This window comes from Polypterus senegalus, chromosome 1 (genome assembly GCF_016835505.1).
Source record: "Polypterus senegalus isolate Bchr_013 chromosome 1, ASM1683550v1, whole genome shotgun sequence".
In the NCBI taxonomy this organism is placed as follows: Eukaryota; Metazoa; Chordata; class Cladistia; order Polypteriformes; family Polypteridae; genus Polypterus; species Polypterus senegalus.
In genome coordinates, this window is record NC_053154.1 from 86,886,476 (window position 1) to 87,030,654 (window position 144,179).

The 144,179-nt window shown below is 38.0% G+C and overlaps 4 protein-coding genes across 5 annotated transcripts in view; 1 reads left to right on the forward strand and 3 right to left on the reverse strand.

Annotated features, from left to right (window-relative positions):
- Positions 1-2,224: 2,224 nt before the first annotated feature.
- Positions 2,225-28,495, reverse strand: gpatch4 (G patch domain containing 4). The gene is made up of 8 exons (XM_039752853.1): positions 28,388-28,495; positions 23,164-23,254; positions 20,148-20,221; positions 18,401-18,493; positions 9,318-9,425; positions 7,854-7,966; positions 7,098-7,148; positions 2,225-3,664 (listed from the first exon to the last, which is right to left on the reverse strand). Exons 2-8 carry the CDS (start codon positions 23,240-23,242, stop codon positions 2,875-2,877), a joined length of 1,308 nt encoding a protein of 435 aa, XP_039608787.1. The 5' UTR covers positions 23,243-23,254; positions 28,388-28,495; the 3' UTR covers positions 2,225-2,874.
- A 9,034-nt stretch (positions 28,496-37,529) lies between these two features.
- LOC120528705 (procathepsin L-like) lies at positions 37,530-63,977 on the reverse strand. Of its 2 annotated transcripts, XM_039752864.1 has the most exons (9): positions 63,897-63,977; positions 63,712-63,798; positions 60,825-60,948; positions 58,159-58,281; positions 50,907-51,053; positions 47,770-47,985; positions 40,745-40,913; positions 39,995-40,097; positions 37,530-37,672 (listed from the first exon to the last, which is right to left on the reverse strand). In XM_039752864.1, the coding sequence occupies exons 1-9, from the start codon at positions 63,911-63,913 to the stop codon at positions 37,576-37,578; spliced, it is 1,083 nt and encodes a 360-aa protein (XP_039608798.1). In that variant the 5' UTR covers positions 63,914-63,977; the 3' UTR covers positions 37,530-37,575. The 2 variants fall into 2 exon arrangements, with proteins under 2 accessions (XP_039608798.1, XP_039608805.1); XM_039752871.1 differs by lacking the exon at positions 39,995-40,097 and having other exon boundaries at positions 37,544-37,672.
- A 14,817-nt stretch (positions 63,978-78,794) lies between these two features.
- LOC120528720 (cathepsin S-like) lies at positions 78,795-103,868 on the reverse strand. The gene is made up of 8 exons (XM_039752878.1): positions 103,824-103,868; positions 100,486-100,609; positions 96,505-96,627; positions 91,476-91,622; positions 84,330-84,545; positions 82,725-82,890; positions 80,082-80,184; positions 78,795-79,023 (listed from the first exon to the last, which is right to left on the reverse strand). The coding sequence occupies exons 2-8, from the start codon at positions 100,606-100,608 to the stop codon at positions 78,927-78,929; spliced, it is 975 nt and encodes a 324-aa protein (XP_039608812.1). The 5' UTR covers position 100,609; positions 103,824-103,868; the 3' UTR covers positions 78,795-78,926.
- A 25,314-nt stretch (positions 103,869-129,182) lies between these two features.
- The window catches only part of hjv (hemojuvelin BMP co-receptor), a 41,638-nt gene continuing 26,641 nt past the window's right edge, over positions 129,183-144,179 (forward strand). Inside the window, exon 1 of the mRNA XM_039752889.1 lies at positions 129,183-129,367. The gene's annotated coding sequence lies outside the window, so the exon portion shown is untranslated. The remainder of the gene's footprint in view (positions 129,368-144,179) is intronic.

Here is a 144,179-nt window from a genome sequence, read left to right on the forward strand (position 1 = left end):
GCAGCAAAGGCCATTGGTATAGTCAGCAGTAAAATGTAAGCCATGCAAACGTCACTGAAAGAAGATGATAATGCACAGTGACCTATCAGCAGCAGTTCAGCTACTTCGAAAACAATCAAATTTGTTGTCATTTCATGTATGTTTTCAGTCCATCCTGTCAACCAATTGAGCGGAAAACGTCGGTGAAATGTCGGTGCTATAGCGTTCAATGAGAAGATCAGCAGCAGCATACAATTTGTCATCAGCCATCAAGGTCAGAGTTGATGGTAACAAGACATTGAACGTTGAAGCCACTGCATTAAGACTGAAATCGCCGTTTTAGTTAAGTTATTAAAAATTAAAATAAAAATCTATACGGCCCAGTGCGGAACCCCCCTCCCCAAGCCTGTAGGCCCTTGTGCTTTGCATAATCCATGGCTATGCCACCAAGGCTCTGCAATTCAGTCCTGGAGGGCCGCAATTGCTGCAGGTTTTTGTTCCAACCCGATTAATTAAAAATTGACCCTTGCCAATGACAGATCTGATACAGTGGTAATTTAATTCTGCCATATTCTTATATTATTTATCCTTCCAAGGATATTACCCTCCTGGTTTGTAGCCTGAAGATTTATAAACCTGGGGCCTTCACTTATTCTATTCAGTTTCCTTCCATTTACTTTACTAAACCAGACAGACAGTTTACACTGAATACCCACAGATATAAATGGAGACAAGTTCAATGAAAAACCTTTTGTCATTTGCCATTTAAAATAGTGCAGTTGTTAAATGTTGTTTTAAGGATTGATCTTTAAACATGAAATCATGAGAGTGCTGTACCATTTCAAGTTTATGGACTAATCTTGAATTTTAAAATTTGCTGACCAAGAAATATAAGAGGAAAACAAAGGGTGTAGAATCTTAGCATGTGATGACAAAGAGCCCAGATGACAAATCATTACAGCATCAATATTGGCCACAAAAGGAGATTATGAAACTCATTTTCTTAACGTAAAACCTGAACATTTCAAAATGCAGAACTTCAAAGCAGGCGCTTAGTCATAAAAGCAGACTGCTTACAAATAATTTGAAATGCACATACTGTGATGGGGTAATGAATAATTGCATTGAGAAATGCAATGGTTATCTTTCGAAGAGTGCCTTGACTGTTTTAGATATGTAAATCATTTCTAAAAACAAAGCTGCCAGGTCCAAGTGCTTAAGCTTAGTCTTTGAGGGATGCTTTAAATACACTTGAATAATCGCTAGATTTGTAGGCATTCTACAAAAGTTGTATTTTCTCATATACAGAACCGTCAGAAACCTAGCTATCAATTTACTAGTCCTGTGAAGGAATTAAAGGGAACACAAGTGAAACCTTGCCATCTGTCCACTCTTCAGAGCGGCGAGTTAAAAACGGCCCTGGACAAATGATACCCGAGTGTAGCTATAAAAGGGGAAACTTGGGAGGCCTGTAAGTGAGGCTTGGCAACCCAGGCAGCAGATGGGGCAGACTCTAAGTTATAAAGAGTGAAAGAAAACCTCACCTCAGGAGTAGGTGATGGTTAAAAGTGGCCTTCCTCTCAGCATTTCTATTTGGGCGTTTTATCAGATAATCCAACAAAACACAACAGGTGGTGGGATTCCACAAGTTTTTGGTTTGCTGGTTTGGCCTATTCACACAAAACATATTACAAAGGTGATCTAATCCCTGCAGAAGAAAGTAAATTTTATTGCCCTGCTTTGACATATTTTTCAACAGATATTATTAAAAAAAAAACAAACACACCACACTGGGCCAAAAATCCAATGATCAAAAGAAAAGGTAATGTATACAGTAATTAATGTGGGAACTTACCTAAACCAAAAAAATATCCCAGTATAGTTATGTTATTCAGTTCTTAATGCTATAACCGTGTCCTGGAATTCAGAATTTAGTAGAAGCCATGATGTGGTAAAGTCAAGCAGTTCAAACCTGTACTTGCAGGACGTCAAGGCCTGCAAAATTAACTTACAATCAAAATTAATACACAAGTATATTATAAAAATGGCTCAACTCTGACTTTGTGTGCTTTGCTTTTATAGGCAGCTTAATATCACGAATGTTGGCACATAGTATTCCAAAACTTCCTGCATAAAGAGCTCTATGAAAGCAAGCAAGACGATGACAGGATAGCATTAGCCAACAGAGTGTAAACTGTTAATACTCCAAAAAAGAGAGAAAACAAATCAGCATAGAAATACAAGCGACGTTCAATGAGAACTGTATTATCATTTTGTCATAGCAAGGTTGATTTTTTTTTGTAGGTCTAAACTCAAATATACAGTACAGGGTTTTAAAATATGCCATTTAATATGGTGTACTCCTAACATGTGCAATTCATAGTTGCCTTTTTTATGGACATCATAAAAGTAGTGCTTGTCCAGAGCAAACAGCTTCACAGGGTCTTTTATGCAAGTCATACTTTCTATGTAACACTTAAAAACATCAACCCTCTTTTCCCTACTGATTAAGAGCTCTGCAGAGTAATTTAGGAGAGATTTCCTCTCAAACTCATTTCTCATGCATTGGGCTTTTAACTGTGATTTTCATCTGTTAAAAATGACAAGAGCAACAATAAATAAGTGACTTCTCATCATATAGAACTCGGGGTGCAGGCCAAGCAGTCTTTCTAGTAATCCCTGGCTTTTTCAACCAATAAAGAGATAAGAAAAGGCAGCTTGTTTACAAAAGACCAACCAATGGCCACTTCTCCGTGTTACGAGTGCTCACTGGGCAGGCACTTTGGAGTTTTGTGTGGCAGAGGAACACCTTTTCAAAATCAGTCCTTGGGTCTATAAAACACTTTATGCCATAACATCATTATTCTTCATGTTCAAAAAATAAACTTTTCCTTTTTAAACAGCCTTTTCTTTCAACTTGTATTTCTTATTTTTCTTTTTTTTTGCTTTTACTGTTTCACTGGCAGTATCAGGAATGTCTTCTGCTAGAAGAACATCACCTAGTTGCTGCTTCTTCTTTTTGGATTTTTTAGAAGCCCAACATTCTCGATTTTCCTGGGCCTCCATTTCAGGGTGGGGAGCACTTTCTGGTTCTTCAAGTGTTAAAATGTCATTTGCATTATGGTGCTGCTTCTTCCTTCGCTTTTTTCTGTCTGGGTCCTTGGTGGTCAATAGCACAGCTCCTTCAATGTCCTCTTCACTGCCTTCAATGACTCCATTTACTGCTGTTTCCACAACTTCTCCAACTTCAAAATTTTTGATGTTCTTGGCTTCCTCAAGGTAGTCGGCACTTTCAGACTCTTCCAAAGTTAATATTTCTGTGTCATTTTTCCTTTTCTTATTTCGCTTTCTTTTCTTTTCAAAAAGCGTATCCTGTAGCACCATGTCAGACTGCACAGCTTCCAATTCATGATCTTTGTCTGCACGAGTCTTTACTGGATTAATTTCTTCAAGAGGGCAGGCATTTTTGTGCGACTCCTCAAAACTTTCCATATCCTTGTTGCGATTTCTCTTTTTCTTACTCTTCTTTTTTGTTTTCAGTTCGGTTTCTTCTGGAGTACTTTCTCCATTAGTTGCTGATGCAACAAAACTGGCGTTGTTCTTTCCATACTTTGCCAAAAACACTTTCTCTTGTTCATCTAATCTTGCCAGCTTTGCACCCATATTTAGGCCATGACGTGCTCCCCTTAAAAAAATAAATAAAATAAATTAGAAAACATGCATCATAAAAAATAGGAAATATTTATGCAGCTTAGCTCATTGAAGACGAAAAAAAATATCCCCTCCATACAAAAATGTCCATGTGTTATAAGGAACAGTATAACCTACAATCAGGTCATCAAATATTTTTGACTCAAGGCCAGATTCTCACGCAGGAACAGCTCTTTGGGCACTCAAACATACTTGACAGACGCACTTCAGTCATTCACTCCTGGACACTCGTACCCAATCTCGGACAGCGATATCTTCTTGAAGATGAAAGAAAAAAATCACTTTGCTGTCCCAATATAAGCGAGAGTATTGTTCAGTTTGTTTGTTACACCTTGCCTGATGAAGGGGTCTTAGCTGCCTCGAAAGCCTGCATTTGTAATCCATTTAGTTAGCCAATAAAAAGGTGTCATCTCACCCTACTTTCTCCTGTACCAATCTCCCTGTCACACTCGAGTCAATTTAAAAACTTTTCAAATTTAGATCTACAACATAAAGAATCCTCACAAACATGTTGCACTGAATTTATTCTAATGTTGGAGTCATTCCAAATGACTAAGCTCAATCTTTTGAATTCTTATTTTAAATCATGAAAAAAAAAGTTTTTCCTCAAATCATATAACTTTGTACGGTTTAACATGAAAGGAACATTCAGAGATTTGGTTGCAGGTTAAGGGACTTAGCAGAAGTGTCTGTGAAAATGTGTTGGGATGAAAACGGATACCAAGAGCCATCATTATGACGAATACTGAACCAAAAAGAATGGCTTTATAATTCTACCATTCTTATTTGATCAGTAAAACAGCGCCTGACTTAAAAGAAAATTTTTAAGTGCCAGGGACCTTCAAAGGCAAGACAACCTTAATGAATGTTATTCCCCACACTGATGCCAGGTACTGGAAAAATTGAGGTCTTGAAAATAAGCAAAGACTGCAGTAGGTTTAAAAAAAAAACCCACCACACACAACAAAAACAACTCACCAGCTCATAACTCGACAACAATGAGGAACAAATGCATCCCTCCAAGCTACACACATAGTGGCTAAGCAAAATCAAACCTTCACAGGTACAAAGGTATTAAAAGAGTACATTAAAGAATGTTTTATAATGATAATGTCACTAGGTATCGGTCAGCTTCAAATACTGAATGCTGCATTCATGTCTTTACAGCGACTGTCCAAAGCCTGGTGAACAGATGGGATCTGCCGGGGCGATCCTATATCCTTAGCCATTTAAGAATTGAGAGACAACGCAGAAGTTTTTCTGTCAGCTATTCAGGTGGAGCCAAGTGCAGAGGAATGGTAGGCATGCGTGTATGGGTGGCAGGCTGAGGCAGCTGAGCACCTGTCCCTTTTTTCTCCAATTGTCACTGTCAGACGGTTTATATCTCTTCTGAAATGAAGCCCACGTGCTTACTTATCACATTGTGAGCTAAATGAAGTTAATTCTGAAATTAAAGCAGCATATGTGAATCATTCCATCTTGTTATGACTTTTCTCTTGTGTCCTGCATAACTGGTTAACATGAATTCAGCATGTGGCCCTTTCAAAACCTCTGCAACTAGATATTGGAGGCTTATACATCCTATAAATATATATTTTTCCCTCTTTTTGTTATATCAAAAAGGATGGAGGATGGTGGGGGGGCATAGTACACTTGCATGCAGGTTAGGTCCGGCCTTCTGTCCTGTGGGTAGCTAATTGAGAATTCCAGGATGTTTTTCTATATGACATCTCAGTGAGCTCAAGTGTTTGGTATTATTGAAACAAACAAATAAAACAAACAGACTGAATTAATGGTAAAATGAATAAATGCAGGCAACTAAAAGAATAAGACTAACATGGCAAAGAATGTATTACTGCAAAGAGCTGCAACACATGTGTAAATTGCTGTATCATATACAGATTTATACGGATTATTTGTACTTAGTGTTCTGTTATTGCTTCCAGCATCAGTACAACAGTCAGGTGTACAGTGTAGTGAAGGGCAGCTGCAGGACGGGTGTGGGAGACAGAGGCACACACCCGCTGAAAAAAATCTAAACCATAAGTGCCGAGGACAGGTGTATTCTTTCCATTTCCATGCTGTAAAACAAGATGTCTAAAATTATCATTATATTTGCCTTTCAAGTAAGCACATGTTTCAGAGAAGACCAGTATGAGTGGTATGGGTATGAGTGTATTTTTTCTGGGCCAAAACAAAGCCCAATACATATTCCATACATTTGACTTTTTATGTGAAGGTTTCAAGTATTAGCAGGGCTATTCAGGAAAAGTAGAAAACAACATGTGTTTCAAGAGATCAAATGTAAAGCTTTTGCACATACATCATTCATTTTTAGGCATTCTAGAGAAAAGCAGCACCGGGTCAGATAGATGGGATTTAAGGAAGGAACTGTAAAAGCGCTCTATCCAAGTATCTGATCTTTAACATTTTTTAAAAGCACTTTTCACTTTGTCCAGGACAAGTGGGCTGCACATATTGAGTGCAATACATCCATCCATTATCCAACCCACTATATCCTAACTACAGGGTCACGGAGATCTCCTGGAGCCAATCCCAGCCAACACAGGGCACAAGGCAGGAAACAAACCCCAGGCAGAGCACCAGCCCACCACAGGAGTGCAAATACATTCATGGTAAATTACTGTTTATGATATACAGTTTTATACACATGGTGTTCGGTTATTGCTTCCATTTTAATTATACTTTGCTCAGATTTGAATTGTTCCAACTATTTTAAATTTTATCTGGCCACTTTTAATGTTTACTACTTTATCTGAAGCATTTTTGGTACTGGCATGAAAGTTAAGGAGATGTGGCGACACTTTGTTTAATCTTGTTGCCTCAAAACTCTAGGAATTCTGATTCAATTACAAGGTCAGGCATCGTCCATGTAAATCATCCACATTGTCCCCATGTCTTTGCAGGTTTTCATCCGACTGCACCGCATTCCTCCAACATTCCAAAGAATGCATGTTATTTTAAATGAGAATTAAAGTTTGGACTTTTCGGAGTCTGATGATCAGAGTGAGAAAGCCCACAGATGGATCTAACATTGATTCTTATGCTGCTCGGACAGGATCAGGCCTCCATAGTCATTTAACAGAATGTATATTCAGAAAACAAATTAATAACTATATTGTATCACTAAGAAAATAAAATGCATGACAGGCTTTTTTTATATTAAAATATTTATATTTACTATTTAAATTCATTGTGCCCGTTTACCAAGCCTGCAGATTTTACTCATTCTTCACAACAGGAATTTGTACCATGTTTAAAGAAGGAAACTGAATATCTACACTAACAATACAAGAAGAAAACTTAAAACGACAACATTAATAATTACACAGTACGACTTGCATTATTCTAAAAATAGGAAAATCAATGGGAGGTTACAATCTTACTTGTGTGCTGTTCGACCACCACACGCCTTCATGAGCTCGTTGTCGGTTAATCTGGAAAAATTCAAAACAGAAAAATTAAATGTTACATCCTGAAGAGGAATCAGGGTAAAATAGCAGGAGTTCTGATAACACCAATAACATTCTTGAGCAAACAGGAAACCATCAATAAACTACGGTATGCCACCAAACCTATCAAAATACTAGCAAGATTACATAGGAGTAGACTTCAAGACACTTACACAAAAAAAAAAAAAAAAAAAAACACACACACACACACACACACTTTCACATAGTCGGCATGTTAGAGCACATTGTAAGGAGTTTTCCAAATTCACTTCATATACTGTAAGCACAGTGATCCTCTTCATCCCATTTGCAAGTTCATCCAGAAGCAAGCAGGACAAACTACTGTCCAGTATCTCACTCATTACACCACAGATTCAAGTGTTACAAATTTCTCTAATGGTAGGTTTTGAGGCTCGAAAGTAAAACAATTGAACTTAAACTACATTCATTTTTGGAAACTCATTTTCACATGATGAATGTTCACTGCTTGACTTCTAACTCCTTACAAAGTCTATACTTCTCCATGTAGTTTGTGGTGAAATGGGCTCAAAACCAAAATGGACATAGAAGATGGCAACGGTAGAAGCAAGGAAATCAAATTATGTCGTTATGCTTACAGACAAAGTATAAAATAAATGCACATTTTATACATAGGAAACCGACAGAAATAAAGACTAAAAATTGACTGACTTTGTGGTGGAGGACAGGATTAAGTTGTTGTCATCATCGTCATCGCTGCTGCTATCAGATTCGGATCCTTTCTTCTCTTCTGGCTGTTCTGCACCTGACAAGAGTGTTGCTGACTTAAAAAAAATAAAAATAAATGAATAATTGTGTTATTAAAAAGTCTGAAGTCGTATTGGCAAAGTAATTAAAAAGTTGGACAAAGAGGTAGTTATCAATTTTTATCACGTAAATGTGGTAGAATTTTTATAATGTAATGGTTTTTTGTGAATATTTAAAGTAACATTTTTACATAACATTTATTGCACATTATCATATACTCATCATCCTACATTTCAGTGCTGACCGTCAATTCCTTGCTTCATGCCACACAACTTATATTAAGTCACATGGCATTCCAGTACCAATGCACACATTAAATGCACATTTGTATTCACCGGGGCACCTTTATGAACTGTACAGTGAATATAAAAAGTCTACACACCCCTGCCAAAAATCAGATTTTGTGTAATAAAAAAATTAGACCAAGATGAATCCTGTCAGGACTCATTCCACTTTTACTGTAAAATTGCCATATATACAAAGAAGGTGAAAGAAAAAACAAAAACATAAAAACCTGGATGAAGTAGTAAAGACCATTTAATATTCAAGGATGTGGCTGCATTCAGAATGAACCAATCACAGCAAGTCTCATCTCAAACAGGAGTTAGTATCCATCTGATATCAATTAAAGTTCCTCTGATTGAGCTCAGGTAAAAGTTTGGCTGTTCCTGTAGGATCATTCCGTTATCCCCTAGGTTGGAACATACTGTACTCCAAAAGCCATGGTCAACAAAAAACTTTTAAAGCATGAATGGGATTTTTTTTTTTTTTAATTGTTTTGTCAAACAAAACCCTGCCATTTTGGCAGGGGTGTATAGACTTTATATCCACTATATATACTATGACAGGAAGGTGAATGTTTCATAGAATAGTTTTACATTATTAACCACCACCCAATATTGCCTACTATAAAAGCTATAAAATCTTGGCATATACTCCAGTTTGATTAGGAAGGCAGACTGGAGTTGGAGTCCGACTTTAAGCTTTCTGGAGTCAAAGGGTTTTTTTCAATGTCTCCACAACCATACTCACAAAGAGGACCTTTGACTCAAAAGTCTCACTTTCTACATTCTAAAAGGGTGGTCCAGATCTAATTATGCAATTATGAAAAGGCAAACACATTGCACCCGCTGTTCGACTGACAACCGTCTCCCCATCATTTTGGAATGCAGGGCAGGTGCTGCCATCTATCGGCAACAAAAGTAATTCTTTGTGAATTCTCTATGCAATAAACTTAAATTATAGCGTAATGAAAACTGCATAATTAGATCTGGACCACCCTATACATAATCTGTGAAATGCTTGGGGGAAAAAAAAAAAAAAATATATCAGGAAAATACAAGTTCAAAACTATGTACAGACATGTACCTTGAGGAACCTTCCATATAGCTTAGTTCTGCTTTGCTCCGACTTTTGTGGTTTCTTGTTAGAGATCAGTTGTTCTTCTTCTCCTACCTTTTTCAGTGCCACTCCATCCTGTTACAGATTACAAATCCATTATATATTAGTGAAATCATAATTTTATATTTCACAATTAAGAGGAATTACACACACAGAACATTCTCAGAAGATGAATACATGGCTTTTAGTAAACTGGTGAGCTTTGCTGGGCTTAATGGTTTGTTCTAATAATTCAAGGTAGGCTGCTACAGGATTATTTAAAAACTAGCCAACCCGCGGCGTACCATACGCCGCATAATCAGGCCGGTTTTTTAATAATTTTTAAGCACAGGGAGAAAATTTAACATTTGCAAAATCAGTAATGTAATAAATCAGCAAGAAAAGCAACATTGTAACAATGCACGGAACAAACCAACACACAATCGTCCGTGCGGCGTAGCGAGGTGGGTGTGTACAAAATGCAGGAGTATCTAAGAAGACGCATGGTTGTCGCGGATGTGAATTGCTGCATGTAGCGTGTACAACACTTTGCTATGCTGCACGCGGTCGTGCGTTGTAACTGAAAACTCGTTTTTTAAAGACTGCTCACTTCATTGTGTTTTAATCTCGGTTGTAAAGGAATGTTTTAATGATCCCATGGGATACCCCTCGCAAACAGTTTTACACGCTGCATATGGCGATTCACCTCCGCGAGAAACATGCCTCTAACAGTCAACGTGTGTGGGGGGGTGTGTACAAAGGGTAGGGACGAAAACAGTGGGAGCGTATGAGTCGCACTTAGTGGGAATTCCACGGTTTGCAGCCCGAATGGGGTTCAACGGCTTACCCACGCCTAGACACACGCTCAATCTCAAGCATAATTATTTATTGAATGGTAAACACTTCTGGAAAGACGTGGTTGTCTAAAACGGGTTAGTGTGAGAATACAACAGTAAGTGAATGAAAAGATGGAACTCTGGAGAGAGCAAAATACAACACAATAGTGAACCCGCGGCATAACAAACGCCGCATAATTATTTTTTGATGGTTGAACACTTCTGGAAAGACACAGGGACACCCCTCGCAAACTGTTCTACACGTAGCATACAACGATTCACAACTGCGACATGATTTTTCCTAGATGGTCCTGTCGCGTCCACCCTCGCACTCGAAGCATACACACTGCCTGCTCATGTGCCCGGTCACAAGCCGCGTCCAGCCTCGTTCTCGAAGCATACACACCGCCTGCTCATGTGTCCGCTCGCAAGAGAAACTCACGGAGAGCCGCCCACCAGCTGCCTGTGTGTGTGCCTCTGTCCGTCTCTGGCGCGGCTTTCTCTTGCGCTGCCTCTGTGTGAACCGGTCAGGCACAGAGAAGGTCAGCTGCTGACAGAGCGTCTGGACTGTTGCAGGGCCTGCACTGGTGAAGCAGGTGAGACGGTAATGAAACAGAGGCACAGGGCTTATTGGTTTTTAAAGACTGATTCCTTCATTGTGCTTTAACCTCAGTTTTAAAGGATTGTTTTAAAGATCCCATGGGATACCTCTCGCAAACCGTTTCACATGCTGCATATGGCGATTCACCTCCGCGAGAAACATGCCTCTATGAACAGTCAACGTAGCTCGGAGGTACATGACATTAACCTGACCTGCACTGCATGTGGCCTCTACAACAGACGAACATAAATGATGCCATTTTTTCTGTGTCGTTGTGTCCGAGTTGGTGGGCGTGGCCCTGTGAGTTGTCGTCGAATCCAATGGTCTTGGAGTTGGTGGGCGTGGCTCCTTCCTTTGTGCGCCATGTGTCTCACTTGGCGGCTTAGTGAATCCACGCCCCTTCCGGCGTGCTTTTCATGGTTGCATACATGCATACATAATGTGCAGCACTCTGAAGAAAGTCATTTAGTATTTTAAACAGATTATTAACTATACTAACAATCCGCATTAAAAAAAATGTTTAATATATATGCGCTTTTCAAATTGTGAATATTTTAGTGAACTATAAGCTTACCAAGACTTTATACGAGTAACTTCTGGATTCAAATAAACTTATTTATTTTTACCCCTCAGAAAAAATTGTAAAGTAAATAAATAAAAGTCTTTCATACTTCTATCCATAGCTCCCTCTTTATTACAATAAACCCTACATTTACATGACAATTTTCATTTAGAATGATATTGTCCATACTTTTGAAAAACCTCAAAGAAAGTCTTTCCAAGTCTTAAAATGTTGTCCAAGCTGGACTTCATTCAGCAGCTGTACTTTTATGGATAGTCACTTTATTCAGTTCTCATTTGAAAGATTACCTCAAATTTCTGGCATTAGTTCTACTCTCTCTATTGTATCTGTAGATTAATTTCAAGTCAAAAACACTTCCCCTTTTGGATATTTTTTTGTGCATTCCCTACCTATTAAAGACAGACATTCAGTTACATTAAGAAACTACATGCAGTATCCCATAATTCTTTTCTTAACCATCTTAGTTTGGAAAATTCTAAATTTATCTATATTAAAATTTAATAACACCACAATTACAATTAAGATGTTTAATATGACAAATTTTATCAATCTAGTTTTAGCTTAACACTTGGCATTGGGACTGGAACTACACTTTTATCAAAGGTTATTTTTCTTCTTTGGAATTTTAGCAGTCCCCAGGGAAGTGTGTGAATTGACGAATTCCAGGCCAGGTGTCATGCAGCTGGATTTGTACTAGTGAATGATATGGTGCCTCCCACTCGCTCTATGGTTCTCACATGTGGAACAATGGAGATGCCAGCAGTAAAGTGATTGGCATGGTCCATTTTAAATCTCTTGAAATATTATTGGATTTCTAACATTGCTACTGACTATGTTCAAAAACAAATCTGTTTACAGGAATATCAATAATAATAATAAATAATAAATGAACCATGTGTTAAAGGTCACTGATCATCTTTACTGTAGTAGTTAACACTTTGTGCTCTGGACACTTTGGTAAAAAGACTGGCGAAGATGTTTCTGTTTAGACAGTGGCAAGCTGCCAGAACTTCATTTGAACAAACCCTTTAGAACAACCCCGGCAGAGATCCCCCCCCCGGATCTTGGGGATACCCTATGGAGAAACACAACCTAATAAGGCCCGGTTTAAAGACTCAGCAGCAGAAAGAAGCATTAGATAGTCACAGTCTAGAATGATAAAAATCATGGGAGCTGCTGGTAAATGCCGGTGGTCAGGAAAGCCACTGGAATAAAGCAGGATGTGTCACAGCAAGGTCTCTGGATTTGACTGTAAGTGAATGCAGCGGTACGGAGAGAGTTCGTCAAGGTGAAAAATTACTTCTGACATTCTTACAAACAATCTAACAATTTTGAAAAATGCAGAACATAATATCTCTCAATCTGCAGTAGGTCCTAGTTTTGGGTCTACATAGATATTTACAGGGCTAGAAGAGTTTCCCCAATACTTGTTATGCATGTTTTGTTGTACTCTTGGTACCTTGTAGAAAGTGATTTACAAGTACAAGATTTTGTATTCTCTGCAGGGTTCCATACAAGCCTTGTTTTTGCAGGGTGAAAATCATGTCCTACTACTCCCAAAAATTAAACTGCAAGAATATAAACATCTTGCCTTCCCTCCTTTTGGGAATTTCATTTTTTAATTTTTACAGTCAGGTTATTACTCGGGCGGCACGGTGGTGCAGTGGTAGCGCTGCTGCCTCGCAGTTAGGAGACCCGGGTCCGCTTCCCCGGTCCTCCCTGCGTGGAGTTTGCATGTTCTCCCCGTGTCTGCGTGGGTTTCGTCCGAGGCTCGGTTTCCTCCCACAATCCAAAGACATGCAGGTTAGGTGGATTGGTGATTCTAAATTGGCCCTAGTGTGTGCTTGGTGTGTGGGTGTGTTTGTGTGTGTCCTGCGGTGGGTTGGCACCCTGCCCAGGATTGGTTCACTTGTGCCCTGTGTTGGCTGGGATTGGCTCCAGCAGACCCCCGTGACCCTGTTCGGATTCAACGGGTTAGACAATGGATGGATGGAGGTTATTACTCAAGATGCAGCCGTGATGAAGACAGTCCAATTTGAGAACCAGAGGACTAAATAAACTTGTTCATGAGGAAAAAGAATGACTTGATATCTGGAGGAGATGGGGAAAACAGTATCTTGGCGTCTCCTTCCCAGGTAAGGCTAGAGGGCTGCAAGACCAACAGATTAATGCAGTGGTGGTAGTACTGCAAGTTTACCAAGCCTGGGTAAAAACTATTGATTTCCTGAATGTTATTTTTCATTTAAAATGATTCAATATTGATTCTTCAAAATCTCAAGATCAATCTTGTGAATCTCTATCCTGCTAAGTTACTACATGTAGATTTTTTCTAGTCTTCTTTTCTGACATCCAATCCAGTAGATGTCACTAATGCACCGGTTAAGACTTTCTACTGAAAATATACTTTACTATCTATATGTCTATATCTATATATAAAAAAAAAAATTTTCGCGTTTGAAACGGAAATTATGTAGGACCACAGAACACATTATAATATAGGAACTAATCACTTCGTTTTTGGACACCATTTTATATCGTCTTTACGAATTATTTATTTGTGTGAGAGTTATTTTACTAATATTGAAAAGAAGTAAACACAAACATGTCGATCTATCCCATAGAAGTGCGCCCTGCGTTGCCCTCTCCCAGCCCTCCTCTCTAGACTCCAGTGCTGAGCCGTCTGCCACCAGGCGCGTTCTGACAGAGAAGTTCTATTTATTCCTCCAAGTGACTATCGCAAAAACTGCCACATTCTAACTTTTTTTTTTTTTTTTTTTAAATTGGTAGTACTTGATAGTAGAAGAGATGAGAAAAACAGCTTTGCATCTTTCTACTTTTTAACTGTGCCGAGCTGTAAACAATGTGAAGACGACACTGCCTTCCGCGACGAGGGGTCATGAGAACAAAGTGGACGCTGGGAGGCGCGGAATGTCGGGTTGCTCCATTGGGTCGAGAGCTTCGCAGTTTCGGGTGCCGTCCTCTCTTCTTGCACGGTTTGTGACACTGAGTCCCCCTCGGCTCCTGGGAGAGTGGAGATCTTTCTGAATGAGTGTGATAGGTGCCATTGAAGCAAAACTCTCTTTGTAAATTGCACTGCACGACTACTTACTGTCCCTTAAGGAGAGTTCAGGTCACTAAAACCCAGCAACATTCAAGGTTGCTTTTGTGATGAATTCTTTTAAGACGATGGAGGGTTTACATCTAAGAAGATGTACTGACCTCTTCATGTTAAGTTTTGGACTTGGGAATTGTTTGGACCCTCTGCCCGTTAAGCACGGAAGGGCAGCATCCACATTTCTCAGAATAATTTTTCTCTTAAATCACAGGCATGTAGTGCAAGGTTGTTAGGCAGAAATTTGCAGGATTGCATAGAAAATGTAATTTCTATACCACAGCGGTCGTGTAGTGCCTTTCACAAGGGATCTGCTACCGAGAGATGATCCAAATACATTTAAGCTTTTGTTAGTTATACTTACCTGTTGTGTTATACCGCCTTTAAAATGTACTTTACCCAAAAGCACTCCAGTACTGCTCAAAGTATCTTTACTTCCTACATGTTAACGTTTTACGGTTTAATAATTTATATACTGCATTTTATTTTTTTTTCTCTTGCACTCAGTGAAAGATGCCACTGGGTAATCAGCAAGTTTCATATAACATGATTTGTCCTCCTCAACTCTAATCAGATGTGTGGACTTACTACAGATTCAAACAGTGTGTCTGTAAAGAACAACTGGATAAAAGAAAAGCAACTTGTAAGCTGTATAACCCAGAAGTATTGTGGTAACATAACGAATTTGAGAAATCATTTATCCCAACGTCATCCAAAGGAGTAGAGCTTAAATCTACACTGGAGATGGTGTTTAGCTCCAAACATCCATTTAATTTTCCTTGCGCCCCAAAAAGACAAAAAAAAAAAAAAAAAAAACACAACACACACCACACAGATTGCCGTTTCTATCTGTAAAGATAAGAACCTACACAGTTGTTGAAAATGATTTCAACAAATGATATGGGTCTTGGAACTGTGGTATGCAATACCAACTAGAAAGCAATTGAGCAAAGTTATTGCACCTAGGCTTTATAAAGTTATTAAGCAAAGCATCACTTTGGACATCCAGGGCAGTAGATTTTTACATGTCAATCACTTATCACCACATTAAAAATGACTGGGAACCTATGGCAGATGTGATGTTGATAAGAGTGCTGCATGCCAGTCATACTGGGAGTAACCTCACTGCCTATATGCAGAGCCACTGACATGGCTGGCTGTTGTTCTAAAAACCTTTCTAGCATCTTCAATATACTGTTCCATAACATGACAGCATCAATTACAGGTTTGTGTGTTAGCAAGTCCAATAAATTTTGCTTCCTATTTAAGCCTGTGGCTAGCTGTACTGCTACAGTGGAAAAAATTTTCAACATGCCTCACTCGGCTGAGCAAGTGGGCAGTTGTTGGAATTTTCAGAGCAGTCTGCAATACCAAAGTGAGTGTGCATACAAAGCAGCCAATGCTAAGTAGTTCCATAAGCTGTACTGCATCGTTACCAGTCACAATGGCTGGTTCTTTGTCTTATGTTCCATTCATCCAACAACACTGTCAACAAGCATCAGCTCTAGATTCTTATTTTAAAATGCTTCCTTGTTTGTGTCTTCCCACTATATCTTTAATTTTAACTAATTCATGATTATTTTAAAATGTCCAAACGGGGGAATACATTTGACAAAGGGTATAGTAACAGTTTAGGTGAAGGGTGTCTACATGGTGATTCAAAACAAACAGGTTACTGAATAACATGCTTATTTAAGAAGCAATATTTGATTATTTAAATATTATTAGCAAGATGATATAGATGCTTTATAAAGTAAATGCCATTGCATTTTATTAAAACAAGGAGCCCAGGGAATATCTGTGGAACCTGATGTAGCAATACATTTGTTAGTAAAATTATAGTGAATTCTGAATGAGTGCAGTGGTGGGTAGCAACGACTCCGTTACATTTACTTAAGTAACTTTTTTTAAAAGAAATGTACTTCTAAGAGTAGTTTTACTGCACCATACTTTTTACTTGAGTACATTTGTGAAGAAACGACGTTACTCTTACTCCGCTACATTGGGCAACACTCGAATCGTGAGACTTCTTGTACGTGCACAAGCTACCTTGCTCTAATGTTATTTTCTATTAGCTGTGCTATTTGGAGGGCAAGTGAATATGCAGTATTATACTGTCAGTGTATAGTATATCTTGTCACTGTAAGTAGTTTGCACTGTTCAAACATACATATTACCTACTGTTGGTATTGGCTTCAAAAGCTGTTGTGAAAAATAGATTTGAAACTTTGTGTTATTTGTGCATCTTATTTTGTAAAGATGTTATTTATTTTTACTCATTTATTTTATTATTTGGAAATAGCAGAATTTGCACATTGTTATATTTTTGTCTGTCTTATTACGATATTTCTAAAAAATAAATCATTTATGTTCAAACAGTTACTCAGTACTCGAGTAGTCTTTTCACCAAATACTTTTTTACTCTTAAATAATTTTTTGGATGACTACTTTTTACTTCTAGTTGAGTAATATTATTTTGAAGTAACGCTACTCTAACGCAAGTACAATTTTTGGCTACTCTACCCACCTCTGGTGCAGGGTTGTGAAAATTTTTATTTTTTTTTTTTTAAAAAAACTAAGTGATATTTTATCATCTTGCAAATACTGATGTTAACTGTTCATTATTAAACAAGTATTTCTTCTTAAATGTCATTCCATGCTTATACATGTTACGAAGTCATTATATAGACACCCATAAAACAAAGTGTTACTGAAATTTGTCACATTACATTAATGTTCTCTATACATAGTTAAGTAATCCCTAAAAAAAGCCAGCACTTCAAATATCAGTGCACACTAATTCAATCAAGATAAAATCAATATAAAATCAGGACATTGTGAATCATAATTAAATCAAATCAGGACATCAGTGCTAATATCCAGCCCTAGAATTTAGCATTTCATTAAGGTAGGAAAATGTGATTCAAAACCTTGGACAAACCTCTTGATCAAAAGGATAAACTATTTTTCCATCTTCATCTGTTTTTACAAGCTTTGGTTAGTGAATGAAACAAAAAGGTCATGAGAATAAAATATGTTTTTTTCCCCAGTGTTGCTGAAATCAGCATGGTAAAGAGCATTACGGTCTTGATGGAAATGAAAGATTAACTCCTGGAGTTAGAGAAAACAATGTTAAAAACACAACCCACTGAGAGATAAGTGGGCAGGAAAAAAATAAAATATGATACATGTCAGGATTTGTTACTTTAACTTTTTAATTCACTGATAAAGATTGATTAAGTGGGCACTACAACAAAAGTTAGAAAACAAATCTATTTCTTAAACTGATGTGAATGTGGCCCCATAAGCAATGAAGGCAGAGATTTTCACTATTGCTTGTCCGTGGCCCCTAAAATTTCCACAAATTAACTTAATTGAGGTCTTCCAGGGAGAGGTGGGACAGTAAGCATACTCTGCAATGGTTGTCTTTTTTTTTTTTTTAACATAGGCATATCCGAAAAATCTGGTACAACAAAGACTGATGATGCTTTTTGGGGTATATCAGAGCTGTGTAGGGCCAAGAAGCCTAAATTCACTAGAAGGTCAACTTATACAAGTTATATGAAGCACAGCTCATGTTTTAAATATTTCATACATGTCTTTTGCTTTCAATACGTCAGTGTTATACATTTTTTTTTAAAAGAAGTTCTTTTATTTCATTCAACACTGCATTCCAATTACATTATAGAACCTTTGACATATATAACACCACCCACCGTATGTTATGTTTTGCACACACAAAGTATTACAAAATGCTTATTTTAAAACTGTCAGAGAAAACCATCAAAACCAGTCTAGTGCAGTGGCAAAAGAACCTGGTTGTGAATTTAAAAAGGATACAAGAACCTCCATTTTTATATCACAGTTCCTAATATGCTCATAACAACTTAAAACTGTGGTATACAATAAAATAAAAACTTAAAAGAAATACTATCTCACCTTGCTGGATTCAACAGAGAGATTGGAGGAAGCCTTATTGAAAACATGATCCCACCAGTGGAAAGTAAACTGCTCTTCTTGTCGATGTCCAACCTATAACAAAAAACCCAAAATAAACAGGCAATACCAAATCAATTTTAAGCTGCAGTACTGGTAGCTTGTGCTGTAAATTTCAATTTGATTTTTTAAAAAGGATTTATCATTTACACTTTCTCCCTCTATCCTGACAAATTAATATCTAATAACATAAAAAAATGATTGTTAACCATTAAAATTTTGGTAGGTCTAAATAATACTCAAGGCCATTTGTTGTTCAAAGATTTTGCTAAATAACATCTTTAACTAAATTTGTGGTTTCTGTGGTATTTTCTCTTTTGTAAAATTCAATTTACTCTTATTCAGCCCATTTTCACTTAATTAGAATTTTGTACAAAATTCATCTTCTTCTACAATTTGCCTGAAGGGGCCCGAGCTACCTCGAAAGCTTGTACATTGTAATTTGTTCAGTTAGCCAATAAAAGGTTCATTTTGCTTGACTCCTACCACTCCTTAAATATTTTAAGTTTTATTAAGGACAAACGCCACCCACAAACTTTGCTACTTATAAACTGTATTGTTCTTCAGTCCTTATTGTGTTTGTATGGAATCAACAGACATTCCTTTATAGTTTGGGTACGACTTACCAACACTGTATTAGAATAGGAGTAGCACTTCTGTTAGCCAATATTGCTGTAGTAAAATGGAATAAAATTCTATTTCACCAATGAAAAAATAGTGGAAAGATGGTAACATAAAACATTTGATATACAAATATTAAAAATTGACAGCAATGGGTAAAACGGTTTCTCTTGTAGTCAAATTCTTTACCAAAGTGAAGTTATTCAAGGATAGGGACCATTTGACCACAGCTCATCAAAACAGAAGAAGTTGGAAAACATGTTCTCATTCTTATCAAATAATATGGAGTGCAGTTCAACAAGGACTACAGACTCCTAGAGAAGACTTCTTGATGGGGCAATTATGTAGTGTATAACCAAAGATTTTTTTTTTTTTCTGAAGAAATGGAGATAGAAAAAAAAAATCATTTCATACAGGGCAACATGGCCATGCTTATGGATTAACCAGGGAATCTGACCGACTAACTTGATAGTTCACTGATAAACAAGAACCAATGAAGAAGAAAGAGAAACAGCAGCATTGATGTGAGCTACAACAACTGTAAGACTAGACTTCCTGACCACCACATCCCTGAGACAACACATTTAATTTTTTTTTTTTCTGGCTCAACATGGTAATGGGCAACCAAATTTTATTTTACGTTTTATTATTTACTAGATTCAGCCAAGTAAAACATTTGGTGATAAAAATATTGTATACAGTATATTTTTGACAGAAATTCTTATTTTCTGATCATTTGAGCCTTGTTGGTTATGGATATTTTTAAATTATGTACAGTGCTGCACAAATGAGTTGTAAAAAAATGGAACAGGGCACCTCTGGACTCCAAATAAAATATATTGTCCATGGTGAAATTAGTCTGTTACTCCGGTCTCATTTTAACATAAGAAAAATAAGAGTTAAGTCAGTCATTTACAGCACAGTTTAGATTTAATGAGCACAGTTCTTTAAAGAATGAAGCACTATACTATAGCTTATATAGATGGATTGGCTGAATTGAAATGCATTTAAAAAAATATGTACAATACTAAGTCATAAAAAAAAAACACTTTAGTGTTGAAAACCATACCCCAAATTTGTCACATTTTACTTTCACTTTAATTGCTTCTGACATTCCATCTTCCTTTTTGCCCAGGCCTTTACCTGAAACGCAAACAAAAATAATCATAACATTACAGAAGGTAAATGGCAGAAAATGCATTCATTTATTAAAAAGTATACAATATTAGGCTTTTGCAATAGCAAACACAACAAATGTTTCAGTAAAAACAAAAAGTTGATGAGAAATGTACTGAAATTACCTTTTAGAAGGCAACATGGTATTTACATCTAAACAGTTGAAGATTCATTTTACTGGAGCATTACCTCTAAAAAGATGTTTAAAACATTCCATCAAATCTTCACATTTACATTTTTAATGTCAACAAGAAATATTTGAAGTCTCTCAAACGGTTGTTTAGTACTTCAACTCAGTAAGATCTGTGGCGTTTCAATCCTGAACTGGTTATTTCTGATGTTCTCACATTTACTAAAATCCTTCATTGTTGACTGAAAAATGCTATCCCACAATTCTATATTTGCTCTTCTTCAACCATTCTAATGTAGACTTTTCTTGTACATTTTAGATTATTTTTGGTTCTGCTGCATAAGTCAGCTGTCATTCCTCTTCAGCTCACAAATGGTCAGTCTGAGATTCAGTCAACGTGTTTATGGTTTCCCTCAAAAATGCCAAGTCATCCTGTTATTCCTGCTGCAAAGTATTTCCAAACAATTATTAGGCACCATGCTTTACTGTTGGTATTAGGTTTTTTATTGTGGAATGCAGTTACCTATTCCCCTAGATATAATGGCAATAACCCTGGTGAAAAAGTTACATTTTTGACTCATCTATCCAGCATTCCTGAAGTTCATACATATGCACTTCAGTGAACCTGAAACAAGCACTCAAGTACAAGAGATTTTTGCCTTAGACTTCATGCAAGAGTACATCTTTCTTCTATATCTTTTTGATGATGTAGTCAAGAACATGGATTTTACTCAAAGCAAGATCTCTAGATGCTTGACTGTGGTTTGGTGAAGATCACACATTAGGGATTTATAAGAAATTGTCGGTCTGAAAGGGTTATGTTCCCACACATCGTACACACTGAATAGCAATGTGTTCTGTAAAGGTGTCTTAATTTACACACATATTAGAGGCATTACTGAAAAGAAAATTTGGCCATATGCAGCAAGATGCGCATCTGAACGTGTGAAAGATGCATGACGTCAACATATACAACTTAGGAGGGGATCAACAGACTGAGAATTTGTCACTTCTTGAAAGCCCCGATATGACACAACCTTAAAGGGTTTGTTTAGATCAGTTAAAAGGAGCTTGTGTTACTAAAGATTAGTTGTTTTTTTAAAAAAAAAACAAAACACAAGTAATAGAAGGGTTAAATGGTTTACACCATTCATCTTCACTCTCAGTATTTAGTACACTTTTCTACCAGGTTTACATCTGTCTAATGAGAATCCATATTGGTTTGGCTATGTGCGACTCTCTACTTGCTGTATACACAACACACCTCCTACTGCACATATATACCAAGTCAAGAAGTAACAATTGCATACACAGCTTTCATGAATTTAATCCTATAATACATTGGTATGCTTCTAGAGCCATATATTGGGTGGGGCTGTCCAAAGCATTACTGATCGTTATCTAAACCATTCTAATAAATCCTGAAGTCGGTCTTCTTAGTGCAAATTTACAGTAGCAATAGTAGTGCTGATCTGATTAAATCGATGCAATCAACAGAAAATTTTAGTCAAAATGCATTTTCTTGATTGACTAGTTGTTGCCTGATCCTCCCCCACATTGCACAACCCATTGTTCAGTTCTCTGCAGTTTTTGAATAGGCTAATCACAGTGGCATCTAGTACACCACATTCAGCAGAAGATGATTCCACCAAATCTGACAAAGTTCCCCTCCATGTCGGAGCATTTCTCAAAAATCGGAGAAAGTTGATGTTTGTTCATTGGATGGAGTTCCATAAAGACACAGCACACTGGATGGAAAAACAGCACCAGACAAGAGTAGCCTACTTACTCTTATTTAGCCATTCAATAATAATTCTTTCTGCATTATTAAACTAGTTAGCTTGAGAAAATGATGCTAGTGACTAGCACTGGCATGAAAATTACAGCCACTGTATTTCATTGGACAGAACAGATAAATAGACTGCTAAGTGCACATGTTAGTTGTCACTATTACTCACAAATGTACTTCTGTAAAGCAAAGTTTCAGTGCACAGGCTAACTAAATACGATAGACAAGTCTGTTAAATGCACTTGGCTAGATTTTGGGCAGACAGGGCATAAAGATCTGGCAAAAAGTGAAAATGCCTTTGTTAGTTAATGATTAAGTGTCATCTCGTAGATCCAAAAGAAAATAAAACTACTTATCTACAACAACATTTATTTATATAGCACATTTTCATACCAAAAAAAAAATGTAGCTCAAAGTGCTTTTACAGACTTACCATTGCAGTGTGCATCAATGAGCTGGCACAGGCAAACAAAGCTGCATACTAACTTAAACTGCCTTTTAAGCAGGTCTAAACGACTTAGAGTGGTAAATGTTAAACAAAATTAATACTCACATGTATCATACAGGCAACTATGGACACAAAAAGCACAAATATGCAAATTCACAAGTGGGGACCATTAGAAATCATAAAACACATACATACTTGTATACACACATTATATAATGAAGAATGGTGCTAGTAGAGTACTCTCAGGTACAATGCAGCTAACCCCATATGTCCTCTCAGGCACACTTCTATTTATTATAAAATCCCCTGGTAAGATATGAACAATTTAAACAGTAATGCAACAGGTGAAAATACTTTATGGCAATCCATAAGCACTGAGCAGCATGAAGTACCCATTGTATTTATCCATGCATTTAAACATCTGCCGTTGTAGTATCAACATTGTTTGTACAGTAGATATGTAACACACACACACAGAGGATATTATACAAACAAATACAATAAGTAAAGCCAACAGATAACACAACAAAAAGACCACTTACCCTGTACCCAGCCATGTTTTAGTAATTGCTCCTCAGCAAACTTTAGTCCTTTGCTTTTGACATGTTCTGGGCCAGCCATGCTTGGTTGTCACTAGACAAAATGCACATAAAAAGGTGAGTCAGTGTAAATGTTTCAATAACCAAAACAAAAATATAACATAATGCACTATAAAGATCTAGTAAAATACATATCAAACAACAAAACTGCAAGATGCACAGTGTTAAAGAAAACAATGGTAGCATTTTCAGCCTTGTACCTCCATCAATTACAAAAAAATATGTTTTGAGGCATGATCTTCTGTTCTATTATGGATGATCTCCATACAAAATTGAAGAAATGCTTATTCTCAAGGTGGAATTTGTGAAACTGGATTTCAAGCTGGTTAATAGTGCAGAAGATCTAAGGGTTATTTGTGCTTATGTTTCTAACTCCATTATTAACAACATGAAAATCACCAAAATCCCAGGGATAGAAGCAACTGGATATTCTTCAAAAGTGAACAAAAATGGACACCAAAAAGAGTTAAATGAGCATTAATCATTAACATAAGAAGAGTTAAACTGACCATGACAAGTGGCCTCTAAAAAGCATTTATTTTGATTCAACCCTCTCCTTCCGATTTAAATACTGAATCGGATACTCAAGAACACCAGTAGAAATTAAGGTAAAGTGCATTCAAGATGGAAACCAGAGAGCACTTCTTCACACAAATAGTAGAACCCAGAAAAAGCCAACAATTAGCAGAAACAAAAAATCCTGATAGTATTTAAAAAATAAAAATCTGGATGAGAGACAAGGACATGACTAAACACATATACATAACAGAATTAACATTTTCCCCTCATTCGTCAAACCTCTTAAGGCCTTATATTCCATCAATTAGTGCTATGATGCTAACCCATATTAATTATGCAATAAATACAGGTATCAATTCTAACTGTAATAATAATTGATTAAAATATGTCTCACATGGCAGTGCTTATGGTCAGCCGAATTATAGCTTAAGATGTCCTACAACTTCTCAGATCTTATATACAGTATATTTATTTAATGAGGAAGAATAGTTAATTTTATATGGATACAATGTCTGACAAAAACTTGCAAATTCATCATCCGGTGTTCATATCGCTGCAAGGAGAATACATTTTTCTAAAATGAATGGATGATATTGTATTTTCAATGGATATTTTTATATGAATAATGTACTTGTATCCATGCCTATCGCCATTGACTATTCTTATTTCATACATGTTTTCTTTTTAGGTTGTTTTTACTTTGAACCTGAAACAATTAAGTGGACACTGAAATCATAACCCTAAAAAAGATGCCATGTGGGATGCAAGATGTGTACTCTTTGAGACAAACTCTGTATAGAAATATAAAAAACGCACACAAGTGTGTGTGTGTGTATTAAGAGTAAGCCAAAAATTCCTGAATTTTTCCATTTCCTTTTTTTTTTTTTAAAAAGTAATTCTTAAACTGAAGCAAAATCCCATCCAATCAATATTCTGCATTCTTTTTTAATCCAATAATATTTTATACATTTAATTTTCTGTGACTCCACTGTCTGATTCTATAGAAACAAGGTACAGAATTACATTAAACAGTTCCATCATGCATAAGCCAAAAACATCAGGCTTACACAGGGAAGCTGAAGATCAGAAAATAGCACATACAGTACATGTTTAACGTTGTTGCACTGGACCTGGGGCCTCATGTATAACGCTGCGCGTAAAATTTGCACTATAACATGGCGTAAGCACAAAAGCCAAAATGTGCTTACGCACAGAAAAATCCAGATGCAGGAATCTGTGCATACTCCAACTTCCACGTTCTTCCGCTACATAAATCCCGATCAGCGTGAAAACTAACGCTCGTGCACGCGCTTTATGTAACGCCCCAACTCCTCCCAGAATTACACCTCTTTGAATATGCAAAATAATAATTCGCCCTTAAGCTCAGCCTTCTGTGAAAAGACAATGGGAAAAGCACGGGGGAAAATATAAGAATTTCAGCGAATACCAAGTGGAGGCAAAGGAAAAACATACTATTTGTTCAAATAAACCGTGGTATAATCAACAAAAGAAAGTTGATCAAGTGACATAGCGTGTCAGAGAAACTCAAAAGCTCAAGTACACAGTGCCAAAATAAAAAAAGAAGTCACATAAAGTCACCGTGAAAAGGCAAGTTGTAGCCCACCATCTGAGCTTATTAAGGTACAGACAAAAAAAAAATTGGCACACAGTAGGGAAAAGCACGAAATGTTAACTTTAATCTCAAAATTTCCACTTTAATCACTTAGTTTATTTTGTCATTAAAGTAGAACATCATAAACTTCATCTTAAAATCGTTTAATTTACTAGTTTCTCAAATCCCATCGTAACTAAAGTAGCTTGTTAAATGCTTTGTTTTGTATTTGATCTTCTATGTGCTCTGTGTGTGTGAATCACTACGTGCTTCCATTCTCTCTCTTTCTCCGAAAGGACACAGAATCCATTACATTTGTGATATTAAAGCTCTCTGAATAATTAAAATACTGAGATGTATACGTGATATTTTCATGATTGGAATGAAAGCAGGTTATTAAACACGAGAACACGGTGGCGCAGTGATTGTTCATGTCTCACACAAGATGCTGCTGCGCCATGCGCGACCTTCGATGAAATAATTTATTGTAGCAGTACTGTCTCTTTCAAACATACTAACCTCCAATTCCTGTCCTTACTTTTCTTTCTCCAAATACCCAATCGCCACACAATCAGCTATGTAATAGACGTTAAGCCATCTGTAAGCTTATTACGACGATTTTTCAAAACTTTTAAGGAACATTGAAATATCTTCATAGTACGTGTTTAATTATTCTATCCTTCCAGTGTCTCGCCAGCCTCAGCAAATTTACAGCGCGATGCAGGAACAATCTGTGAACTTCCTAGTGCTGCGGCACCGTGTCCTCACATGTTTAATTATTAACAATACAGATTATTTAAATTAAGTTTTATCTGTATAATATAATCAACATTTTGCTGTATTTCATCTTACAAATGATACCATCATCATATGTAAATATGCACTTTATAAAGTGGCGCAGATTGTGTAATATTATAACTGCAGTGCAAGTTTACAGTGGGGTAATTGTACTTATAAGTACAAACAGTTCTACAAGTAGCAATTGATTGAGTGCGTTTATAGTTCTTGGGATGAAACTGTTTCTGAACCGCAAGGATCGTACAGGAAAGGCTTTGCCGTGGCTGAGGCAGTGTGTGCTTGATGCTGTATGCCGACAATTCTCTTTCCGATCAGCTGCTGCTGTGATTCCCCACTCAGATACAGTGACATAAATACTCCGAGTGGTGCAGTGAGAGTAATATGGAAAAAGATGATCCGCTATGGCAACCCTTAAAGGGAGCAGCTGAAAGAAGAAAAAGAAGATGCAGTGAGGGTAACAACGCTAAAGCAGTTATGGTATTTGGAATACTATGGCTATTCCTTGGATCATTATATTGTTACAGGTAATCTACAATCAGATGCATTACACTAATAAACAATATGCAGTTAGTTTCAGTGTATTTATAAAGCCGCGTCAGGAATGTGGATCTAAAGAAAGGGTAACCACACAGGAATAGTAGCACTGCTTTGACGCTGGGTGCCACCAGTCTGTAAAACCAAGCGGAGAACTTGCGTACGATAGGGTATGAGGTACCATGGAAAAGTGCGTGGCTTTACGCCAAGTTTAGGTTTTATACATCGCGATTTGAACGTGGAAACGTTCTTACGCAACATTTCTGTGCGCACGCACCGTTTATACAGGAGGCCCCTGGACACAACGTGGTCTGAACATTCTACATGTCAAGAATAAATTTTAAAAGAACTAAACATACAAAGAGAGAGAGAGGTAGAAATGCATTTTAACAAGACACAGAAATAGTCACCACGTTTGAGGGGAGGGGACTAGACTTTAAACGACATAAGCTGATTCACTCTCCACTTCCACCTCTACAAATGAACGTGAGCAAGTGTGAACAATGCATGTAAACAACTGCAATTAATCCTTAAGTTTACAGATACCATACCATTCTCTAGGTCTGCTAAATCCCGAGTAGGGTCGCAGAGATATGGAGCAAGCATAGGACACAAGGTAGGCACAATCCCCTGGACAGGGTGCCAAGTGATATGGTTAAAGCTATCATATAAACGACAATACAGGTAATATGAAACTCCGATATTTTGTAACCATACTATCCACAAAACAGGAGATCGTTTAAAAATAAAAAAGGCACACGGATTATGAAATTGGTAGTGATAAAAACCGACGGCCATGGCAGTCCCCCCCAAGACTAAACTTGAAAACCAACATAACGGATTGCAAATAGTGATGAAAGGTGGAGGAAAGCAGACAAAAACAAACTTTGACAAAGATAAAATGTTTTTATTTGGTGACGTGGTTGGTGAAATGACGACACAAATTTACTAGGAGGTTTGTGGGTTAAATTAATTCGGTACTTTCAAAAACACCGCTCTTAGTCCAGAAATGAATCTTCAGGGTTAAACGGGGAGTCAGTTGTGCACATAAATCATACTTGTAGACTGAAGGCATCAGTCAGCAGTACTTGAAGTTTTCTTTCACTCTCCTATACACTTGACCTTTACTAACAGTAAGGAAAAGCACCTCGACAAAGTACGTCCTTTTTTAAATTATTAAAAAAAAAAAAACCACCACAACACACCTAGAATTTGACATTTAGATAATGTTAACATAATACAATTTCACTTATATAAGTAACTATACCTTTAAAGCAATATTGGATGATATTAACACTATAGAACGCAAACCGGTTATTGTGTGTGTGTTGCTTTTAAAGGACGGAAGGAGAAGGACACGGTCGAATGGCAAGTTTTTGCCCTACTAATCAGACAGGCAAGACTGAACATAATTCATGAAACAAATAAGTAGAATCTCTCCACTAAAAGCGCACTATCCAAATTCACTCACCACAAAAACGCCTAAAAGCGAATCCCCTCAGCAGCAAACCGTGTAAAATGCAGTCAAGTGTCAACATTAAAGCAGAGGACAAAATACCATGACATGAAAACATTATACTCCATACTATATTTGGAAAATGTTTACAGACGTTACCCGTGCCCTCACACTTCAAGGCAAAATAAGAAAAAAATTCAGTATTTACATCAATATTCCCAATGGATAGGTAACGGAGAAAGTGATACCTGTCAAAGTCGCCGCTCCCAAAACAAAATTTAATCATCCGCCATGTCTTGCCAGCCAGCAATGAAGCACGTGTTCACGAGCCGGCTCTCCGTCGCCTAATTATGACGTTCTAGAGCGCGCGTATTTATCTATAACAACCTTGGCACAACGCCGGCCACAGCAACCAATCCGCATTTGATTCGCTTACAGAGGGACACTGCTTATGCAGTTCAACAACCCGACCACGTTCAAAAAGGGAGAGTTTTTTGCCTTTGCCATCAGAACGTGTGACTACCTGACAGAAAATGACAATGAATCCACATCTTTGTACAGATTTGGCCTTTTCAAAGCATGTGGTCCTAAAATCTTGATCAGCTGTAAAACAGCCTGTTTCAATTTAATCGTTATTTTCAATTAATTGAATGCTCAAAAAATGTTTTGTCTTACTCCCATTTCTTGTTGCATGTTGAAGCTCTACTTGGAACCTTGTTAAGATCCAACCATGCAAAATATGATTTTTTGCCATTTTTCAAGTGGTCTTAAACTTTTGATCGGGACTGTATATATATATATATATATATATATATATATATATATATATATATATATATATATATATATATATACAGGTGCTGGTCATAAAATTAGAATATCATGACAAAGTTGATTTATTTCAGTAATTCCATTGAAAAAGTGAAACTTGTATATTAGATTCATTCATTACACACAGACTGATGTATTTCAAATGTTTATTTCTTTTAATTTTGATGATTATAACTGACAACTAATGAAAGTTCCAAATTCAGTATCTCGGAAAATTAGAATATTGTGAAAAGGTTCAATATTGAAGACATCTGGACCACACTGTAATCAGCTAATTAACTCAAAACACCTGCAAAAGCCTTTAAATGGTCTCTCAGTTGAGTTCTGTAGGCTACACAATCATGGGGAAGACTGCTGACTTGACAGTTGTCCAAAAGATGACCATTGACACCTTGCACAAGGAGGGCAAGACACAAAAGGTCATTGCTAAAGAGGCTGGCTGTGTCCAAGCACATTAATAGAGAGGCGAAGGGAAGGACAAGATGTGGTAGAAAAAAGTGTACAAGCAATAGGGATAACCGCACCCTGGAGAGGATTGTGAAACAAAACCCATTGAAAACTGTGGGGGAGATTCACAAAGAGTGGACTGCAGCTGCAGTCAGTACTTCAAGAACCACCACGCACAGTCGTATGCAAGACATGGGCTTCAGCTGTCGCATTCCTTGTGTCAAGCCACTCTTGAACAAGAGACAGCATCAGAAGCATCTCGCCTGGGCTAAAGACAAAACTGCTGCTGAGTGGCCCAAAGTTATATTCTCTGATGAAAGTAAATTTTGCATTTCCTTTGGAAATCAAGGTCCCAGAGTGGAGGAAGAGAGGAGAGGGACAGAATCCACATTGCTTGAGGTCCAGTGTAAAGTTTCCACAGTCAGTGATGGTTTGGGGTGCCATGTCATCTGCTGGTGTTGGTCCATTGTGTTTTCTGAGGTCCAAGGTCAACGCAGCCATCTACCAGGAAGTTTTAGAGCACTTCATGCTTCCTGCTGCTGACGAACTTTATGGAGATGCAGATTTCATTTTCCAACAGGACCTGGCACCTGCACAAAGTGCCAAAACTACCAATACCTGGGTTTAAGGACCATGGTATCCCTGTTCCTGATTGGCCAGCAAACTTGCCTGACCTTAACCCCATAGAAAATCTTTGGGGTATTATGAAGAGGAAGATGCAATACGCCAGACTCAACAATTCAGAAGAGCTGATGGCCACTATCAGAGCAACATGGGCTCTCATAACATCTGAACAGTGCCACAGACTGATCGACTCCATGCCACGCCGCGTTGCTGCAGTAATCCAGGCCAAAGGAGCCCCAACTAAATATTGAGTGCTGTACATGCTCATACTTTTCATGTTCATACCTTTCAGTTGGCCAACATTTCTAAAAATCCTTTTTTTGCATTGGTCTTAATTGATATTCTAATTTTCCGAGATACTGATTTTGGGTCTTTAATTAGCTGTCAGTTCTAATCGTCAAAATTAAAAGAAATAAACATTTGAAATACATCAGACTGTGTGTAATGAATGAATCTAATATACAAGTTTCACTTTTTGAATGGAATTACTGAAATAAATCAACTTTGTCATGATATTCTAATTTTATTACAGGCACCTGTATATATATATATATCATTCGAAGTTTGAATCACAATCTGATTGTATGGTTGGTTGGTTACCTACCAGGTAACGCGTGTGGTTGGTCTGCAAGTCGGAAGACATGCGCCACGGGTGCCCTCTCAGTTGCGAGAAACGGTAAAAAAATACACACCCTTCCTTTGCTGAGAAAAAAAGGAATGTGCCACAGTTTTCCTGGGAATACAAAGGCAGAAAACTATGAGGACCTAGTTGAGGAGCTTCTCACTTCCCTTGTACCACTTGGGTGCAACAAGTCTTTAATAAGTCATTTCCTTTACACTCTTAATAGGATATGTTTTTCCCTGAGAACACAGAGTGGTCTTTGATGAATCTGGTGAAAGGCTCCATCAGGGCATCGCTGAAATGGAAAGATGTTACAATGGAAAGTGGAGTGAGTCTGTATTAGCAGACATTTAATGATCACTCCACCATGAAACACCTTTAGAGGAGTATAATAGAAAAAAAGGTATACCAAGTGACTAACTTTTGTAAGTAATATATTTAAAATAATTATATGTGTAATTTATAACTCTTTTCAAGTAGAAATAATTTTGATGTTTTCTTTAACCTTCATCTTCCAAAAACTGGATGTGATAGAGCCAGATGCCAGATTTGATTTGAATTCAGCATGGGAGCATTTTTTTTTGTAGACTATTGTAGTGCTATCAAATAAACTAACCCTAACCCTAATCCTAATTTCAACTTTAGTTTTTTTTTTGTTTTTGTCCAATAACTTTGATGACAACTGCTCTTTGGTTTTGTCCTTTGCCTCTTTGATCTCTTCCACTTGCTGTTCAATCAGTCCATTTGTACTCTCCAACATATCCAACACGAATGTGATACCGGCATAGAGATGTTTGATGATCAGCTGGAAGTAGTTCTTGTATCAAAACATAGAAAAATCACTATGTACTTGAAAGTACTGAGCACCTTTCGAGTGCATGTCTTTGTAATGAACGCAGTTAATTAGGTCTTGAACAAATGGTGACCAGTTGATAGTTCTGCACCTCTCTTTATCTGTTTATCAAGAACATGTGGTCCCAGATCAGATGGCACAACTACAGACCGTTTCCCTAAGGTCTTCTGATCCTTAGCCTGAAGAGCAGCCTTGTGTTTGAACATGATGTTTGACAAGAACAATTCATGATCTGATAATCAGAGTTCTAATAACAATTTGCTATTTTCTCAATTTATCTCCCCTAGTAATCCCCTTCATTCCCCACATGAGCACTGAAGTCCTATTATCCTATTGAGCATTTTTCTTAGTAGGGGAGAATATTCTGTATGGCTGATAGGCGCTTTTGAAAAAGATAAAGCTACATTGAGGTGACCTTATCATCCTTCACAAACTCACTGAGATGGTGTCATATAAGTGGGTTTGGCATTCCTCGAATAATTACTTGAAGCTGCTAAACAAGCAGCATTTTATCATGTTGGCAGTCAGTGTGGTAATGCACATGGCTCGATGATGATAATATCATTCATCTGTACAGGTTACCAGCTTTGGGCCTGTGAACTTCACACACCAGCATGGAGCCTCCATGTGAATATTGTTTAGTAATTTTTGGTTCCAGAACTAATATATAGGTAAATCCAATTATATTCATATTATACTTCTCAACCTCTTGCTCAAATTTCAGTTCTTTCCCTCTCAGTAAAGCAATAGTCTTCAATTCAAGAGCCATTTTCCATTTTCAAGGTCTAGCATGCTCAGATCTTTCTTGTACGTAACTCTTCTGGCCTCCACTCTTTGTTTTATGGTTAGTAAGCCCACATGGTAGCGGAATGCTGCTTCAGCAGGACAAGACTATCCACATTACAATATGGGCTATTTGCTCTGGTTGTCAAGTATTACCCACTGGCTTGGTTTCATTTCTGAGTCTCTTTTCCTACAGGTTAGCTTTAGTTAGAATCCTCATAGTGTCAAATTTGAATTCTTCTTTGTCTAGTCCCATAATGGAAAATTACTAATTTTAGAAGCCACAATCCTGGTTAAAATGTAGCAGCTCTCTCTTGCATATTGCTATTCCTAAACTGATGCGATGGACATTTTGACTGATCTTATGTCATGTTATAAAATGCTTTGTAATGATGAATGCTGTAACAATAATTATGACAATAATTTATTTATTTGTATTGAAAGTCTCTGATGTACAGAGTGGCTTTGACTTCTATCTATCTATCTATCTATCTATCTATCTATCTATCTATCTATCTATCTATCTATCTATCTATCTATCTATCTATCTATCTATCTATCTATCTATCTATCACTTTTCTCAATTTTAATTCTGGGCTATGGAGGCAGTAGTTTTATCCTACTATTCAGTTAACCCTTCACAGGATGCCACCACTTAACAACTTTTCACAAACTTTCACTCATGTTGGATTACTTAGCCTAAGTTGCATATATTTGTCATGCATTAATTCCTGGTGAGAGAGATCAAGGTCTCAACCCCCTCTGTAATTTTTGCAAGTTGTATTACTTGGATTACTTACATATAAAATCAAACAATGAAGGGGGCATCCCACTTGAAATTTTGTGATAATTTAACGCTAGGAGTTAGGGCTCTTGAAGTATCACAATCGTTTGTTAACTGTATAAAATCAAAGACCCGCTGTGCCTTTCTGCAATGCTGAATCAAATAGGATAGACAAAAGGATCTGGGGATTATTGATATTATTATTATTGTACATTCCTGAAGAAAAGATCAGGGGCTAAATCCTGTAGTGGAATAAAACCAATACCACTGGTGAAAAGCAATACCAATCTATGCCACCATTTCTAAGATGCCATTAAAGCCCATTCAGATTTGTTTAAACACACAGTAAAACAAAGTAATTTCAAACTGATTGCATTAAACAGATGCTAAGAATATATGTCCAGTACTATTATCATTGAGATGAGCCCAGTTGATAACAGGAGAGTAAAACATCTCCTTGGAAAAACAGCTGTCTGGGTTGGGGACAGGATGTATCATGAAATATACAAAATGCTGCACTTGAAAACCTGGGGTTTAAGATTCAATCTAGATCATGCGCAAGTCACTTCTCCTCTTCAAATTGTATTTGGGTTACCACTGTTTTTGAAAACATGTGCTCAACTGACTTCTTGTTTAAGTTTACATTTATTTTGATCTTATGACCTGTGAGCACAAACTGCTTTTCAATCTAATGATCCCAGTGATTAATTTGTAAGGATGAAAATGAGAGGAAAAGTGACTGTCAAGGATGACTGTAATAAAACTGTTAGTCTTTTGAAGGCTGCATGTGTTGTATTCTATGAAATGCTTCATAATCCTGAGATGAATTGGTGTTGTCTAATGAAGTCATTGATTACTGACCTCCAAAGTACTCCTGCAGAGGCACTGAGCGTAGATGAGGAAGTAAAGGTGTTGATGAGCCTTCTTAAAAGTAGCTGAAATGTGGTGTTCCCACTTCATGTCATCAGTGATTGTGATTAAAAAAATTAAGCGTCTCCACTAACAATGGGAATGTAGTCTGCCTATTACTTCTTGAAGTCTAGGATCACCGCGTTGACTTTGCTAACATTAAAGGAAATATTGTTGGCCACATTAATATAGGTGAACGAGGAGAACAGAAGGGGGCTCAGCAAACTAAACTGTGCACTGTGTTTAGGGCCAGCATGGAGAATGTCATGCTGCCAGTCCATACATGCTGGGGTCTGTGAGTTAAGCCATTCAAAACCCAGTTGCACAGGGTGGCACTAAATCAAGTCAAGTCTCTTTATTGTTACCTCAATGTACAGGTGAGTGAACAACTTATGTGCAAGGTTCCCAGCAGTGACAGACCACACACATGATAAATACATTTAAATATAAATTTACCAATGACACACTGTGCCAAAATGAACACATAAGTAGACACTTAAACATACTGACATTTTGTACACTGTACAATGCAAACTAATAATACAAAATAGTTGTGGTGTAATTGAATGTGCAAAGGAATGGTACTGGTCATTATGCAGAATTTAGCATCTTAACAGTTTGATGGCAGAAGTTGTTTCAGAGCCTTTTGGTCTAGGACTCGGTGCTATTGTACCCTCTGCCTGAAGGTAATAATGTGATCTGGATGATGACTTTCCCAGGTTTCTCTAAACACTGTCTAATATATGTGTCTTGTAGGTTAGGAACTTCACCTCCAATGATTTGTTGGGGATATCGCACTACGCTCTGCAAGCCTTTGTGATTGAGGGGAGTGCAATTCTCATGGCAGACAGTGATGTGGATCAGGTGTGTGGGCTCATGCCAAACCTGTTCAGCCGCATTAGCTTAAAAAGAACCCTCTTTAACACTGTTCAGGTGTGAACAGTATATGTGAGGTCTTCGAGAATTTAAAGCTGCACACCTTCTCCCACTGATTGTGATAGAGGAGTGTACGCTTTGTTGCTTTTAATACTGTATTATCTCTTTAGTCTTGGCCACACTGAGGAAGAAGCAGTTTTGATGTTGCTACACTGGTTACCTGTGTCATTCAGGACTGACTTTAAAATTCTGCTTATGGTTTATAAAGCCTTAAATAATCTCGCCCCATCTTATATATTGGAATGTCTGACATCTTATATTCCAAATCGTAACCTCAGATCCTCAAATGAGTATCTCCTTAGAATTCCAAGAACAAAACTTCACCAGGATGATACAGTGGAGCACTTTAAAAAAACTGCTGAAAACATTATTTTAACATGACTTTCTCATAATTTAACTGTAATCAAAATCCTGATACTCTATATCTCCAACTCATTAGAATAACTATTCATGGTGGCTCTAAAATCTGTACTAACCCCTACTCTCTCTTCTGTTTCCTTTACTGGTATCCTTTTGGTGGTGGCTTGCGCCTACTCAAAGCACCGTGATGTTCCAACAATGATGGATGGATTAAAAGCCAGAAGTCTGTTTGACCATCAACATCAAGCTGATTCAGTGAGAACCCTAAATACACAGAGAACTATTTCATTTATGTTAGGTAGAATGCCCAGAGGGGACTGGGCGGTCCCATGGCCTGGAACCCCTGCAGATTTTATTTTTTTCTCCAGCCGTCTGGAGTTTTTTTTTTCTGTTTTTTCTGACCTTACTCCTTTTTTATGTTAACTAATGTTGTCTTATTTTAATTTCTTATTTTGTCTTTTATTTTTCTTTTCTTCAGTATGTAAAGCTCTACTTAGAGCTACTTTTTGTATGAAAATGTGCTATATAAATAAATGTTGTTGTTGTTTTGCTGGCACTACTGTGTCAGGGCTCTGACTTCCTGACTGTATTTAGTCTCATCACATTTTGGAAATGAGATTCATCATCTTTATATCATCTGCAAATTTCACAATGATGTGTAACCTGTTCCTAGTCGTGCAGTCATAGATGTAAAGGGACTATAGTAGTGGACTTAGTACACATCTATGGGGGGCTCCGTGTAGAGAATAGTTATAGAGGAAGTGACCCAGTCTAAAAAGCTAGCACTGGTCTGATAAGAAGATCAGGATCCAGCTGCACACAGTCGTTCAGGCCCATAGCTTTGATCTTATTGTCAATCTTAGGTGGAATTATGGTGTTAAATGCTGAGCTGTAATCTGCAAACATCATTCTTACTAATGTGTCTCTTTAATCCAAGTGGTAGAGGACGGTGCATAATGTCAGAGCTATTACATCTGCAGTGGAAATGTTCTGATGATAAAGGAAACTGCAGTGGGCTAATGTGGCAGGCAGCATGAAATAGGCAAAGTCTTTGAGTTTGATAATTAGCTTTGATGATACATAAAACAACATTAAAGTCTGAATTTTAATTTATAAACTGGACTCTTGCAAACCACTGGATGTGAAGGGAAGGTCTGAAGTGCAAAGAATATGACATCCTCTGTGGACTAGTTATGAAGATATGTAAAGTGAAGATAAAATAATAGTAAAAAAAATGCACATGGTTTTGCTGATGTTACAATTATATAAATAACAAAATAAAAATAACTACAGTAGTTATTTTGCATCAATTTCCAAGAATTAAGACTCATATTAAAAGATTAACCTGACTTCCTTCTCAGAAATGCAAAAATCTCAGACCTACATAAAGTGTAGTGAAAGGGTGATCAGTGTTGGTCCTGAAGGGCCGCAGTGGCTGCAGGTTTTGTTCCAACCCAGTCGCTTAATTAGAAAACAATCCTTGTCAATAACTGGTCGTATGTAATATCATGACTTGTTAGTGTTTTCACTCTGTGATGTCAGGTCATTTTTAAACTGTAGATTTTTTTTTCCCTTTCTATTGATATCACACAGTTACACACAGATGTAGTTGGAGAACTGCTGGTCCCTTTGTCATTTGCATCTTCTTGCTAATAAGGAGCAGTCAAAACAGTGAATGTAACGGTTTTAGACCAAAATAAGCAGTTAAGACTTTAAAATCTTAACAAGTGAGACAAATAAAATGAGTGCTTCATCAGTAATAAATGACGTCTTGTAAAGCATTTGAGTTGGGAAAAAAAACCTGCAGCCACTGTGGTCCTCCAGGACTGATGTTGGTCATCAGAGTCAGAGTCTTAAATAGCAAACTAAATAAATGAAGTTAATTAGCATTAAAAACTGGTCACTAAGAAAGAAAATGGGTAGAATGAAAATCTGTAGCCACTGTGAACCTGCAGGTTTAGAGTTGGGCCCCCAGGTGTGATGTCTTATTCACTGCTTTACAATATTTGTCTTATTGTGCACAGTGCTTCAACTATTAATTTAGATATTATAATGATGATGATTGATGAATATTTTATGAGTATGTAGAATAATTTAACTGAAAATGTGTTTTTGCATTGGATTGGTGACAATGCTATGTTAGTTACATAAACTGTATTGTGCCTGTGGAAAACACTTCCAAGGAAATCCAGTAATGTTTCAATAGTTGACATGTGTATCTATAAAACATAACACTGTATTGGAAGAATAAAATGACTACATTTTCCATTTAAACAGTTGTCCATCTTCAGACTGGGTAGAGGGCACGTGAAGCAATTCCACAGTGGTTGTTTCTGTTTCTTGCTATTCGAATATAGCCATTTTCTCCAAATTCAGTGCCCCAGCTGAAAGTAAAAAAAGAGTTCCAAATTTGGGATTAGGTATAATCTGTTTTAAGACTGGTATTAAGAATCTAATAAATCTTTCTTTGCCCACATAACCAATGACATTATTTGGTCATTTTCACTGTCTTACTGTCTTTCAGTTCATTCCTTTTTAACCCCTGAAAAGACTGTTAAGAAATCCTCCAGCACTATTACACCATGGAAGACCCAAAGAGAGTCCAATTTAAAGAGAACATGCTGGAGAGCTGAGCATAAATGGAAAAAAACTAAACTGATAGTCCACTATGAAATATTGTAGGCAAAAATAACCGAATATAACAATGGAGTCTGATTTGAGAGGCAGTCGTATGTCTCTAATAATCCAAGAGTTTTATTTTCAACATTTTTATCGTCTTTTAAAGCCAGCACACTCAATGGAATGCCTCCTAAAAACTACTAGTGAAACTTGTGAGGACTTTTGCCATATTTTTTAAACACAAAATACATTATTTTAGAAATACTATGGTATATCCCCCAAAAGTTATTCCTGTTGAACCCCAGCATGTCCTTTTACGCAAGTTAAATTTTTTCATCGATCTATCCGAACTACACAGGATAATTTCTGAATTTCTGAAACATACATGTGTCCTTGACCATATACCATCAGTCTTTTTAAAAGAAGTCTCTGTTGTGCTAATTGATAGTATACTTGACATAGTGATCTCTTCATTAGATACGGGGGTCTTCACTGACTGTCTTATAAATGCAGTTCTTAAACCCCTGTTCAAGAAAAATAATCTCAATTCCTCTATTTTTGACAACTTTAGACCAATTCTAACCTGACATCCTAATCACGCCTAAATGGACTTCCCTACTGTTAGGTCCATGGTGGAACTCAGAAATAAACCACACTGAGCCCTCACTCCATCTTTCATGCAGATGGTAACAACTGCCATTACTTCTGGCTCTGGCACTGAACTGCCTTAAAACCCAGCCAAATTCTCTCTGTCAATCACCTTTGTTTTGGATTCAATCTGTACACTACTATGTCTTCAATTTTCACTTTTGCAGCATTTATTCAAGTATACTGGTGGCAACCCTTAACCTTTTTGATGTGTCAAGGTGTATTCTTTCACTATATATTGTGGTGAGTAGCTGGGGGTGGCAACCAGCCGGGATGCCCAGGAGGACCGGAGGAGGGCTTACACCTCCTCCAGACCACGAGGGGGCGATCATCCAGGTGGCTTTGGGGACCACGGGAGCAGAGCTTGGAAGCTCAACCCTATAAGGTCACCGCCGGGGGCACCCCAATGCCTGAGGAGCCTTGGCCCTCAGCCCTTCCGCCACATCCGGAAGTGCTGTGGGGAAGAAGACCAGGGCCACCCGTAGTGCTTCCGGATGCGCAGCCAGTACTTCTGCCACACTTGGGAGTGCCAGCGGAAGCTAATCAGAAGGCACCCGGAGCACGTCCGGGTGTGTATAAAAGGGGCCGCCTCCCTCCATTCGATGGCTGTAGTCGGGTGGAAGTGGACGGAGCTTGGAGGAGAGGAGAGGAGTGGACGAGGTCAGAAGACAGAGAGAGGCATTCTGAAGAGGCCTGGACTTTGGGGGTGATTGGTGTTGCGGCACTGGGTTTGTGTGTGTGTCACCTTTGTAAATATTGTAAAAAAATGTGTGTGGTGCTTCACGAACCATGTTTACTTGTCTGTGTCCACACTGTTCCTCACTATATATATATATATATATATATATATATATATATATATATATATATATATATATATATATATATATATATATATATATATATAGTGAAGTTTCTGAACTTGTTTCCCAATGGGACGACATGCTGAAGTGTGTCCTGAAGTACGATTGCTGTGTCTGAGGCAGATTTCTTGTCCATTTACGGGGCAACCACAGGCTTACATTGCTGCAGCAGAGTGCCGAAGAAGGAAATCCGAGCCGATGGTGGTCGCATTATAAGCACCTGTCATCGATGGGTGATGCAAGGAACATTATAAATACAGGGAACAGTATTAGTTAGCCACTAACCTGGCCACAACTCTACCTCATTTCTGTGTCTGTGTATAGGAGAGTGGTAGATCCTGGTAAAATACGTAACCGTGCGGTTCCTGTTTCAAACTAGAGGATGTAATTTTTAATCAATGAAATTTTTAAATTGAATTAATCTAGTAAATCAGTTATTTGCGATATCCCTAGCAGGCTTTATATGTTTTTACCAGAATCGTAATTGTTGTGATTTCATTTATATTCAGCATAGTCAAGTCACCTGCTGCTTGTTTGTTATTTGATTTTACAACTAAATTGTTAGTAATATGTAACCTGTTCTTTACAATCCAGTAGTCTTCTCCATTATCTGTACCATAACCCACCAACAGAGCACCATGATTTGGAGAAATGCTGCAGTCCTTACTGTAGTATACTCCTGAAAGACAGCAGATATGAAATTATTATTATTATATGAAATTATGCTGTTATGCACCTAAAATCTGGAATAGCCTGCCAACAGCACTTTAAAAAACTGCTGAAAACACATTATTTTAACATGGCTTTCTCCTAACTTCACTTTAACTTAAACCTGATACTCTGTATGTTCAATTCATTTTTCCGGTTTCTTTGTGGTGGCGGCGACCTACTCAAAGCATCATGATGCTCCAACTTTGATGGACTGAAAGCCAGAAGTCTACGTGACCATCATCATCAAGTACTTCCATGAGAACCCTAAATACAAAGAGGGCTGTTTCACTTATGTTAGGTAGATTGCCCAGAGGGGACTGGGCGGTCTCATGGTCTGGAATCCCTACAGATTTTATTTTTTTTTCTCCAGCCGTCTGGAGTTTTTTTTTTTTTTTTCTGTCCACCCTGGCCACCGGACCTTACTTATTCTATATTAATTAATGTTAACTTATTTTTATTTTTTATTGTGTCTTCTATTTTTCTATTCTCCATTTTGTAAAGTACTTTGAGTTACATTTTTTTTGTATAAAAATGTGCTATATAAATAAATGTCGTTGTTGTTGTTGGAAAAATTCAACCTTTTTTGTCAATATCAATAATAATTATTAAACATACCAGTATGATAGAACCTGAATCTCTTGGGTGAAATGTCAATTGCAACAGATATAGGTCCAATTCTGGCAACTGCTTCCTTAAGGGCGAGTTCATCATTAAATGGAATCTCGACAAAATCTGAGCATGGGAACAATGTGCTCTCAGCATCATTCTGGTAACAGTAACCTTCCTAAAAAACAATTCAAGGGTATATATTGAATGTGGAAAAGCAGCAAATGAAGAGAATAATGAAGTTTATAAATTAAGAGGTATGTTCTGTGCATCTGTCCTGTTTGCATGCGTAGCTTATTTTATTAGCTTATTTAGTGACTATGAAAAGACTTGTGTTGTCCGCACTCATTGACTAGTGCATAAGTCTTGGGTAATTTGATATGAAAGGCATAACACAATATCTAGAATTTTTATTAGTACGGAAGAGCACTAGATATTATGTAAGAAAATAAAAACTTTCTGTGGTTTTGAGTTATGGATAATGTATTTTTATCTGCTAAATGGTTTTCATGGTTTTTGTTAATCTATACTAATAAAAGGCAAAGCCCTCATTCACTGACTGACTGACTGACTGACTGACTGACTGACTGACTGACTGACTCACTCACTCACTCACTCACTCATCACTAATTCTCCAACTTCCCATGTAGGTAGAAGGCTGAAATTTGGCAGGCTTATTCCTTACAGCTTACTTACAAAAGTTAAGCAGGTTTCATTTGGAATTCTACACGTAACGGTCATAACGGTCATAACGGTCAATAACGGTCGACAACATCCGCCATGTTAAACTTTCTTATTTATGGCCCCATCGTCATGAAATTTGGTAGGCGACTTCCCTGTGCTAACCAAAACCAATGTACGTACTTATTTCGGTGGTATGACGCCACTGTCAGCCGCCATACTGAACTTTCCAACGTCACTAATTCTCCAACTTCCCGTGTATGTAGAAGGCTGAAATTTGGCAGGTTTATTCCTTACAGCTTACTTACAAAAGTTAAGCAGGTTTCATTTCGAAATTCTATGCGTAACGGTCATAACGGTTGACAACATCCGCCATGTTGAACTTTCTTATTTATGGTCCCATCATCACAGAATATGGTAGGCGGCTTCCTTGCGCTAACCGAAACCGATGTACGTACTTATTTCGGTGGTATGACGCCACTGTCGGCCGCCATATTGAACTTTCCAACATCACTAATTTTCCAACTTCCCATGTAGGTAGAACGCTGACCCCATCTTCACGAAATTTGGTAGGTGGCTTCCCTGCACTAACCAAAACCGATGTACGTACTTATTTCGGTGGTATGACGCCACTGTCAGCCGCCATATTGAACTTTCCAATGTCACTAATTCTCCAACTTCCCGTGTAGGTAGAAGGCTTAAATTTGGCAGGCTCATTCCTTACAGCTTACTTACAAAAGTTAAGCAGGTTTCATTTCGAAATTCTATGTGTAACGGTCATAACGGTCAACAACTTCTGACATTTTGAACTTTCTTATTTATGGCCCCATCTTCACAAAATTTGGTAGGCAGCTTCCCTGCACTAACCAAAACCAATTTACGTACTTATTTTGGTGGTATGATGCCACTGTCGGCCGCCATATTGAACCTTTCAACGGTCTTTGTTACTTATGGGCCCATCTTCAAGAAATTTGGGTTGGATCCCAATGCTAACTGAATCCTACTTACGTACATATATACATCCATAGCCTGCAGCTCGGTCACCATGTGAGGCGGCATTGGGTCCCCCATCCCAACGCCTCCCACATTGTTGGCTGCCTGCCTATATAAGGCCGTCCGTCGCTCCAGCCTCTACATTCCCTTCCTTGCTTCACCACGGGATTCACGTCTCCCTGCTGATAACTACAGCCTTTTTATTTTATCCACTGTTTTATTGTTAATTTATTATGATTATAGTTATTGTGTAGGTGTTTTAGACTTAGTTTACATTATACAGGTACCCATTTCCTTTATCATTCTAACCGTACCCCCATTAACATGTCTATCAAGATGATCACCATTGATCAAAGAACTGTCACTTACCGAGTAGTTTCAATGCCCGGAGATGGCACCTGCCTTTTCCATTCTCTTTGTTACATATTGCACGGCCATATCAGGCTCACTCTTGATATCCGGAGAAACATTGTGTCTTATGTATTGAATGACTGGGACAGGTTCAAGGTGTGGACTGATGACGGTACAGGAGATAATTATACTACACAGGAGCACTAGAAGAGTGTCGCTTTCTACAACCGTCTATGCCTCTTAAACATCTTAGATTCACAGGTGACGATTTCAGTAGTGGACACTTTGATGTTTATGAATGTTTAAACTCTCAAAAGCTGGATGTGAAGTTATCGATGAAACTGGTTGTATACTTACAACGCTTGACAGATGCCGAATGTCTCTTCAACTGTCGTAATTGAAACAAACCATGAAACTCAAACCGATTATGACAGCAGCAATCCAAGCTGTGAGACTTGAAGCAAGATTACTGTTCACATGGCCAACTGTATGTTGCATGCTCAAGAGTAAGCTCAGTGCACAGCTTGGTCATATTACAACCGGAGGGCCAAACTCACAATGTGGTATACAAAGAGATCCTTAACAAATAATTATTGGTATATTTTCCCTCAGTTTAAAAAGGTTTAATTTTCTTCTTAATAAAAATTTTAAGGCAGTACCTCGCCGATGCGAAGCGCGGGTATTTTGCTAGTATTTTATATATTATGCTTTTGTTGATTGGTATTGAAAAATATGTCTTACAAGAGAGAGAAAAGCCATAAAACTGGTTTGTGAAAATAATCAAAGCAAAAAAATCTTTATAAATGAATAAATATATTACAGAAATGAAAAAAAAATAACAAAAGTGCTCAAAACAGCACAGAATGATTTTTCTTTAAAGGCAGTGTTAATATACACTCTTGAGTTTAATTGAGGAAACAAATAAAAAAAAACAAAAAAATAAATAAAAAACATCAAGAAAAGTGGTATTCACAAAATGACATTCAATGATCTACTTTTGAGATTTTCTTTCCTGACTCAATAAATAGCCAGAGGCAGGTCCTAGCAGCAGTGACATCAGGGTGGCCCTGCCTCCTGGGGCACCACTCTCACAGTGCATGGAATGTTAGTACATTTAAAATAACAGTACATAATTAACAAATATAAAAATTGTAATGCAGAAGTAACAAAGACAACAATAGGACAGAAAATAAATACAAGACTGGGAAAAGTCCCTTGCTATAACACAGTAATTACAAACTTAAGAAGTACATGCAGGTGACCAGTTTCATTGGCTCTTTCAAAATGTAAGGATTTGATCTGACAAAAAAATTCATATACTGTAGTGTTCTCAGTTGAGTTCAGATTTAATGTCATGTGTATAGGGTGCAAATTCATTCTTACTTGCATGCTTGACCAACACACAATTCACCACCAATGACTAGTACCATAAATCTCACTCCATAGGTTATATAGAAATACAATACACCAGACATAGCATGGGACTGGGTGGGGTGGCTTGGTTATTACATGTCTAGGTAACCTGATTTGTATCTATGATAACAACCCACATTGAATACTGTCCTCATGCTGATGTGCACTTGTCCCCCATAGCTGCAGGAATGAATTGTTGTTGAAATAGGCAACTGCCTTCAATGTCCCTATATTGTATTAAATGGATTATAAAATGAAAAGATAAATGAATGTATAAGTCTTGGTTGAATACATTATACTTCTGCTATATTGTCTATGCATTGTTAACAGATAGCATTTTAATGCAGCAATTGTGCCACATTTTCTAGCATTTGGCTTTTATTCTGCCAGTGACTGCCTAACAGACATGCATGATATAACCTTTGGTGTGCCTCAGAGATCAATTCTGGGCTCTATTATTCTCACTTCACATGCTCCCTTTAGGTCAGCTCACTACTAAACATAAGGTAAATTACCACAGCAGTACATATGAATGAGCCAGATGGCACAGAGGCTCTCAAGCCCCTGATTCAGTGTCCAACTAGTGATTCTCGATTTTTAAATTATTATTTCTTGGTTTTCTTTATTTTTTAATATTTTGTTTTTATTAGGTATTGTTTTGCTTTTTAAATGTTTATTTAATTTTATCATTATTCTAGTGACATCATTTTGCATTTTATTAATTGTGTGGTCACCTCCACTTTGTAGCTGTCTTCACAAAGTTGTGACCATATTGTTTACAGGTTGTTTACCTGTTGCCAGTCACGTGACTTCCATGTCGTCAGCCCCAGCTATGAAAGATGGTGGTATAGAAGGATCAGTATCCTACTGTAGATTCAGCATAACTAAAACAATCTTCTTTGCATGCCTCCCTTTTTCTTTTTTGGGTTAACAATGTCTGTTTTTTTTATTTTTGCACTTAGACCTCAGCTCTCTTCTTTTAATGTTTTGCCTTTGATTAAACTATTTTTGCTATTTACACTTACTGAATGCCTACCTGGCCATTGACTATGAGTTTTGTCAGCTTCCTTGTACCTTCCACCTTCTGCTCTTATTTTCTCTCTTTCTTTTTTCCTGTGGTGCATTCAAAGTGTTCATAGCAGGAAGAATTACAGGCTCAGTGAGCAGTAATGTCTCGTAATGTCTGTGTTAGGGTCAGCTTTGGGTTCCTCTACTGGTTCATGTTTAAAATGCTTATTTTTGTCTTCTTCTTCATTATTGTTCATTATTTTCTATTTGTTATAATATTGTTTTGTTCATTTATTATTTGTTTAATTATGTTTTGTCTCTTATTTTTACTCTACTAGGGGGCTCTGCCCCCTGCTTGCTTCACTTGCCAACCCATGGGCAGGCGTTGCACACTATTGGGAAGTGAATGTACAATTTAAACAGATTGTTATATTCATGGGAATTGAAATTCGATTGTGTAAATGTATGCTACCTGATCAAGTTGTGGTTTCTTGGAAATTAAACTTGCAGTAGCTTTAATTTTTGCAGGACCACAGATTCTCATAGCGTATGGTCCAGAATCATGTAAATCTACCTTTTGAGCATTGAATGATGCGAACGCGAACAGATTATTATAGATTTGGATATTTTGCCTGTAATGTTTGTGGATTTCACTTTCACCAAACAACAAATCTTTTAATTCTCATGGATAAGCCTCTTCATTGGGAAGAAACACTACTTTTCCCTGATGACAACATGAATTATTCGATCTACAAGTCTCCGACTTTAAAGCCACACAATATCTACATACTACTGCCATATCACCTATGTCCCTATATTCGATCTCTTTTCGCTGTTCCGTTATTTCACCAATAATAATTTCCATTTGTTAGTGCTAATGCGATCTTTACTATCAGTTTTTTGAGACATTCGATTTTATTTGGACATAATAAGTATTCTTTTATTTGGAACTTAAAGCGAGGAAAACATAAAAATTTATAAGAGCTGAGAGTGCAGGAACTGTTTCCAACAAAAGGATTCACACGAATGAGAGGTGAGAGGACAGTAGGCATGTGCCATTAATCGGAAATAGTTGAGAGGAGGGCGGGACTTGAAAAAATCTCTTGGCAATAGTCTTGTCTCATCCCAAGGTTTTCTTTTATAATAGAGAGATTTAGTTATTATTTGATATCTATGTATGTCATGCAATTCTTTAATTTTCTTGTTTTTTTGTTGGTGGATCCTCAAGAGGTGGGACCATCCATCCATCCATCATAGTTAAGGGACTGCCCCCAGCACTGTAAAGGCTGATGGGAACTGAGGTCCAAGGGGGGTTTGTTTAGAATATAGTCTGTGCTTAGGTGGTGTTGTAAGTATTGTGCTCTTCTTTTTGAATTCTGATTATTGACTTTTGACCATTTGCTATGGATATTGAACTATGTTATTGATTGTACTATTTTTTTTAATATTGTTTGAGTTGCCCTTAGCAAGCTTTTTTGCTCTTTTAAATCTTGTTTACATTGTGCTCTTTTTTATTTGAAAGTAAACATCCTCTTTTATAAAGATTATTTGTGAACTTATCTTTTCTCCAGAGATTTTGAGCTCTAGTCAGTGTTGGTGCCTCTTATTTTTCTGGGATCAGGCTTGCCTTGGGGGGAGATTTGTTTTGTGGGCTATTTTGGAAGTCTTATCCCTCTGTTATTTTGTGCTACCAGAGCAATCACAGCAGACTCTTCCAGTACATCATTAATCATAATCTCAGATCTTCAAAAAGTGGCTTATTCAATGTTCCTATAATGTGAAGCATAGCAGAACTGGTGAGACAGCCTTTTTGCCTCAGACATGTGAAATGTGTTACTGGTAGAGATACATTAGGATAGTATGGCTGAACACTTCAAAAAACTGTTAATCTTTTATCACAGGTTAAAATGAATGTTGCATGATCACATATTTTAAGTTTTACACTAGGTCTAAAAGGTGTTTATGACTGTCTCTACATTATATTGTCAACAGACTATTAATCAATTTTTTTTCTGGTACTAATCATTTTTTTTATCTTTGTTTTCTCTTTCCATTGTCCTTTGGTAACACTCTGTACCACCTCCTCCTCCCTAAGTACTATGTAGCTTTCTTTGATGCTAGAAAGTATAAAGGAGATCCTGCTATGATGACACCAGCAGAAGTAAATCTTTTAGATGATTTCATCATATGTAGACAACAATAAGAGTTTGTCTTTTGTCCTTGGGCCCTCAAGAGGTTTACTTTTCTCAGCATTCATGTTGACATTAGTTTTTCTTTCTCCTCCTTGGCCATCAGACTACAGCATGTATTTGTTAATGCAGAAACAGATTTGTTTCCCATTAGAGATTTAAAACAGCAAAAATTAAGTTAAAATTTAATTTATACTCAGTTCTGTTTGGGATTTTTCTATTTTTAGTTTTTATTTACAGTTGTAGTTTTCATTTCTTTTGTTATTTGTAAATCAACTAAAATCTTTTTCTGAAAATGTGCAACCTGTTTCAATATCGTTGTTAGACATTTTAGTTTTACAAAGAAGTAAACGGCTGGACAGATAATACAACTCAAGTAAATGAAAATGTTTACCTCACCTTCCCTGTGTAACCGTAACTGGAGTCTAGTGTGATGCCATGCTTAATAACATATTTGAATGCTTCCTCTGCTGATCCTCCATCACAGCCCTCACCTTCTAGAGAGCAGTCCACTAGCTGCTGAATGCTGAGCGGCACAAGTATTTTGGTCTGCTTTTTAATCAGGGCTTCCAATGCACCAACCGCATTAAATGCCCAACAAGAACCACAGTTTCCCTGCAAAATAAATTAATTGACATGCATTATGGAAACTCAATGTAAGAGTATAGTTCTGTAACACACAACATGTAAATTTCTTCTTTTGGTGAATTTTATTTAAATGGCAAGCATAGTACAGCACTGCATCATGGCAGTATTTCACTGAAGTTATAGACTATGCTCAATTCAGATGAGAAATCTTCAGCACATAGGGTGGATTAAACCTTCCTCAGTATGAAATTGCCAAAACACTGTGGTTAGTGCTGACAGATCTGTAATTTTGCCATAAGTAGGGTGGAATCTTCCATATTGTTATATCCAAGAAAGAAGAGTGCCAACTATCTGTTGGGCAGACCGCAGGAGGACTGTGTTTCTGATACAGATGTGAACAACACTGGAGCTCCACAATGCCTGTCTCCTTCTCACAGTCTATAAATATAACACCAGGACATGCAGAAATTCTCAGATGATTCTGTACTTATGGGGTGTATTGATAAGGAGTTGAAACAGAGTATAGGAGTCAGGTGGAGAACTTTGTTTCTTTCGGTAGAGTATACACTGATGCAGCATGTTGCCACACAACAAACCACCTCAGGATCCCAAATTACAACCAGAGTGCAGCCGTGGAACACCTCAGCACCAAACTATTGTAGTTTGAATGGAATGTAAGAGTATGAGGTTTTTTTTACAGTGGCTGGAGTGCCAATCCTGCCATCAACCCCCAAGTTTTCCCTTGCAAGTTGGAGAACCTGCTTACAGGGCTGGATGCAGATTAACATCATACCAGAATGGAGGAGTTGCAGTTTAAGGGCCCAACAAAGTGGACTCACTTCTAGCATTCACAAGATTTGAACTGGCAACCTTCCAATTGCTGGCACAGATCTTTAACCTCAGAGCCACCAATCCACCTTTGTTCCTTGATTCGAACAGAATTATCTGTAATTGCAAAACCAAGGAACTGTTTATTCACACTCACTGCACCAGACAGACTCTATGTCCGGTTGTTTTTCAAGGAGTGGATGTATGAGGTGGTCCCCCACTCCTACAAGTACTTGGACTTCAGTGGGGCTGATATTGAACAGCAGCAGACAGCATTAAAACATCCATGAAAAAATCTTTTGTGACATCATTGTTAAATAGATACCTCTGGTGAATCAAAGTAGTGCATAAAAAAGAAGTAAACTCAAATGAGATGGAATATGTGACTTGAAGACAGGACTCTTATTCAATGAATGAGGGAGGCAGGCAGGTCTTCAATTCAAAAACTCTAATTTTCCAGAGGTATTTACTATTATGTTATTTAATAATATAATAGTAAAATGCAACAGACCTGCTTGAAGATTTTGTAAGAGTTAAAAATAAAGCACACAGGAACAGCAAAATGTACGTAAAGTATATGAAGTTAAACCCTGTCTATCAGGTGGAGTGGTCCATCTACTTGTTCCCCTCCACATTAATACCAAACCCCCATCTCTCCCCAGCGTTCTGTCTCTCCCTCTCCACTCTGGCCTTTCCAAAATGACATTCCACCATTTTAGCCTCCATACCAACTCCGCTCTAATTCTAGACTCAAAGGTACCTCTGGAGAGATGTGACTATAAACTCTCTACTAGACTAATCTCCTGCCTGGTCCAGGAGTCACTTCCATGTCAGTGACAGAACTGATTTTGCTACTAGAACACCAGGCTGAAACTCTATCTAGTAATCTCTTTAGCTTTCAGTTGCACCTCTGGGTCCCTCACATAACCTCCATGCTGCTTACCTTAAAAAAGACATCACAGTCTGAAATCCTTAAATTTGTCACTATGTTCTGTCTCCTAACATTTAGAAGTTTATACCTGAATTTCTGCCAATTGCCACCTTTAAAAAGACACCATGGACTCCTTACTGGTGACCATGTACTTTGCTGTTTTGGCTAGGAGGATTACCAACCTCCTGCCTTGAATTTTTTTTTTCTTTAAGAAAGCATCACGTATTCTTGTCATCTGCAGGATCCCCTAACCTTGACTGTCTTACTGAACTTTGCATATTCCAACCAAGGCTGGGTCTTTTTCTTGTTTCTAACTAATGCACTTCTGAACTTACTGCCCTCTAGTGGTTCTTGTGCTCTCATACTGACACACACACACTGTACCTCTCCTGTTCTCTCTGACTCTCTCTGATGCAGGATTTTTTTTCCTTGTCTTGTGCCAGCCTGCTGATGCTCTTGCCAGTGGCAGCCTATAGCCAGGTGTTCTGTTCTGTGTATTGTATTGTATTGTATTGACCCCCTTCTTTTTGACATCCACTGCACGCCCAACCTACCTGGAAAGAGGCCTGTCTTTGAACTGCCTTTCCCATGGTTTCTTCCATTTTTTCCCTACAGGGGTTTTTTTGGGAGTTTTTTCTTGTCTTCTTAGAGAGTCAAGCCTGGGGGGCTGTCAAGAGGCAGGGCCTGTTAAAGCCCATTGTGACACTCCTTGTGTGATTTTGGGCTATGCAAAAAATAAATTGTAGTGTGTATTGTATTGAGCAGCTACTTAGACCTGTGCTCTTTCCAGAGCTTTCCAACTTTGAGTCCGGAGCTTCCAGCATTGGCTGTTTCTAGGAAATAGTGGGGGTACTGTCAGAAGTTATGAGTAAGTGATGAATTTCTGTTATTGGCAGAAGAATTCAAGGTTTGACTTAATTTAAATAAATCACACTTATTGTGTTGAAGAGTCTGCCCTCTATAGAAAGGCTGGAACATAGCAATTCATTTTTTGCCTTTAAACAGCAAATGCTATCTTCATGGAGTCATTTGGTCATTACTTTCTATTACATAACACAGATTTACACATGAAAACAGACTTTGGAGCCACTGTTATTTGAAGGCTGGAAACTGCAACAAATGCCACAGAGCTTGCAAAAATGAAAGGAGCTCACAGCAGTTGTTTTATAACCTTCTTCACATCATTTACCTGATCTCTGACTTCAGTAACGTATCCCTTTATTCTCCAGTCAACTGCTTTTGGAAGTTCAGTTTCATTCTTTTTAGGGATTTTTTTCTTTTTCTTGGAAAACGCTGAAGACAAATCTAAATCCATATCTGATTCTTGGTGTTTTTCCTGAAAAAATTAGACCAAACAAATGTAATGTTAGATGTAAGACAATTGTAATTCATTTAGTAACCTGGATATATACAGTATATTCACTAAAGAATTAAAAGGACAACATGCTAGACATTGTTAATTTAGGCTGATTATAATTGTGCTCTCTCACCTTCCAAAATATTGTGTAACACATCAACAGTGCAACTCATATATAAAATGTCCCAGCCAGACTCTCTAGGCTGACATGATCAGTATTTCTGAAGTTTAAGTTATTTTTCACGTATAAAATAATTGTATATGCAATTTCAAAAAATAATTTTGACTTGAGAAATGCTGAACTTATCCTTGAAATTCAATATCTTCGTATCCTTTCCTGAAACATTCAAAACTCAATGAAGTAGCAACATTTAAAACTTTGTCTGAGTTCATGTCACAGTTGAAGAGTACAGTAGTGAGCAGGAAAATAACTTGACTACTAAAATTGACAGACGTCACATGGTGCTAAAGCAGCTGTAATTAGTTACTTCACTATGCTTTGGTACAGGATCAGAACATATTTAGCGATGTGTGGCTACAAAACAAGTTAAGCCCACAATGTTTTCCATTTTTAACAATATTCTTGAGAGTGCATGTACAAGATCAAACAAAACCTCATCCTACACAAAGCAACAGTTGGTTTAGAATGCGGCTCAACAAGCCCACAGTCAAGCAGAAGTTGTATCAGTTAAACACATGTAAGATTGCTCCCGTTAGCTGACGGGCCCACATGCACTGAAAATCCAACATACGGTAATGAATATACTGTTCAGCGCATTAGAAGATAATAAAATAAAGGAACATTTTTAAGTGAAAATAAATACTGGCATAAAAACTAAAGAATGACTCTCAGTAACTTACGCGTACAAGCAGCTGAAAGGTTTACTATGCCATTAAAGCACTGTTGGCTTCATATTTAGCTATCAAAACATTTCACTGTAGAAAAAGCAAAAAAGCTACCATGTGATATGACACACATGCAGAATACAAGGACAGATGTTAAACCACTGAGCTCACCATTAGAAGAGCAGAATTTGAAGAGTCTGAAAACTGCAACAGCCATGTGATCAAAACTGCAGTGAATTGCTGCACATTTTATGACAAATAGTACATTTTATTATGATTTTTTTATTGCTATATAACAGATGCATTAAAATGTATATATGCATACAGTATATATGTATAAACATACAGCACATATATATACACATCCATGTAAAAACGTTTTTTTAAGAATTCATTTTGGGGAGGCAGACATGTCTTGATTTGTGGGACTGACCATCACAGTCAACCCTGCATAAATACCAGGTTTTATAAGACAACAGATATTACCAGTGAGAGAAGACCTTTCAATTCATCAAGCTAGTTTGCTAATAATTTAATTGTCCAAATATTTCATTCAGACCCTTTTGAATGTTGTCAAGGTTTCTGCTTCAATTACATGACTCCGCTGATTTCCATAACTCTCAATGTATAAAAGTGCTTCCTGGCTTCAGTCTTAAACTTTCTTCTCCTTAATCTCTATTGGTTTCCTTCAATATGCAATTTTTAATTTACTTTACATGTAAATAATTCTGCTAGATCAAAGTAATTGATGGCTTTGACATTTTGGACCCCACCAGGTTCCATGATGGTTACAATTGCTCACTTACTGTTCTAATGTCCTGGGTTTGTATCCCAGTCACTGTATTTGTGGAATTTGCATAGTTTCACTGTGTTTGTGTGGATTTTCCTCCGGGAACTTTAGTCTTGCTACCAAATTCCAAAAAACTGCAAGTTAGGTTAACTAAAATCTCTGCATTGGACTGGTGTGGGAGAATGTGGGTGTCTGAGGGAGCATGGGAGTCATGTGCTACATACAAGATTGATTTCTGGATGGTTTCCAATGCTGTGGAGTAGACTCTGAATACTGTGATCCATACATTACATTAATTGTGCTTAATTATGGATGGATGGATGGATGGAGTTGATGTAGACTTTTCTGTTCAGACTAGAGAGATTTGATCGTATCCAAGTAGATCATGCCTTTTAGTCCTGAGATACACTTTGCTGCTGTCCTCTGTACAGCTTCAGGTGCTGCTGTGTAGCAAGGTGACCAAAACTGCACACTGTTCTCCAGATATGGTCTGACTAGTGCAGGGATCTCCAATTCTAGTCATTGACGATGCTGTGGCTGCAGATTTTCATTTGAACCCCTTTCTTAATTCATGACCAGTTTTTGCTGCTAATTAACTCTTTGGTTTAATTTTAATCGACTTACTTTTTAATACTTAGACCCCTTAATCATTTATTTTTGACTTAATTAGCAGCCAAACAATAAGGAGATACTAAAGAACCCAACACATGACCAGCAACCTGTGTCCATCACCCAATGTCTTGAAATAAAGAAAGCTGAAGGTCTCAGTAATGATCTGCACAGATCATCAAAACATTGCGATGGTGGTCTTCGAAACAGCTTTGGAAATGTCTGCTGTGGCATAACAACAGCCTCAACAAGCCACGGAATTAAATAATGGGTTTAATTAGCAGCAAGAATTGATGACTAATTAAGAGTCTGGTTGGAGTGAAATTAATTAGGGTTTGAGGCCCTGATTTTGCCGGTCATCTGTTGATCTACCCTCAATCTCATTTCTCTTTGGGTGCCATTTAAAGAAAAAATTGACCAATTCAGAGGACTAAATCTTAAAAAAAAGTCAATTAAAATGAATAAGCAGCACAGTCTGGTCAAAAATGATTGCAAGAAAGAGGTTAGAATCAAAACTTGCAGCCACTGTAGAATTCTAGGGACCTCATGCATAACGCCGTGCGTAGAACTCACACTATAACATGACGTAAGCACAAAAGCCGAAATGTGCTTACACACAGAAAAATCCAGATGCAGGAATCAGTGCGTTCGGCAACTTCCACGTTCTTCCACTACATAAATCCTGGTCAGCGTGAAAAGTAACGCTCATGCACATGCCTACTATCCCGCCCCAACTCCTCCCAGAATTACGCCTCTTTGAATATCCAAATCAATATAAATAGCCCTTAAGCTCAGCATTCTGTGAAAAGACAATGGGAAAAGCAAGAGGGAAAATGGAAGAATTTCAGCGAATACCAACTGGAGCCAAAGAAAAACGTACTATTTGTTGGTTTAAACAGGGGTATAAACAACAAAAGGAAGCTGATCGAGTGACATAGCGTGTCTCAGAAACTTGAAAGCTCAAGTTCACAAAGTCGCACAGTGCCCGAAATAATAAAGAAGTTGTCACATATCAAATTCGCCATGAAAGGGTGAGGTGTAGCCCACTGTCTGAGTGTCATATGAAAGCTTATTAGGGTACAGAGAAAAAAAGGCACACAGTGGGGAAAAAGCACGAAATGTCAACTTCAATCTTGAAATTTCCACTTTAATCACGTAGTTTATTTTGTCATTAAAGTAGAACATCATAAACTTAATCTTAAAATCGTTTAATTAACTAGTTTCTCAAATCACATAACTTTCTTTACGTAAGTAAAGTAGCACGTTAAATGCTTTGTTTTGTATGTGTTCTTCTATGTGCTCTATGTGTGTGAATCACTACGTGCTTCTTAAACCGGCTTTCTCTACCTCCGACAGGACACAGAATCCATTACATTTGTGATATTACAGCTCTCTGAATAACTAAAATACTGAGATGTATACGTGATATCATTTTCATGATGACAGGAGTTAAAGCACGTTATCAAACATGGGAACACAGTGGCACAGTGATTGTGCGTGACCTTCGATGAAATAATTTATTGCAGCAGTACTCTGGGGCAGCTCTAGGCTTGTGGCGGCCCTGGGCAGAGAAATATGGTATCTTATGCATGGTCGATGGCCATGTCTGTTGCGGACACTGCATAACCGCCTCATGCTCATGACACAAGCGTTTAACTTTTGTCGAAATTTGCCGCTGCGTTTTTAGCTGTGTCGTTATTTTCTCCTTCTGTTATTATATTTAATATATATTGGTGTGGCGGCCCCTAGGATATGGTGGCCCTGTGCAGGTGCACAGTTTGCACATGCCTATGGCCACCCCTGCAATACTGTCTCTTTCAAATGTACTAACCTCCAATTCCTGTCCTTCCTTTTCTTTCTCCAAGTAACTGATTGCCACACAATCAGCTCTGTAATGGACGTTAAGCCATCTGTAAGGGTATAACGCTGATTCTTCAAACCTTTTAAGGAACATTGAAATATCTTCCTAGTACATGTTTAATTATTCTATCCTTCATGCCAGTCCCAGTGAAGCATACAGTGCACAGCAGGAACAATCGTGAGTGGAGTGCCAGATCCTTGCTAGCGTAGCAAAACCGTGTCCTTTAATTATTAACAATATAGATTATTTAAATGAAGCTATGGTATTTAGAATAGTTTGACCATTCCGTGGACCATTATATTGTTACTGGTTAATTACAATCAGATGCATTAAACTAATAAACAATATGCGGTTAATTTTAGTGTATTTATAAAGCCACGTCAGGAAAAGAAAGGATAACCACACAGGAACAGTAGCACTGCTTTGACGCTGGGTGCCGCCAGTCTGCAAAACCGAGCACAGAACTTGCAAACGACAGGGTATGAGGTACTGTGGAAATGTGCGTGGCTTTACACCAAGTTTAGGTTTTATACATCGCGATTTGAATGTGGAAACATTCTTACGCAACATTCCTGTGCGTACGTACCATTTATACATGAGGCTCCAGGACTGAAGTCGGAAACCCCTGCACTAGTGTAAAATCCAGCTTTAACATAACGCCCCCTGATTCATATTCAACAGTTTTTACAATACTATATAACCAAACATTTGATTTGCTTTTGAAATGACTCCTAAGCATTACCTAAACAGTGAGGATGTTGTGTCAACCCAAACCAGTCAAACCTTTTTAGAAGTTGAATCCTGTAGCCATTTTTATATATAACTAGCAAAATACCCATGCTTCGCAGTGGTGAAGTACGGCCTTAAAATTTTTATTAAGAAGAAAATTTAACCTTTTTAAACTGAGGGAAAATATACCAATAATTATTTGTTAAAGATCTCTTTGTATACCACGTTGTCAGTTTGGCCCTCCGGTTGTAATATGACCAAGCTGTGCGCTGAGCTTACTCTTGAGCATGCAACGTACAGTTAGCCATGTGAACAGTAATCTTGTTTCAAATCTCACAGCTTGGATTGCTGCTGTCATAATCGGTTTGAGTTTCATGGTTTGTTTCAATTATGACAGTATTTGCAGGGTTTGTGTTGAAGTGACATTCGGCATCTGTCAAGCGTTGTAAGCATACAACCGGTTTCATCGATAACTTCACATCCAGCTTTTGAGAGTTTAAACATTCATAAACATCAAAGTGTCCACTACTGAAATCGTCACCTGTGAATCTAAGATGTTTAAGAGGCATTAGCGGTTGTCGAAAGGTGTAAAATATTTGGCCATTTAGGTACACTTGAAAGCGACAACCGAACAATTCAGCGGCAGCCATCAACTCACATGCAGAACCATAGGAGAAGGGCTTAAGCATTTCACTCTTCTAGTGCTCCTGTGTAGTATAATTATCTCCTGTACCGTCATCACTCCACACCTTGAACCTGTCCCAGTCATTCAATACATAAGACACAATGTTCCTCCAGATATCAAGAGTGAGCCTGATATGGCCGTGCAATATGTAACAAAGAGAATGGAAAAGGCAGGTGCCATCTCCGGGCATGGAAACCACTTGGTAAGTGACAGTTCTTTGATCAATGGTGATCACCTCGATAGACATGTTAATGGGGGTACGATTGGAATGATAAAGGAAATGGGTACCTGAACAATGTAAAGCAAGTCTAAAATACCTACACAATAACTATAATCGTAATAAACGAACAATAAAACAGCGGAGAAGCCGTGGATTAAATAAAAAGGCTGTAGTTATCAGCAGGGAGACGTGAATCCCGTGGCGAAGCAAGGAAGGGAATGTAGAGACCTGAGCGACGGACGGCTTTATATAGGCAGACAGCCAACAACTTGGGAGACGTTGAGATGGGGGACCCAACGCTGCCTGACATGGTGACCGAGCTGTAGGCTGTGGACGTATATATGTATGTAAGTAGGATTCAGTTAGCGTTGGGAACTCACGTACCAAATCTCTTGAAGATGGGCCCATAAGTAACAAAGACGGTTGGAAAGTTCAATATGGCGACCAACAGTGGCGTCATACCACTGAAATAAGTACGTACATCGGTTTCGGTTAGTGCAGGGAAGCCACCTACCAAATTGCGTGAAGATGGGACCATAAATAAGAAAGTTCAACATGGCGAACGTTGTCGACTGTTATGACCGCGTAGAATTTCGAAATGAAACCTGCTTAACTTTTGTAAGTAAGCTGTAAGAAATGAGCCTGACAAATTTCAGCCTTCTACCTACACGGGAAGTTGGAGAATTAGTGATGAGTCAGTGAGTCAGTCAGTGAGGGCTTTGCCTTTAATTAGTATAGATGAATAGTTCTTTTGTCCACTACTTTTTTCTTTTCACTATATTTAATTGCATTTTTAGGTGTTTTTTCGAATTTCAAGATAGTCCAGCTCTTCCTGAATTGTGAAAATTGGATGTTAAGCTGACAATTTCTCCTTTGAAATGCTCACACTGTATTTGTGCTTTTTCAATACTGATTAAAAGGCCAAAGCTTCATTTGCAGGCAGTATTGAATTTCCTTTTTCAACCCTACTTTTTGAATAATTTGAAATACAGCCATCCACTTTCATTACTGTATTTTCCTGCTCAGACACTCATTTTATCATTGTGTGCCTGCAGGAGCCAGCCAGTCTCTCACTGGACACATTTAAACCCCCACAATGACAGCCATTCACCAACAAGATGGAGCAAGTGCTTTGTGAAATCTAGCAGCCATACAGCATCACTGAGGTGAGCACAGCAAGAGACATGAGCAGGCTGACAACCTCATGGCTCTGACTCAGCGTCTCTTTGGGCACTTACCTGTCCCGTCTTGAGTCCTCCAGTTAGATTTAATATTTTACTAAACCTATTCATAACTCATGGAATAATCACAACACTCCCTTATTCTTCAAGTCAAAAGTATTACCCAGTCTCCCATTCTGTTCATCTTCATGGAGTATGATTCAGTTCCCAGGAAAAATTTCAAGTTGTGCATACTGATTTCAAGTAGATTTTTTTCCCATATACGTCGATGAAAAAGCTCCTGTTCCTACATAAGAGGGTAGAGAGCAGAAAAGCTGAGACAGACAGAAACCAGTTCACATTATTAAGAAGACTCTTTGTTAGCAGCATTCGAGTAAAATACTATGCTTGAAATGTGAAGAAAATCTTGAAGTCCTTTCAATAGTTAAAGATTCTGAGACCAGTTTTTTCAAAACAGGCTGCTACTGCCTGGAGGCTATTATGGAAGCATCAGGTTCAAGGTTATAACCAACCAGAAATGAATGCCAACCCATCACAGGGCACACTCACTCATTCACTCACAATATACAGTCAATAATTAATACATGCTTGATACTCCAGTTTTCCATTTTATAGACACATGAACAATGTGAAAAGTGTAAGTACATTATGAAAATCAAGGGTGTCAAATAATTTAGTAGGTATAAAAGCTTCTCCTGGTTGATAATAATGCACCTTTTTAATCTCCTGTTTTGACAGCCCCTATTCTAGTGTCAAAATAAAATGAAAGCTGATTGACTGTTTGAAATCATCAATTATATGTAATAGTTTTATAGTCCATTTCTTTTGTGTCTTAGATAATTAATGCGATTGATTTATAAAGACCTTCAAATTATTATACATCCAGGAGACATGGCCAAGTGGCTAACGCATCAAAGCTATAACTCACAATTCTCTTTCTTCAGACTCTACCTTTGTGACTCTGCCTTGCTTCTAAATATAAAAAAGAATTAATTGTACTACAGCTGTCACTTTGCAAAGCACATTGGGTGTAAAAAAGTAATAAAAATTTAAGGCGGATTGTTTGCTTGATGAACAGCATGGTTGCCCAATGGTTAGCTTTCTACCTCCTAGCTCCAAGCAACCAGGTCGAAATCTCAGCTAAATAACTTTATAAACTACAGTATATGTGGAGTTTGTATGGCCTTACACTATCTGTGTTGACATTTTGGAAGGTACTTTGCTTTTCCCCCAACTGCTGAAAGGTGTGCAAAATTGAGTTGATTGGCAATTGTAAACTGGCCTGGAGAGAGTAGTTACTGTGGTAGACTGGCAGCCTGCACAGAATTGGCTACTTCCTTATACCTGATGCTGCTGGGATAAGATGCTTGTTCCAAAAATGGTGATGTCCTTAAGGAAAAGATGATGGCATTGAAAAGACATTGAATTTATAGACATCTTCAAATATAAGTGTACAATAAATATTTAAAGTGCAAAATAAAATGTTTGTACTTAAACTCCCAATATCTACATAATCAGTCTGATGCATAATAAAGATCGTAAAAAAAATGTAAAGGCAATACCCAATCACTTGGGGACAAACAAAGTTTTATCTATCTGTTGTCACACACGTGCGATTGGGAGACAGTAGAAAGGCCTAAATGATTGCAATTCCACACCATACCAGGGGATGGCAGGTTGTGCTGACTGACTCTCTCAGTCTCTTACAGACCATTCATGGGAAATCCCACAGGGTTCCGGCACCACTAATGACATCACTTCCGGGCTTGATGGTGTCACTTTAGGTTCCTGTGCCAAACAATGATGTCACTACCGATCCCGAGAACATTCCTTCTGGTTCTGGCCCCGATTACATAATTTCCTTTACTGGCCTTTAAAGCTGTCATCTTACCTCCATACTATCAGTGTTATTTTGGACTCAAACCTGTGAACATCTCTGTTTAATTTTGCTTCAACTTTGCAGCCTGGAAACAAAATACAAGTGGCTGCCCCAAACCTTCATGATGTCTATCTATCTATCTATCTATCTATCTATCTATCTATCTATCTATCTATCTATCATGTAGTGCCTTTCCTATCTATCTATCTATCTATCTATCTATCTATCTATCTATCTATCTATTGGAATATAAAGTATATAAAAATAAATATACAATAAAATAAAGTATGACAAAAAAATTAATAAAGTAAAATAAAGTCTGTCTACTAAATATACTTTTCTGGAAACACGACGAGGAGATGTCAGCTAATTTGAGCTCCTGACTGTAGGCTTTACTGCTTGAACACAAAGGTCCTGATGAGAGTTTGTGGCATTCAGATTTAAACATTCAGTCAGATACCACACTGAAGAGGTTAGTGGGGCTACGTTTTTATTGTTGCATGTTTTCCTACCCTTCAGCATGGCCACTTTTCACATTTCCGTCTGTAAATGTTCAGGGAGAAACACAGTGCTAATATAAGAGGCACACTGTGCCTTTAAAATTATGCACCTAGCTTTGAATTCAGGTTTTATGGCACTTGTTTTGTGCAGCATTCAGGCATACAAACTGCTTTCAGCACTTTCAGTCCTGGCTTGTTGAAGCTCACTGTCTACTGTGCTGTAAGAAGATGTATTTTTTTCTTTAAGGTCAAGTAATTTAATTTCTTAGGTGGCCTTCCCTAGATGCCTCTCAAATGTAGATAGCTTTAGTGGCTGATAGTGCAGGACTCAATACAGACGAGAATCAAGGAGGTTCTTGTACAGAGAGGATACACGGGACAGTTAACTGCTCATTATGTAACTAAAACTTACCAAAGTTAATGTAAATGCAACATCAGATTTTGTGTTACCTTGTTTTTATAAGCTTTTCCATACGTATTTTTAAATTCATTCCACTGCCAGTTTAGCCTAGTGTCCAATGACAAAGAGTTGAAGTTTAGCTCCATTAGTATAAGAAGCGCCAACAAAAACATCCTGTTAAAAAACACAAAAAAACAGTGACATATATACATTCATACATTAAAAAACAAAAAAAATCTACTGAGGGTGGCACAGTGGCGCAGTGGGTAGTGCTACTGCCTCACAGTTAGGAGACTCGGGTTCGCTTCCCGGGTCCTCCCTGCGTGAAGTTTGCATGTTCTCCCCGTGTCTGCGTGGGTTTCCTCCCACATTCCAAAGACTTGCAAATTAGGTGCATTGGCGATTCTAAATTGTCCCTAGTGTGTGCTTGGTGTGTGTGTGTGTGCCTTGTGGTGGGCTGTCACCCTGCCCGGGGTTTGTGTCCTGCCTTGCGCCCTGTGTTGGCTCCAGCAGAACCCCGTGACCCTGTGGTTGGGTAATGGATGGATGGAAAATCTACTGAATAATTTTAATTTAATAGTATGATAAAAATGCTATTGCTTATTATGGCAATTAGTAAGCCATATGGTAAGATGTACTGCTTGCAGAAATTGGGCAATGGTGCCCAATAGTATAAAGTTGACATTTCTCTAATCATCCTTCATTAGAACCCACTTTTTCAACTGCAGAAATGAATTTGGGCCGAAATGCATTTAATTTCTGGATCAGATGCCAGGTTATTGAAAGACAACCTCAGACTGAGCCTTTTTAGAAAACAACAATAACAACAACAACATCAATTTATTTCTTACAGAGCCCAAAATCACACAAGGAATGTGTCAATGGGCTTTGATGGGCCCTGTTTTTTGACAGCCCCCAAGGTCCTGACTCCCTAAGCAGACCAGAAAAAAAAAAGTTATAGGAAAAAAAAAATGCTTACAGAAACTGGGCTGGGAAATGAACCAAGTATGCTCGAGCTCTCCAGGAACGTTAGTAATGTGTGCTCTACTAGTCTGCCTTTTTAGGAATAACTTTAAAAAATATTTAATAATTTAGTAATAAATGGCATTGTTCCTCATGTACAAGTATCTTAAAAGATGTGTGTGTTATGTTAACTGAAAAGTGAAAACTGCATATATTTTCATATGGAATCCCATCCATGGCACGTCCGGGGTGTGTTCAGTCACCTGCTGATACAGGCCCTGACCCCAATTATCTTTAAAAACATATCCTTAGAGAAAGAAGAGAAATCAGCTAAGCTAAATATAAATTACAAACAAGGCCAATGCAATGCTAGTCCTGTTTGTAAATAACCTTTTCAAGCCCACATTTGTGAGAGAAGATATTAAGGACCTAAGGTTAGAGGACCTGATAGGAGGCGAGTGAGTACATATTTAAACCCTTGACACATATTTTTAGGAAGTCACTGAGCACTGGAGAGATTCCGTAGGACTGTAAAATGGCAAATATCATCCCATTATATAAAAAGGGTGACAGGGCAGATCCAAGGAACTATAGGTCAGTAAGCTTAACATGCATCACAGGAAAATTAATGGATGGAATAATTAAGGATAAGATTGAGCAACATCTGGCAAGGACAGGAGTTATTCTGAACAGTCAGCATGGGTTCAGAAGAGGGAGGTCATGTTTTACTAACATGTTGGAATTCTATGAGGAGGCAACAAAAGGATACGATCAAAGTGGAGCTTATGATATTATTTATCTGGACTTTCAGAAAGCATCTGATAAGGTGCCACATGAGAGGTTGGGCATCAAGTTAAAAGAAGTGGGAGTTCAGGGTGATGTTTTTAGATGGGTGCAGAATTGGCTCAGACACAGGAGAGGAGCAGAGGGTGATGGTGCGAAGAACCTCATCAGAACTGGCCGATGTTAAGAGTGGTGCTCCACAGGGGTCAGTGTTAGGGCCGCTGCTATTTTTAATATATATAAATGATTTAGATAGGAATATAAGTAACAAGCTGGTTAAGTTTGCAGATGATACCAAGATAGGTGGATTAGCAGATAATTTGGAATCCGTTATATCATTACAGAAGGACTTGGCTAGCATACAGGCTTGGGCAGATTTGTGGCAGATGAAATTTAATGTCAGTAAATGTAAAGTATTACACATAGGAAGTAAAAATGTTAGGTTTGAATACACAATGGGCTGTCGGAAAAATCGAGAGTACACCTTATGAGAAGGATTTAGGAGTCATAGTGGACTCTAAGCTATCGACTTCCCAACAGTGTTCAGAAGTCATTAAGAAGGCAGACAGAATGTTAGGTTATATAGCACGATCTGTGGAGTACAAGTCCAAGGAGGTTATGCTCAACCTTTATAATGCACTGGTGAGGCCTCATCTGGAGTACTGTGTGCAGTTTTGGTCTTCAGGCTACAAAAAGGTCATAGCAGCCCCAGAAAAGGTCCAGAAAAGAGTGACTAGGCTGATTCCAGGGCTACAGGGGTTGAATTATGAGGAAAGATTAAAAGAGCTGAGCCTTTTTAGTTTAAGCAAAAGAAGATTAAGAGGTGACATGATTGAAGTGTTTAAAATTATGAAGGGAATTAGTACAGTGGATTGAGACTGTTATTTTAAAATGAGTTCATCAAGAACATGGGGACACAGTTGGAAACTTGTTAAGGGTAAATTTCACACAAATATTATGAAGTTTTTCTTTACACAAAGAACGAAAAACACTTGGAATAAGCTACCAAGTAGTGTAGTACACAGAAAGACGTTAGGGACTTTCAAAACCCGACTTGATATTTTTTTGGAAGAAGTAAGTGAATAGAACTGGCGAGCTTTGTTGGACTGAATGGCCTGTTCTCGTCTAGAATTTTCTAATGTTCTAATATGTAGTTGACCTGCATTGCAATGTAAAATTTAAGTTACTTACCCAGATATTCTATTCAGAGAGATTGTGTGTAACTCAACAGTGGTGTGAGAAGAAAGTTCAGAGCAGAGAGTTGGAGAAGAAAGATCACTGCCAAAAATAAGCAAACAGTGAAGCACAGGGTAAGAAGTGTTCTCCAACAAGAGATCTCAATTTGAGTGTTAATGTCATCCAACTGTCCTGATCACCTTGCAGAGCTGGACATTGACTGTGAAGTCTCTTGGATGGGAGAGCAGGATATTGGGAGCTCCAACAGGTCACCAGTAAACCCTTTCCTAGAAAGAGGAATGCCATGATTGTTTAGAACTCTTTTATAAAAGATAAAGACAGTCACATTTGCAGGAGGAAGGGAAATCTCATGCTTTCTTTCCCTCCTGATACATAGGTAGGAGACCTTGGCTGGAGGTCAGGTGAATTCAGTTGTCACTGTCCATCTTTGAACAAATGACATAAAGGCTGTTGGTTGTGGAGGACATATTCATAGAAGTTGATGCAAATACTGGAACAGAACTGTTAAGATAGTCTACATGGAAGTTTTTTCAAGGTATGACAGAGGAGATAACAACAACAACATTTATTTATATAGCACATTTTCATACAAAAAGTAGCTCAAAGTGCTTTACATAATGAAGAAACGAAAAATAAAGACAAAATAAGAAATTAAAATAAGACAACATTAGCTAACATAGAAAAGGAGTACGGTCCGATGGCCAGGGATTACAGTAAAAACAAAAAAAAAAAACTCCAGACGGCTGGAGAAAAAAAATAAAATCTGCAGGGGTTCCAGGCCACGGGACCGCCCAGTCCCCTCTGAAGGTTTGACACAAGACTTACATCTTTATATAGGTTCATAGGTCATTGGGTAGCTTTTGGCGAAAGAACATTTGAACGAGAGAGGCTGTGATATATTTGCAAGGTGTATAAACAATTTAATCAAAGACTAGATAATGCAAGAGTAGAAGGTTTAACAGAGGCCAAATTTAACAGTTCAGATTATATATTAGACATTCATATTAGTGAATATGGTTAGAACCTGGTTAATAAAATTACATATAATAATGTAATTACTAACTAGTAAGGAGTCATTAATGGTACAAACTTCTAGAAGCTAAAATTAATTTTTTTAGTTCTTGAAGCATTAAAAATAAACACAAAAATTTTGAGTTGGTCATATAGAAATGGTACTTTTGTTTGTTTATTGATTTGAAACTTACTGCATAATTTCAGCATTGAAAGTCACAGTTATTTATAGACTAGCAAAATACCCGCGCTTCGCAGCGGTGAAGTACTGCATTCAAATTTTTATTAAGAAGAAAATTAAACCTTTTTAAACTGTGGGACAATATGCCAATAATTATTTGTTAAGGATCTCTTTGTATGCCATGTTGTCAGTTCGGCCCTCCGGTTGTAACATGACCAAGCTGTGCGCTGAGCTTACTCTTGAGCATGCAACTTACAGTTGGCCATGTGAACAGTAATCATGTCTCAAATCTGACAGCTTGGATTGCTGCTGTCATAATCTGTTTGAGTTTCATGGTTTGTTTCAATTACGACAGTATTTGCAGGATTTGTTGTGTTGAAGTGACATTCGGCATCTGTCAAGCGTTGTAAGCACACAACCGGTTTCATTGATAAAATCACATCCAGCTTTTGAGAGTTTAAACATTCATAAACATCAAAGTGTCCACTACTGAAATCGTCACCTGTGAATCTAAGATGTTTAAGAGGCATTGGTGGTTGTCGAAAGGTGTAAAATATTTGGCCATTTCGGTACACTTGAAAGCGACAACCGAACAATTCAGCGGCAACCATCAACTCACATGCAGAACCATAGGTGAAGGGCTTAAGCATTTCACTCTTCTAGTGCTCCTGTGTAGTATAATTATCTCCTGTACCGTCATCAGTCCACACCTTGAACCTGTCCCAGTCATTCAATACATAAGACACAATGTTCCTCCGGATATCAAGAGTGAGCCTGATATGGCTGTGCAATATGTAACAAAGAGAATGGAAAAGGTAGGTGGTATCTCCGGGCATGGAAACCACTCGGTAAGTGACAGTTCTTTGATCGATAGAATTTCTTGAAGATGGGCCCATAAGTAACAAAGACTGTTGAAAAGTTCAAAATGGCGGCCGACAGTGGCATCATACTACCGAAATAAGTACGTACATTGGTTTCAGTTAGTGGAGGGAAGCCGCCTACCAAATTTCGAGAAGATGGGGCCATAAATAAGAAAGTTCAACATGGCGGACGTTGTTGACCGTTATGACCATTACGCGTAGAATTTCGAAATGAAACCTGCTAAACTTTTGTAAGTAAGCTGTAAGGAATGAGCCTTGCAAATTTCAGCCTTCTACCTATATGGGAAGTTGGAGAATTAGTGATGTTGGAAAATTCAATATGGTGGCTGACAGTGGCGTCATACAACCGAAATAAGTATGTACATTGGTTTCGGTTAGCGCAGGGAAGCCGCCTACCAAATTTCGTGAAGATAGGGCCATGAATAAGAAAGTTCAATATGGCGGATGTTGTCGACCGTTATGACCGTTACGCGTAGAATTTCGAAATGAAACCTGCTTAACTTTTTTAAAGTAAGCTGTAAGGAATGGGCCTGCCAAATTTCAGCCTTCTACCTACACGGGAAGTTGGAGAATTAGTGAGTGTGGAAAATTCAATATGGCGGCCGACAATGACGTCATACCACCGAAATAAGCACGTACATTGGTTTTGGCTAGCGCCGGGAAGCCACCTACCAAATTTCGTGAAGATGGGGCCATAAATAAGAAAGTTCAACATGGCGGACGTTATCGACCGTTATCGACCGTTATGACCGTTACGTGTAGAATTTCGAAATGAAACCTGCTTAACTTTTGTAAGTAAGCTGTAAGGAATGAGCCTGCCAAATTTCAGCCTTCTACCTACACGGGAAGTTGGAGAATTAATGATGAGTCAGTGAGTGAGTGAGTGAGTGAGTGAGTGAGTGAGTGAGTGAGTCAGTCAGTGAGTCAGTGAGGGCTTTGCCTTTTATTAGTATAGATACATATTGGTTATTGGTTACGAATTGTTTGCAAAAGTTACCAAGAAAGAAAAGATGCACATACACAGTATATTGGTGATTAGAATTATGAATAGGAGGAACATAAATAATAAAGATAAAACAAAAATGAATAAGTAAAACAGAGGAGATAAAATTGCCACATGGATTTATATGTGCTGGTATGATGCATAAGAATAAATTTAAATACAGCTGTCCATTAATATGACATAGTGATAAGAGATACCTCACTGAATTCTAATGGTGGTAAAAGACACTTCGCTGAATGCTAACAATGGACAGGCATATGATTTAAATAAAGACACATAGACAAGATAGGCAAGCTGAAAATGGTGCCGATGAAGGGCGCATATACATTTTGAATGTAAAACTTCTACAGATGGTGGACTAGGCTACTTCTTAATAATTATGTTTTGTTTAAATTGAAAAGATGAAGACATTACACTAGCAGTGTATTATAAATGATCTACTTTATTATACAATTAAAAAAGCAAGTTTAGGTAGGATTGCTATAGCAATCATCATCATCATCAATTATCTAAACATAAACTGGGAAACCCCAGCATGCAGAGGAGCTCCAGTTTCAAAGGTATAATAAATGACTGTAGGTCAAGGCACCAGTAAGAAGAGAAGCCTGTGTAGACTGTTTATCTCCTAAGAAGAGATTATATTTAATTCCAGGAAGGCACGTTTCACATAAATACAATAAAAGCTTAAAACAAAAACTTTGATAAACTTGAAAAGGTACAGACTGTTCACAAGCTGTGAAATTAGTGTAAAAGTACACTTTTTATCATTTAGGAATAATCCATTCAAATAAGTGGAAGAAATTGGAGAACATAATGGATCTCCTCAGTGGAGAAGTAAAGTGACAAGAAAGAAATTAAGGAAAAGCCATCATCAAATCACCTAGAAGAACAAATGACTCCAGTTCAAACCATGGGGCATATGAAGCACAGTTAAAAAGGAAGTTAGAATAATATTGGAGATAATACAAAAGTCAACTTAAAGAGGTTCTTTCATTATTTAAGGACTGTGAGATTTGTCAAGGAGGTACTGAAGTATATAATGAATATCTATCCATTTACTAATCTATGCTAATAAACAGCAAAGCCCTCACTGACTCACTGACTCACTGACTCACTCACTGACTCATCACTAATTCTCCAACTTCCCGTGTAAGTAGAAAGCTGAAATTTGGCAGGCTCATTCCTTACAGCTTACTTACAAAAGTTAAGCAGGTTTCATTTTGAAATTCTACACGTAACGGTCATAACGGTCGATAACGGTTGACAACGTCCGCCATGTTGAACTTTCTTATTTATGGCCCCATCTTCACGAAATTTGGTAGGCGGCTTCCCTGCGCTAACTGAAACCGATGTACGTACTTATTTCAATGATATGACGCCACTGTCGGCCGCCATATTGAACTTTCCAACATCACTAATTTTCCAACTTCCCGTGTAGTGTAGAAGGCTGACCCCATCTTCACGAAATTTGGTAGGAGGCTTCCGTGCACTAACCAAAACCAATATACGTACTTATTTCAGTGGTATGACGCCACTGTCGGCCGCCATATTGAACTTTCCAACGTCACTAATTCTCCAACTTCCCGTGTAGGTAGAAGGCTGAAATTTGGCAGGCTCATTCCTTACAGCTTACTTACAAAAGTTAAGCAGGTTTCATTTCGAAATTCTACGAGTAACGGTCATAACAGTCAACAACGTCCGCCATGTTGAACTTTCTTATTCATGGCCCCATCTTCATGAAATTTGGTAGGCGGCTTCCCTGCGCTAACCGAAACCAATGTACATACTTATTTCAGTGGTATGACGTCACTGTCAGCCGCCATATTGAACTTTCCAATGTCACTAATTCTCAAACTTCCCGTGTAGGTAGAAGACTGAAATTTGGCAGACTTATTCCTTACAGCTCACTTACAAAAGTTAAGCAGGTTTCATTTTGAAATTCTACACGTAACGGTCATAACGGTCGATAACGGTCGACAACGTCCGCCATGTTGAACTTTCTTATTCATGGCCCCATCTTCACGAAATTTGGTAGGCGGCTTTCCTGCGCTAACCAAAACCGATGTAGGTACTTATTTCGGTGGTATGACGCCACTGTCGGCCGCCATATTGAATTTTCCAAACATCACTAATTCTCCAACTTCCCGTGTAGGTAGAAGGCTGAAATTTGGCAGTGTCATTCCTTACAGCTTACTTGCAAAAGTTAAGCAGGTTTCATTTCGAAATTCTACACATAACGGTCATAACGGTCGATAACGGTTGACAACGTCTGCCATGTTGAACTTTCTTATTTATGGCCCCATCTTCACGAAATTTGGTAGGTGGATTTCCTGCACTAACCGAAACCGATGTATGTACTTATTTCGATGGTATGACGCGACTGTCGGCCGCCATATTGAACTTTCCAAACATCACTAATTCTCCAACTTCCCGTGTAGGTAGAAGGCTGAAATTTGGCAGGCTCATTCCTTACAGCTTACTTAGAAGAGTTAAGCAGGTTTCATTTCGAAATTCTACGCGTAACGGTCATAACGGTCAACAACATCCACCATGTTGAACTTTCTTATTCATGGCCCCATCTTCACGAAATTTGGTAGGAGGCTTCCCTGCGCTAACCGAAACCAATGTACGTTCTTATTTTGGTGGTGTGACGCCACTGTCAGCCGCCATATTGAACTTTCCAACGTCACTAATTCTCCAACTTCCCGTGAAGGTAGAAGGCTGAAATTTGGTACTTATTTCGGTGGTATGATGCCACTGTCAGCCTCCATATTGAACTTTTTAACGGTCTTTGTTACTTATGGGCCCATCTTCAAGAAATTTGGTACGCGGGTTGTCATCGCTAACTAAATCCTACTTACATACATATATACGTCCATAGCCTGCAGCTCGGTCACCGTGTGAAGCGGCGTTGGGTCCCCCATCCCAACGCCTCCCACGTTGTTGGCTGCCTGCCTATATAAGGCCGTCCGTCGCTCCATCCTCTACATTCCCTGCCTTGCTTTGCCACGAGATTCACGTCTCCCTGCTGATAACTACAGCCTTTTTATTTAATCCACGGCTTCTCCGCTGTTTTATTGTTCATTTATTACGATTGTAGTTATTGTGTAGGTATTTTAGACTTACTTTACATTGTTCAGGTACCCATTTCCTTTATCATTCCAACAGTACCCCCATTAACATTTCTATCGCTTTGATCACCATCGATCAAAGAACTGTCACTTACCAAGTGGTTTCCATGCCTGGAGATGACACCTGCCTTTTCCATTCTTTTTGTTACATATTGCACGGCCATATCAGACTCACTCTTGATATCCGGAGGCACATTGTGTCTTATGTATTGAATGACTGGGACAGGTTCAAGGTGTGGAGTGATGACGGTACAGGAGATAATTATTCTACACAGGAGCACTAGAAGAGTGAAATGCTTAAGCCCTTCGCCTATGCATCTGCATGTGAGTTGATGGCTGTCACTGAATTGTTTGGTTGTCGATTTCAAGTGTACTGAAATGGCCAAATATTTTACACCTTTGGACAACCGCCAATGTTTCCTAAACATCTTTGATTCACAGGTGACAATTTCAGTAGTGGACACTTTGATGTTTAGAAATGTTTAAACTCTCAAAAGCTGGATGTGACGTTATCAATGAAACTGGTTGTATACTTACAACGCTTGACAGATGCCAAATGTCTCTTCAACACAAGTCCTACAAATACTGTCGTACTTGAAATAAACCATGAAACTCAAACCTATTATGATAGCAGCAATCCAAGCTGTGAGCTTTGAAACAAGATTACTGTTCACATGGCCATTGTTCGTTGCAAGCTCAGCGCACAGTTACAGCTTGGTCATATTACAACTGGAGGGCCGAACTGACAACGTGGCATACAAAGAGATCCTTAACAAATAATTATTGGTATATTTTCCCTCAGTTTAAAAAGGTTTAATTTTCTTCTTAATAAAAATTTTAAAGTAGTACTTCGCCACTGCGAAGTATAAGATATAAATAAATGATATACAAAAACATTCACTATACTAAGGGGTATAAGCTATGCGAAAATGTTGGCAATTAAATGATGATGTGAGGGAATTACTAGGGGTAACTGTGGTTTTAAAATTAGTTCTTCAACAAGACCACAAGTGCATGGTTGAAAGTGTAGATTTCGCATGAGGAATGGGAAGTGCTTTTTTGCTTATACAGCTGCCTATTAAGGGTATTGTGTCTAGGCCTGGAGGGATATCCAGACAATTTCTCTCTCTTTCCCAGGATAAAGGGTGAGAAATATGGAGGCAATGGAAATTTTAGGCGTTCATCTGGCAATTCTAGATCTGAGGTACTGGCACTTGGTGTTGAGACATTAACAGGTTTGGTTTACCAATTGTAGGTCATTGTCTCATGAACCCTTCAATGAAACCCCTAATTTGACACCCCCCCCACCTCTACCTTTGAGACCAGGAAAATTTAAGAATCTAGACCACATTAATATTAAAAAGGTTTATCTTATTAATTAAAATACAAAAATAAAATACAAAGATAAATGATTAAATGCAAAATATAAGTCTATTATACTAAAACCGTTTTCTGTCATGTCCACGATAATTCTGTTTTCACTTTCACTTGTTATAAGATTCATATTTACTATTATCTAACAAAGGATTATTATGATTACTTAATCTTTTGTTTCAAAGCATAATATTTAAAGAATAACGCTACTTAATTCAAAAGTTCACTTTTTTGTGCAGCACTTGACAATGGATCTTCTTTAATTCTAACCCTTATGCCTAGCTCATTACTTAATTTTAAACTTTCCAAAATAAACACCACATCTTGACATGCAAGTTTCATTCTTTTATTTACTGAGTCTCTTGGTCTGGTTCTGCTCTTACGCTGAGCTCTAGCTGGAGGACTGTGTGGTCTGTTTTCTTCACAATAGGTTATCTAAATGTGGCACATTATGGACTTCAAATACCAACTCAGTGATATTTATGAATAGGAAATAGCAAGTTACGATACAGCAAATGGCCTGTTCTTTTAAAATATTTCATATTGCAGTAGCCTTTTGAATGATGGACATAATAACTTTTATTTTATATATGTGACCAGCTGAATGATTCCATCCAATATCCAATTTCCTGGACATATCCATTGAAAGAGGTAACAATGCCACCTTGATTACAGGTGTTTATTGTAAGGAATGTTATGCAGACAAAATATTACATTTTAATAGCAATCACCCATCATCACATAAACAGCTGTGTTAAGACTATATTCAGAAGAGTTCATATCCACCGTAATACTAAGGAGACTAAAGAAAATGAAAGGCGTTATCTTCTCCAACTGTTCACTTTAAACAGCTACCCACAGGCATTCATCAGACAATGCTTACAAATGAGACGCCAGATTTCTCACAATATGCATATTTGCACATCCACCTTAATAAAAGGATACATCTCTGGGATGAATTCTCTAGAAACACAAGGTTTTATTTTTATTATTTTACTAGGGGGCTCTGCCCCAAGCTCGCTTCGCTTGCCCACCCCTGGGTTTGGTTTACCGGATATACAATTTAAATAGATTGTTATCTTCATGGGAATTGTTGGATATGCATTTTTTTCACTTTTACTTTCAAACTTTTGTAAAAACAATACTTGTCCTTTATTTCAGGCCGCAGGCGTGGTTACATCTCTTTCTCGCTAGATGTACAGTATAATGCTGCTTGTGTTGTGTAGGGGGGAGGCTGAATGGACGCTAAGGAGATGCTGTCAGATCATCTGCTGGCTTGCTGCTGCTGGCAAGCTTTGTGTTCTGTTTGTCCTGCTGCACGGCAATCATTTCAAAGCCTGTACAGCAGCTGTCCTTTTGCCACTTTGCGTCTCTGCTGCTCGTATTGTGAAGGGGGGTCTTAACGCAGGCTAAGGAGAAGCAGTCGGATCATCTGCTGGCTTGCTGCTGTTGCTGCTGCTGGCGAGCTGTGTGTTCTGCTCGTCGTTGTTTTAAGAGCTGGGAGCACATGAAGCGTGTCTGCCAAAAGCATTCCAACAACTGCTAGGTTAGATGTCCGTGAACTTGTTTTAAATGTTGTCTCACTGCCTTGTCTCGCGTGACACTAAAGTGTCTCTCACGGGACGTCAAATTGTATTCTGAGAAGATCACGTCTCTTCTCCCTAGTCTCCCTCCCAAGATTTTTTTTTATAATAGAGAGATTTATTTTTTATTCTGTTAACAAGCACAAGAGAAAACACCACCATGATGCAGATTCAGCCATTAAGCCTTTTTACAGCACACAAGCATCATGGCTCCAACCCGTTCCTTTTCATAATTTCATAATTTTACATCCTTTTGGTTTTTATGCTGCATTCATCATATGGTGGAGCTAGGAAATCTGAAGTCACAATTGCATCATTTGTAACATGCGTGTGTCTGCAATACCCAAGTGGGAAAGTAAACATGGATGCCTCATGAAAGCTGGTGTTTCAGCAACAAACACATATTAATAGTTCTATAGTCTGGATCAAAGAAGAAACCGATGAGCAAGAAGGCACCTGTTTGAAAAGGATTTTATGCTCTTGGCCACAATGGAAGGTACAATTAAAAAACTGCAGAAATTAACAAACAGTAGCGCATGTAAAGCTAACCTCGGTTAATCTGTTACCAATCATTATAGTAATGTTAAAGTTTAACTTCTTAAAATACCTTCTAATGGATTGAAGTGATTTACTGAAAATACATTCTTCTAATAAACAAATTAAACCTATAAAGTGTTACTGTACTTCCTATTCATGGTGTAAGTCACTATCTCGGATTGACGTGATAATCTGAAATCAGACAAACTCAGAATTGAGAGACCAACTCTGCATTTGCAAGTAGGAATTCTGAGCTCGATGCATGTTTTCTTCCCATTTTCCAAGTTGAATGAGAAAAATTACAAGTTCTGAGTTTTAGTCAAATGCAGCATTAGCTTACTGCAGAAACAAAAAGCTTTTTGGGACATTCATCTGAATTAATTTAAAGTAGGATTGCTTTTGGCAGCCTGTGAAATAACTTGGTACAAAGAGGCAACAGTGATGCAGAGAATGTGATTTTTACAAAGTAAGCAAACATTTAGAGCAGTAAATAGAAGATCAAAATGAGTAATATTTGAAGGCAGTATGTTAATAGATTTGTTCTACCTGTGCTCTAGAGTTAACATTTGTAGTTGAGGGAAGAACAGCAAGTTCCGTGAAGAAACGATGGGGCACCAACCCGGTCGTCCCTGTTTAATCAAATGAAAACAATTTAACCAAAAGTAGGCGTTCTGGGCACAAAATGAAGCAGAACAGTCCACAAACCAAAGAAAGGAAGCAGTCAGGCTTTGTAATGTGCTCTGTCAGTCACCAGGTAGGAGCTCTGTCCTGTGGTGTTCTGTATACACAGAGTGACACCTCCTTCGGTTGGCCTCAGGATTTATAGGTGGCAGACCAGTAAGGGTGGAGTTAAATACCCTCATTGGGCGAATTCCTAGTACTGCAGAGGGAACAGAAGGCCAAGTTAGTTCCAGCACCCCCTCTTGACCATAGTTGGTATTACATACCTCAGATGACCCCGGAGAGTGATCCACAGACATGCATGTATGACACATGTTAATTCTGGTTGCTCTGTTTATAATTGTCCTAAGAAAGAACTGTAGAAAAAAGTATAAAATATCCAACACTGCTCTCTGGATTGTTTCCTCTTAAAAAGAAAAGAGCAAAGTAACTATATAATTTTAATGCAGCAAATAGTTTAGATGTTTAAAGTGCAAGTGAGAAGAGCAGTCAGGCCTATTGGGGTTACCATTTAGTGCTTAGAGGGCTGTGTTTTGGGTTATAGTCAGGAAACAATCCAAAAAGTCAAAACCAAAACCAGAATTTCTTTCATTTAGAACAAAATGTAGGAGTGTCTGGAAGACATCTCTCTCTTATAAAGATTATTCACCAGACCACAGTTCCTGACATCATACATATGTTAGCGCATAGGCCACACTCTAATAATATGTGACATCATAGTGGCCCATTCCAAAATGGTGCTGCTTGATGATATCACAGATATATATCTTAAAACATTGTGAAAAAATAAACAAACAATTAAAAGGGAAAACACAATATCAACACATTATTATTTTATTGAATCCTATTATTTTTAATTGAATTATCTGAAACTGCCCTGTGAAAGCTAAGGCTTTGCAATGGATGAACAAAGTCATCACACATCTACCTTACCTAAGAAAATGCCTCCTGCTCTCCGATAAAAAAATAAATAAAACAGTCCTTAGAGGCTTCATTAAAACATTCTTAGACAATCATGTTGTTCTCTTAGCCTTCTATAAGGAGTATATATGTAATCGGAATATAAGTTTAATACAGTATGTCACTGTGCTATGTGCAAATATTTTAAATCTACTTTTCCTTTCTAATCACATGTACAGCTAACATAAAGCCAGATTTAGCACATAGGAGTTCACCATGTAAGAACTGCTAGGCAAGCTTTTTAAGACAAGACAAGTTAAGGAAAACTGCGAAATGGGAATTGTACTATTTCTGTGTGTCAGAGTCAGCATGACATTGGATCTTCTTTTCCTTTTTTGGAATGGCATGATTTAGCTAAGTGGGGGCCAGCACATGGAGAAAGAGTATAAAGCCTTGGAACATTGCCCAGCACACCTTTGAAGCCGACGGACAGATTGGAGATACCGGAAAATCTTTCCAACGCAGCGACGAAAATGGCAGACTCTACACAATGGGCCCCACTACCCAAAAGGTGTTGTCATGGCTTCCTTGTCTATTATGCCACATAAACTGTCATTAAAGAAAGCTAAGTTATTTCTCCTATGTGATTTCTTACCGCCATATCACTAAGAGAGGGTTATCGCCTTTTTATGTTATAGCTATATAGTTTCGGGTTATATAACATGCCGCAATTACAAAAGAACTTATTCCAACCAGGGAGCTAGCACCCCTTTCTGGATGCAATGTACGTGGAAGAAAAAGCCATATTAAAATCATACTAAACATACTGTATTTCCTTGCCTAAATGGCTCCACCAAGGTTTTGGAATTTGTAAAAAACACATTTCAAGGGGGTGACATCACAGTGCAATTCTTACTGCTACCACTTCATTAATCTTGCATTCTAGACTTGAATCTCAGAATGTCAATAGTGTGAGATTTTCATGTTCTCCATGTGTTTTCTTTGGTTTTCTTTTGAGTGCTCTCTGTCTTGCACACAATGGGACTCTGGCTTGGATTGAGCAGATTTGAGAATTACTTTTCCAGGGATTGTGCACCTCCTATTAGACAAATGTATTGATAACTATGGAAGACTTCAGGTATAGCCCATTTTTGTGGCAAATATTCACATTTATAGGCTAGGTATAAAAGTTCATTTTTTAAAGCTTTTACTTTATATTATTCACTTTACTAGATGAATGGACTTAGAATCTGTATGAGAAAACAAGGAAAGTGGCAAGATGACTTTTTACAAAACAGTTTCAAATGCTTGTTAACATACTGATGTCCTGAAGCTCACAAGAGAATCCTTAACACTGTAGGGTCTTCTTGCATCTCTCCCTTAGTTTAACATTTTTCATGTGAAGATGGTGCAGTGGTGGTACTGCTGCCCTTCAGTAAGGAGATCAGGATTTGCATCCTGGGTCATCCCTGTGGGGAGTTTACACATTCTCCCTGTGTCTGTGTGGACTTCCTCTGGGTGCTCCGCTTTTTTCCCACTGTCCAAAAGAATGCAGGTTAGGTGTATTGGCAACACTAAATTAGACTTAGTGAGTTTATGTGTGTGTGTGTGTGTGTGTATGTGTATGTTTTCTCTGTCCAGTGTTTGTTCCTGCCTTGTGCTCTATGCTAGCTGGGATAGGCTCCAGCACCCTCCAACTACCCTGGTCTGGATTAAGCAGGTTAGAAAATGACATGAATTGTTAGGAGAAGGAGATGCCCTACTGTTAGGGACAATTAGTGACATAACATTAATGTAAGTCATGGCACACTTACAATATGGTAAAAAGTTAAAAGCAATAAAAATTATCTAATATCTTTTAAATATTTTCAATGTGTGATATATAACCTGCAGTACAAATGGCTTTAGTGCCAAATGTAATCAGTTTTTTTAGCTTCACTTGATCCACTTAACCCTGAACTATATTACATGGGTTTGAAAATTAATGGAGGGATATTTTTCACTGAATAGCATAATGGGTCAGTACATTGGGTTATTATTGTTTTATAGGGTTATTACTGCCACATGGACAGGGTACAGTGAAATTCTTCTTTGCATATGCTAATCAATATGCAACACGTTGCCAGCCTCCAGCACGATGAAGTGAGTATAAGTTGTTAGCACCACCTTTCGTTCTTTCACATTTTCATTTTTTCCTTATGTACTCCTCCTTCCTAGACAAAAACAGCTGACTTTGTTAGTGACTCAAAATTTGCCCACTCTGAGCAAATATTGACAAATAGATTGCATAGAAGTTTGAAGTGGTGCTGCTGCTTTTCTTGGGCCAGTCAAAAGGTGAATTGAATATATTTGCACCCTTACAAATATCTGTAAATATTCTTACAAATGGAGATAAATCTCATGCAGAGACACCTGAACTACAAAAAATGTATCCTAGTAGTAGTTATATCTATACATAAAAAACAAAAGAAATTTGACAAACAAGAGGAGACCATTCAGTCCATCAAGCCTGTTTGGTTAACTTATAGTTAAGCTGTCCCAATATCTCATCCATATTTTTCTTAAAGGTTGTCAAGGTTTCTGCTTCAACTACATCTCTTGGTAGATTGTTCCAGACTCCCACTACTCTTTCATAAAGAAGTGCTTCATGCCTTCAGTTTTAAATGTACTTTGAGTATGTGATTCACCATTAAGCTCAAAGAATGTTGCTGGATGTATTTTATCAGTGCTTTTAAGGAATTAAATACCTGGATTAGGTCCCCATGCAGTCTCCTCTGCTTAACAGGTTTAACTCTCTGAGTCTGTCACAGTAGGACATGTCCTTAAGACCTGGGGTGCACTTGGTTGCTCTCCTCTGCACATCTTCAAGTGCTGCTGTGTCTTTCTTGTGGCATCATGACCAGAACTGCACACAATAATCCAGATGCTGTCTTACTAGTGCATTATATAGTTTGAGCGTAATGCTCCTTGAATTAAATTCATTAAGATTTATAAAGGGGGAGTGGATGGAACTTGGTGTACGCACATTTCCAGTTGTGTCCGTACACCCTGTTTTAGTGTGAATTCTACACCTGCCAGCATGTGGCCCCAGGTCACTGGTGTTTTTGCCTACTAGCTTAACTCACGGTTATTCTGAAGTGTTTCCTTCTTTCATCTTGAATATCTGGGCCTGAATATTATTTTTCACATATAGTGCCACACCCCCTCCTTTCTTTCCTTGGTCTATCTATCTTGAAGCATGTGTAGCCACAAACATTACATTCTTTTCCATCATACTCTTTTAGCCAAGACTCTGTAGTTCCTCCAATATCATAGTCTCAAGTCAGTACTGTTGCCTCTAGTTCATGCATTTTACTTCTAATCCTTCTTGCATTAAGGAGTACATCTACATCTTACATTGAATATGAAGCTGCTAAGCAAATGGACACATCCAATTTCATGTGCGTTTGCTTGTAACCTTAATATTTAGGACATCATGCACAGTTTATGATCTTTCTATCACATCAATTATGTCCACCTCTTCATTTTGACTACTGTGGGTGACAATATCTGCAGCAATTTCAGCCGATAATAATGGAAATTAGTCTACCAGAGAACTAAAACACTGCCTCCTGAAAGAAAGGTTGTGCTCTTGAGAAGCTGTTTAAAGAGTTCATTCCATCTTCTCATAATCTCCTCAGTAGGTGAAAATGTTCACCATTTTTGATAAACACAGAAAAATTAAATGTGAAAGATGTATATTGATTTATTGTACAACAACAAATACACCACAACAAATAAACCAGTGAACAATGAACAAGTAAAATTCTTTATATATACAGAATATTTATATCAAATTCAAAAACATCCAGTTATAAGGCGATCATGTGGGTTTGTGCTTATTGAAGTCTAGGAATGTGGTGCCTCTCTTGAAACAGTCTGCCATCATTAAACTGGGTATGCAGCCAGAGAAGCAATTCCACAGTGGTTGTTTCTATGTCGTGCGATTCGAATGTAGCCATCTTCTCCAAATTCTTTGCCCCAGCTGACAACAAGGAAACAAATATTATATGGTTAGTGTTAACAGTCATCAGGCCTCTGAAAAATAGTTTCAGATAGACAGATTATTACGCTGGCCTTCTTTCTTCCTGGGCATTCCTATTGGCCGGACTGGTTTGGAGGCAGGTTATAGCTGGCATTCATGACCAACATTATCTCTGCCTTTGTTTTCTGGTCTAAGAATATCAAGATAATTCTCTTATCATAATATGTTTTAACATTTTTATTGCACAACTTATGACGATTTTTAGCAGTTGTCAGTTTCTTTGTTGATTGTTTCCAACACTGGTTGTACTTCATGTTTATACCGGTCTATTTTCTGAACTCATTTAATTTAAATCAGTGTCGCAGTGGTTAGAGTCTACCCGAGTCACACTGAGTTCAAGGTGGGAACCAGCCAGTACCGCCGCTCCCTATACACAGAGTACGCAGTCTGCGTAGGGCACCAACTCCCAGGGGGGCACCATCCCAGCTGCTCAAAAAAATTGTTTTTATATATTATAATAATAAATTAATATTAATAATATACATATACAAATAAACAAAAATATAAACGTATATATTGCATTTTACGGTGAACACAGAGTAGGCTAAGCACACGTGATGACGCGCGCACCCTCATGTATTTACTTTTATTTGAATAAAGTTCTATTTTGGCCCCTATAGTAGGTGTTTTTTTATTATTTTATTTTTACTTCCGTAATATTTGGGGGAGGGGGCACAAAAGTAAATTTCTGCTTAGGGCACCCATTTGGCCAGAAGTGGCCCTGGAACCAGCCCTGCATAGGGTGAAAGATGAGAGAATGTCAGGTTACTGGTGAGAGTGGGCCATTTGCAGGCATAATAGATCTTGGCAGTCAGGTGTGAGAGACCTCAACAGTCCTTGGTTGGGTGGCATACCTCAGGAGACTATAGTGCTGCTACTGACCTCAAATTATACTGTTTTAAGCAAAATTGACACACCTTTCCATCTGCAGGTTTTGGCCTAATTTCTTTCTCTCAATGCACACCGCTGATAACACATCATTCGTAGTAATCTCTAACCTGTTTTTAACAATCCAGTAGTCTTCTCCATCAGCAGTGCCATACCCCACCAACAAAGCATCATGGTTTGGTATTGCCTGGCATTCTTTATTGAAGTAAATTCCTGAAAGACAATTAATAGAATACTTCATTGTTGGTTATGAAAGCCTAGTAGCTTTTACAACAACATTAAAAAATGATCACATGAGAGCATAGGAAATTTGATATACGAGGGAAGACCATTCAGTCAATAAATCTCATCTGTTTAGCTATTAGCTAAGCTGTCCTAATATCTCATCCAGAAACTTTTTAAAGGTTGTCAGGTTTTCTGCTTCAACTCAGCAAAAACGAGAATACTTCAATAACTTATATACTGAAATGTGAGCTTTCATAAAACGAAGAAAAAAGAGAATATCATTGCTGGATACCCATTCTTTATGGAAAAAATTCTGTGGCCCACCATTGTCAGGGGTCTCTGGCTGATCAAGGAAGTGCAGTTCTTTTTATAAACTAGTGCAGCTCAGCCTCACAAGTATAAGAAAGGACAGACAGCAATAGAGTGCTTAATGGTGAAATGGGCTGAAGCACCTTCAATCCTCACCATGTAGAATGTCTGAGTAGGTCAGTGAGAGGGAAAAACGAAAGAGAAAGAAACAAAAGGAAAAGAAAGAAAGAAAGAAAGAGTAGAGTCATTAAGGTAATCCAGTGTGAAAAAGAGACTAAACCGGTCGGGAAAAGCCCTGTAGAAGAGCAAGCAAGGAGAATCATTTTAGGGACCATCAGCTTTGCTGAGCAAGAGGCAGCAGGGACAATCAAGGACTCCAAAAGCTTTCTGTTGGTTACCAAAGGAGGTGGCAGGAAGAGAGAGCTCGGCTCAAGCGGATCAGCGGGTGACTGACAAAGATGGCTGGAACAGACAGTAGAAAGGGGACAGTTTTTTTGGATGTATTACACCTGTTTCATGAGCCTTAACAGAAGAGCAAGGGAGACAGAGAGAGAGAGACAATGGAGAACAAGTCCTGTAGAGTGGCTGATTCTGTGAATGACCCCTGGATTTTATCTATTTAATCGGTTTCATTAGGATTGGTATTATTTTTCCTCACTGCACGCTTTTATGGTTATTTATGCACTTCTTAATGCACAGAACTTTTGATACTGTATGTTATTTTAATAAATACACACTGTACCATTATCTTTTTGTGTCCTTACTTGCCCTAGTCCATCCTTGGTAACAAACTACTGATGCTCTGAATAATGGATAGTGCCCATGGGATGTAGGCACAGAACATCACAGTCTTAACTTTAACAATCTATATAAGTGCATTAGTGCATGTTTTCTAAACATGTTTGTTTTAGGTCCATTCAAACTGTTATCTTCATAACATTTTAAAATACATTAAGATTCAACAGTACTTTTATATAAGATTATAGTTATTTTTAGTTAATTAAAGAGCATGCATAAGGTCAGGATCAATGACTTAAAATGACCACTACTGGGGAAAATATTGTCACCCTTGCTCGTCAGAAAAACAGCAATGTATTATCTTCATAAATAAGATTTGCTTCTATAAAAAATGCCCTGTTATAAAATAAAGCTCCACAGAGCAGAAGAGTCAAAAAGAGCTTCCTGAAAGGCAAGGCAATCCAAGGCAAACAAGTCCTAATCTTAGATCTAGAGAGAAGTTGAAAAATAGAGTAATGACCCTAAATCCAGAAAATTCACAAAATAATGGAATATTTCACATATAAACTCATAACTTCCATAAGTTGATTCACAATAAAGGAACATAAAACAAAAGCATTTCTGTATGAAAGGAACTGTAGTTTTTGAGAAAATCTTTTGACTCAGTGGATGACTACTTTCGTAAATACTGTGAATGCGCTGGCATTGGTCAGTTTTGTTGGATGTTTGATTCACATTGTGTTTTTTTGAATTTTTGGATTGTTTGACCTCTGTGCTTCAATTTCTGATTACTCATTGGATTTGTATTGTGACTGTGTTCATTATTGGGATTGCCAATTTTGCAATGTATTGCCTTCTGTGCCTTTGTGCGCTTCATGTGACAGAGCATTTCTGTAAAATAAATCTTTTATTTATAAAGATTCTTTGCTGCTCTTTTGTGTGACTAGTTGGGCTTTCAAGGTTTTTCCACCTTTAATGGGCATTTTGAGTATTTTTGGGACATTTTGCACTTTGGAACTATTGACTTCACAATTTATGTGTAGTTTGACTGTTTTGGATGGGATTTTATGGTTGTTAATTAATTGTATCATTATGAATGATGCATCACCACTATGATTTTTTTGGATTGCTGTTTTGTTGAAGACGCCATTATGTTGTCACTAGGTATGTCATCATGCAAAACTTTTAAACACTTAGAAGCTTGTTAACTTTTTTTATCCATGCATTGTATTTCTTTCTCTACTCTCTCAAACTTTTAATTTAATGTTAGTGGAAGCTAAAGGGGTGGTTCCGTGTGTTGGGACATTTTGTATATCTGCTATGTATAGAATCAATGTCTGTACCTGATAAATGTGAAAGTAATGATTTGACCACTTCTGATATTCCATAATTTTCTTGTTTTTAAATACAGCTCTGCTTGCTCATTTTAACTTTTTCATTTCCTAATAAAAATAATGATAATAATAACAAAATGCTGGTACCACTATGATAGAATTCAAATCCCTTAGGAGAGGTATCAATTGAAACAGATATGGGTCCAATTTTCGCAAGTGCATCTTGAAGAGCCATTTCATCACCAAATGGAATCTTGACATAGCCTGAACATGGAAAAATTTTTCTTTTAGGATTCTGGAAGCAGTAGCCTTCCTAAAAAAAAGAAGGTTAAAATACATATTAATTTTGTTCTGTCCTCTCATTTAACAGTTAAAAGCTTTTCAATCCATACACTTTTATTTCTGAGTCACTTATGAAGACCCTTCTTTTCTTTGCTGAGCTTAGTCAGGTGATCTGGCCCACTGTTTATTAATGTGGCTGATACACTTTTCTTTAACACTAATAATAATAATAATTAATTACATTTATATAGCACTTTTCTTGCTACTCAAAGCACTTCAATAAGTGGGGAGCCACTTCAACCACCACTAATGTGCAGTATCCACCTGAATGATGCGATGGCAGTCATTTTGCACCAGTACACTCACAACACATTAGCTGTTAGACAGTGAAGTAGTCAGAGAGAGATATAGCCAATTAAAGACAGAGGGTGATTAGGGGTCCAGAATGATTAGTCCGTAGTGGGCAATTTTAGATTGGACATCGGGATATACTCTGCTCTTTATGAAAGATGCCCAGGGATCTTTTATGACCACAGAGAGTCACGACCTCGGTTTTGGTCATCTGAAGGATGGTGTCATTTCTACAGCATAGTGTCCCCATCGCTTCACTGGGGCGTTGGAATCCACATTCAGACCACAGGGTAAGTGCGCCCTGCTGGCCTCACCAACACCTCCCCCAGCAGCAACTCAAACATTTCCCGGCTGGTCTCCCATCCAAGTACTGGCTGGGCCCGAACATGCTTAGCTTCAGGTGGATAACCTGTTCTGAAGTGCACGTTGTATGACTGCTGACAATAATAATAATAATGATCATAATAACAGAAATATTCTTCACTTAAAAGGAATGTGGCACAATGTAGATATTTGTCTGATTACTTATTTATTCCTTTATGTAAGAGTTTTACTGCATTGGTATGTTTTTATGTTGGTATGTCTATATCAGTCAGATAATAGATGCATTTTATGTGTTGGCTTGCTCCAGCTTGGTGACCATTATTCACATTGCATCTTACGTCATGTCTTAATGTATGTAGGCATATAGATGACCTCTGTACAAGCAAATGTATTATACACGTGCAGGAACTGAAATCAACGTCAGCACATAAAAATTCTTTTGCAATAAGTTAACTTGGCTGCTGCTGGTAATTAGCACATCTCATAGTCAATTAGATGTCAGTAATATAGAAGTCAGTAATAATCACACCAAAATAAAAAATTCTGAGGTAGTTTTTTCAAAACTCCATTTCCCTTATTTTGATTCCATGTCCCCTGTGATGGGCAATTCTTTGGAATTAGCTGACCCCTCTGCAATACTTGAATCAGCACACTTTATGCATGCCAAGGGCTTGACTAGTGTTTAAAAATTCATTTTTTCATAGTAAGTCACAATTTCTGCTATTTGTTTTTTAACATGTTTCTGTAAAATCCATGCATCATCCATTCACAAATAGCATGTCATCTTTTACTGACCTTCCCTGTATAGGTGTAGTCTGAGTCTAAGGAGATGCCATGCTGAATGACATACTTGAATGCATCTGTTGCACTTCCACCCTGACAGCCATCATTTATTAAGGAACAGTCCACTAACTGCTGAGCACTGAGTCGCAAAAGTATGTCTATTTCTTTTTTAACCAGTCCTTCCAATGCACCAACTGCGCTAAATGCCCAGCAGGAGCCACAGCTGCCCTGTAAATTCATTAACATTAAAGAAAATCAATAAACTAACAGCTTTACAATAAAATACACACATTGAAGTCTTGCTGCAACACAACTTGATATTGTTAGGAATGAAACTTGTATACACACTTAACAAGCAAAAACGTCACACATAATTAGAAATTCCTTTTAGGAAATAATTTCCTCAAAGCAACAAACAAGTTGATTAATTAATAAGGTAATACATATTATATTTAACAGAAAAAACAAATAGATGTCAAAAATAAGAATTAAATAAAAAACAAAATGGCAGTTAATTACCCAATAGCTAAAATGGAAACTAAAGGAAGGAAAATAATACAGAAACTTATACACATTACACAAAAAAAAAATCATTATTATGATATTTCACAAAAGCTAAAAAAAGAGTTATTAAAAGAGTTATTTTACAAAAGTATTGCATTATGTCACAACAATATTGCCTGCTGCTGCCATTATCGTTTTGCACACACATACTTTAGTCATCTAGTGACAGCTATTAACAGATAGAGATAAGATTAGAACACAAGTTATGGATATCTATTTAGTTTTAATCAGGTTATAGTTTCGTTAGTTTAGTACAGATGCTTTAGCATGGCCAGAGTGGTAGTGCAGAGCTGTCATTCCTGTCTCACAGTGCCAGGGCATGAATGGGATTTGCATGACACCCCATACATTAATAGACTTGGTATCAATAAGCTTACTTAACTGTGTATGATTATCTGTTTTGACGCTCATCTCATCTCATACTCTTATGTGCTTTTCCTAGTAAGGAACACGGTGGCATCAGGCAAGGCAGGTCAACCCAGATTCCTTGTCCCCAGCTGTTTTAACACTGAATCCTGGAAATGTGTCAGTAATACTTCTCAATTAAGAAAATAGATTAACTGCTTCATGTGCTGTAAAGTAAATAATGTCCACCCCATTTCAGATGAATGAAGCATACATGCACACAATGTTATCAACCATAGCAAGCAACACCTTTGCAAAGTAACATAATACTTTTGTGAAATAAAACAATAATTGTCACAAAATTATGTAAAACATTTGTGAAATAATATAATATATATTTTTGAGTATCAGGAATAAGCTTTTTGTAATCACCTAAATGAACAAAAGTTTTAAGTATGTAAATTGCAATATATAAATTACGAAACGGTACAAGGTTAAGTGGAGAGAAAGGGAAAATCTTCAAATAGCAGGTCACAATGAATGCACTGAAAACTATTACAGTTAGCCAAACATGATAACCTTATTCAAAGAGAAATATGCAATTTGAAGACCTTAATTCAACAAAGCAAATCTACAATGAAACATCTTAATAACCATAAGGAAAACCATAATTCATTTCCTTAATTTCATTAAAAATATTTAAAATAACCAGAAGTTACAGGCATGAGAATGTTAATGTATACCTGCGAGGAAGACCACTTGCAAGGTGAGCCAGGACAAACACAATCTTCTTCTTTTTGTTCCGCTTCATTTTTTCCTACTTCTATGTAGGGTCAATGCTTTATAGATTTTGGTATGATTTTTACAACTGGATACCTTTCCTGACACCAACCACTATCATTATCTAGGTTTGGGACCAGCTTCAAAATAGAGGCTGGGGAGCTGCCACAAATGCAGTGCTTCAGCAAAAAACTGGGGTTGGGACGGCCCTTTAATAGCCTTTAGCTGAATTCCATAATTGGCAGCACACCTGAGGGATTAGGAATAACAGATGGCCTTGTCCACTTAGGCACGACTTTTAACTGCAATACAAAAGAACAATTTGATAATAAACAGAATGTATAAAAGAAAAGAACCATAGAATTCGAACTGGAAACTTTCCAGATACCGTTATTACCAGAAGAGATCCTACTCCATTGGGCCCATGAGGATGGCCTTTAACCTGAAAATTGCTCTAGGGGCTCTGTACAATGGCTGAACCTGCACTCTGACCTCCAAAGATCATGCGGATAAACAATTTCCCTTTGGAGATTAATACAGGAAGGTTCCAGTCGAACTATGGCAAAAATAAAACTAGTTTAGATGATGTATCACAGCCGCGGGCATGGTGATAAAAAGTAAAGGTGTGTACAATTATGTTTTTTCTTTTCTGAAATGACATACCATAATAGTTGCAAAATGTTTAATTGAGGAAGTTGCTGTGTTAAGTGATCCACCCTAACATTATGTATAATACAAGTGTTTTTGTGTTACAAAGGATCATATTAAAAGGATTCTTTGTATTAAGTGAAATATGCTAAATTGCACTGCATATAAATATATACAGGGTGGGTCACGGAAAAGCAGTCCAATATTTGTGCCACACTCTTTGGAGTCGGCCGTAACCACTTCACGACCAGAAAATTGGCGTTTGGTGTGCGGTGTCAGGAACATGAATAGTGGGCCAAATTTTCTTCGAATCAACTGTGAATACCATGGTTTACCTGGACATCTTTGAACAATTTAACAATCAACTAACGCCAAAACAAAAAATGTACTGCTTTTTCCAACAAGATGGGGCAACATGCCACACCTCGTGCAACTCACTGGCACGGGTTCATGAACTGTTTACAGAGGAGTGAACTGTGAGCAAGGGTTATGGCTACCACATTCCCCAGACTTGTCCACATGCGATTTTTATCTGTGGGGAAATTTAAAGCAGAAAGTGCACGGCAATAATCTAAATAACCTGGATGAATTCAAGGAAAACATCATGAACACTATCCGCAGCATCACTGTTGAAGAGCTGCAAGCAGTATCAGCCAACATGATCCAACGTGCCCAAAGGTCCATAGATGTGAACGGGGACCACTTTCAGAATCTGTTGTAACTTGTGGGTAAGTGAATAGAAACAATCCACTTGCTCGTTCATTTTGTCATACTATCACCGGAGGCGGGCTACTTTTCCATGGCCCAACCTGTACAACCAAGTTAATTTCAACTAAGAAATGTTAAAATTTGCTAAATGCCAATCTAGACTATTTAGCTCCCTACACATCACTTCAAATGTTAAATCCACAATATGCCTGTCAGGGTTAGAGTAAAATATTTTAACAAAGCTGACATAATGATGATCCAAAAAAAAAAAAAATTGCTTCCTTTAGTCCTTTTGATTAGAGCGTGACCTTTGATTTAAAATTGAAGTACAAAAAAAGGGACATGAGGAAAAGTTCACAGAAGTGAACATATTAAAAATGAAAATGATTGGTTAATCCACCTGTGACTCAAAACATTTGAAATTGAAAGGACAAGACTTTAAATGATCTAATTATTAGAAATGACCACCTAAATAATAAGAATAATCAGGTGTTTACTTTTCATTGTTTTGGAGGTTTTAAAAGTCAAGTAATCTTGGAGTCACATTCATTTTTGAATGAGATGTATTTTCCCCAGAACAGTTTTGTGCCTTGTGTTTTTCTGGATGCCAGGAGGTTGCTAGGTAGGACAATCAGGAGTGTGCAATGCCTGACATCATTATTGCAATAATATAAAGGTCAGTGCTTTACACTTACAAGTTGTCAAAGTTTGTGGATACTACCTTAACACCTAGCATTATTGTTTAAGCATTTAAAAATATTTATGGTGCTGACCTCTTTTCTGTAGCATATTTAAATTTTGTTTTTTTTCACTATTTTGGTTTCTGTTGCTCTACCTATAATTCTTGCCTCATATCATCAACTCTGTTTATGAAATCTTGTCTTATCGGCTTTGAACTGGGTAGTTATATTAGCAATCCATCTTCTTCCATTTCTGTTCATAATGACTGCTTCCTTGTGCAAGCAAATTCTATCATAACTTTCTTCTTAGAATACCTGTATGGATGGCCACTCTATTTTTTTGGGATACAGTGAGTTTTTAGGTAATCACCCAATAGCCATACCATATTCAATATAATCAGTACAGCTCCTCATATTGCTTTGTCTATTACCATTACTAAACATAATTACTATCTTGAATCTGCTTAACTCCTTTTGATGCTTTGAGTGTAAAATGTGTCAGGTACATATTCATAGCCCTTCTGAGGTTACTTGCAGTTCATTTTTGCATCTACAACATGCCCATTTATTCATAATATCTTACCTTCCCATTGTTTAATTTGATATTATATTATCATTTATAATTATGAGGCCCTCTGGAGTGCATTGTGATGTTGTATGCTGCTCATGGTCCTATATAAAATAAATATTGACTGACTAATAGTTAATGCAAATAAATAGTAAGACAAAGGAAGAGTGTCAAAATTAGAGAAACAAAAAGACAACACTACAGTTGCAGAAACAGTTTCATTTCCCAGCGACTCGCTGGGATGTAACAGTAAAGGAATCATCGGTTGGAAAGTTGCTCTCATCAGATCAGATGGCTCAGCACAGACTCCACTACAGAATTTTCAGTGGGAGGTAGGAGGCTAGCTGGCTGAGGTCTCCAGGACTGTGACTGCATCCAATTTTGTTTTTGCCATTCTTTTGACTGCGGGCCTTCCATATGTTTATTTTCTCCAGGAATGCTGCTAACTGGAGTTTTTGTTTTTCTCTCCTCTGTTGTCAACTTCCCATAGTTCAACAATTAATTAAAAGACAGTTTTACACACGTGCGCATTAGAGGCAGCTAAAGGGCCTGAATGGTTGTAATTACATGTCAAATCAGGGAGTGGCAACATGCACTGATTCTTTCTCTCTTTCCTCTGCCAGTTCCAACTTCATTGAAATCACTTCTGGCTCTGGACTTTTTGACATCACTTCCACCAGTTCTCCTATATAACCTCCATTTTCAATAATATTACTCATTTCTATTCTGGACTCCAGACTGTAAAGAATGTTTTTTTATTCGCTCAAACTACTTGTTGCCAAGTATATGGAGTGGGTAACCCTAAACCTTTTTCTGTTTCTTGTGTTCTTCATTTCCACAACAGATATTTTTGGCTTACATTTATTTTAATCAGTTTTTCTGTGTATTTTAACAAATCTATGTTTTTACATGTACTAATTCTGCATTTAATAATTTGTAAAATCTGTATGTGCATTTAACTTGAGTAATTATCACAGTACTCTGCACCTGCACTCAGTGAAGAGCGCTATGTAAAAATGAATTGAATTAAATTGATTTGAATTGAATTGAACAAAACCCAATGTGGACTTACTGCATACTACCCAGGGGGGCTGGGTCATGGAGAAAACGAGGCAGCCAAAGCTGAGAAAAATTCAAGTGAGCTAAGTACTTCTTGTTTTCTTATTTCAGCGAGTGACAATCCATGAGGGGGATAGAGAGGTGTGACGAATGGTCCCATATGATGGTCATGTAGGTGTTTATGTACAGTGGGGAAATTGTATCTGAAGACAGCATAAAGGACCACTTAACCCAAATTTATATTTATCCAGCATTGTTTTAATCATGGCGAGAAAAACTTTCGTCTCATGTTTTCATCATGAATGAGATCCCTAAATTTCTTATACAATGGGCTTCATTGGAGACCCAGCACACAACATCAAATATCCATTTAGAAAATGTCAAATTACATAGCGTAATTCAAATGTCAGGTATTCACGTATATGCAAACAACATCCCAAATATGTGCATTTTGGCTAAAATATTGTTAAATAAACCACTTAAAGAAAATGTTCTTAGGCACAAGAAAGAAACACATTCAAATTGGGTCAATAGGGAAACTGTAAATGTTTGACAAGAGATGCTGGAAGATTAAAGGACAGCATCAGAGGAGTATGGAGGCAGTCTGGGAAAGAAGTGCAAGAGTAAACATGGCCAAAAATTTCTGAGGCCACTGGCTGGCAGCACTGGGCTCACTTGATGAGTTAGTGGAGTCCTGTGCTCTGTTATACTAAGTAAATGAAGAAAGAAAGATGAAGAAGATCTGCTTTTTTAATAGAATTAATGAATTCATTCATTAATTGAATATCAATGAATTTGAAGAGCATTATATATTAGAATTTCAATTAATAAGACTGCCAAAGGAGATATTCTTATTATAGTGATGGATTAAAGATAGTTGGAATATTTTAATTGAAGTTTACAGTTTCATAGGATAGATGGAGGTAAGTCCATCAATGATGTAAGTGGCTGAGACATGGGTATTAAAGGAAGAACAGGAGAAGAAGTTAGATGTGGCAGAAGTGAGAATGCTGAGATAGATGTGTGGAGTAACAAAAAAGGACAGAATAAGAAATGAAACAATCAGAGGTAAAACAAAAGTTGAAGAGATATCTAAAAAAGCAAATGAAGCGATATGGGCATGTGATGAGGGTAGACAATGAATATATGGGCAAAAGAGTGATGGGAATGGAAAATGATGGAGGCCAAAGTGGAGGTGGATGGATAAAGTGAAAGAAAATCTGAAGGAAAAAGGTCTGATGAAGAAGGAGGTATGGGACTAAGCTGTATGGAGAAGGTTGATCAAGCACATTGACACCACAGAGAAGTAAGAAAAGATGAAAAGGAAAAAGAAGAAGAAGATTGAAAATGACAGAATATAAAGCAGACACAGGTAACGTAAATAACCTCTTTTTGGTGAACATCAGTAATATGAAGTCTTATAGGTGAGCTTCAAACTTTATGTAGTGACTTGTATGTCACTTTTAAAAGTAAAATCTACTAAAGTCAATGCACAAAGGGAGAAAGCATGAACAGCACACTGAATGATGTCCTCCTCTAATCAGTCAGCTCATACTGAAATAGAAGGCCACCAAACAAGCTAAAATGAATACAAGTAAATTCAAATTTATCAATGAGCTAGAAATCATCTGCGGTGGGCTGACGCCCTGTCCGGGGTTTGTTTCCTGCCTTGCGCCCTGTGTTGGCAGGGATTAACTCCAGCAGACCCCTGTGACCCTGTAGTTAGGAAAACAGTTTTCTTATCAGCACTAATAACTTAAAATGTATGCATTTGAAAATGCGGACCAGAAGACATGTTGCATTTACCTGAGAGCGGACTTCTGTAACATATCCTTTTTCAATCCAGTTAATTGACGTTGGAAGCTTAGTATTATTATATTCATGGAAACCATACTTATTTTTTTGGATATGGGCTAAAATACTCGAAATGTCCCAAGATGTTTCAATATTTACCTGAAAAAAGAAACAGTCAATTATCCAAAGATGCTTTTACCCATTTTATAGTATTTTTCGTTATAGTAAATCAATACTAATAAAAGGCAAAGCCCTCACTCACTCACTCACTCACTCACTCACTGACTTATCACTAATTCTCCAACTTCCCGTGTAGGTAGAAGGCTGAAATTTGGCAGGCTCATTCCTTACAGCTTACTTACAAAAGTTGGGCAGATTTCATTTCGAAATTCTACGCGTAATGGTCATAACTGGAAGCTATTTTTCTGCATATGCTGTAATGGAGTTCAGCTGGAAAGCCGTGGGGGCGGAGTTTCGTGTGACATCATCACGCCTCCCACGTAATCACGTGAACTGACTGTCAACGCACTACGTAGAAAACCAGGAAGAGCTCCAAAACGCGCTGAAGAAAACATGCATTATATAATTGAGAAGGCAGCGAAACAATAAGAAGCGAGCGAGTGACATATACAACTACAGTATATTCATAAGTGCTGCTACTTCGGAAACAAAGCACGGTGTAGACCTGAAGTTTAAATTAAGTTCATAGACACGCTGCCGCTGGCCTTTGATATGCCCACTGGTAATGCGGGATACAAGTTTAATGAGAGGACGCAGGATATAAACAAGAGTTTTGATCACTTTGTAACTAAGTTAAAATTGCAGGTGAACGGCTGTATTTATGCAAATTCCGAGAGACTGTGTTTGTGGGGGATTGACAGTTAAGGCGGGTGGGGAAGTCACGTCATCATCTCCCCTCCCATTCACCTAATTTCGCTCTGAGCTGAGCTCCGCAGCTAAAGCAGTCTTATGGAAGCGACTTTGTGACGCTGCCACCAAATACTCACAGAAAAATCCACAAGTTAATACACACGCTGTCTCTAGAGTTTCTCCACACTGAATCCTCCAGGCACTACTTACAAAAGGTTACATTGACAATCGCACAGATGAGAAGCTTCGATACATGTGCTCCATAACGCATTAAAAAAATAATGCATTTAATCACAGTTTCAATTCCAAGCAAAGGGGAACTTGTGTCAATGCATGATTTCCTGGTACACCGATTACATTGATCAGCGCTTCCCAAAACCTGAGTATATAAAGACGGTGTTGGAATATTTCGGAATATATATTGTAAGCGCTGGATAGTCAAAACTTAAATATATAAAGTCAGCGTCGGAATATATAAAGTCAGTGCTGGAATATATAAAGTCAAATCTTGAATATATAAAGTCAGCGTTGGAATATATTGTCATGCTTGGGTCACAGATTTGCACAGAGACACAGGAGGTCGTAGAAACAAGAAGGATTTTTATTCAAACACATGAGCTTAAACGTGCTCCATGACAAGTCAGAGATGACAGTTCCGCTAGGAGCAGAGAGAGAGAGATAAAAGCAAGCAAACAATCAATTTTCAACTGACAGGCGCTGCACAAGGCTTTTAAGTTAGCGGAGTATCGCGCGAGGTTTGCATTACGCGTTATAGCGCAAGTGAGAAAGTAACGGGCAATGTGAGGGTAGTCTGTGTTTCAGGGGTTGTGGTTTGCCCAGGGGTGTCTGTATCTTCTTGGGGTGCGATCAGCCCTCCACCTCACACCCTCCCCCTCAGCTTTATTCACATTCCCGTGAATCAATCGACTCTCTGTACCAGGTTCATTTAGTCTTGATAATACGTCTGCGTTGACGTGCTTAGAACCTGGTCGATGTTTTACTGTGAAACGGTAAGGTTGTAAACCCAGAAACCATCTCATGAGGCGAGAGTTTGTATCTTTCTGTCGGTATAACCATTGAAGTGGAGCATGATCAGTTACCAAAGTGAAGTTTCGTCCCCACAAGTAATAGCGAAGCCCTCCAGCTCACAATATAAAGTAAGCGCTGGAATATATAAAGTCATAACTTCAATATATAAAGTCATCGTCGGAATATACAAAGTCAGTGCTGGAATATCCATCCATTTCCCAACTCGTTGAATCCGACCACAGGGTCACGGGGGTCTGCTGGAGCCAATCCCAGCCAACACTGGGCGCAAGGCAGGAACCAATCCTGGGCAGGGCACATGCATCATTTTCAAAACATTAACCGAACAGTGTTTTTTTAATTTAGTTTTCTGAATACGTTTTTGTTAACTTACTTCAGTTCAGAGTCGTTTCAATCAATATATTTTGACTTTGACTTTATATATTCAGGAATGAGTTTATATACTCCGATGTTGACTTTATATAATCAGGAATGACTTTATAAATTCCGACGCTGACTTTATATATTCAGGTTTTCACTTTATATATTCCAGCGATGACTTTATATATTCAACTTTTGACTTTATATATTCCAGCGCTGACTTTATATATTCTGACGCTGACTTTATATAGCGTATATATGACTTTATATACATATATATGTATGTATGTATGTATGTATGTATGTATGTATGTATGTATGTATGTATGTATGTGTGTATATGTAGATATGTATGTATATATATGTTTATATATGTGTGTGTGTATGTATATATATATATGTATTTTTGTGTATATATGTGTGTGTATGTATGTATGTGCGTATGTATATGTATGTTTGTATATGTAGATATGTATATATATGTATATATATGTGGATGCATGTGTATATATGTGTATATATATATATATGTATGACAGCAACACTCATCACTCACAACAGTGACAAAACAATTACATTAACAATCATGCTAAGTTATTTTCAAAATATTTCCTTTTCTTTTTCATTACTTCTTTAACACACTACTTCTCCGCTGCGAAGCGCGGGTATTTTGCTAGTTAGAGTATAAATTAGCAGCACTGGAGATCATACTTGGGTGGGAGACCAATCTATTGTTAGAAACACTCACACACAAACTCAAACTCAACATGGATTAAGTTAACATGGACAGTCAGTCAAACCAGCAAATTCCTGACATGTGTAAGATAAAAACAAGTGGACACAGGGAGAACACACAAACTACACAAAGATGGTGACCAATATGGTGGTCTCTGGGACTGTAATGAAGCAGTGATTAGCACTAGGACAGTATGTGTCCTCAGTGATCCATTAATCAATCTATATATCTTTTATATGCTGCCATTATCAGCACACACTATCAGAAAACATTTCCCAGACCAAATAAAAATACCGGCAATACTGAACTGGCAGAAACTTCAATGAGGCTTAGAAGTGAACTGACATCAGGTATAGTGAATAAAACAAATGTAATGCATGATTCTAGGTATTGTAGTTTGGAGCAGTGAACAGCTATAAGCTTGAAATGATTATGATATAGTACCCTCTGCTTCGTAAACATAGCAGATATGTCATTGGAAAATAAAGGTTCTGCGCATGGTGACATAAAAGAGCACATTCATCTCATGTACATGCTACATAATGTTTTTGAATGTTTGCAAATCAAAGTTGTATTTTGTAAAGAAATGCCACTTCTTTTCTCGGCTGTAAAATTCCTATAAGGACACTTTTCCTATCTTCTCATATAATTCAATATAAGCTTGTAAAGCTCCTGTATTATCAGTAAGCAAAGGTGGGTGTTGCATCTCTACAGTACTTTGAATATGAAATTAAAGTCATATTTATTAAACTACCATCAGAAGTACAGCACATATTTAAATATACACTGTAGATAATTTTGTGAATCAGTTGTTTTCATATATGAGAGAAGCAGCTGATATCATGAATGTAAGAATTTTTCAAAAATAATACTTTGGTATTCTCAGCCTACAATGTGTGGGATGCATTTTGATACATGTTTCCAGAGGCATGAGCTTGCTGAGATAAAGTATAAAAGATAAACCATAAAAGAGAGTTGTATAAGAAGCCAAGGAAGCCACATATATTTTAATTCATTCATTAATTTCTCGAATCCATTTCATTCATAACCAAGCCACACTGGGGGCATGGAAGCAACAGCATCCAGAAGAAGCTGCGGAAACTTCACACTAGCAATGACCCAGCCCAGGCAGGAACCCTTGTCTCTAGAGTTAGGGTACTCACTGCTGTTCCATTGTGTTGTATTTTTATATAGCACAGGCTTATTATGTTAAGATGATTTTTTTCAAAAACATTGCCTGATAAGTAAGGCACAACCAAGGAGAAGCTCCATAGAAAAAAAACATTTGTAGATTAATTAAGAGTTGCAAGAGACTAGTTTGACAAGTTGGCTCCAAAACCAAGTCATGTCTGAGTCAAAAGTGCTTAAGTTACAAAACAACAAATCACACAGGATATGGAAGCAAAGTACAATAGAAAGAATAAAGTAGGACCAGAGCATATACATCCAGAAGATCACAGCACAAGCCAATACTGGAGAAAAACCACAAATGTGTGCAGATGAGTACATTAAACAGGCAAACAGAATCACAAGAGGAATTCATTGAGACAAAGTTGAAAGACATATTAATAAATAAAATAAAAGAATACAAAATGCATTTTCCTAAAGAAAAGAATGCTTTCTGAACTTTCAATGAATAAAAAGAAAAAGTCCTCTGAAATATGCATGCTTGTAATGTAAATTATGATATATCCTCAAGTGATAGTGATATTACATTTGATTATATCATCCAAGAGAATGTAGGATTATAATATTTGGTATGTGAATAAGAAGGACAGATACTTCAAGGTAAAGCTGTAATACTCAATAATCATAGCGCTGTAGGGCATGTTGATTAGCACATCTAAGTATAAATTTCCCTCGGCTCTGTAAACATGACAATAGACCCCTGCGATGGTGCACTGGATTAAGTTCAGGCGGATTTAGATAGATGGATGTTTCATTGCTTCTAAGTTAAGTTTCTGTTGCTGAACAGACACATAGAACAAATTCCAAAAATCATCAAGCTGAAACATTATTGGGTCTTACCTGATCCCCCATGCCATTCATTTGCATTGTGTAGGTTTCGTATCCGTGCATGAACATCAAGTTGTGTTTATTGATATCATATAGGTTTCTCTCCCAAATTCGTCTGCGATATTCCTCCTTGCTCTAAATGAAAGGAAAGGGAGCAATAAGTCACAACGAATGCAAAACATGTTTAGTTTGATTGGTTAAGACATTTTTCACTAAAGGTAAAATGCTTAGTTTTAAATAATGAATTAAATGCTCTGAAATCATTAAAGTGTATGAACATTCAAGATCTGTTTTTTGAACAGTTATGAGCACAATATTGCACTTTATATTATTTTCAAAGCTCTAATTGCTTTAAGGTCAGAATATTGCCCTTGAAGCAGTTCTGTTACAATGCCGGTACTTGTTCCATACAGATATAAAATGTGCATTTCAGAGAAAACATACTTGAAAACTTACTTCTGTTATTTACTTTACCCATTATTTCCTGATCAAGGTTGCAGTTAGTTGAATATATCCTGACTAAAATAGGCAGTAGGCTGTCTTGAATGCTGCTGAAAGTGTGGTAACAAGAACATCAGGTAGGCAGATCTGTGTTTTCTATTAAGCCAAATGAAGTTCTGCATTTTATGACATTCTTGTTTCTCATCATTAGAATTTCTTTGTACTCTGTACACATGAGCAATACTACCAATTGCTGTTAATAATAATAATAACAATAATAGTAATTCTCCATTTTTGGGTTATTATTTATATATTATTTTACTATTATTTGAGCGATGTCACATCACTGCTATTTTGTCCTTTAAACGCTGTAAAGAATTTTGAGCATGGCATTACCTGATATCCCTTCTGTAAAATGCTTTAAATCTTTGTCAATAAAACCTCTGGAAATTTAAAGGGGCCTCCAAGACCCTGAATCCATTCATTTGACTCAAGCAGAATTCACTGTTGTAAACTTTTATGATCAGGCTGTTCAAAATGTCCACTCACTACTCTACAATTAATTCACGTGACACCAAGAATCCTAAGTTAAAGTGAGAGCAATGAAAATATAACTCCAGTTCTGTAACCATATCAGATTTACATTCCTACTTTAGATGTGCCTCATCACAGTTCTAGTCTCTTTGTTTCAGCAAAGCATACTCTTTTTATACCATTTACTCAGATTAATTCATACTGCTCTCTAAAAATAGTTTTTTAAATAATTGTAGTAATTGATTTTGATTTTCCAGGATTTTCAACTTCCCTTTCTTTTCCTGATGTCTCTCTTGGGACTTGGTCGACCTTGGAGTGTTTGCTTTGTTGTATGTAAATGGCCTACTGTACATTCGGTCATCTTCTTTTCGACTAACATTATCTTTGTTACCTCTGAAATAATCTTTTTCAGGCTTTAGCTGACAATGGACATTTAGAATTAATGCTTTAAAAATGTATGCATAATGTATACTATATATTATACACTGCTCACAAAAATTAAAGGAACACTTTAAAGAAACACATTAGATACATCAGATCTCAATATGAAGTTGGATATCTATACAAATAACGACAGGGCAATGTCTTAGGAACAAAAGGATGCCAAGTCTTTTAATGGAAATAAAAGTTTTCTGCCTACAGAGGGCTCAATTGTGTAGACACCCTAAAATCAGAATGAAATGAAGATGTGGCAGGCTAGTCCATTTTTTCAAAAACTTAATTTCTGCTACTCAAAATGCTTTTCAGTATCTTGTGTGGCCCCCACGAGCTTGCATGCATGCTTGACAACGTCAGGGCATGCTCCTAATGAGACGACGGATGGTGTCTTGTGGCATTTCCTCCCAGATCTGTATGAGGGGATCCCTGAGCTGTTGTACAGTCTGAGGAGCAACCTGGCGGCGCCTAATGGACCGAAACATAATGTCCCACAGATGTTCTATTGGGTTTAAGTCAGGGGATCGTGAAGGCCATTCAATTGTTTCAATTCCTTCATCCTCCAGGTACTTCCTGCATACTCTTGCCACATGAGGCCGGGCATTGTCGTTCATTAGGAGGAAACCAGGACCTACTGCACCAGCGTAGGGTCTGACAATGGGTCCAAGGATTTCATCCTGATACCTAATGGCAGTCAAGGTGTCTTTGTCTAGCTTGTAGAAGTCTGTGCGTCCCTCCATGGATATGCCTCCCCAGACCATCACTGACCCACCACCAAACTGGTCATGCCGAATGATGTTACAGACAGCATAACATTCTCCATGGCTGCTGCAGACCCTTCAACGTCTGTCACATGTGCTCAGGGTGAACCTGCTCTCATCTGTGAAAAACACAGGGTGCCATTGGTGGACCTGACCATTCTGGTATTCTATTGTAAATGCCGATCGAGCTCCACTGCGCTGGGTTGTGAGCACAGGGCCCACTAGAGGACGTTGGGCCCTCAGACCACCCTCAAGAAGTCTGTTTCTGATTGTTTGGTCAGAGACATTCACACCAGTGGCCTGCTGGAGGTCATTTTGTAGAGCTCTGGAAATGCTCATCCTGTTTGTCCTTGTCCAAAGGAGCAGATACCAGTCCTGCTGATGGGTTAAGGACCTTCTATGGTCCTGTCCAGCTCTCCTAGACTAACTGCCTGTCTGCTGGGAGACACTGCAAACCTTCTGGCAATGACACACATTGATGTGCCATCCTGGAGAAGTTGGATTTCCTGTGCAACCTCTGTAGGGTCCAGGTTTCGCCTCATGCTACCAGTAGTTACACTGACCATAGCGAAATGCAAAACTAGTGAAAAAAACAGTCAGAAAAGATGAGGAGGGAAAAATGTCAGTGGCCTCCACCTGTTAAACCATTCCTGTTTTGGGGGTCATCTCATTGTTGCCCCTCTAGTGCACCTGTTGTTAATTTCATTAACAGCAAAGCAGCTGAAACTGATTAACAACCCCCTGTGCTACTTAACTGACCAAATCAATATCCCAGAAGTTTCATTGACTTGATGCTATACTCTGATTAAAAAGTGTTTGTCTTCTTAGGTTGTATATACTTTTCCATATTATATTTATAATTAGCATAGCATGCTTGACTACTAATAAATGGAAGTGCACTTAGATAAAGACAAATTAAATTGAAAATTGAATTACCCCAGTGGGAAAATCTGACTTCAGTGAATATTCAAATGCTGACCCCTGCAATGCTGCTTAAGCCTATGTCACATTATGTGACTTTTCTAGTGATTTTCCATCATTGGAGGCAGTCGGTGGCGACTTGTTCCAATAAAATCAGACAGATTTGATTTTGTCATAAGTTGTATGGGCAAACTCTATATTCATGAAAGCTGACAGCCATTGAAAACTCATTCAGACCCAATGCATAGAAGGCTTTGGACCTCACAAACAGAAGTGAGACTTGTCTGTTTGATATTTTGCATTTTACATACCATAACAAAAAGGACAGAAAGACAGAGACTGCTGCTGAACTTGCTGTGCCTGCGAACCCTTCAAACAGCATGGGCTCCATCAGGCAGCATGTTATTGGCTGTCAGAAAAAGGAGTTAACACGACTGTGCTGGATGGTTGGCACTCAGTTGTTAAATATGACATAAGCAGCAACTTTTATTCATTTAAATTATATAGTCTGGTGATGAGATCAGCAACTGTGGGCAGAAAATCTGACATTCCCCACAACTAGAAGTCGCATTAAATGACATCTGCTTTACTTGCTGTCTAATCTTGCTCAATTGACCTTATCCTCACTACTCTGTAGTTTCCAGTGGCTAAGGGATTTATTATACTGTTTGAAACTGTAAAAAATCATTGTTCTTCCTTGCTGTTCTGCAAAATATGGCAATTCATTTTGAATAAAGATATTGTTAACCCCGAAAGAAGTTTAAGATTTTAGACCTTTTCCTTCTTCTTACTGCTTGTTAATTTCAAGTTTTCTGGAAAGAAGGATTAATGGGAATGTCAAAATTGTAGTGGACAGCCTTAAAGAAATAATTAAAAAGAAAATTCCTGCATGCTTGATTACCTTCGTGCTGTACTTTTTATTGTACAATTTTTTAAATTCATTCCACTGCCAATCAAGTCTAGGATCTTGGGTCTGTGAATACTGTACACAAAGAGTAAATGAGAGTAGGATGAGGAACAGCATTCTGTGGAAAAAGTGAAAGACACCAGTAAGAAAATCATGCCTTCATTTCTCCATGAATGTATGTGTTTAATGAACTTCACGTTTAACTTCTTCCAGTAAGACCACAAACTCAAACATAAATCTCATTCACAAAGAAGAGAGTAACAGAATGACTAAAAAAATTAATAAAGAAAATAATCATTAAAAGAATATTCCTAACTTTAAACATAGGAACATAATGAAAACCTAAAATAACACAAAATATCATGTAGTTTACATGATTGATATTTCTTTGTATAATCTTTATGATTTCAAAAAAACTAATAAAATATCAATTTACTAATCATTAACTGTTACATTTTGTAAAATTTCTGAATGCCCTGGATAAACAAAAACATATTAAATATTTTCCCATCCCCTCATTTGTGTAATTATATTGAACATTTTGTTCCCTGTGTTTAAGATTTTGCTTTTATTTACATTACCAAATCCTTCTTATCTGCTAATCTACCTAATTCATTGCAAGCTCTTAATTTCAATAATTTGTACCTTACATTTTTGGTAGTTACATTTTTACCTAAATTATTTACATAATAATTTTTAAAAGTCTGAATTAACATAAGCTCTCCTAAATCTTGGTGTTCCTAGGAAATGTAATGATTTACTTCATGAAGTTGACATACATAGTAAATAAAAATAGATGTGTCAAAAATTGGAAATATTAAAATGTGAGATTCAACTTAAATGTTTAACATTTAAATATTCCCATTTGTAGTAGACATTTGTCATTTTCCACCTTCTGAGGTCTATAGAGTGCTAGATCCTTAGTAAATCATTATATTCATAATTACTGTTCTCAGTATAGTCTAAAGTAATAAAGTATCTATCTATCTATCTATCTATCTATCTATCTATCTATCTATCTATCTATCTATCTATCTATCTATCTATCTATCTATCTATCTATCTATCTAATGGAATCATCCCGATGTCTCTATAAGAAGGACGCTGCAGTGCTAACCATTGTGAGGAAACATCTCACAATGTGATAATTAATAAGCGTTTGTATTTATTAATTTGCAGGCACTGTCCTCATAATAAAAGAAAAAAGGCAATTGTTCACCTACTGTAAGGTGACCATCCGTCCCCGTTTTCCGGGGTCAGTCCCCGTTTTCGGACAACTGTCCCCACTCAGAAACATGTCCCCGGTTTCAGCTGGTTCACTTTTTTGAATGTACAGTATCTCATCACCAGGATAATTTGAACTCGGCGTGCATATGTGGTGTTTTGACGGAGGTTATGCTTTACCGCATCCTGCAACTTTGGCGAGAAATCACGTGATATTATCACGGTGATAAACTTTCGCTTTGTATGTGGTCTACGCTCCTCTAGCAAACCCTCCACCCCCGTCCCCATGTCCCCGGATTGGCCCAAAAAATTCTGGTCACCTTACCTACCGGTTTGTTCCCCCTGTGCATACGTGGAGTGTACGTTTTTCCATTCGAAAGATCCTCAGGTAGTAATGTGTGCCTGCTAACCGTCATGATTCGTCCCGGTGAGACCATGGTGTTTTGGAGTTACAATGATGCAAAGTATGTAACTGTCGGATTCCATTTGCGGGTATACGAGGCAGATGTGATGCGGGTGCTGCGGTGTGTTGGCTACATAGGCACGCGTGCGGTGCAAACAGTGAATACCGTATATAGTTTAGGCTTGGCGCGTAACCAGGGAGAGCAAGGGGTGTTAGACTCGGGTCAGGTGCTGGCTAACCTGGGTCATTTTGCTAGACGAAGAGTTAAGTTCAGTTCAGACCTGAAGAAGGCAAGTGCGCGAAGGATTAATATGGCTGCAGAGTGAATCACAAGTGATGGGACTGTTATTCGAATTTGTCATGGGAAGCCAGCTTTCTCTCTCCCTATCCAAAAAATACTCTGAGGAAAAGGATTCTTTTTACTTAACGCAGTTCGTACTGTGGGGTGGGGGATGGTATGGGTATGGCTGGGTTAATTGATCTTTTTTTTGGTTTGGAAGATTTTTTAAGGTGCGTGCCATGTGGTGAATGTATTTTTTTTTTATTTTGTATTTGTTTTTCATCTTCATTAATTCCTGCCGAGCTTGTGTGCATTTTCTCTGTGGAACTTTTTTTTAAAAAAAATAAATAACACCTTTTTACTTGTTATCAGCTGTATCTCCTCCCTTATTGTTCCACTGACTTTTTTTGTGGTGATACTTTATGTCCCTGAATTAATTGATTAATTTACCATAACCATCTGCTTATTATAATGTGCTAGACCCATTAGACCTAAATTGACTGATTTTGTTGGCCTGATTACTTAATATTAAAATATTACTGTATATTCTGTAATGGACTGATGTATGGATGATGTATTGATTGTAAAACTGTAACCAAGTTGTGCTCTATTATACTACAACACATTTTCATTTTACCATCCTGACATCTATGCAGAAGTCAAATGATTTAGCTTAGACATAAGTGATGTTCAGTATTTATCAACTATATTATTCACATTCTGTTATGGCAGTTACCAGTTGTACCCATTACATTTGTGCATTACACAAACTCAGTATTTTCTACCCTTTCTGAAAGTCAGTCAACTGATGCTACCGATCCTTAATAAAGTGCAGATCACTATATGATCCCAAATGGGTTCTTGAAAAAACCGAGAAGCAAAACCAAATGAGGAGCTGCAAAGGCATTGGCAATCATTCTGTTTCATGCACTCTCTATAGTTGTTTTCCTGGTAAACAGAACAAAATCTGCTGCTTGATTAGCTTATAACTGCATGTACTTTAGCTTAGATATCCTTGAGATTGTCATGAAATAATACATTGAGAAAACTGATGGTTGGATGCATGAACAAAGCCCTGCACTTTGCTAATTTATTGAATTGAATAAAGCTATCAAGTCTTGTAAATACTAGAAAATTGAATGAACAAATCACAAAATTATCCAGTAAATAAAACTGTTTTAACACAAAGTCCTACAAAAACATCATAAAATGTTACTTTTACCAAAACAAGGTTACCTACTAAAATTATTTTTAATATCTTCTTCAGTTTCTCACATCAGCATTATTCTAATTTAAATAATTTATTAGGATGTTATAGTGCATAGGTAACTAGACTCAAACACTCACTGAAAATTAAATTAAAATAAACAACTGAAAAAAAAACCTTACAAATTTTGATTAATTTAAAAATAAAATGTAGCCTACCTAGCTCTGCAATAAACAGTTACCTGCTGCCTTCTGTCATCAACAGGGACAACGCATTTTTATGAACATCTTTATATTGTCAATCATGCTTTAAATAGTGTGGTGCTTTTTTGCTTATGCCATTGAAGTTGTTTTTTAGGTTTCATATTACAATGCATAATTATCAAACAAGTTGTACTGGTTTTTATGTTTTCTTTCGATAATTATTTATAGTAAATCTCTGGTGGAAGACCAACAGACATTTCATATAATGTCAGCAACATATAATGAACTCTTTTACTAGACTACAAATTCTGTAGGCACAGGTTGGATTCAGATATTTGCCACCTCATCTGAATTGGTTGTTACTGCCGATCTGCACCTTGTGTTCACCTGTTTGTGTTTATCAGCACATACAATCAAAAGTATAGCAATGGCATGATCTGCTGTTTTTTAAAAGTTTTTTTACAGTTTCTCCTTAGCCTCTAAAAATAACTGAAGCCTCATTTTGAGAGGTTTAGATATCAAGGAGTTTGGTAGTCATTGTTTTTTTTTAAACCTGACACATTTTTAATGGTGTTCTTCCATGGCACCATATTGTTTTTCATTTTGGGCACTGCTATCTTGGGCATTCATAGTTGGGGACACAGCAATATCTCTAGGAAGTCATGCTAAATGACACTGCTAGCGTGATGACTCATAAGATGACAACCAGGAGGTGATCATCATCCAAGTTTGTGGATACATTTACAAGAAACTCTGGTTTTGAACTCTTTTCTACCCCTCGACTAATATTTAAGTCTAATGTGTTGGCTTCAGTTGTATTCAACAATTTTTCTTGCTATGATTCTCAAGGTATGATTTTGACCTCATGTCTTAGGTTGTGTTTCTAAATCTTTTCAAACCAGTTATGACAGTGGCAAATTATTTTTGAGGTCCATTTTATGATTCCACCTCTACAAACAAGAACTAACAAGTGGTTCTTAAATAAACTGGCAGTGAAAACAGCAAAAGCTATTATGATTTTATGGAAACTTTTATGGTTTTTCATTAGTTTATAAAAGCAGAGATACTGATTTATTATTATTATGATGATTATGATGATGGTGATGATTATCATTATTCAAAGCCCCTATCAGAGCAGAACATAGAGGGGAAGTACAGGAGATTGTTCAGTAACAGTCAAGAAGGCTAAAGCCCTATAATACTCCACAATTTTTCCAGTGACTCTATGTCGTAGCCATGGGTGTAGTTTAAGGGGTGGCCAGGGGGGCCTGTCCCTCCAACTGATGCACTATACGGTATTACTAAAATAAGTTTCAGATAAAGAGTATTTATCTTTTTTTATTAGGACAAAGTTAATGTAAATAAGTTAACAATCAACGAATTAGGCACATGGTGACACAGTGGTGCTGCCTCACAGTCCAGAGGTCACACCTTGAGTGTTCCCTGTGTGGAGTTAACACGTGGGTCTGCAAGGGTTTTCTCTTGTTTTCTCCCATAGTCCAAAAACATGCTGGTTAGGTGAATTGGTGATTTTTAATTCGCTCATGTGTGTGTTCACCCTGTGATTGGCTGGTGCTTATGCCTGCTTATACAAGCACTGGTGTGGTGAACTGAACATATCTCTGTCACATGTCCTACTAATCTCGGTTACAAATTTTTAAAGAAAGAAAAATGTGATATCTGTCTCTTTGATGAAGCAAATAAATAACAGAAAATGTTCAAATCAGTTAACTTAGTCACTCCCTAATATTACACTTTTCATTCATTTTCTAAATTGTTAAAATAAGTAAGTGCTTACTGTGTCACAACTGAAGTATACAGCCAAGCTTAAACATACATATAATTAATGGTATTTGTGTACTTTTTTGTAATTTCAAAGTTTTGAATGTATTACTGTGAGACTTACTTCATATTATAAATTTAGATTGCAAAAAATGTACCATATTTGACATGGGATGGAATATAAAAACATAGTAGTTCAGATGAAACTCTAACAAATACAATATTTTTTTATGGTTCATATGGTCCTCCCATTGTTGTAGCCTTCATTTACATCATTGCAATCAGTTGTAGAAAGTCACCTTGCATGCCCATGTCTTCCCACTGTGCAGTGTGACATACCCAGAGACAAAATCAAACATCCTTTGTTTGCAAGAGTTGTCAAATATTTAACACTTAGACAGAAGTACACACCACGTGACACAAGGAAAGAAGAAAAGAGGATGTTTTGGGCCATGCAAAAAGAAGAGAGGCTTGTTTCTTGTTTGCCCAGAGGGGACTGGGCGGTCTCATGGTCTGGAATCCTTGCAGATTTTATTTTTTTCACCAGCCGTCTGAAGTTTTTTTTTTTCTGTCCACCCTGGCCATCGGACCTTACTTATTCTATGTTAATTAATGTTGACTTATTTTATTTTCTTACTGTGTCTTTTATTTTTCTATTCTTCATTTTGTAAAGCACTTTGAGCTACATTTTTTGTATGAAAATGTGCTATATAAATAAATGTTGTTGTTGTTGTTTCTCTGATCTCTTGTGTTTTTCATTCCATGACAGAATGGAAAAAGAAATAAGGGACCAAAGTTCATGGCTTAACTCACCATACCAAGGAGACATTCATACAAACACTGACACACTCAGGTAGCATGTTAATTGTCAAAATGAGGCAAACTTGTGATTTTTTTGTGGCATAATAGGAACTTTAAGATGTGTTGAAAAGTCATAAGGAAGTTTTGCAAACCATCAACCTCTGTGATTTCCACTTATGTAATCCTGATATTCTCAAGAAAATGTAATGTAGTAAAGAATAAAATAAAGTTTCTGAAGCAAGAGAAAACACTTGCTGTGTTGATGGTTGAAGTTTTGCATTATTCCTCATCATGAAAATTAATCTGACAGTAATGTGAGGGGATAATTTTCAAGATGTACTGTAGCTGGCTAGTTAGTATTCTTCCAGCTGAACACAATAGTGCAGTTTATAAATTGTGTGGTGTGTATTATCATGACTTAGTACAATATGATGTTTTCCAACTTATTGAAGCACACATTAATTAATGCATATTAAATGGTGTGGGTTTATGGTGACTAAAAGAAAATCTGAATGAAAAGCATCTGAAAATGATAGTCCAGGGCGTTTTAAGTAGAAGACATAGTCAAAACATATGACTAGAGTTCAGCTGGTAAGATCTTGATTCTTACATTCCAAAAGAATATTCAAGCTGAGTTTAAACTAACATTTAGGTTGATATGCGATTGTGACTCCTAGTTATATGAACTAACCTGAAATAATTAAAAGGAAATGTTCAATGTTGGAGTTACATGCTAAGACATTAATTGAAAATAATACACTCTTGGTCAATTTAATCATAAAGCCAAAAATCTTAAGGAACATAAGCACTGTCTTTAGCTCCAATGTAAATGATGAGCCTGAGTCAGTTATATAATGCATCATATTGTTGGTGTAAAAGGATGAATTTAATTAAAGAAAATACTTTAGAATTCTGCAACTCTCAGATGATTTCACAAATAAATAACACAGTGACTTAAACTGGCCTTAGTGTAAGTGCTTGTTTGTTTGACTCTTTTTTCAGGGATGTTTCATATCTGGTGGCCAATACCACATGAACAGGCTCTGGTCCCCATGACCCTAAGATGGTTGAAGTGGAATTTAGATTGTTATGATCTGTTCAGATCCAATAGCAAATAGAACTGAGACTAGCATGTTATATACCATGTTCCTGTGTTTCCTAAATTCAAAATAGATTTGTTGTGATTTTTTAATGCAAAGTTTGAAAAAAGCAGAATTGATGGTACCATGTTTTAAAGCCTAAACATCACAAAACCACATAGTAATGGTACCAAAGATACAGTATTAGCAACAGGTGTACTGTATTTCTTCTCTTTGAGAGAAATAGCGTCTGTAGGGAAAAGGCAAGAAGAAAAATAACTAGGAGATGGACACAAGCCAATAGGAGCATGCAGGAATCCAGTCAAATAAATAGGCTTTAAATACTGATAGAAATTCACATGTGTATGTCAGAACCAGAAACACGCAACTAAAGTTTAAGTCAGAAAAATGCTAAAAATGTTTTCTGTTTGCTTGTCCAGTGTGGTTAGAGTTATGACAACTCAAAAGCTCCCTGTGCCGCCAAGTCCTATTCTGTTTATAATCCTACTTTGCTTCTGTAGTAATTATGTTCTACCATGGCTTGTAAGAACAGACAGAAACACTATATAAGAACAAACGTGTGGTTATAAAACAGTATGTGTGTGTATTCACCCTTTCGATGGACTACTGCCCTGTCCAGGTGTTGTTCCTGTCTTGTGTCTGATGCTTGTTGGCACAGACTACAGCTGCCCCACAATCCTGCCCTGGATAAGTGGGTTAGGAAGATGGATGGATTATCATTATCATTGTTATTGTACCTATAACAGAAAAAGATATATGAAAAGATTTTTCTTCTTTCTTGCATTTGTGTTGACACAAGATCCTCTTTCCATTTCCTCCATTCCAGGGCATATTCAGTGGCGATTGACTTTAGACATATCTTGTGTTTCTTTGGGTGCCTGTGTGGCCCTTTCCCTGTGGACTGAGGTGCATTTTCCACTGGCTGCTCATTGCCACAGATTAACTGGCTATACCATTGGGAGCATGCTATTCTATTTCAACAGAGTAATTAATGGAAGATATTGAGGACAACAATGAATAATAGTAATAATATTAGGTAGGAAGGTGGCACAATGGTACTAGTGCTCTTTTCTCATAGTGATTAGGGGTTTGCATGTTCTCCCCAGATGCTCCAAGTTCTTCCCACATTCCAAGCATATGCAGGTTAGGTGAATTGGTATTTGTAAAGTGGCCTGTTTGTCTGTTCACCCTGTAATGGAGTCTAGTTTACAACAGAACAAAACATCAGTTCACATCTGTGCATCAACAATAATTGGTGAATGCCAATGACTTGCCAAAGTGAATCCAAGTGGAAGAAGACAAACATGATAGCTGGTGAGGAGAAGGCTATAAGTTGAATCAAAACTGAACAATTACTATCATAAAAACAAAAGATATAAACAAAACTGTTTACTGAGAGAGTACGATAAAATAGAGTAAGCAGAAACCAAAACAAGTTTCTATATATTTATGAAATAATCAATGAATATCCATCCATCCATCCATTATCCAACCCGCTATATCCTAACTACAGGGTCATGGGGGTCTGCTGGAGCCAATCCCAGCCAACACAGGGCACAAGGCAGGAAACAAACCCAGGGCAGGGCGCCAGCCTACCGCAGGGCGCACACACACACACCAAGTACACACTAGGGACAATTTAGGATCGCCAATGCACCTAACCTGCATGTCCGGTGCACCCGGAGGAAACCAACTTAGACACAGAGAGAATCAATGAATATAAAAGAAAAAAATTATAATTCCACACTTTTTTTAATAAAGCAACATTAATTTTTATAGATAAACAATTTTTATAGAAAAAGTATTGTGCATAAGGCAAACAACTTCTCAAACCCACTCACATAGGATTACAATAAAAGAAGTAAACAAAATTCAATCAACAAATGTGAAAACATAATGTTCCCAAAAACTAGTTATGCAGTGCATCCGGAAAGTTTTTCATGTTGTCATTATGGGGTGTTGTGTGTAGAATTCTGAGGAAAAAAAAGAGTTTAATCCATTTTGGAATAAGGCTGTAACATAACATAATGTGGAAAAAGTGATGCGCTGTGAATACTTTCCGGATGCACTGTATATCCACTATAAATATATATATATAATATATTTATATATATTATTAATATAATGCATATAATACAACACACTCAATAAATGCACACTTGGAGAATTTAAGTTTTTCAATTACCAATGGATCATAACAAAAATACAAAGTGAATATCTGTGAAAAGTGAACAAGTTCGAATATTAAGAAAATATAAAGTCAATATGTCCAAGAACAAACAATGGAAAAAATGAAAAATACAGAAAAATTAGAAAACAGTGTGAGCCAACTGAATAAACTGATCAGTCCCTGTTGCCTACAATGATTCTCAAAAAGAATACAACATGAAGCCTAGATAGGCATAACATGAGAAGAAACTGAACTAAATGTCACTGGATTCATCACTTATTTATGTGATGCGTCTCAAAGAAGAACTTTTTCTTCAGGGCACAGCAAACCAATATTGAACTTAAAATATATGTGATAAGACACTAAATAAGTGAAAAAATACCATATGAGGTGAAATGTACAGCCAGTCTCTTTTTAAAATAGCTGAATCTAACAAGAATAGTTTGCTTTTTACCTTTTTAAAGCAACACTAATATGCAATTTTGTAATAATGTGTGTAATCTCAAGATGCATATCAATACACAATTACATTTTTGTCTTGAAAAATAGACACAGAAGTTTTAAAGCCATTTCATTCATCTATGGACTTTGTGGCGGGTGGCCGGGTCCCATGCTCGGCCGGGATACCCCTTCTACATATGTTCCGGTGGAGCATCCATGGGCTCCTCAGTACCTCCCCCTGGCAGACGATGGTGCCGCAGTTTCCTGCAGGGCTCCATGGGAGATGGAGTTCTCCACAGCCCTGCTGGGATCTGGGTGGCCGCCAGGGGGGTGCTGCATGGATCCCGGAGCCAGCCTGGACAACTCTACAGCCCCGCCTGGAAGTGCAATCAGGAACAGGTGATCAAGCACCTGGAGCACTTCTGGGTGGACTATAAAAAGGACCGGCAACCACCACTCAGGGCCAGAATCGGGAGGAAGAGGACGATGTTGCTTGGGAGGACTGGTGGTGCCGGAGGAAGAGTGTTTGTTTTGTGATTTAAGTGCTTTGGGGCTGCGTAATGCCTGTGGGGTTCAGAGGGAAGATGTGTCCCACAGGTGAAGAAAAATAAAAGTCTTGTGTGTTTGTACACATGCCTCTGTGTCAATCTGTGCCGGGTCGGATGCAGTACAGCGTCCAGTTTACAACTTATATAACCTTAGGCTCCATTGTAAGCTTCAAGAACAGAGAAAGCATTTTTAAAATTTATAAAAAAAACCCTACACTCTTGAAAGCTGTTTTGTGTGGCAAATTAATATATACAATGATTGTGCAGAAATAACTGACTTGAAAATTAACTTTTTCAAATAAAAGCATTAAGGAAAATTAAGTAAAGAAGCACAAAAACTAGGATGACAGTACTCAAATTTATTATGGCCCAAATCCCTAATATTGGTGTTTAAAAGGTAAATTGGTCTATATTGTAATAATTTCAAGAATATGACTTTGGAAAGATTAATATATAGGAGCCAACTGTTATGTTTTGTGTTTATTTTTTTCTCTGTTGCTTTGGAGAAGATAAGTACCATTAACAATCTGCTGAAACACCAATTTATAGTCTTCTGGACTTCTTATGCATTCACCGTGGGTAACAACTTATTAGTCTTTTCTCCATATTAGTAGTGCAAGTAGGATCATTTACTCATTTTGTCTTGAGTTGAAGAGATTTAAATATATTTGGAAAGCTAACATTATGTCGTAATAACCTGATACAGGTAAATTTATGTTTTTTTAATCGTTTCATCAATTTAAGAAGTAAGATAAATTAATTCAGTTATTCTTCTGGTTTGCAGATTCTTCTGATGGAAAGTGTAGGATATTATTTAATCCCTCAAAAATGCTTTCAAAGATGTACATTTGAAATCTCTAAAGTTTATTTCAGTAATTAAATCAACTGGTGGAGGCATTTAGCAAACTCATCATGAGTCAGCAGAAATCAAGCAATGAATATGAGTGTATTAAAAGCATTTCATTTCACTTTGAATACTGTCAGAATTTGACTATAACCATACACCAAATTAAAGTTTAACATTAATTAACTTTTTTTAGGAATATTCTCGGGTGGTTTCTGCAGTTTTTGCGTGCTGCCAAAGTTTGACTGGTGCTTTAGCTCTCCAACCTGATTTATGCACTGACATTCAAGCATGGCTAACACTTCACATAAAAGGTGTCACTTCAATAGAAAATAGTCTCATTCCTCATCTTACCAACACCTACAGTATGGGTGCTCCTAGAATACAGTGAAATGCTTGGAATGTTTTTTTCTAAATGACTGAGGGTTAGACATTGTCATGAGTTTGAGATGTTTTGTTTCATTTTCTTTTAAACTTTTAGATTTACTGGAAACCATAACCTACAAAGCTATAAGTAATAAGCATTATATTTAAGTTTTATTTTCATTTTTGTCACGTGCACCTTAGTTCTTTCTAACGTATGTTCTTTTAGTTCAAAACTAATACCAATCTATCTCAATAGTATGACATGGCGCTCATCACAACAGCACTGGATGTACAGTAGTAACCAAACCAGGAGGGGACATCAACATCCAATGTTATTACATTAAATAACTGTTACTGGAGTGAGTAATTCTGGAACTCCTTCCCCAGTTAAGAGGCATAATGCTCCCTATGGATGGCTCACTACTGCATTGCGTTTTCCTCGGTGACTGCATACTGCTTCACACACCATTAATTTTCTTTTTTTCTTTAATTGTCTTTTTTAAGGCTTCTTGACATCTTTATTTCCATAAAGTAAAATTGTCTTTGTAAGATTACGTTTTTCTAAGATCTTTGTTTTATTCTGGGGGCTATTCTGGCACACAAGTTGTCAATGCTCTGTCTGTATGGATTATGCATGCTGACTTTTTCCCCAGCTGCTCCAGTTTTTTATCTGACCTGCCAAAGGTAGTAACTATGTGTACATGAATTTGCCTCATGATGGACTGGAATGCTCTCCAGGGTTGTTTCTTGTGTTTTACCTGTTGCTGCTGGGATTGTCTCCTCTTTCTGTGTCTCTAAAATGGATTATGATGATTTGATGATAGGATGAGTCAGGTGTTTTTTCAAATTAAACTTGCGTATTTTTATATTACACACTAATCTGCTAGTGTTGTAGAGTTCCTTGTACTGGAGAATATTGTGAATCAATCAATAAGTAATTTACAGTAATGAAGGTGACAGAAGACTGTAATTCATTCAGCAATGCCAGGGCATCCCTGCATTGTTTCATTTTTGCCCTGAGGTATCTCACTTTCTTTATAACAATTTTCAAAGTGCTTTCAGGGGAATTTCAATTGTTTTTGCAGCTCATGCAGATTTCATTGAATGTCACTTTGTACCAAAACAAACTATGGGACTTTCCAAGGTTTATCATGATTTCATGGGAAACTCTGATCTGTACATGGGTGGTATGCAATCAACTAATAAGACAAATGTAGCGCATAAAAGGATGTGCTCAATGCAAGACACATGAATACCTACACAATATAGCTTATCTGAGATCATTTTTTTGTGTAATAAAGTCAAAAATAACTCAGTATGTCAAATTGAGAAATAATCAATATGTTGAATAAACCCACATAGCAGCTCCCAACCACCATTCCTACTCTGTCTTAAGTCACTTTTTCCATGCCATACCAACAGGACTTGAACCGTGTAAAAGATATGTTAGCACACAGATAAAGTGTTAGCGGTACCAGGTAGTGACTCCTGTATAATGTGGACACATGCAAAAATAAATAATCAAAGAAGAGATGTCTTTTCAGACACTAGTCCATTAATGAGTCATTCTGATGCAGTCATTAGTCCAGGAGGTGAAGTCCAGGAGGTGAAGGGGATTCTTGTGGATGTGGAAGTGTCTTTAAGGATCACTAAGTCTAAGGGCTCATTTATACTTCATGCTCAGAACGCGTACGCGCCCGCATCATGGCTGCAACGCGTTCCCAGCGTTCATTTCACGCGTCCTCTGAGCAGGTCCTCAGAAATTAACGCGACGCGTGCGCGAGTTGCAGTACCAGCAAAAAGTCGGGGCGCAGTGTGCTAAAAGTCGGAACGTGACGTCAGAGTCTCTGTTTACTATCTACATGTGACAGCAAGCCTCTATGGAGATCCTTCGGGGATCGATGTGCGCACTTTGCTGTTTGATGAATAGCTCAAATACAGCGCTATACATTATGTAGCCGATGTGAAGTTGCAAAAAAAAAAAAAATAGACGGCACAAAAGATAAAAGACATGTGAGACTTTTAAAATGTATCGTGTCATTACGATCGGGAATATGCGACGCTTGAATATAAAAGCACCACAAATGCATCTGTATGTCGGCATTTTGCTTCAGCAGCGGAAAGCAGCAATAGATCGCCAAACAGAACAAATTAAATGTATGATATTCCAACTCTCTGCACATTTAGAATCTTTAGATTTATACTTGATATCACTTTCATGATGAAATGCATTAAAATGTGTATGTTACATTTTACATATTTAAATAATGAATACTGTTAATAAATACACACATGGGGGAATAATTACACACATGGGGTGTCACGATGAGCGATAGCACTGCTGTCTCGCAGGGAGTTATGTTGCTGGTATTCCACACTGTGCTCCGGTTTCCTTCCAAAGATATGCAGATTTGGGATTGGTGCCGCTAAAATGACGCTAGTGTATGTGTGTGCTTGTATTCACCTTGCGATGAGCTGAGGCCTCGTCAAGGGACTGTTTCTCACTCGTGCCCAATGCTTCCTGGAATGGACACATACATCCCTGTGTTATCGGAATTTAATAGGTGTTTTAGGCAATTCACAACACAGAGAAGCCGAACATGTTCTCACCGTGATAATATCTCACACTGCCACCTGGTGGACTCCTCCAGATTTACGTAAAGAACGCGCGCAAGTATAAACACTTCAACGCTTGCGTAGCAGGAGCGTCCTCTGCAGCATGCGTCGCGTCGCGTGAAGTATAAATGAGCCCTAGGGAAAAGGATGTTTAATGATTAAATCCATCAATCCAGGGATGTGTCCATTCCAACAAGCATTGGGCACGACTGAGAAACAATCCCTGGACGAGGTCTCCGCTCATCGCAAGGTGAATACAAGCACACATACACTAGCGTCATTTTAGCGGCACCAAATCCCCAAATCTGCTTATCTTTGGAAGGAAACCGGAGCACAGTGTGGAATACAAGCAGGAAATACCAGCAACGTAACTCCCTGCGAGACAGCAGTGCTACTGCTCCGCCACCTTGTCACCCCCATGTGTGTAATTATTAACAGTATTCATTATTTAAATGAAATTATATGTAAAATGTAACATACACACTTTAATGCATTTCATCATGAATGTGATATCAAGTATGAATCTAAAGATTCTAAATGTGCAGAGAGTTGGAGTATCAGACATTTAGTTTGTTCTGTGTGGTGAACTTTTGCTGCTTGCCGCAGCTGTCAGGTCCAAGAAGCTCGTAGCGATTAAAAACTGGGATGACGTTTACGATGGTCTGCTTTAATGATAAAGTAAACTACGAGGTTAAAGTGGACAATTCGAGATTAAAGCCGAAATTTCCACTTTAATCACAAAATACACGTTTTCACCGTGCCCTTTATTTTTTTCTCAGTGGTTCAAATATAACGCTCTATATACATTATGTTGCTGTTGTTAAGTTGCAAAAATAAAAAAATTAAAAAGACGACACAAAAGATGGTATGTGAGACTTTTAAAATGTATCGTGTCATTACATTCGGGAACTATCTACATGTGACAGAAAGCCTCTATGCCGATCCTACGGGATGGATGCTTCGATGTGGTGAAGCAAAATGCCGACATACAAATGCGTTCGTGGTGCTTTTATATTCAAGCGTCGCATATTCCCGATCGTAATGACACGATACATTTTAAAAGTCTCAGTGCCGTCTATTTTTTTTTTGCAACTTCACATCGGCAACATAATGTATAACGCTGTATTTGAGCCACTGAGAAAAAAATAAAAGACACGGTGAAAACGTGTATTTTGAGATTAAAGTGGAAATTTCGGCTTTAATCTCGAAATGTCCACTTTAACCTCGTAGTTTACTTTATTATTAAAGCAGACGGTCGTAAACGTCATCCCAGTTTTTAATCGCTACGAGCTTCTTGTACCTGACAGCAGGTAAAGTAAAAAAATAAAAAATAGACGGCACAAAAGATGGTATGTGAGACTTTTAAAATGTCATTGCGATCGGGAATATGCGACGCTTGAATATAAAAGCACCACGAATGCATCTGTATGTCGGCATTTTGCTTCAACACTTTGAACCATTCATCAAACAGCAAAGCGCGCACATCGATCCCCGAAGGATCTCCATAGAGACTTGCTGTCACATGTAGATAGTAAACAGAGACTCTGACGTCACATTCCGACTTTTAGCACACTGCGCCCCCCGACTTTTTGCTGGTACTGCAACTCGCGCACGCGTCGCGTTAATTTCTGAGGACCTGCTCAGAGGACGCGTGAAATGAACGCTGGGAATGCGTGGCAGCCATGATGCGGACGCGTACGCGTTCTGAGCGTGAAGTATAAATGAGCCCTTAGAGCCTCTGGTCTGTGGGAAAAAGTGATGAAGAATTGAATGACAGCACCATCTCATGTCAAGGAGAGGAATTACAATCAGTGCACAAGCTCTGAGAATGCCCCTATTTATGCTTGTGTGAGAACTGTTATTTTGAAGGAACCAACACATAACCAAAAGCTTAGGTGAAGTAAACAAAGCTGCTAATTTAAAAGAATACTGTAGTATTGTGTCACATTATCTTTTTAATTTCTTGTTGCGAACAAGATGTACAATAAATATATATCCAATGTTTAAAGGACGTCAAAGAGCAATGTTAAGATGAAACAATGAAACAAAATTGCAGCAGGACTTGCAGTACACTGTTCATAAAACCACATACCACAACAAAGTTTCACTTATGTCTCGTTCTAAAAATGAAGCTATGGTGTAATTTAAATGCTTGCAAGAAGTCTATTTAGTAGTATATAAAGTAAAAAGAAATGGTGACATCTAATACTGTCAATTTCTATGGCATGAATTTCAAAAAGTATTAAGCGGTACGTGAGAAATGACAATGGATTTCCATTATTTATTTAAATTTGAGGCAGCAGCAGCGGCAGACACTGATAAATTGTCTGTCTACAGGAAACACTGCCTTTGCACTTTGGTGATCAGTCCCTTATGGTTAATTTACTGAATTTACATCAACTTGACAATTCTTCTGCTAGTCCCAAAAGAAGATTTCAGTCACTCTTTAAAATAAATGTCTGAGTGGACTTACATTTTAGTTTATGTCAAACACGGTACTCCCTATTTGCTTTCCCTCCAATTTTGGTGCCAATTCATCCATCCATTTTCTGTACCTGCTTTTTCCTGAGTAAGATCACGGGGAACCTGAAGCCTATCTCAATATAAATAGGGTGCAAAACAGGCAGGAAATACCTCTGGCCAGGGAGCCAGTCCATCACAGGATGAACACACAGACATGCACAAATACACTAGGTCCAATTTAGCATTGCTAATCCACCTATGGGCACTGGGGAGTGACCAATACACACAGAGGAAACCTATGTGGGCATGGGGAGAACATGCAAATTCCAGGCAAGGAGAAACTGGGACAAAAAACTCCGGCCTCCTTATTGCGAGGCAGCAGATGTACCACTGTGCCTCCAAATTCTGGTGTTAAACTGCTTAAATGTACTTGCTATATCAGACTTGATGAAACAGTAAACTTAATAGCATAAAATCAGAATGGTATCAAGGGCCCAAACCTTAGGAAGGCCTCAACACTCAGATCATGAGTGAAGACTAATTGTTTTAGTATACTGTAGCCATGTTACAACTGCCATTGAGTCTATACACCTTGCTTTTTAAAAAATGCAGCAGTTCTTTTGAGTGACTTTCCAAATATGTTTCTTTTCTCGGTACCCTGTGGTGGTACTAGGTGCAAGATTGGTTGTGTTTTGCCTTCACTATGATACATTGCTCAGGGCCAGCAGAAGGGCTGAACATTCTAGTGGCTTATGCATCATCAATAGTAAAATTGCCAGGAAAATAAGCCATTACCAACAGGGTGTGCTATGCCTCACTACAGAAAAGGGAGCCCATGAAATTACAACTCCTGTGGCACCATTACAAGGTTTTTTTTCCTGAAAGTAGTTTCTGCCTGTGAATTAAAAATCAAATATCACTTCCAGTCAATATACAGGGACATTTGCCAGGTGAATTAGAGTTGGCAGGTGTATGAACAGCAAGAAGAAGAAATATAATAAAGACAAAGAGGGTAAGGAGTGAGTAGGAGGAGTTACTCTGAAATGTAACCTTATGCTCAAGTGGTTTGGACACCCATCATTCAAGTTGGGCTGTAACCTTGTATTGAAGTCCTGAGGTTTGTTATTTTTAGTTTCAGTTATTGTCCTTTTCTGAATGAGAGAAAAAGAGAGCAGAAGCTTCACCTAACTAAAATTAATTTCTGACATGCTTGCTCTATGTCGACATTTTCATTATGTAAATTCCAAGATGTTTGTCACTGATACTTACAAAATTCATTGTATTTTTTATTCACATGCTAACACTATAACCTAATGATGTAAATTTAAATAGGAAATAAAAGACTAATAGCAGACATACTCATCCTGCTGGAGCATACTGACTATCAGAATGAGGGGTGTAGCTGAAGGCATCAATTAATCAGTCAAATTTGAGTCCCCGTGGACTATGATATTTGCTGATGACATTGTGATCTGTTGCGATAGTAGGGATCAGGTAGAGGATACACTGGAGAGGTGGAGATATGCTCTAGACAGGAGAGGAATGAAGGTCAGTAGGAACAAGACAGAATACATGTGTGTAAATGAGAAGGAGGTCAGTGGAATGGTGAGGATGCAGGGAGTAGAGTTGGTGAAGGTGGATAAGTTTAAATACTTGGATCAACAGTACAGAAAAATGGGGATTGTGGAAGAGAGGTGAAGAAGAGAGTGCAGGCAGGGTGGAATGGGTGGAGAAGAGTGTAAGGAGTAATTTGTGACAGACGGGTATCAGTAAGAGTGAAAGGGAAGGTCTACAGGACGGTAGTGAGACCAGCTATGTTGCATGGGTTGGAGATGGTGGCACTGACCAGAAAGCAGGAGACAGAGCTGGAGGTTGAAGAGTTAAAGATGTTAAGATTCGCATTGGGTGTGACGAGAATGGATAAGATTAGCAATTAGTACATTAGAGGGTCAGCTCAAGTTGGACGGTTGGGAGACAAAGTCAGAGAGGCGAGATTGCATTGGTTTGGACCTGTGCAGAGGAGAGATGCTGAATATATTGGGAGAAAGATGCTAAGGATAGAGCTGCCAGGAAAGAGGAAAAGAGGAAGGCCTAAGAGAAGGTTTATGGATGTTGTGAGAGAGGTTATGCAGGTGATGGGTGTAATAGAACAAGATGCAGAGGACAGAAAGATATGGAAGAAGATGATCCGCTGTGGCAATCCCTAATGGGAGCAGCAGAAAGAAGATGAAGAAGATTTTCACAAAGCAGCTTTACAGATTTCTGTGTCTTAAACCTTCAGGAAAAAGCACTAACACATTAGTGGCAAGGAAAGTAGCAGAAACCTAAAATGAGTACCTCAGGTACTTCCAAGTGAGTTTCCAGTACTCCTCAATGACCCTGACTACATTTGAAAATGTTATGTTTTGTAAACAACATGAAAACTTTGACATTCTTAGCAGACAGCTGCATGAATAATTGCCTGTCTGTTATGTTTCTGTACGCTTGTCAATCACAATTTTGTTTCCTGAACACTTTTGGGTCTAACTTAAGAATTTTGACCTACTGACCACATAAATCACCTTTAAAACTTCTTATCATGTACTGTTGTATTGCAGTCACCTGTTTTTGTGAATTTGTCTCATATAAGTAATCATATACAGTACAATTATAATTGGAACATCAGTGGTGATCTAACACTGATTCTAGGAATGCAGTTCAGATATACTAAGTATGTTGTTTCATTTGCAAATGGCACAGCCATGCTAAAGAGTATCCTTACATTAAAAAGAACTGCCTGCTCAATAAGCATTTGGTTCAAGGGATTAAAAAGGTGGCACATAAACCGCTTGTCAACCCAACAAAGACATTTTTACCTTTTATGTATAAAACTTGATGAAAAATTATGAGAAAGAGAAGAATAAGGAAGGTGAAGGACTTCAATATTTGAGACAGATGTTCCCACAAATAACTGATGCCAAAATTAACGGAAGCATTGTTATTGCTACTCAAATCAGACACATAATCAGTGACAAAGAGTTTAAAGATCTGTGTGTGGGGCCAGAGGAAATCATCTGAAGGGCATGCCAGGATATTGTTGAGAATTTTCTTGGTAACTACAGAACACCAAACTACATACAGCTGCTTGACAATATGCTTTAAGCATACAAAACCATGCAGTACATCTCTGTGATGGCCGGTGCAATTTTCTGTGCTGTTTCTGGTACCTTAACTTCAAGAGGGGCCCACCGAATCAACCAGCTAATTAAAACAATCCTGCCATCCTCTCTCCGACACTAACAATGAGGACTTTCAGCCAATTAATTCTTCACAAGAAGTGTGTCAAGAAACATTACTGGGGCTCCTTAATACGACTGCCATAATAGAAGTTTCCTTTCTTTTTATTGTCTTCTTGTTTAGTCATTCTGACCATATTGCGTGTATATACTGTAGCCATGGACATTGTCCAATGTTGAAAGATACTATATAAGATGAAATGTACTAAATTTGACTTAGTTCTGAACCAATGTTAATATACAAATTGTATCATTTCTTCAACAAGATGTTAAGTTGTCTGCAAGAATTGTTCTAGTCCTTTGTGCTTTATGGCAATGTAGAGGAACTCCACGAAGTACTTAGATGTTGACATTGATTTGAATAACGTAACATAAGGTAATTTTCTATGACAGTCTGAATTGAGTCTCCTACATGGTTTTTGTTCCTTATCTTGGGATGAGTGCTGGCATGCCAGAAATAAACTGTTAAACTTTTTAAAGTACAGATTATGTACTAATATTAAAACTACAATGACATACATATGTCAATTCATTTTTTAAACATTATTTCCACTCATATGGTTTCAAGATACCAGAGGGTAACATCAGGACCAATATCAGGTGCAAGGAATGAACCAGCCTTCAACAGAGCACTAGCCCATGTCAAAGCAGTTTGCACTTCGACTATCATTATACATTCACCAGATTTGTGAACCTTCTCATCAGGTTAGAGCTGGGTGCAAAGCAGGAATCCATCCTAGGTGGGGTGCCAGCCAATTACAAAGCCAATTCAAGTTAATCTAACATTGGGATGGGGAGGATAATGGAGTGCAAATGTGGGGGTAGTTAGCAAATATTGGCGAGAACATGACTGGAAAAGAAAAAAAAACCTACTGACTCAAGGAGGCAGCAGCTCTAACCCTGGGTCACCCTCATAATAATCCACAAAAAGAGAGGAGAGAGTTGTAATTTAGCATTGGAATATTGCCTTTTTATGAATGGAGGGCCAGCGAATAAACTGAATTTTGAATAGCTGGTGTGCCAACGCCTACGAGGTCCATCCGGTGAGGTAAATGTAGTGTGGAAAATCCAAGGGTCAAAAAAATCCATAACTGATATCTGCAAAAAGACCATTTCACATCATTTTGCTTAGTACAACAGTCTGCTCTTGGTGTAAATCTTAATATTAGACTAACCAAAACCTAAAGTGCTAACATAGCTAGCGGAAAGAGAAATGGCTTTTCAGTTAGTGCTTCTCACTCAATGCTTTGCATCTTTCGTTCTTTTTATTTCTCACTAGCCTATTGCATCCGGATGGGTGGCAAGACTTCTGTTGCAGACGGCTTGAGTAAATAGTAGAAGTATTTGGCGAGGGCCTCTCGCCCAGCTCTCCAATTCTCAGCTCTCTGTCACAGCACCTGTATTTGCTCATCTCCTGCTGGCAGTTGAAACATTTTTGACAGATGACTTTGTTTTAAGAAGTCTTCTTTGCTTTCACTTATCATACAGTATATTTATTATTAACATTACTATTAGACTTACAGTATGTTAAAACATGTGATAATGCTGTTGTATACATATTGCATGCAAAATTCTACATTGCAGCATCCTAAAGTATAAATTGAAGAATTCATAAGTGCAGATTTTATGAAAATAATGTGAAAATAGGTAGCATGACCATGCCAAGATCTTCTGATACAACTCTCTGTGGGAGTTCCAGCTAGAGCAGAGGTCTCCAACCCCTTTCTAAGTATCTCGCCAAAGGGTTAATGAATCCTACATAAATTTAAAAACTTGATTAGTCAAATTAGGGGTGGGCGATCTTTCCAAAAAATCATATTACGATCCTTTTAACACAAAATCACGATCCACAATCTGAATTGCAATCTATCATTTCCATGTGGCATACACTTAAGAGAATATCCAGACTCAAACTCATCAAGACCTAAGTAACACTTTATTTTAAATATCAAACAAAGTTGAATTCAATTGTTCTGTCATTCACCAGCTAACCGCTGTTATGGAAAACACCCCGAAGCTGGCGAGTGAGTGAGGAAGGCCCCTCCCATCGGCCCGCAGCATGTTTCTTGGATTCGCGCAAATAAATCAGTACCGCAAGCAAACTATGATACATGGCGAAATGAAAGAAGTTGCAAAATCAACCTGAATGTTCAAGCAAATTACTTGTATAGAAAAAAACCTCATCTAAATCTGTTAAGTAGTTCTTTTGTTTAAAGCAGACAGACAGACAGACATTGGATTTTATATATTATATATTAGTAAATTTTAAAATAATGTGCAGTTAAAGTCTCAACAGCATTCTCAGCATTTCTGGAGCTTAGTAGAGCCAGATAACTATAAGAATCTTCACCAAGCAGCTCTGAAAATGTCTGCTTTGTTTGGGTCTACATACCTCTGTGAGTTTGTCTCTTCTTACATGAATGTCATGAAATCAAAGTTCAGAACAAGACTGACAGATGAACATTTAAATGACTCCATAAGAGTGAACTTCAGTGGCTACACTCCACCATACACCTTTCTTGTTACGTCCCTCATCGTCACAACTCCCACGTAATTGAGTGCCTGTCCATATAAGGCCGTCCGTCAACGGCAATCCAATAGAAACACTCTGCCTCTAAATATTCGTGGGTGAAGTATGCAGACGAAGATGAGATGGTCAGCGAAACTGTGAGAGAAGCATTTAAGTGCCGGGTCTTAGCTAACATTAAATAAAGCCGTGGACGCATCGCACGAGATAGCACTAGCACAGCTGAGAACATTCGATGCATGTACACCGAGAAGCTCACGTGAACTGACTTTGAACGCAGTAAAAAGCAACAGCTCCAAAGAGCACTGAACAAAAACCGCATTACACAATTGAGAAGACAGCAAAAGAATATGAAGCGAGTGACGCATGCAAGCATATTCATAAGTGCAGCTACTGCGGAAACAAAGCACACTGTGGAAAAAGTCAATGTCCAGCTAAAGGAAGACAGGGTAAAAAAAACCCGTGCATGCAGTGTGTCACGTCTCAGATAAAGAGGAAGATGAGCTGTTTATTGATGCAGTAAGAAAGAAATTGATGAATGAAACCTGTTATCTTTACAATGGTTGACAAACACGGAATGTAACTTGAACACAACACATCCTCCAAATACGAACCTCATTGAAAGAAATAATGATAATCAAATCTTTGATGACAGCAACACTCATAACAGTCACAAAACAATTACATTGAGATATATATATATAATATATATACCCCGATCTACATACTGTCAAACAAATGTACCGCACACCGTGGCGTACCGTGAGAGGCTTTGCCTCTAGTGCTGACATCTGAGGTTCGATTCCCGAGAGGGGGTGCCATGAGTGTGTACGACTGATGAGCCCAGAATTAGGGTGAAACACGTGTTGTGTACTCTTTGCATTATTTGACAGTAAAACTATTTATATATATATATACATACACACACATACATGTACTGTATATCAGTGCTTCCTGATTCATTTTACCCCAGCACCCCCTGTGACAGATGATCCCGATTTCGCACGACCTTGGTTTGAGAAGAAGTATAAAAAAATATGAGGTTAACGCAGAAAAACAGATCACCAATTGAAGCTTTATGAGTAATGGATACTTTATTCGCCATCAATAACTGTTTTGGTAAAGCCATACTCAGTGTAATCCTCCTTCCATTTTCTAATTTTTTCGCGACTAGCCCTGATTAAATGAACGGTAAAAAAGTAAGAGCGAAGCGACGGTGACTTATTGAAGCAGGCAGGCGAGAGCACAATAGCACGTGGGCTCAATGTAGTGCGCGTCAAGTCGATCTAAAATGCATGATCAGATTCGAAAAAATATATCTTTTCAATCTCTATTTGGATATAAGTAGGTTCTATTTAGTCGACAGAAATATCTTTGGTAGGAATGTAAGTTGAATTTAGTCTTTAAATTTCTTTGGTGAAGAAAAATGTATGCAATGATGACTAAATTTAACTTAACATTCCTACCAAAGATATTTCTGTTGACTAAATAAAAATTACTTAGATTTAAAATTTAAATAGAACTTGAACAGATACGATAGTTCATAATACCCATGCAGCACTAAGTGCACGTAAGAGCGGAAGTCATCCATTTTAACAAGCAGCGTATTGCACTGATACAAAATACCCTGCCCATTTAATTATTTAGGAATGGATAGATAAATTAAGATTTTGTACAAATAATGTTTTTCATTTTTCTTCCTTGATGGATTCTGGCACCCCCAGCAACAGTTGCTCGCACCCCAAAGGGCATATATATATACTGTATATATACAGTATGTGTGTGTCTATATGTATGTGTGTATATATGCAGATATGTATATATATATATATATATATGTATGTGTATATATATTTATATGTATGTGTGTGTGTATATATATATATGTGTGTATGTATATATGTGTGTATATATATATATATGTATGTGTATGTATATGTATGTGTGTATATTTATGCGTGTACAGTGATCCCTCGCTATTTCGCGCTTCGACTTTCGCGGCTTCACTCCATCGCGGATTTTAAATGTAAGCATATCTAAATATATATCACAGATTTTTCGCTGGTTCGCGGATTTCTGTGGACAATGGGTCTTTTAATTTATGGTACATGCTTCCTCAGTTTGTTTGCCCAGTTGATTTCATACAAGGGATGCTATTGGCGGATGGCTTAGAAGCTACCCAATCAGAGCATGTATTACATATTAACTAAAACTCCTCAATGATATACGATATGCTTCCCGAGCGGTGCTTGATTGTTTGCTTTTCTCTGTCTCTCTCACTCTCTCTGCCTGACGGAGGGGGTATGAGCAGAGGGGCTGTTTGCATAGAGGCTGTTTGCCTAGAGGATACGGACGCACCTCTACAAAATGCTGCTTTATCACAGTGCTTCGGCATACTTAAAAGCCCAAAAGCACGTATTGATTTTTTGATTGTTTGCTTTTATCTTGCTCTCTCTCTCTGACATTCTCTGCTCCTGACGGCGCTCCTTTAAAGAGAAGATATGTTTGCATTCTTTTAATTGTGAGAAAGAACTGTCATCTCTGTCTTGTCATGGAGCACAGTTTAAACTTTTGACTAAAGGGTGTTATTTCATGTCTAGAGGGCTCTAATAATGTTAACAGTGTGGAAAAGTTTATAAGGGCTTAAAATATATAAAAATAACCATACAAACAAATACGGTTTCTACTTCGCGGATTTTCATCTATCGCAGGGGGTTCTGGATTGCAACCCCCGTGATCGAGGAGGGATTACTGTATATATGTAGATATGTATATATATATATATATATATATATGTATATATATATGTGTATATATGTATATATATATGGATGTATGTGTATATATATATGTTTATATGTGTGTGTGTATATATATATATACAGCAACACTCATAACAGTGACAAAACAATTACATTGACAATCATGTTACGTTATTTTCAAAATGTTTCCTTTTCTTTTTCATTACTTCTTTAACACACTACTTCTCCGCTGCTAAGCATGGGTATTTTACTAGTAATATAATATAATATAATATAATATAATATAATATAATATAATATAATATAATATAATATAATATAATCCTTCTATATAAAAGCTGTCGGGTGTCCTTCTGTCCCGTGAGTGCTACGCAGACGTGGAGTTTCACACACGCCCTGTCCATTTTACAATGCACGATGGGATTTGTAGTTTTGTTTTTCCTGGTAAAAGATGATTTTCTACTCCAGTGCGACATCTTCTTCTTTCTTACTATATAAAAGTGGTCGGGATTGTCCTTCCGTCCCGTGAGTGGAAAGCTTATCACAGACTTACTACTTGTAGCTTGCGGTACGAAGCGACATGATGTGAGCAGAGTTCTGGTGCTCCCATCGTTCCCTTGCTTTTGTGCGCGATGCGCTGGAAAAATAGATAAAATTATGTCTCTGGAAATAATTAATGTTGATGGAGTACAAATGCCTCATCGCATAGTAAATATCAGGGGGGTTCAAAAGGGCGACCTCAATATAGGGAAAAAGTTTAAATTTCATCACAAAAATAACAGAAACGACGAGTATTAAAGTAATACCACTCAAATGCAATATAACCAAATTAATGAGTTTGTATAAAATATCAAATTGATCTACATATTGAATTGCCTTAAGAAGTGGTCTACTTCAAAGTCGGTCGCCTTTAAAGGCGGGTCAGCCTAGTATAATATAATATATGAAAAACAGCACAGGCAGTTCAGGCTTCATGCAGTCATTCCTGTGTTTGTGGTTCAAAACTCATGCTCAGTTCTTGTTTGTTTGTAGTAGCAGTATTAATAATAATATTGTCACATATAATATATTGTCCTCCAGATCCTCTGCTTTGTTTTCTATATTATTTATTTGATCACTCCTTTATCCAAAACGACTTACAACATTTGGGGACATGTCATTTGTTTTACGAGTTTGAACACTGGCAGGTGAAATGAATTGTTCATGCTCACACAGTGTCAGTAGCAGGATTTGAACCCACATCCACAGAGTGTCTGAAGGCCTAGGTCCAAAGTCTCAATCATTACCCCACATCCTACCTGCCTATATCCCCAAAAGACACAGAGCCTAGATTAATTGGCAATTCTAAATCTTACGAATGTGTGTGTGAGTGAAGGTGTGTTTTGGATTCAGCCTTTTTAGTGACTGGCAGAGCACCCAGGGTTGTTTCCTGCCTGGCATATGGTGCTGCCAGGATAAGCTGTGGCCCATTCAGACTCCATTTTGTATTAAGCAGGTTTGACCTCATGAAATAGAATAGAGTCTTTTTTTCCTTTGTATTTCTGTTTTTCCTTTGTTTTCTTTTTATTTGTTTCAAAGTGAATAGTTGTATCTGGTATGTTATTATTAAAAGTCTGATTGTGTAAAATACCATTGTAATGTTCTGGTTTTGACAATAAGACATAAAAAAGAATACAGTTAATATACAATGCAGGAAAAGTTTTAAACAACCATTGGTCCTGTGTTATGCAATGTCTAATAAATAGTAAGCACAATATAATATGGGGCAGCATGGTGGCTCTGTGGTATCTTCCCGAGTCCTCCCTACGTGGAGTTTGCATGTTCTCCCCGTGTCTGTGTGGGTTTCCTCTGGGTGCTCCAGTTTCCTCCCACAGTCCAAAGACATGCATGTTAGGTGTACTGGCGGTCCTAAATTGTCCCTAGTGTGTGCTTGGTGTGTGTGTGTGTGCCCTGCGGTTGTTCCGGCCTTGCACCCTGTGCTGGCTGGGATTGGCTCCAGCAGACCCAGTGACCCTGTGTTAGGATATAGCAGGTTGAATAATGACTGACTGACTGACTGACTGACAATATAATATACCATTGTTCCATCTGCCTAGTAAAAGGGGTCACTTTGGTAAGCACTCCTGTCTCACAGCTCCAAGGGTTTGGGTTGGGTTGGGTTTGAAATCTGTCTAGCTGCTGTCTGTGTGAATTTTGCCTGTTCTCTGTGAGTCTGTATGGGTATTTCTCTGGGTACACAGGTTTTGTCCCATGTACCAAAGACATGTGTGTGAACCTATCTATGACTCTGAATTGCCTCTGACTGTGTGAAAGTACACTACAACTTTAACTGCTGTAGAGGGTTAAATCCTGCTTAGCACCCAAGACAGGTTGTGGTCCTCGTAATGCTAAACTGGGGCATAAGAAAATCCCTGAGGGAAAAGGTGGGGAATTGCAGATGTCTCAAAGCATGCTCCTCTGTTTTCAGGAGAGAAGGACATTCCCCAGGATGTCACCAGATGTGCAAAGGAGTCTGACACACTCCACAAGGTCAGATGCTAGAGCGTCACCATTTCTGGTCATGTGTCACTGGGGCTCTATAAAGAAGAGATGAGGCCAGAGAAGGGTTGCAATAAAAGAACTCAGCCACTAGAGCACTAAAAGGCACCTAGATAGATAGATAGATAGATAGATAGATAGATAGATAGATAGATAGATAGATAGATAGATAGATAGATAGATAGATAGATAGATAGATTTTATTTGTCCCAAGTGGGAAATCTGGCTTCTTGCAGAAACCCTTTACATACTGTAAATAAATACATTGGGTAAGAGGATATGGCTGAAATGACTACATTTATGTTTTAAAAAACATGCCGAGATCACATCTAATATTAAAAGAACTACATATTGGGGACTTGTATACAAACATGATGACAACTCGCCTAACTCCTCACACTTTCTGCTTGTAATAATACGTGTTGGACACATACAATTATTTATTAAACAAACCCAATAACTTGGGCATGGAAATATTCCTGAAACAGCTTATGTGTTGGTATTCTGGAAGGTCTCCACTCCGACAGTTTTTGCTATAGTCATTGGAAATGAGATCAACCAAAAATTCACAAATAATAATTATGCAATTAAAGCATTTTATATAACATTTACTAAGTGACCATGGCTACAAAGATGATTTGCATTAAACTAAATCTAAAATATTTATTAATTAGGTGCATAAAGATGGTCCAAAGGTGAGATAAAATAGAACTTGACAGATGAAGCTGAAAATTTGGTATATTGGTATACACTGTATACCACAATGTCAAACACAAAAAAATCAGCCTGGGGGCTATGTAACAGTTCAGACATAGAAGATGGCCTTCTTGACAACAGTGGCCATTCCGAGGAGGTAATTTTAGCAGAGCACAGATGCAGCTGTAAACCCTGCTGAATTTGTTTAACTCTGCATTGCTCAGAATAGTAGGAGGCAGGGAAACAGCCAAGCAACAGGTTTGTGACTGAACAGGTTGCATTTCCCATCTTTTTATAGCTGCTACCAACCCCTCTGCATATGTTCATGTCTGAAGGGCTTGGCAAGCATTGGAACAGGTGTCTAGAGTGTCTGATTTATCTCTTCAGCGGAGACCCACTGCAGAAAATCACACTCATCTGCTATTTGACACAGATGGTAGAGGTGCTGGTGGTGGGGGAGTTAATATCTGACATAGCTCAATACTTCCTACCCTCTCACTGAAACACACTCACCCGGGTGACTTGTAGGGAATCCACAGTCACATACAGCAGGCAGCAGGAAAACTGAAGTTTCATATCAAGGAGATGACAAAACTCTGGCGTACATGCGTTGATTTTCAGTCCTGGCAGGTGAGCAAAAAGTTCAAATGCTTTGTTAAAATTAGTATCATTTCCCTAGGAGTTAGCTGAGTAACTGGAGTAAAGCGTGCCAAGCATTTATATTGAGATGCAGTTTCACATTGTAACCCAGTCAAAACTAGGATGAGATATGGAAAGTTTATTATAATTTGATCCAGCTTGCTTTGTGTTTGTGTGAATTGCTTGATTTATTATGACTTTTGGAATCATACCGTGCACCTTGTTAGCATTGTGCTGCCTTGATATTTTTGACTTTATCTCCTGCCATTTATCCATTATTAGCTCCATTCTTGACTTTTGTGCTGTAGGCCTTACATTAGTCAGTTAATTTTGGCAACATCTAGTCTGTCAATACGTTAAAAAGCAATGCTTACTGTGAGCACCAGATTTTTGCCATTTAGGCCTAGAGCTTATGTTGTATGCTGAATTAATCTGCTCCGTGTAATTACAGTCTCAAGCCACAGCCATATTATTTGCTGATTAACACAGAGTTTGTTAGCCAATAACGTGCATTGTGGGTTTAGGTGTTGGACTATATACTGTGTTGTCATTGTGCTTCTCTGTTCACTGTTGTGTAATAATTCATTATGCCATAGTGTTCTTCTAAATTATTAACGATACAGAGTAATAAAAAGGACAATTTCAACATGCTTCAGTGTTTTTTGAACTACTCTGTCCAGTGCCATTGAGAGCCCATGCTAAATATCTCTGTGAAGCCCTTTGATTGTAATATAAGAAGCCTGATGATTTAAGAGCACCACTCGCCATGTGGAATGCCAAGAGACGTTTTGCAGAGTGCAACTGTCTCATATGGCTAATTGTTTTAGAAAGTACTTTGTCATGTGCTGGCCTCTGAGCCTTGTTAGGCACAATAAAGGCTGACTCATTGACTGGCCTGCTACTGGGCTCTGATGTTCTAAAGGTCAGTATAAAGTAACATATTCCTTTACAGTTGGCTTCTACATGCACAGTGACAAAGTAAATTGATACCAAAGTTGTTAAAAGAATTAGCATCCATGGTCGAATAATATATTTTTATTCAACAATTTCTATTTCTTGAGTTTCAAACTGCAATGATTAAAGCAATTGGCTTTCTCTGATTTCTTTACTATTTTATATCGTGCAGTTTTTCTTTAACAAAAGAAAATGATTTCTGCTGATTTGAGTTAGGTCTACTAACTTTGGCATCTGTTTTTTTACATCTTTTAGATAAGGTAATATTTCTAAAATAGTTGCTAGTCCTAAAGAGAAACAAAAGTCTAGTCAGTGGTCATAGCAGCCTTTCAGAGTTTTACATTGTTAATAAATTGTGATGAGGACAGGCCACTCGGCCCAACAAGCTTGTCTATCCCAGAGGTGGGCAACGTTGGTCCTGGAGAGCCGCAATGGCTACAGGTTTTCATTCCAACCCAATTGCTTACTTAGAAACTAATCCTTGCCAATCTCAGACCTTATTTAATTTTATGGCTTGTTAGTCTGCAATGTAAGGTTCTTAAATCGTAGATTTTTTCCTTTCCAAGGATATCATCCAAATGATTTGAAGCCGAAAATAGATAATTTTCAGTCTGTCACATTTTCTATTACGTGTTTTATTAAATCAAATAGTGCATGATGAACACGGGCGGCACGGTGGCGCAGTGGTAGCGCTGCTGCCTCGCAGTTAGGAGACCCGGGTTCGCTTCCCGGGTCCTCCCTGCGTGGAGTTTGCATGTTCTCCCGTGTCTGCGTGGGTTTCCTCCGGCGCCGGTTTCCTCCCACAATCCAAAGACATGCAGGTTAGGTGGATTGGCGATTCTAAATTGGCCCTAGTGTGTGCTTGGTGTGTGGGTGTGTTAGTGTGTGTCCTGCGGTGGGTTGGCACCCTGCCCAGGATTGGTTCCTGCCTTGTGCCCTGTGTTGGCTGGGATTGGCTCCAGCAGACCCCCGTGACCCTGTATTCGGATTCAGCGGGTTAGAAAATGGATGGATGGATGATGAACACACACTGTACATTGGAACAAGCAAGATGGTGAACTGCTGACTGCTTTTTCATTTACATCTTATTGCTAATAAGGAGCCATTAAAACAGTAAATGCTGTTTAAGATCGAAATAGGCAATTAAGGGTGGGGAACCTTAACGTCTTCTTCTTCTTCTTTCGGCTGCTCACATTAGGGGTTGCCACAGCAGATCATCTTCTTCCATATCTTTCTGTCCTCTGCATCCTGTTCTGTTACACCCATCACCTGCATGTCCTCTCTCACTACATCCATAAACCTTCTCTTAGGCCTTCCTCTTTTCCTCTTCCCTGGCAGCTCTATCCTTAGCATCCTTCTCCCAATATACTCAGCATCTCTCCTCTGCACATGTCCAAACCAATACAATCTCGACTCTCTGACTTTGTCTCTCAACCGTCCAACTTGAGCTGAGCCTCTACTGTACTCATTTCTAATACTGTTCATCCTCGTCACACCCAATACAAATCTTAGCATCTTTAACTCTGCTACCTCCAGCTCTATCTCCTGCTTTCTGGTCAGTGCCAACGTCTCCAGTCCATATAACATAGCTAGTCTCATAGACCTTCCCTTTCATTCTTGCTGATACCCGTCTGTCACCAATCACTCCTGACACTCTTTTCCACCCATTCCAGCCTGCCTACACTCTCTTTTTCACCTCTCTTCCACAATCCCCATTACTCTGTACTGTTGATCCCAAGTATTTAAACTCATCCACCTTCGCCTACTCTACTCCTTGCATCCTCACCATTCCACTGACCTCCCTCTCATTTAAACACATGTATTCCATCTTGTTCCTACTGACCTTCATTCCTCTCCTCTCTAGAGCATATCTCCACTTCTCTAGGGTCTCCTCAACCTGCTCCCTACTATCGCTACAGATCACAATGTCATCAGCAAACATCATAGTTCACAGGGACTCCTATCTAATCTCATCTGTCAACCTTTCCATTACCATTGCAAATAAGAAAGGGCTCACAGCCGATCCTTGATGTAATCCCACCTGTACCTTGAATGCATCCATCACTCCTACCGCAGACCTCACCACTTCCCTCATACATATCCTGTACAGCTCTTACATACTTCTCTGTCACTCCCGACTTTGCAACACTGCATTAAACAATCCCGTTAAAAACTCCACTGCCATCACTCCTAAACACCTCCATGCTTCCACAGGTATGTCATCTGGACCAATGGCTTTTCCATTCTTCATCCTCTTCATAGCTGTCCTTACTTCCTCCTTGCTAATCCGTTGCACTTCCTGATTCATTATCTCCACATCATCCAACCTCCTCTCTCTCTCTCATTCTCTTCATTCATCAACCTCTCAAAGTACTCTTTTCATCTGCTCAACACACTCTCCTCACTTGTGAGTGCACTTCCATCTTTATCCTTTATCACCCCTTACCTGCTGCACAGCCACAGGAATAATGTGCAAAATCCATTCTGATATTCAAAGCCAAGGTTCCAGGATTTATGAGCCATCAGGACAAATCACTGCACCACCCTGCCACTCCACCTCTGCAGCAGTTTTTTTCTCAGTTTTTAATGTGTGATGTTACCTGTGTTTTGGCTTTTGTAGTGCTGGCATTACAGCTCAATCTGAAAGCAGGTGTGGCAGAAATGGAACTTTCATAAAAATATTAGATGAAGGTATAGGCTTTAAATGCTTTTACTTTATAACTTTAAGATGGTTTAATTTCACCAGCAGCCACAGCTCCTCATCACCTTATATCCTACCCCACCTATCATTCTCCTGTCTTATCATGGATAGGACACCGTAGTGACTTAACTTTAACTTTATTAGCTCTATTAGGTTGTCTGTGGCTCTGATGCTCACAGACATGCTGTGTACAGACACACAAATAATTTGTACAAACAGGTTGTGTGTCCATTCTGCAGTGGGCCTGAGATGGTTTGTTCCACATCTCGCCAGGAGAACAGAAGCTTAGTTTTAATGCATTGTATGCTGGGTGTAAATTGTGTGCTGGACATGGTTGTGAGGACCAGGCGTTCATCTCATCTTCTTGGTATATATTTATAAAGCATTACAGTCATTTCCAAATCTCTGTCACAGGAACAAAACAAAACAAACTTGCCTTTCTCTTTCTCAGTTGATCTTACTGTATAGAGAAAGTTTTTGAAATATGCTTTTCATTTGTCTTTCTCACATTGTGATTCTTATTTTCGATTCTTATTTTTAGTTCACTGTCCACAGGAGACACACAGATGTACACAATTGGAATGTGGTGTAGAGGGTTACTTGGGTAAAGTCCACATAAATTCATTGGGTAGTGCCCCCAGTGGTGATCATTTTTTAGAAAAGCTAAATTTTGTGAATTTCCCCTTGGGATTAATAAAGTATCTATCTATCTATCTATCTATCTATCTATCTATCTATCTATCTATCTATCTATCTATCTATCTATCTATCTATCTATCTATCATTTTACTAACAATAGAAAGCCCATGCGGATAACGGAGCAATGCAAGCTCCAGTGACCAGATAGTGACCAGGGTGAGCCCATTCTCTTACCTATTGCTCCACCACATTACAGGTATGCAGTCTGTTAATGAAGGAGGGATCTTCCATAATCCTATACAGAGGTTAGTTACCATTGGTGCCAATTTGTTTTGTAACATATATCTCTATTTTCTTGAAAATATACTTATTTCAGGTAAGGACAGTGGGGTTTTCAAGTATGATAGTCAGTCAGTCATTGTCCAACCCGCTATATCCTAATACAGGGTCACGGGGGTCTGCTGGAGCCAATCCTAGCCAACACAGGGCGCAAGGCAGGAAAAATTCCCAGGCAGAAGTATGATAGTTATACTCACTAATCATGGCAAATGTGTTGCATATTGAATAACACATGCAATTAAAAGTTTACTGTACCCTGTACTTGTGACAGTAATGTCCCTAACACAATCAGTTTGGGTCAGAAAAAATAGTTAAATACATTAATAGAATATATTCATGAAGCAACTGTTCATAGCTTGTTTTTCATGGTCTTACAGATGCTTTAACATTATATATACTGTAGATTAGAAGAGGAACCAGAAGGAGGAATGCTTGCTTGCTGTCAAACACAGGACACAGAGTCAGTGAGGCAACAATATAATCACGGCTCTCAAGTAAGCATTGATCTTGAGATCAATGGGGTAAACGTTGGAAGCTGGAATCTCTCTAAAAGAGTTAGAATAATGTCCTCCTAGCAACTATGTACGTTTCCCCAAGAGACCCTAACATGCTATGCAGAAAGGTGCTCCATCGCCTTCATCTCATATTTCATACTTCAAAGACATGCAGTGTTTTATTTCCAGCCTTTACGTTTTGGTATCCATTTCTATAACACTAAGTGTTTTGAAACTATTCTGCTTTTTTTATGCAGAAACCAGTCATTAAATATATCACATCTGTATGTTTCAGGAGGAAAGACTTTAATGCTAGGCCATAAAACATCTACACACCTAAAACAAGCAGCAAAGGGCAAAACATTGTAACATTCGAGAAAAATAGCAGAGGGTTTAAATGGCTAAATGGCTTGATGATTTCCAACAAGACAGCAGTCAGATGTTAAATCTTGAAGACAAATATACAGCAGCAGTTTGCTGTGATAGCTGCCCTTTGATCATTTTATTCAAGTATTATTTACAAGATCAGCTCTACATAATTTAATTTATGGCCATTCTGTCTGTAACCAGAATATTCCAGCAGGTGTGTGGATATAGAAAAGGTTTTTCACCTGACCTTCAGCTAAAATTGCATTTTGTAGTTTGCCTTTCTATTTTTACTTTTCAAAAGGGTCTTTTTCACAGTTCATATACTATATCACAGGCTAAATACATTTATATGTCTAGATAAATGAAAGCCAGATCTATGTGCAAGGAAGTACATTGTCATGTGATTGTCATTCAGGAAAAAAAGATTTGTATATATATATATATATATATATATAGGACAGATACGTTGTTTGAGATATATATACATTGGTTTGCAAAGGTCCATTCTCATACAGTATATATACATTGGTAGAGATACATTGGTTTGGATACATCTATTCAATATTGTTGTCATTATTGTACATATTTTACACAACAATATACCTCTCAAGTGCATTTTATTTTGGAAGCCATCTTGGATGGAGGGCTGTGATTCCAAGGCACTTTTTTTCTTTCATTATTTAAAACAATGTTGAAGAACTGATGAAGCAAAAATGAAATGCTAAACTTAAACTTAAGCCGGGCTGTGCCTGTCTATAAATCCAAACTGTTCTATTCAAACTAATGCATATATCTGAACCAACTTAAATATCCAAAACCGATCTATCTCAGCCAATATATGTTTCTGAATGTATTGTATTAAAAGGGATGTTGTGGAAGTTTCCGGCCCGGATCACAGACAGACGCATGACACCCAAGTCCAAAACACACACGTTTATTTTCTTTTTTGTACAAAAAATACACACAGTGCACAGACCCCACAGGACTCAGTCCTTTTCCTTCCTTCTCTTTTACTTCTCCCTCCACTCCTCTCCCTCAAGCTCTGTTCTCTGCCTCCCAACTCCAGCTTCTTGAATGGAGTGAGGCGGCCTCTTTTATACTGCACCAGGAAGTGCTCCAGGTGTTCCCTGATCATCTTCTGGCAGCACTTCCGGGTGTGGCCCCTGTCAATGGCCATGGACCCCGGAAGGGTTCAGCTTTTAAGCTGTAAGTCCATGGCCCCAATGCAGACCAGGGGGCTGCCCTCTCATATCCCAGGGCAGGTACTGCTTTTGACATGTCTTCTTCCCCCATCCTCGCCTCAGAAGAACCCCGGCCATCTGCCACAATGTGTGTTTATGTGTGCATATATATATATATATATATATATATATATATATATATATATATATATATATATATATATATATATATATATATATATATATATGTGTGTGTGTGTGTGTATACATACATATATATATATATATATATATAAACCAGTCCATTAAAAATAAATTGTGGCCACCAGTGGTGCTTCAACTTACCAAACACCTGACACAAAGGCTTGCACAAAGGTATAAAAGCACAAAGAATCCTTATTATTGGAAACTCTTCTTCAAGCATTTCCCACACCACAACCACAAGTACAATTAAGCAGAATGATAAGCACCAAGAGACTCTGTCTTCTTTCTCTGTTTATCACTGCCTCCCAGCAAGTTTTGTCCTCTGGACTCTGGCACCCAGAGTTGGGACAACTGCCTCCTTTTATGCAACACCCGGGAGCATTTCTGGTGTCCCGTAAGCGTGGTCTGAAAACACTTATGGGTGAAGAGAAATCTTTTTATTCTTTTTTATTTTTTTGAGCTGTTACTGGTTGTCTTTTCGGTTGTGTGATTAAACAGGAATACTAGGTTGGTACCTCAACCTCTTTTCTTTGTCACTGCCTTGTCTACCCACCCAACTCTTTCTTACTCCATATATATATTGTGACACTAGAGGGTGCTGTCTCTCCTCTCACCCGACAGACAAACGTCCAGGACACCAGGTAATAGCACCAATAATTATTCTTTTTAATTATTTCTTCCATATACTGTATAGTGCCTTTAAAGCACCCCAGCCACAATAAACACAGGTAAATTGATACCAACACAATTCTTCACAATATAAATTTCTGCTCCACACCTCCCAGCAAGCTCTGTCAACTACCTCCCAACTCCGGCTCAGTTGCTGGGTTCACAGCAGTCCTTTATATAATACCCGACTCAGAGAAAGTGCTCTATAAAAAATAAGTGAGTTTAATTCAATGAAAAATAACATGACATTTATGTTAAAGTTGTTTAATTCACTTCATGGTCAGGGTTAGTGTTAGGATTAACTAACTCGGGAGTATCACACACAAGACAGGGACACTAGCCTATTGCAGTACATCACAGATATATGTTTTGAAATAGTTGCTGCAATGAAGTGGTCTTTACATTTTAATAATAATTTTTAGAAATACTTGCCTTAATTTAGTCTATATTTTGTGACAGAGAGAAAAATGCGTATAAGTTTAACTTAATTTTGAGTTATAACCAGTGCACTAAAATTATGATTACAGTTTAGAATAGCACTGAGTTGAATTTGTTCTCTAGATGGAATATTTTTGTATAACTGTACTGCAGTATACACATGGATGACATTGTATATGAATGGTGGCAGTGATTTTCAATTAGATAGAGCTTTATTGTTCCCAAGGGGAAATTTTGCTTTTTACAGAACCTCTAAATAAATAAATGCATAAATATGTAGATAAGTAAGTAAGTTCGTAAATAAATAAATAAACACACGCCAGAATGACTGTACAGCAAGAAAATGAAAAGAAATAAAAGTTTTGACTTAGCTGTCACAGCACCAGTGAGGCTTTATGCAAACATATACTGTTGGTATAAAGGAGCCCCATAGCGTTTCTTAATACACATTTGTTGAGTAATTTGTTGGCTGAAAGTCCACAGTGTCAGTGTGTTAGTAAGAGGATGTGCAGCATTGGTCATAATGGCACTCAGTTTATTTCAATCCTACCATTTGCTATGACCTCCAGCGGTCAAGAGTGAATCCTAGAACTGAGGCTGTTTTTTTAATTAGCCTGTTGATTTGGTGGGCCTCTCCTGAAATTATGTTACCGCCTCAGCAAACCACAGCGTAGAAAATCACACTGGCCATCAGAGAGTTATAGAAGATGTGAAGGATGTCACTTCCCATATTAAAGGAGCACAGTTTCCAATTGAACATGTGCCTCTGCCCCTTCTTATATAGCTCATATGTAGTCTGAGACCAGTCTAACCTGTTATTAATGTGGACCCCCTGTAAGAGTAGACCACCTCTACTTCCTCTCCTTGGATAGTGACTGGACATTGAGGCTCTTTGGTGCAATGAAAGTCTAATACCAGTTCCTCGGTTTTTATGTTGAGGTGCAGACAGTTTTCCACCAGACTCCTATACTCTGCCTCTTCCCCTTTATTGCATATTACTTGATTTGTTTGGCCTTTTAATTAAATGGAAAATGTAATCAACAAAAGCCAAAAAGTGCAAGTTTAAAACTGCTCCTAGTAAAGTTAATAGTATTACTTCTAGACAAAAGACAAGAGCTCAAGCTTGGAGGTTTGTTATTGTGAGGGACCAGATAAACTAAGAAAAGAGTCAAGGAAGAGGTGAGCATCAATGTTTTCATGGTAACTGTGCTAAACTGAGGCAGAGAAAACTGACAACTATGACAATACTATATTACACAATGAATGCCAGTCTACATTTCTCAAGTGATGCATTCCAATATTCAAGACAATAAAGATAATGTTTCAGGAATCTTGGCTTGCTGGCTCTATCTGGTGACACCAAAAGGTATTACAGATTAAGTAAACTCCTGGATACAGTCATCACTAGTTCTGAATTGGCCAGGTAGCAGAATAATCCAGAGCTATGAAATATTAACAGCCTTTATACACAAACAGCAGATTGGTCCTAATCAGATAGTTCACTTCTTGCATTTTACATACTGATTGCACGGAATTTAGAAATAGAATAAATATCTTATTACAAAGGGGAAGCAGACTAAAGACTAATTGAATTGCTATGATAAATTATGTATAGCAAGTAATGATGTACACACACCTAAATGATGGAAATTGTGATGATAGCCTATAATAATTGGGAATGATAATAGACAAGTCCTTAACCTAAAAGTGAGACAATAGAAACAAAGCAAGAAGGTTATTCATTATAGAAAAATAAACACAAAGGGAGTGTAACAACCTAACAGGCACATTAAATGTATTTCCAACATAGTTGCTGGACATAATTAATAGCACTAAGTGCCTCCTTTTATTCTCATTTCTCATGTTCTTTCTCTCATTTGCTTTCTCCCTCAACTCCCATGAACTCCATATTCAGTGAGCCCCTGGTAGAGAATTGCTTTTCAATCCCACCCTAGAGTTACTTCTGGGCAATCCCCACAACTAGTTTCTGGATCTGAGGTCAGGAATACCCACTGGATATCACCATAGCTTCCTCTGGAATCTCTGCTTAAGTCCAATGGATAGTTAAAAGGTCTAAAGTAGATGGTGCACCAAATATGGGAGGTACAGTCATGAGGTGCACCACTAATATGTATTCTTACCTTTAAGACAACAAACTTTTAACTAATCCACAAGTGATTAAGCTTTTGTAAGTGAATGACTGGCTGCATCTTCACAATGACTTTACGATTTGAAATCCTAAAGGGTACCATTAGTATAGTTTTACCCAAATACAATAAAGGACAGGAGACAAATGGCAGGTTGAGTCAGTGTTCTATAAGTTTATTTTAACTGAAAGGCACTGAAAAGAAATCAATAAATGAATGCCTATAGTCTTCTCTTTTTGAGAGTCAATTGAGGCTGTGCTGAGACTTTGAATAGACTGCTTTTTTCTAGGTTTCTCTCAATTTCAGACTACTCCCTTTCATTCATTTTTACACATTTGTCCAATTTACCCCTATTACAATGTTCCGGGGCAGATGGAGCCTATCCCATTAGCACTGGAGTGCCACTCCATACTCTCACACACTTGTGCTCATTCATACTGGGACAATTAAGAGGAACTAAGAAGGTTAACACTCACAACTTAAAGACATGGTGGTTGCCCATCCAGACATGCTGACCCAACGAGAACATACAAAATCAGCCAGATTTCTTAAGTTACAAGACATCAGCGTAAAATACTGTACTCTCTGCTGCTTTGTAAAATACAATTGAGAGGAAACTGATGGCTCCAGGCCACACACTTTTCAATATATTTATAATACATAATAACTATAACAAGAACAAATGTGAATTTCAGTTTGACATACTTTATTGTATACTGCAGAAAACGGAAGCAATGACCAATTACGTAATGAGCATTCAGAGTATTCTAAGGTAATATTTTTAGCAAATGTTTAAATTCAATATTTATACAATGGCTGCCAGTTTTGTAGCACAATATAAAAGTAGCAACATGCTGTGAATGAATGTGAGAAACTTTTAATGAAATAACTTGCATTTCTGTTTGTGTATGGTATTCCTCTGAGGTATTATTTGTAGAAATACTACCAATAAATTGTAGTATGTAATATTTTCTTCTTCTCTACTGTTTCTTCAGTGTCTGTGACTGCTATTTTAGGACATTGGATAGACTACAATATTGGAAAGCTCTGCCTAAAGGTCCCACTAATTTTAGAAGTCAGGGTTGCTGACATACCAACTCCCACATGTATTATACAGTCTAAATGTCTGGACTTAAACTGGGCTGAAAAATTGAGCAAACTTCATAAAATCAAACATTTAGAAACACTAGCATAACGTGGCACTTCAGCCTTTTGCCACTTGCTTACTTTGTGACTGACGGATGACATATCAGTGTTCTTGACCCACTTATTCAGGGCAGGTTTGCAGGGAAGCCAAAGCCTATCACAGCAATCATCAGGCACAAGTTGGGAACAACACCTGGACATGGTGCCAGTCCATTCCAGGGTGAACACATACACAGGCCAATCTACCACTGCCAATTCGCCTAACTGGCAGGTCTTTGGATGGTTAGAGGAAACTTATGTGGCACAGAAAGAACATACAAGCTCCACGCAGGGAGTACTCAGGATTAGAACCTTGGTCTCCATATTGTAAGGCAGCAGTGCTACCATGGCTTCACCATGTCACCATGGATAAAATACGCTTCTCAAAAAAAATTAAGGGAACATTTAATCATTACAGTCTAACACTAAGTCAAAAAGTTGATAGTTTTGCAGGTGGTGGCCACAGACAACTGCTCTCCCCTTATCCTTCCTGACTGATTCTTCTCTAGTTTTCCATTTTGCTAGTGTCCTTGTCACTACTGGCAGCATGAGGCAGTACCTGCAGCTGACTCAGGTTGCACAGGTAGTCCAGCACCTCCAGCATGGCACTCCATACATGCCACCAGAAGAAGGTTTGCTGTGTCTCCTAGAACAGTCCCAAGAGCTTGGAGAAGATACCAAGAGATGGGTTATTATAAGTGCTGGACAGGCCAGAGAATAGCATAAAACTAGCAGCAAGACAGGTATCTGCTCTTTAATGTGAGGAGAAACAGCCAGGTCCCTATAAAATGACCTCCAGCTGGCTACTGGTGTGCATGTTTCTAACCAATACTCTCAGAAACAGACTCCATGAGAGTAGCATGATGGACCAAAATCCTCTAGAGGAGCCTGTGCTCACAGCCCATCACCGTGCAGCTCGATTGGCATTTGCCAGATAATACCACAGTTGATAGCTCTGCCATTGGTGCCCTGTTTGCTTCATGCATGTGAGTAGGTTCTCACTGAGCACATGTGACAGATGTGAAAGAGTCTGGAGTCGCCATGGCGAACCTTATGCAGCCTGCAACATCATCCAGCCTGACCGATTTGGCAGTAGGTCAGTGGTGGTCTGGGAAGGTATATTCTTGGAGAGTTGCACAGATCTCCATGTGCTAGACAATGATACCCCTGACTGTTGTTAGGTACTGGCATGAAATCCTCAGAGCCATTGTCAGACTTTAAGCTAGTGCAGTGGGCCCTGGGTTCCTCCTGGTGCAGGATAATGCCCAATTTCATGTAGCCAGAGAGTGTAGGCGGTTCCTGGATTATGGAGACATTGATTCCTTTTAGTGGCCTTGCACAGTTCCCAGACCTGAATTGTGAACCTCTGAGACATTATGTATTGCTCCTTCTGATGCTACCAAGTAGTGCCACAGACTGTTCAGGAGGTCACTGATGCCCTGATCCAGGTCTGGCAGGACAGACCCCAGGACACCATCAGCATACCCAGACATAGTTGGTAGTGTATAAAGGCACATGGGGGGCATACACACTACTGAGTCCCATTATGAGTTGACATGATGAAATTCACACAAGTTGGATCAGCCTGTGATTTGTGTGTGTGGTTGCCCGGCAATGGACTAGTGCCCTGCCCAGGGGTTTGTTCCTGCCTTGCGCCCTAGGCTAGCAGGGATAGGCCACAGATCCCCATCACCAACAACCCTGGTCTGGATTAAGCAGGTTAGACAATGACATGACATGGCAATTCTAAAATAATATGTTATTTGAAACTTCATAACATAACATTTTGAAACCTGCTTAATGCAATGTAGATCACCCTGTAGCCTATGCCAGTAGCATCAGACAAACAGTGTGAAGCAGACTAGTCCATCACAGTATACAGTCACACTCCAACACAGGGCAGGTTTAAAATGAGCAATTAACTTAACATACATTTTGAAAAGTGGGAAGAAAATCCAAATACCTTTAGTAAAATCTAAGCAGACACTGGGAGAATGTACAATAGCAGGCAAATTTCAAACCCAGGTGAATATATGGCCTATTCAGCTTATATTCTTTAAACTGGTGAGTTCCTACTATATGTTTATTGTACAAAACCCATATTACTTTTATATTGTAAGGAACAGGTGCAATACCATCTAAGGAAAATCCTAAAAAAAACAATTACAGTAAACGTTCATCCTTTATTCAAGTTCTCATAGCTGCTTTTGTTGTGCTCTCAGTGACTAGCCATGCCCTGGATACTGGCAGCAATATGATACAAAAATGGGGCCTCAGGTTGTGTTAGGTCATGCTGGATTAAAGGTGGAAGCCAAGATTATTCCTAGCGTTCCAAGATCTAGCTGGCAGAAGTTGACCTGGAGGTGGGTCACTTAAGGACAGTAGCTCTGGTAATGGAAGTGGTGTTTAATATGGATGTGAAATCAGTAAGGTCTTATTCATGGATGTGATCAAGTTCCATTTTATGTGGAATTACTCCACTATACTTGCTATCAGATAGAAAGCTGCAAAATAGAATAAAAGCAATGAGATAAAAGTTATTAGAAGCACCTTCATCATTTAGACAGTTCAATGCTAAAGATGAGCTCAGAGTACTACAATATATCACCTAAATCAACCTTTCATGCATATCACACAAGTGAGATTCTGTGTTTGTGGATTACTGTTTGTTTTTACTTTCTCGTATACGAAGTACAGGGAAAGTATTGTAATCGTCCAAAAATTCGATTTTGAGATTTTCATGAATCTTGATGTTTTTTAGACCTCCCCGAGTCTGACTTACTGCCTTGTAGGGAAAGTATTGTTATAGTCAAAAAATGTAATTTTGAGATATTAATGAATCTCGACATTTTAGATCTCCCATTTGTGGAATTATGTCTCTGTGTGTCTGTCTGTGTGTGTGTGTATGTAAACACGATAACTTGAGTATGCTTTCAGTTAGACCAACCAAATTCTGCATACATGTATTAGGTACAAAATGTAGATTTCTATCAACTTTTGGACTATTTCCACTAACCGGAAGTGGTACTTTCTTATACATGCAGCTGCAAAGTCCGATTTAAAAAACTTTACTTATATAATAATTGTTCAATATATTATTAATTTGATTTGACTTGTTGTTGAGGCGGCATGGTGGCGCAGTGGTAGTGCTGCTGCCTCGCAGTTAGGAGACCTGGGTTCACTTCCTGGGCCCTCCCTGTGTGGAGTTTGCATGTTCTGTCTGTATGGGTTTCCTCCCCAGTCCAAAGACATGCAGGTTAGGTGGATTGGCGATTCTAAATTGACCCTTGTCTGTGTCCTGCGGGTGGTTGGCACCCTGCCCAGGATTGGCTCCAGCAGACCCCTGTGAATGTGTGTTCAGATTCAGCGGGTTGGAAAATGGATAGATTTGTTGTTGATGGTTCTTTAATGTACATAATATAATCATTGTCTTCTGGTTTACTCCTCAAATATCCATCCCCATATCTGAGTTTACAAAAACGT

What these genes read in the sequence shown, in the direction of transcription:
- LOC120528720 (XM_039752878.1), bottom strand. Translation starts at nt 100,608, where the DNA reads ATGCTGTTCCTCATCCTACTCTCATTTACTCTTTGTGTACAGTATTCA. An exon ending in ACTACACCTATACAGGGAAG is followed by an intron (nt 82,891 to 84,329) that starts GTCAGTAAAAGA and finishes TCTTTTTTTTAG; the next exon opens with GAAGGCTACTGCTTCCAGAA. An exon ending in ATTTGAATTCTATCATAGTG is followed by an intron (nt 80,185 to 82,724) that starts GTACCAGCATTT and finishes ATTGTCTTTCAG; the next exon opens with GAATTTACTTCAATAAAGAA.
- gpatch4 (XM_039752853.1), bottom strand. Translation starts at nt 23,242, where the DNA reads ATGGCTGGCCCAGAACATGTCAAAAGCAAAGGACTAAAGTTTGCTGAG. An exon ending in TCTCTGTTGAATCCAGCAAG is followed by an intron (nt 9,426 to 18,400) that starts GTGAGATAGTAT and finishes AATCTGTAACAG; the next exon opens with GATGGAGTGGCACTGAAAAA. An exon ending in ATCCTGTCCTCCACCACAAA is followed by an intron (nt 7,149 to 7,853) that starts GTCAGTCAATTT and finishes GAATTTTTCCAG; the next exon opens with ATTAACCGACAACGAGCTCA.
- LOC120528705 (XM_039752864.1), bottom strand. An exon ending in GTTACGGTTACACAGGGAAG is followed by an intron (nt 40,914 to 47,769) that starts GTGAGGTAAACA and finishes ATTGTTTTTTAG; the next exon opens with GAAGGTTACTGTTACCAGAA. An exon ending in ATTCAGGTTCTATCATACTG is followed by an intron (nt 40,098 to 40,744) that starts GTATGTTTAATA and finishes GCTGTCTTTCAG; the next exon opens with GAGTATACTACAGTAAGGAC.